We start from the raw sequence: 121,896 nt of genomic DNA on the forward strand, positions 1-121,896 counted from the left end.
TCGCTTATGTAAATGGTAAAGACGTATTTTCTCTTCAAACTTGGCTTTTGTGGTGTGAGTAATGAAACGTTCAAATTTACCCATTTTCCAGAACATTCCAGGTGGATTCAGTGCTGAGTAGCTGATAGAGAATTTTCAAGAACTTTCTAGAGTGTTTTAGAACTAACAAAAATTTTCCAGAATGTTGTAGAACTAACAAGAATTTTCAAGAACCTTTCAGAATTTTCTGGAACTTTCCATAGTAATATGTATATACAGGGGCTCATCACTCATCACTTCAGTTTAGTTCTAGCTGCCTAAGTGAACACATAGACCTTTCCAAGGAGGCTTTACCAAATTTCCCTGTTATCTTTGCCTTTGGGACAGCAATAACATCACAGTGCACTACAACAGGAAGCACTGGCTACAACAGACCACATTCTCTGTGGGGAGACACAATGTCAAGTGTGAGCCACTAGTGGACTTCCAGAAGGTGTTGTTTCCACCATAGCACATAAAATTGAATCTTATTTAAAATGGTAGCATTCTTGATGGGTCTCCAAGGAGGTTTTACCATGTTTCCCTTTTATCTTTGCCTTTTGGACAGCAGGGACACTGCAGCACACTAGAACAGAAAGTACTGGCTACAATTTACAGAGTTCTCTGTGGGGAGGCACAATGTCAAGTGTGAGTCACTAGTGGACCTCCAGAAGGTGCTGTTCTCACCATTGCACTTAAAATGTAGTCTAAAGTAGACTATGTAGTCTACCCTAAGCTGTCTGAGGTAAAGGTCAAAGCTGGTCTTTGGTTGGACCACAAATAAAGAAGATCCTGGAGTGCACAGAATTCCCCCAAGAAGCTTAGTAGGAAGGAAGAAAAAGCTTGGGGCAGCTTTATCGCAGTGGTTCAGGGTTTCAAATATTATGTGGAACTGGTTGAGGCTTTAGTGAAGAACTACAGTAAAATGGACTTCAGGATGTTCCTGAAAGTCCATATCCTTAACATTCATCTTGATAAATTCAAGGAGAACATTGGAGCACACTCAGAGGTGCAAATTGAGTACTTCTACCAAGATATACTGGACTTTGAAAGCCGCTACCAAGTAGCGTATAACGAAAACATGATGGGAGACTATATCTGGGGCTTGATAAGTGAAATTGATTTACATTATAGTCGCAAATTTCGAAAAAAACTACTCACTTCTAAATATTTTTGAATAACTTTGGTATAAATACATGTAAATCTTGATTCATATGTTGTTTTATTCAGACCTTATGTAAATGAAAATGTGCAAATTTGCCCGTTTGTACATAGAAAATAGGCTAATTTGTAAATTTCATTATCCAGGTCATAAAAGCAAAGTTTGAAGGGAATAATGGCCATTTTCTGTACTTTTACAACATAAGCAATTAAGAAATAACACATACTATCCAGGTACAAAATTTCTGTTACAAAATGTAATCATTCATGTACTGTTTCCATTCTTGATACATTAACTGTGCTCAGAGTGAGGAGCTTATCTGTTCTGGATGTAGAGTGGTTCCATCATTTGGGTACCATTATCTTGTTACACCCTTGTTCTAAGCATTTACTGTCTATATGGATAATGCCCTCACCATCCTATCTATCTTCTCAGTGTAGGATTTTTATAGTGTTAGCAGATGGTATGTTTTGGAAGTTAACATTTTTCTAAATTTAAAATGTATTTCCAGTAATACTTATTTCCACTGCCACTCTGCCAGTATATCATTTCTCTCATTGCACATTGTTGAGTTTCCCATGCAACACTGCAATCTGATTTTACCATATTGGAGCCTCTTTTTCCCCCTCCTATACTTTGTTTTGTTTGTTTGTTTGTTTTCTGAAAGTTGTCTTACAAATTATAATTTCTACTAGAATTTATTTCATTAAAATAAGTATGTCTCCTGCTGGGACAGTGATAAATATACAGATTTGCAATGCTAAAACTCAGGGGCACACAGCAGATAGCTCAGTGTGGCTTTGCTGTAGTAAAAAAACACACATGTATATGTACATAAGAGTTAAATTTTGCTGTAACAGTGGTATTTGTTTTCACTGATTTCTAACGTCTCGCACTCAGTAAACATAATATTTTTGAAACAGCTGTAACACATTTATTAGTCATTCAGTATAGAATTACATACACTATCTAATGCCAGTGCAGTCTATAAAACTAGAAACAGTTGCTTTTGTCCATGTATTCCTGTTTTTCCTGATTATTCTTGAACATTACAGGTTCACTGTATTCCAGGTTTCTATCTAACCTCATTAAGTGTTTGGAATATGCAAACAGTCAAGTGCAAAGAACCAGTAGTGACCAAGTTGCTAACATCAAGGTGTCATCAGAAGGGGTGAAGGGTCAGTACAGAACTGAAGAAGCAAGAAAAGATGTTGAAAAAATTGATTTTTTGACTTCTAGATTTAACTACTGGTTGACCTGGACAGGTGTAGAAAATTCTTTTCTTCAGACCAACTTTCAGTGCCTTCTCAAGCCTTATCCAACAGACTTGGAAACAGAAACAAAGCAGAATGAGTGGTGGTAAGCTTCTAATCAGTCCAGGAGGACTAACAGAAATTAACACGAAAAGATTTTTGTCTATTACTTTTCATTACTAGAACATATATTGTAGTTTATAATAAAGTTTTGATATTGAGATAAACAGGGTGTATGAAAGAAAGTTGATTTATCATTGTAAGGAAGTTATTTGTTTTTTGGATAAAGTTAATAATTTTAAATGATATAAATTAGAAACAATTGCACTACGTGAAACTTGATGGCTCAGAAGGTTTCCACCATACACCTGATAACTAAGATGCATACATGTTATAGGTTTGTAAGGAAAAGGTTAACTTCAGAAAAAATTGTGTGTGATTTGCTAAGAAGATATACATACAGAATCTATTAAAGTTTTAAACCTTGCCTCACCAGAAGACTAAAGTTAATATTGTGTGTGATTTGCTAAGAAGATATACGTACAGAATCTATTAAAGATTTAAACCTTGCCTCACCAGAAGACTAAAGTTAATATTGAGTGTGATTTGCTAAGAAGATATACATACAGAATCTATTAAAGTTTTAAAACTTGCCTCACCAGAAAACTAAAGTTAATATTGTGTGTGAAAAAATTGTGTGTGATTTGCTAAGAAGATATACATACAGAATCTATTAAAGTTTTAAAACTTGCCTCACAAGAAAACTAAAGTTAATATTGTGTGTAATTTGCTAAGAAGATGTACATACAGAATATATTAAAGTTTTAAAACTTGCCTCACCAGAAGACTAAAGTTAATATTGGCATCATGCTCATGATATTTGTGGGTCCCAAACGTTTTTAATATTTGAACTGGAAAAGAAATGTAATTTTGGCTAAATAAATTTATGTTTCAAATGCTTTTGCAAACTTTCATCAACAAATGACAACAATTTTATAACGATAAAAACAACACATTTGTTCCAATAATATTAATCTTGGGACTCGTTCACAAGCTGAGGCCTAAGGTTAATGTTTTTGTAACTTGGGAATGATTTTGGCACTTTTATAAAGAAAGATACATTAATAACTCATGCTACATTAACTGTTATGTATCTTTTCTTTGAACACACAAACAGATATGCCACTTTCTCCCATGCATCTGAATCTATATCTTTTCACAGACACATCCCTTCTGGGATGGGAGCATGGGTCAGTCACCAGGAAACTAGCTATCAGTCTGCAGATTGCTCTTGAACTACATATCTTCCTCATTCTTATCTAACATTGTGGGGTGATGGTTCATTTGGACAATTATACATAGGTGGCACATATCAACCACCAAGAGGACACTTGATCTAGAGACTGCTGTTTTTGGATTTCATATCACTTATTCTGGGCTCATTCACATCACATATGCTTTATTGTATGTCATGTGCCAGGAGCTTTCAGATAATCTTTTGCACCCCAACCAGAAATATCTCACAGAGTGGGTATTAGCTCCCCTCATTTTCAGAGATCTTTGTCTTCAGTGGGGTTTTTCTCATGTGGATGCCTTTGCTACACTCTTTAATGCCAAATTACCTCTCTTTTGGTCACTTGTACCTCATCCGTAGGCTCTAGCAGTTAATGTGCTCACACAAGTATCTTTCTGTGTACACACCCATCTGATTGCTTCATCAGGTGACTTCTCTCATCTATTCTACTTCTTGTTGGGTCCTCTTGATTGCTCTTTATTGGCCAGCTTAACACTATTTTCCATGGTTACAGTGACTACTGCTCTCACATTTTTTCTGTCCCTTCTTCATCAGTCTCAATGACATGTCCCACATCTCAGCATTCAAGTCCTGCATCTTTACATCTGACTTTTGTCTGGTCCTTGGTGAAAATATCTAGTTTTATATGTCAAGTTGCTACCTTGTTAGCTGGTTCCATCCAACTGTTTTCCGTAAAGATGTACTAATGCAAGGTTATTCTTTAGTTTGTCTACAACCAATTGGTTTCCCACTGACAGGCCTACTGTGATTCATGTAGTGGAATTTCTTACCTTGGTCTTCAATTCCCATGCTTTCTGGATATTGGACAGTCTTAACCAATCCCTTCATTTTTTCCCAGTACCATAGTTTTTATCTTCCCTTATTATTTTCATGCTTGTGCATTCCCTCCATATACATCACCCTCCCATACCTCCTACCTTTCCCAACTGGGACGTTAATTTGGTCCTACATTCCCATACCTTACCTCTGTTTGAATCACTTTCCTTGTGTTCCATGTTTCATCTTTCCTTTAAAACTTAGTCATTTTTTCTCTTAACCTGTGGACATCAAAGGTTTGATTTGTTTGCCACTGATGTTTCATGCACACTTTGTCACCCTACCTGCCTTCTTCTTCATCTGGAACATTTCTCTCTCTTTAAGACATCAGTGGCTCAAAAGGATGGTTCCTCCTTTCTTCCTGTTTCCCTTCCATTTATTTCCTATCTTTACCCTCAGTCAGATCTGGATAGGCTTCTGTGCCCAGTCAGGGCTCTTTGTTATATAGTCCATCCTGCTTCCTTCTGGAGTACATGTTCCCAGTTCTTTATCCCCTGGCAGTCCTCTTCCCTTCATGATTTTCACCTTCTATCCTAACTAATTGATTCGGTCTGGCATGGCCAGGTGGTTAAGGCACTCAACTCATAATCTGAGGGTCACGGGTTCTAATCCCCGTTGCACCAAACATGCTCTCCCTTTCAGCCATGGGACATTATAATGTGATGGTTAATCTCACTATTTGTTGGTAAAAGAGTAGCCCAAGAGTTGGTGGTGGGTGGTGATGACTAGCTGCCTTTCCTATAGTCTTACACTGCTAAGTTAGGGATGGCTAGCACAGATAGCCCTTGAGTAGCTTTGCGTGAAATACAGAACATCTCTTTTGAGATGTCATTTTAAGGAAGATTTCCTTTGAAATAAACATCAAGTAGCTTGTTTATTTTTGTTTAATTGTAACTCCAATTAGCAGTTTATAAACCTTTGCTTTTGGTGAACAAAACAAAATCATTAAATTAAATTCAACTAAGCATCCTCAACTATCATTGTTTTTATTCATTTTATAGCTTTTGTATAACATGTCATGAAGGAATGGTTTTTGACACAAGGAATTCTTCAAGTCTAACATTGATATTACAGCTACTAATAGCAAGAATTTCCAACTGATGAACCAATGCATTCTAATCTTTATACATGTGTGTCTTATGATATTGCTTCTGCCCAGTAAAATTAGTATGTTAAATTACTTAAATTCATTACTGGGCTAATGATGTTAGAAGATATTTACCCTCCTCTAACTAGTTTCTAGTGTAAATCTCTTGTTATTCAAAAATAGTTGTATTATGCATTTCTCTTACTGTTGGCTGGTTATGTGTGCCATGAAGATGAATTTTTCACTAATCAGATAACCTTGGAGAAATCCCAAAACTTTTGTAAAACTAAATGAATGAGCTTTATAATTAATATATGTTGTAGCATTAATATCGTGGTGTTGTCTTTTTGACGTAATTTCTATCATAATGAAAATAAATGTTTTTCGAAACACTCAACATTTAAAAAAAGGGTTAACTCCAAAATATAAAAGGAAGAATGTGTCAAAATTTATAAATGCTAAACTATTGAAATCTTCTCCAGTCAAAATATTTCAGTGCATTCGAGTGTCACTCTACCATTAACCCACTTAATACAAGATGCACTGAGACCTCTGGTGGAAGAAGAGTGCACTAAGACCTGCCAGTGTCTCGTCGAGATCCTTACAAGAGAGTATCATCTTCCGCACCACCTTGAATCTATAAAGGTAACTGGCATGTGAATCAGAAAACAGGTGTATATGATTTTCTTTAGTTTTTAACAAAAATGTTGACTGTTCCTCTGTCTAATCATTTCTGGTTATCAATAATTGAGTCAAAGTGTCACAAAATGGTTCTGAAATGGGTGAAGTGAATAAAGGGTTTTGAAGTTTGTTTTGTTATTTATCTGAACATTAAATTTGTGATTTATAATCTGCATTTTGGTACTCATGGTAAGCACAGCACAGATAATCAATTGTGTGGGTCTGAACTTAACAAAAATCAAATAAACAATTATTAATTTATAATTCTATAAAGTATTCAACTAAAATGTTCAGTTGAACTATACATTTGACCTGAAAAACAGAAATTCACAGAATCAGAGAAACTCTTTGTACAAAATGTTACTTGTAGTGTATTAAAAGTAGGTTTTGATCCTTGTTCAGAACAGTACATGCTAGATTTATTTTCTGTAAGGCTTTATTTTTTACGTTAACAGGCTTTAACTGGTTTTACCATTTCCGTTTAGAATTTCTTTTTTATGGCTGCCGGAGACCTGATGTTTTCTTTCTGTTCGGAAGTCTTTGATCGGGTAAGGAAAGTAACTGTTCATCATATAATGCATTTATAGTTGACAAGCTTTCCAAGTAGTGGCACCTGTTTGGAATTTGGCAATGTGTAAAATACAAGCCACTAAAACATGGCAACGATTAATATCTGGTCGCTGCAACATTTTAATAAATTTTATTATTAGGATTTTTTCACGAAAAAAATCAGTGATGACTAGATATGTGTACAAGTCTCAATAATGATACCTCGTTATTGATGATGCATGTGTGTGTTATTTCTTAGATGTCACAAGAGGAAAATGTTATTGATCCTTTCTTTCTGAATGCTGCACTTGAAGATGCATTATCTTGGAGGGTGCTCAAGGAGTCTCATAGGTATGAGAAATCCATATTTTGTTTTCAAAGGTTTCTTGGTACATTAAATAAATAACTTGCATTTTACACAGATTTACCTAAAGGATGGCTCAACAGTTTGTACACTTTCTTGACTTGTCATCTCAAACTATTTCTGTTTGTGGAAAGAATGCACCTGTCTTTTTGTTTCCATCCATTGTGACTGATATGTCACTGATTTCAAGTAAAGAGTTTTGGTTAAACTTCTAGTTTCCAAGTTACTCTAATAGTTATTCTTTGACAGATGATTCAGTCCTTTTGTGACAAGCTCGATACAGCATACGGGAATTCTTGTACACATTTGCACATGTTATGTTTTTACACTATAACTTTTGATACAATATGTGTATCTTCACAAAATTTGGTAGACTTTTAGTAAATATTGCAAGTATTTTGTTTACAGTCATATTTTTAATTAGGTATTTTTAATAAAGATTCTATAGTATTATATGTGATTCTCCTCTCTATTTCTTTTATAAAGCTTTTACACCCAGATTGTAAACTCTGACAGCAACCATCATCCTTTCTCAACCAAGGCTGGGACTAGCGATGACAGAGTTACATTAAATGTTTTGACTGATTCTTGGAATTCTTTCAGAAGTATAATGCAACATAAGTTTACCTGTTTTATATGTAACCTTAACATACCTTCATGAAAATTTTGAAATGATACAGATGCTGTAATTATGTACTGGGATTGATACTGTGTAGTAGCTTCCTTTATTTGAACCTTGCAACGTGCTATAAACTTGCTTCCTTATAATGAAAGAAATGTTATCCAGAAAATAATGAAAGTTCTATTGAATTGTTTTACATAATCTGTGCAATAGCAATTGTTTGTCTTTGCAGAATTATTTGATATTTGACTTCTGTTATTAGTGTAAGTTCTGTATAATTTTTTAAGAATTTTTTTACCATTTATTATTTGTAATGAACATGATCTAATTCATTAATAAAATTGAAACATTGAAATGGAAAATGTTTACCAGAACGCACTGTTGGAAGTTGTATTAAATGTGTATAACTGTGAGTTTCTTGTTTATCCAGGTTGAATGTAACTATAAATCCAGACTATCTACCACAGAAGGGTTCGTCTTTAAACATCCTTGAGAATATTATCTTGCAATATCAGGTGGGAATTTTAAACTTGCTTCTATCTTTTCAACACTTTCTGAATGTTTTTAAAGACTGGAAGCCAGTTGTGGACGAAAATTCAATCACTGCTAAGAACAACAGAATAGTAATTCATTAAAACATTAAACTAAGTACCTCAGAAATATTCTTAAGCCATAATACAGTTAGTGTTTTACAGTCTTGTATTTAACTGGAAAGTAATCTCTCATCTTGAATAATTGTCTTTAATAAAGCATAACCATACCATTCAAGACTTGAATAATACAGCATAACCCTGCCATTCAAGTCTTAAATAACTGTCTTTAGTACAGCATAACCAAACCATTCAAGACTTGAATAACTGTCTTTAATACAGCATAACCATACCATTCAAGACTTGAATAACTGTCTTTAATACATCATAACCTTGCCATTCAAGACTTGAATATATGTCTTTAGTACAGCATAACCATACCATTCAAGACTTGAATAATACAGCATAACCCTGCCATTCAAGACTTAAATAACTGTCTTTAGTACAGCATAACCATACCATTCAAGACTTGAATAACTGTCTTTAATACATCATAACCTTGCCATTCAAGACTTGAATAACTGTCTTTAATACATCATAACCTTGCCATTCAAGACTTGAATAACTGTCTTTAATACAGCATAACCATACCATTCAAGACTTAAATAATTGTCTTTAATACAGCATAACCAAACCATTCAAGACTTGAATAACTGTCTTTAATACAGCATAACCATACCATTCAAGACTTGAATAACTGTCTTTAATACATCATAACCTTGCCATTCAAGACTTGAATATTTGTCTTTAGTACAGCATAACCATACCATTCAAGACTTGAATAATACAGCATAACCCTGCCATTCAAGACTTAAATAACTGTCTTTAGTACAGCATAACCATACCATTCAAGACTTGAATAACTGTCTTTAATACATCATAACCATACCATTCAAGACTTAAATAATTGTCTTTAATACAGCATAACCAAACCATTCAAGACTTGAATAACTGTCTTTAATACAGCATAACCAAACCATTCAAGACTTAAATAACTGTCTTTAATACAGCATAACCATGCCATTCAAGACTTGAATAACTGTCTTTAATACAGCATAACCATGCCATTCAAGACTTGAATAACTGTCTTTAATACAGCATAACCATTGAATTCAAGACTTGAATAACTGTCTTTAATACAGCATAACCATTGAATTCAAGACTTGAATAACTGTCTTTAATACAGCATAACCAAACCATTTAAGGCATGAATAACTACATAACATAGTTTCTACAGCACAGTCTATTGGGCATGCTCAGTTTGACTCTACAGTAAACATAGGACTAAAACATTATGCCATTCAAAGTTTGTGTTACAACAGTATATTTTTTTCTCTTTCCATTGCTTTATAATAGTATGTTTTTAAATCTGTTTTTATTCTCTTTCTCTCTACATATACATATATTACGTGTACATATACACACACCTGAGACGTTTGCAAGTTGAAAATTTATCACAAGGAAGAAACCTAAATAGTGTATTGAAACATTACATCACTAATTTACTCTTGAAATTATTGTGATTGTATTCATATATAATTCATGATAACACACGTGAAACTTTTACATTTCATTATGTTTACTTCTGTCCCCCTCTCCTCACCCCCCATCAAGTGGCATAGAGGTGTGTCTACAGACTTCAGTTCCTGTGGTTAGCAGAGCACAGATAACTCTGTGTAGCTTCATGCTTAGTAACAAACAACAGCTGTTTCCTCCTGAACAACAGCCTCTAGTTAGCAGGCTTAGATCACTGATCACTTGTAATGTTACAGGTTAACCTATGTAACCTTGTCTAGAAATACCAATAGAACTTTAGAATGTTTTTATTTTTCTTTCTTTCAGTGATCATAGTAACAGTATGGTATTGGTTATTGAATATTCAAAAGATAAACATTCACGGCAGAAATTTAGACGATGAAAATAGTTTATTAGATTTATTTGACCATCAGTGTTATGCAACGTGATGGGTATTCTCTGTCTTATCTGTTTAATCAGTTGGGTTAAGTATTTATAGAAGATAAAGAATATTACATCATTCATCATCTTTTTGATGTGAATTACTTGTATTTTCAAAGGAAAGTTATTTTGCATTATATAAATTTTTAAAATTATTTTCAAAACTCACAGTTCTGGTTTTTAGCACGTACGTTCCGTTATTCAGGATACAAAAGTCTACGAGAAAGGTTTGTAATTGTATGCTTAAATGCATTATGTACATTTTAAAAATTATTTTCAAGACTCATAGTTCTGGTTTTTAGCACGTACGTTCTGTTATTCGGGATACATAAGTCTATGAGAAAGGTTTGTAATTGTATGTTTAAATGCACTGTGTAAATTTTTAAAATTATTCTCAACACTTACAGTTCTGGTTTTTAGCATGTATGTTCCATTATTCATGATACATAAGTCTACAAGAAATGTTTGTAATTTGTAAAAAATGCAAAAAGAAAATAAAAAATTGAAATTTTTATTGTTTCTATCATTTAAGGTAACATGGCCTGTGAATGTACTCCTGTCTTCAAATTCCTTACAAATCTACAACCAAATCTTTACTTTTTTACTCCAAATAAAATGTGCTAAATACCTCTTGGATGAGCTGAGATTCTCTGGTAAGAATAGGGTATACGTGTCGTATTTAAGTATTATTCAGAGATAATACATAGGATATTTGTAAGTCCAACAATATTTATTTCTTAAAGCAACCATTTGGATTCATTACCAAAGCCATGATCATATAACTACAAGACTGTCATGTGAATGCATTTGAATATATAGTAATCGCATACACAAATCATATGTAAGAAGAACAGTATCTTAACAATACACATAACAAAATGACAACTAATACATATGACTGTGAGAGTTGCAGTTTTATCAGATTGTTTTAACTCTCATAGATGTAAATATTTGTTGCTGTTTTGTTTTTATTGTTGTGTAAGATCTGTGTTAACTTATTCTGGTCAATCTGCTGAAACATTTAGAAAACGAAAATGAAAATAACACAATGTCCAGAAAGCAGCAGTTTATAATCGTTTTCAAACTAAATTGTAGCAGTATTGGTTTAGAAGTAATTTAAACCTTTAAATAATCATGGAACTACAAGTTTGACCCTAACCAATAATCATGACATCCCTCTGATGTAAAATGATAATTGTTCAAATTGCAATATTTTACATCAATAAGATTTAGTTTTGAAATAACGATGCAATATTTTCAGATTAACTCAAAATTTACTTTACTGATCGATTGTTACTGCTTAATGTTTTTTTTCTGAAATGATTGCTGAACAGTCTGTTTAAACAATAACAGTATAATCTTCAATTTTATTGTTGATTCTTGAATAACTTGTAAAACAATACACTTATCAGTTTAATGTTGATTATTCAACAACTTGTAAAACAATATAATTATCAAGTTTAATGTTGATTATTGAATAACTTGTAAACTTAGTTTATTTTATGGATAGAGATGCTTAAAAAAGCTATGTATATGATTTTTATAAAAACTGTAAACGTATTTTTTGTTGTTGACTGCTGTACCAAACACCAAAGTTCTTAAGTATATAAAAACTATTGGATCAGTTTGAAACTTATTCAAGGAAATCTTGTAGCTCATCTTCCTAAGGAGTTACGGTTAAAACAGTGTTTGGGTAAGTTAATTAATAGGATTATACTAGCATCACAGAATTTGTTTGTATCTAGTATCCCCAAAGAATTATGGTTAGAACAATAAGTTATCTAATGGATTTATACTAGAATCAGTGAATGTCTGACCTGATTGGTAGAGTCTGTTTTAACTGGTTCTCCCAAAGTTATGGTTAGAACAATAAGTTATCTAATGGATTTATACTAGAATCAGAGTATCTCTGACCTAGCTAGCAGAGTCTGTTTGTAACTGGTTTTCCCAAAGAATTATGGTTAGAACAATAAGTTATCTAATGGATTTATAATATCATCAAAGGATTTCTGGCCTTATTGGTAGAGTCTGGAATACTTTACATACAATTATGTTTCACTATGTTATATTTCTACCAAGAGGCATAGGGAATATTGAGATTGTATATACATGCAAGGCACTCTGTGTGTATATGTTTTAAAATTGATTAGTTTACTAGCTCCTTTTCTTGCAACAGCAAATAAGGACAACTTGATTGTGCTCACTTGTCTTTTAACTAGAACATTATCACATGTAGATAACCTACTGATGTTGGATAATCTATTAACTCTTGGTTTAGGAAGGGTGTAAACTGGGGTGTTAAACTGTAACTTAGTGTGCAAGTATTGTTTTCTCAAAGCACTTGGTCATATTTATAAGTGTGTACTAACTAGTGTTATGGGAAAGCACATTACAATAACTTGATTAATGGTGCTTAAGTTGTATAAGAAACACCTGTTTTGTTTTCTATTGATTAAGTACAAACAAAATTAAGAAGGTTGGAAGCATTTCTAGGATCTGTTTTATCTTCTGTATTTGTTCCGTAAACATGCATTTCAGAAGAATTTTTATTTTTGTCATGGTCATTTACATACAAAAAGTGTGAATTATTTTTTTTTAGATCTAAATGAAAAAGAACCAGAAATAGACAGTGATGAAGAACTGAAAATTCTGACATCAAACACAAAACCTGACATTCCTCATCTCCAGAAAGTTCGTGGGATGATTCAGTTAAGAATGTGGATTCTTCATTTCATCAACAGCGTGCATACATACATTATGACACAGGTAGGTGTATGTGATTGGTTATTATTTGTTTGTTTGTTTGTAAGAATTGTTTGTATAATACAACCCATTCTTCTTAAATTGAAGTCATATATTTAATCATACAAATCTGTCATTTATATGAATCATAGATGTTTTTACTTTAAAATAAGTAACATAAAACAATAGATCATGGTGTACCAACAGAATGAAAACCTAGCTGATTAAATTATTCATTTTATTATTTGTTTCTGAGGTATTATAATTGTTTATATCCTTAAAGTATGTTATATTGACACTGCTGATATATGGTGCTAACTTTATGTTTGTGTGCTGTTACCTAATCTTGTTCTAAAGATAATTTGTTTCTAAGTGCAGTAGTTAAATACCTGAACTGGCTCTCATTAATTAAAATAAATCAGATGAAATAGAACATTAAGTGAGGCTTTATCCTGGTATATGTGTTTGGGGTTTTATTTAAATGTATGCATGAATCTGATAAGAATTTTACATGAATCTTATACATGTGTACTTGTACTTGTTAGATGTTAAATAAGTTAACAGTTAGATCAGTTTTTGTGAATGTATATCAAATTCCTATGGATACTCTTCTTTTGAACAATTTTAGGTTTTACAACCTGCTGGTGAAAAACTAGATCATCTTCTCAAATCAGCAGTAAACTTTGACCACGTGATTTCTACCCACAGTCAATACTTGTGCCGTCTTCAGGAGCATTGCCTGTTATCTCCACATCTCTCAGTCCTAAACAAATGTATCAGTCGAGTACTGAATTTAGCTCCGATCTTTCAACACTGCTGGCTAGAGGGTGCTGCAAACATAAAGTAATCAGAGCTCTGTACTACTGATTAAAATGTTAATGTTGCCTCATGTAAACAAACAAACAGATTAGTTTGAACATAATAATGAATCAGGAAAGATCTATTAAAATTTGTTGTTGTCCTGTACCAATTGTAACAGCTGAAAATTTGAGTGAACCAGGAAATAGTAATAATTAAACAAGTAAAAGGTATATATCTTAGAAAAATTATATTCCCTAAGCCAAATATGATTCCTCAATTTTAAAAACGTGAATTATTTTTATCTTAATTAGATGTACCCAGTGGATCACCCATAAGTTTATGGACTTACAACACCAAAGTCCACATAGAGAGTAGATACGTCATTCAGTATATTTGTGCAAAAAGCAAAACCAATCTATATATTAGATATATTTAGATTATAAGCATTTTAGACTCCAATATTTTTAATGCTTGAACAGTTATGTAAACTATGTATCATCAGTGAATTGTAAAACTTGGTTTTGATTGGATACTGTTTTTAAGTTTAAACTGTTATTTAAAGCAGCTTTTTTTCATTTTTTTGACAACTGTGTGTCGTCATGATTATGATATGGAAACACAAGATCTATCTTGCACTTTGATAACTACATGTGATTTAGTTAATTTAAAAGCTGATGTAGGACAAGTTGTTTTTCTAAATAATTGTTTTATTTTTTAGTAATCAGTAGTTTTGTGTTTCTCTGTCACGTGTAGTGTTAGAACTCTCCAGCACATAGAGGAAGATTTCAGACATTGTCAACAGTTTCTCGTGTCCTACCTGGCTCGACCTACTCGGAAAGGTACATTCCCTCATAGTAAGTAGCATCTTATTTCTTTTATTTTGAGGTTACTTGGTATCTGTTTTTGGTATTGCCACAGATGATATTTTAGAAAACTATATTATATAAAACTTGCCACAGTTTACAATATCTAAAGTAAAAATTATTGTCAAAATACAACACATTAGAGAGATGGTCACCAAAATAAACATTATAGGGCAATTTCCATTTCATGAAAAGATAGAAAAAGAACCTTAATTTTTTTATACTAAATATTTGAATTGTGGTTGATAAATTTAAAAAGATATTGTCAGTGCAAACAAACAAAAAAATTCAATTTTTCAGATATGTTCACTCTCACCAATGGAATTGCCCTATGTTATTTGAATAAGGTGTTTGTAACATGTGTTTATTTATTTTGTATTATTCATGTTATCTTGACAATTTGATCACACTTCAGAATGTTCTCAGATAACTGACCATAATCACCGCATGTTTGTACCCAGCTTCGCTTTCTAGTAAAAGCAAGAAAAACCATTGAAGATCCCACTGGAATTTTTTTTACAGCCTCTAGTGTAGTTTTGTTTTCAAAACATCAGCTACATTTTATCTGATAATGGAAGAAACTAACCTGACCTTGTCCTCAGTGTCCTTGAAATGACCTTTTATTGTAGCTGATACTCAGGTCTAGACCTCTGTTTTTTTACTACATGCTGTTTTTAACTACCCATGGTATCTTCAGGGTGTCAGAGCAAAGACAAATGGCAACCTAATATTGTTTTTTTGTTTTGGAACTTGGCCCATACAGGTGGTCAGTTTTCAGTAATCCCCATGCAAAATGCTGTCACTTGTGTGCTTTGTTATCTTAGGTTAAGTACTGGGAAAGAAAGATTAAGAGAAAGGAAAAACAGGAAGTGTAAATATTGTGTGACAGCCTGGACAGGAGGAATGTGCCACACAGTCTTTACAAGAGTAAACACATGTGTACAGAGAAGAACAAAATATTTTAGGCTTTAATGTAAAAAAACAAACTGATTTATTTATTGAAAAGTTTAAAATTTCCTGAATGTTCTCTCTTTTTATTTGTGCTTCTTTGTTTTGTGATTCCAAGTGCTGATGCATCTTGTTTGTAAAGAAGTTTGACTGAAAGACAGCCTCTTCTTTCCTCAGCTCTATGATACTGAAATTAATGCTAAGTAACTACACAGGCTTCTAATTTAGATATCACTGGGTTGTGATATCCACCTTAATAAGCTGTATATAAATTTATTATTGTTATTTATTGATTGGAGCAGAGAACCTGAGTTGTTTTTTTTAAAGTGAAGATAATGTTTTATAATCTAAAGAATTCATTTGTTACACCTCTGAGCTAAATCTAAAACCTGTATATATCTGAACTGATCAAGTTGCTGTTAGTTAGTTTTAAATTCTGGTCAAATCGAGCAACCTGCACAGGTGAGAACTAAAGATCGACCCAGTAACAAAAGTAGCTAATTAAATATCCTGTTTTTACATATAATGATTAAAACATCAAATCTGTTTATCAAACTTTGTACAAAATGGAACATCAAACTTCAAGCCAGTTTTAAGTCACTATTTTGTTTTAAATGCTCTATGATGATATAAAAGCTTTTAATTTAAACATAATTTATATAAGTTAAGTTTGAACCATAATTTTGTTGGTTTGTTCTTGTAGTGGAAGGCTTAGCTTTTGCTATACAGACACTGGGAACTGCAACAAAACTCTTTCCACAAACTTAATAAAGAACTCAAAAACTTCGGTTATTTCAGGTTTGTGTTTACATTATTAGGTGTCTTGCTTATTAATGTGATTTGTTAATGCATTTAATTTGTTGGTATTTTATTTTGTTTTTGTGTAAAGAAATGCTAAAGTGTTTGTAAATTTTGAATTTTCAAATATTGTATTCAGTGTACTGGATTTCATCATTTAACTTATTTTTATTTTATTTTTTTTCTGTATTGCAGGAAATATTATAAACCAACTAGGACTTAACATAATTGAGGGACCAGAATTAAAACACCTTGTTTGTAACATTAGGAGATGCAGTATGCTACATAATTAGGCACTCAGCTAACCCTACTTTGAAAAAAGCTTTGTCATTTATTTTAAATTTTCTGTTTACACTAACTCATTAGTTGTAAGAAATATAAAAGACAAAAAACTTTTCAGAAACATGACCAAGTGTCATTCCTTACATGATGGTTAAAACAGAAGATATTGTTTAAAAAACTTTTCAGAAACATGACTAAGTGTCATTCCTTACATGATGGTTAGAACAGAAGGTATTGTTTAAAAGATCTTGTTAATGTTGAAGTTGTTCAGATTTATAGTAATAATTGAATGTTCTCTTTTACATGCATTTTATGTTTTCAGAAATAACACACAGCTCTTCAGAGCGATTCTTTATGAAGGAAATAACCTGTTGTAATATTGCTTTGAAGCATTAAGGTGAAAACCAGTCACATAATGAATATATTCTGATCTCCTTTACAAGGAAACTAACTAGTAATTAACTTAGCACAGAGGTCTTAAAAGCCAGAAATGTTATGAAATATATAAGCTAGAATCATTTTGATTGTTGTTGTGCCTTGGAATATATAAAGTATAATTTTAGTTACACTGTAATAATACAGCATCTCTGGTGGTTCTGTGATATTAAAAATTTGGGAGTTGTCGAATAGTTCTTCGATTATTTTATCATAGACTTTATGTACGTGGATCAAGAGCTGTTCTGCATTCCGAACTGGATTTTACTTTTTATTCTTTAAATGTTTAATTTTGAGAAAATATAAGACTTGGATGTATTACTATTCTATTTGTTGTGTCACAATGTGATGTTCTATATAAGTGATTTAAGTTTGGTAATTTTATGCAATGTTTTGTAAGGCAGCACTTCCATAAAAGTCTGCTTTTAAAAGTTGAGTTGGAGGTTTTCTAACACTTGTAAACCTATCAGCTTATATAATTTTGTAACTTTCTCTACACACACACACACACATATATATATATATATATATATATATATACATATATTAATGGTTGTATGAAATTATATGTTTAATAAATTTCTTAAATTGAATTTCGAAATGCAAGAGTTTTAATTGTAACAGGTTTGATAAAGGCACCTGTATGTTAGTAAAAAAACATTTACCACTATTTGTTAATCTTAATATTTCTTTAAGAATAAAAGTTGTCAGAAAAATAAGATTATTATTAAAGACAAACAGAAGTTTTGAAAACAAGAGTTTTTTAAAACTATTTTTTCCTCTAACCTTTTCTTTCTTTGAAAAGTTTTGTCAAGCACAGATTAAAACCTATTACGTACACACAGGATATGCTGATTCAATCTCACAGGAACTGATTTTGGAACGTGTTTTCTTGAAACACATTTCAGGGGATTTATCTTGAACTTTATTAGAAACTTAATATAAACAAAATTTTCTGAGTGGTATTTTATTTGAGTTAACTAAATATTAAAAACTGTTAGAAGAATATTCCAATTGAAAATATTACTAAAATGGCACATAAAAAAATAAGGAAGTAACGGATGAGAGACTAGAATCATATTTTTATATCGGATTTTCACATTGGGAAGTCTGATCATAACTTAAAATGATTGATTGTTCTTCACTGTGTTTTGAGGAGACACGAGTGTACCGAAAACTTAGGTAAAAATCGATATTTAATTCATCTGCAAATTGGAATAAATCTTTGACAAAAATTAATTACATTACAAATCATTAAGAACTTGGTCTATTCCATTTCCTAACTTTAAAATTAAAACGTGACACCAAAAATTTCGAGACATTGGTCGTAATTGTTAACTGTGCTAAATAACTACTAGGATTGTTCAAGGAGGGCTTTCAGCAAGTGGAGGTGAACAGTAGTTCATTTCCATTGTTTACAAAACATTGTCAGCTGATAATGTTACTTTTAACCAAATTTGAATTGGCTGGTCTTGTTCCAGGAAAGTGTATTCTGATGTAACAATGAATTTGTTTGGTAACAAATAATTAGCCTTAGAATATTTTTGGATATAATAATTTGTTTGTTTTATAACAAAGAAATAGCCATAGAATCAGGATCACATTAATGTGAGGTATCTTCATTTCCAATGATATCTTGGATATAGATACACTTCTTGGGTGTGTCACACACCCCTTAAAATCACAGTCGAATTCTCTACTTGTCTTTAACTGTCAGAGATAGCCAACCTGTTGTCAAAATTCAGTTGCAGGTAGTCTGTATTAGGTGTTCTCAAACTATGGGCTGTGAAGTTGGAAAGACGCAATATACCTCTCTGAAGTTGTCTTGTCATTGCATTTTATAAATACCATGTTATTAAGAGGACTTGGCCTCTTTTCAACCTCTTCACTGTCTGGTTATGCAACAGAAAGAATTTCTTTATCCTAAATTCTTTGTGATTGAGTGTTTTAATGGCTTTACTAACCTGAAAAAGACTGAAAACCTCTGGTTTATTTCATGTATTCTTAGATGTAGTTTATGACCTGTGACTAGAATCCCCTGCCTCTCTCATGGAGAGGACGTCGTGGATGGTGCCTGTTAATAGTGGATGTGATGAAGTCACTGATTTTTTTACAAATATGACTTCTGGCGTTCTTTCACAGTCACAAGTCAATATTTTATCAAACATTCTTTTGAGCCAGTCTCAACGTATATTAATTAGTGTATTTTTAAGTTATTTGTACAGTTCCGTTTCTTTATGAACAGTATGTTACATGTATCCACACGTTGCGAATATTTCAAGCGTGGTTTATTTGTTGTTGGGTTTTTTTTTCAAAATTCTGACGACCATCAACTCACCCATTTCACGACATTTTATGGCGTATTGCATATAAAGCAACACTATCGATCTTTCTAACAGGTGTGTACAGTGCCATATATTCACGTAGAAAGAGCATACAGGATTGTACGGTTATTTTAACAAGCTAGTGTGTACAAACCTATCTACATGACGTCATTGAACTATTTTTAAGGTATAAATCTTGCTAGAGCTGTATAATATTCCACTTCGTTCGCGCAACAAAAACTATCTCAGCCAACGATAACAAAGAAAAGTTCCTGTATTTGGATTTCTTCCAAACATACAACTTTACGTGTTACAGTTTGTACCAGTTTTTAGCTTTAAAAAAAACAGTTTTTTACGTTTTTTCATAATACATAAATATTTTTGTTTTTTTTAATTAAGCACAAAGCTTCACAATGGGCTATATGTGCTCAGCCCACCACTGTTATCGAAGCCAGGCTTTTAGAGTTGTAAGTCCGCAGACATACCGCTGTCCAACTGGGGGGACAATACTAATTAATACTAAACTTTTAAATGCAAGTAAGCAAGCACTGGTGTGTTTAGCCGCGGCATGACAGCTCATAGAATGGCTTTTAAGTTTTGTGTGTTTTTCAAGTACAAGGTTTTAGCACATAGCTCCGTCATCTCTTGATCAATTCGTGATATAATTACACCTTTGAACTCAGGAGGCTAAACATTTTAAATTAGTGTACTTGAACACTCCCAATATCTCATAATTTAGTTTGCTGAAATCACACCTGAAAGAACTTCAGTTTGAAGATAGGCTGTTAGGTTTCAGGTGTCGTGGCTGTTGGAGATTCCCTCTTGTTTTCACTTATAAGTACAGCGTAAGCTTGGAAGAAGACAACGGGTTAGCGTGAATTTTTTAGTCAAGGACCTGTAAAACAAAGAATAACTGGGTTTAAGTGCATTGTATAACATTGACGTTTCAATCTTCGGAAAAGGCTATTTTCTCTTTGGTATTGTTGTTGCCCTAGTTTGTGGTTAGGCCCGGCATGGTCAGGTGGGTTAAGGCGTTCGTAATCTGAGGGTCATGGGTTCGAATCCCTGTCACACCAAACATGCTCGCACTTTCAGCCGTGGGGGCGTTATAATGTGACAGTTAATCCTGCTATTCGTAAGTAAAAGAGTAGCCCAAGAGTTAGCGGTGGGTGGTGATGACTAGCTGCCTTCCCTCTAGTCTTACACTGCTAAATCAGCAAATTAGGGACGACTAGGGCAGATAGCCCTCGAGTAGCTTTGCGAGAAATTCAAAACAAACAAACGAACAGCTGTTTCAACCAGACAAAATATTTTCATGTTGATTCAACACGACTTACACGAGGCACGTGTTCATTCCCAGTTCGTCCATTTTGAAAGTGGTAACATGCTTATCGAAAATTCTCTTTCTTTAATATAATTGAAGTCAAAAATGTAGATACCCAAATTTGACCTTGTTTCTATTATACCGTAGATGACTGCATAATCTTGAATAGCAAGATTTCTTAAATGAAAATTATGGCGAATAATTAAAACATTAAGCGTAAATTACTCACTCACTAAATATTCAAGCAAGATATTTTTATTTCTTATTAACAACGTTTCCCTAACCAAATTTGGGTAACTTTCGTCATAATTCAAGCCACCAGTAGAAATAAAACCCGATGCAAGTTTGTCCGAGGCTTACGGTGTTACACTTTTGTAGCTATAACGTATTTCCCAACCCCTGAAGAGTAAATTAGTTCAACGTGAATGAAGTAATATCGTAGGGTTTAGAAACTGTGTTAACATTATTACGGAATGATTGCTGTGGTATCTAAAGCCGAGCGGCATAATTGTAAACACTTGTCATTGCATACTGTTTTCTAACTCGTCATTCTGTCACTAGGTGGCGATACTCGCAAGAAACTGGTCAATCTGAAGATGACCTAAGCAGGTCGAAACGTTGTTCTCTGCTTTATTTTAATAAAAGTTTTAATACCTATACCAGCCGTTTTGAGATAAATTTTCACACAAACGTTCTTTTAAATTACAAAATGGCGTCTGATGCATACCGGACTAACTATTCGACAGTGTCAATGTGAATTTAGTATCACTGGTGTAACAGTTTTATTCGTTAATAAAGTACGACGTGTTTATCAGTTCTTCAAGAGAATACTAAATCGTCATGTGTGATTATTTAGATTTTAGAAGTTTGCTCTGAAATTAGCCCAAATTTAGTGAATTTTCCGATATGTGCGATCATGGGCTAAATCGAAATGTATTAATTCTCCTTCCTCTCGCTAGGTAGCGCGCAGGTATCACATTTCATAATAGCCCTGCCGTAGACAACTATATTTTAATTCTACCCTAACAAAGCTTTGCATTTAGTCGTTTTATTTTGCTCTTTTTACAGTAAATGATAAAGATATTTATGTTGATCAAATACAGGATAGTGAAGACTGTTAGTCGTCTCTGGGTGAACGGTTCGTCAAACCACGTGTACTGCATGCTTATGTCACTTTCACTTCGAGGTAAAAGTATTCGATACGGTTAAACAAGAAGGAATTCCCATATTGGGAGAATCATAATAGGTTTGCTAAGATAAGAAAAAATTAAAGTGACTTAAGTAAGCCGAGAGACTTGTTTCTTTAATTCAAGGTGCAGCAATGTGAGGTGAAATCGTCTGTACTGATTTCTTGTATCAGACACGAGTGTCCCGCCTTGTCCTATCACTTGACTTTTCCTGTGGGCGTAGAATGGCCCTGGATGTCTGAGGGATATGAAAGTATTAGTGAGAGCGTGGCCCCACCTTATATCTTGTTTCATTTCGGCTCCAACTATAGCTGAACTTCGTCTGCATTAAAATTAGAAACAGTGGGTTGGACGTGTTAATTGCTTATACTTTGAAGTATCATGCTCACTTTCATGACATAAATATTTACGAAACGCTAGAGGGCCTCTCCAGAAATGTTCCACTGCGTGACTAATCTTCCAGTAATGAATTATGATTTTTTTTCTTGATATTGCACCTTAAAATATTCTGCTGAGGGCCAGGTGGTTAGGGAGCTTGACTCGTAACCCATGGGTCGTAGGTTCGAATTCTCTACTTTCAAGCATACTAGCCCTTTCAACTATGGGGGGCGTAATAATGTTACGGTCAATCCCACTATTCATTGGTAAAAGAGAAGTCCAAGAGCTGGCGGTGGGTGGTGACGACTAGCTGCCTTCCCTTTAATCTTGCACTACCAAATTAGAGACAGCTAGTGCAGATAACCATCGTGTGGCTTTACGCGAAATTAAAAAAAAAAAATGATCACAATAAAACATTTGCAATAGTTCCAATACAAAATACAATGAATCAGGACTGTATGACACGTTTTAATCAACAGAAGTCAGGTTTTCTGTTAGTTAGTCAATTTCTGTTCTTCATCACGAGTAGACGCAGTCAATCAACACCCGATCTATATATACTTAATGTACCTTGAGAGAAGTCTTATTTTGTGTTGCTGTAAACCAGTGGTTCTCAACCTTTTCTGACTTGCGACACACTACGACAATCTGAAAATTTTCGCGCCACACATGGAAAGCCTTAACGATTTTTTTTAGGTACACGTTATACGGCAAGCGTTAAAAGCCTTATAACGAAAATCACGACCAAAGCAAGCGATATTAATGTCATTGTGCATCACGTTTAGATACACGTAACACACAAGAGTTAACTTTAAAAGCCTTAGAACGAAAATCACGGCCAAAACGAGCGATATTAATGTCATCTGCACATTGACAATACTATCGCTTGCTTTGGCCGTGAGTGTCGTTCTTAGACTTTTTAACGATTTTGTGGTATAGCAGAAAAATCAAAACTTTTTATTTTTACATATGTTTTCAATGTGACGCTTGCTTTTTAATGGAGATCCAAAACTCATCCAAGCTCTTTTCGGGAAACAATGACTGATAAAATTTGTCGTTTCGTAAATCAATGAGCTGTTCTTCCTCCTCAGTTGTAAGATTTGTTGTCTCGTTGATTCCGAATGGATAGGTCACCCAATTAAATTCGTTGACAGCAAGTGACGGGAAGAAATGTTTTATAGTGCGGACTGTTGGTCGCTTAATGTGTTCAAAATTTGAGGGACAATTTTCTTCTTTGACGGACATTCGTTAACAGAAGGAAAACAATCAAAGACTCCTTTCGAGATCTTATTCTTCCACAGCGTCACCTTTTCATCGAAGGACTTCAGTTTGGACGTTGCAGTAATAATGTTTTCAGATGGTCCTTGGAAACTTAAGTTCAGAGAAGTTAATTTGTCAAACAAGTCGGAGAGAAATTAAATCTTCAGCCACCAGATCTCTTCATGAAAAGAAAATTCAAACCCTGCTTCCTTAACATCCAAGAAAGAAATTACTTCAGTTTTTAGTTGGACAAGACGCTTTAACACCTTTCTTTCAAAAGTCATCGAACTTCAGTGTGATACAGTAGCTTTTTGTAGTCTGAATCCATCGCCTCGCAGAGAAGAGAGAAAAGTCGAGATTGAAGTAGCCGAGACTTGATGAAATTCACCACTTGAATAACTTGATTCATAACAGACTGCAAATCTTTCGGCAAATATTTGGAGGCCAGCGCCTCTCTGTGAATCATGCAGCGAACAATCCTAATGTTTGAATTTTGTTGGCGCATCAGAGTAACGAATCCTTTCCTTTATCCTTACATTGAAGGACAGACATCGGTGCAAACGCTGACACAGTTATTCCAATGTAATTTGAAGAGTAAAATGTTTTCATTCACCAACTCGTAAATGTCTTGGCCTTTCGCTGTACTTTTTAAATCTTTGCAAAATAAGTATTCGTTTACAATTTTTCCATCTTTTATGAATCGAACAAAAGCCAGAACTTTAGCTTTTCCACTAACGTCAGTAGATTCATCAACTTGAAGAGACCATAGCAGAGACAATTCATCTTCAGGCGTTTCGAAGTGTTCGCAAACTTGATTCTTCAAATCCGACGACAAGTTTACAATTCTGCGCGAAATTGTGTCATTGGACAGTGGAACTTGCTTAGCCTTTTTGGTGGTATTCATTCCAAGCATAGTTTCAACGATGATTGCTAACGCTGGCGCAATGACTGATTCGGCCTCCGTATGCACTTTTTGCGTTTTGCTAACAATTAAACAACCTTACAATCAATCCTAACTTGCAATTAATCCTTTTTCGGACAGCTTCATGTAATTCACAAGCTTCCTTGATTGTTCATGTTGTTGAGCCGCGAGATTCTCGAAGCATTCTTTTGGTTTATCCTTCACAATTGAATGTTTTGTTTCCAAGTGTCTCTTTAGTTTGCTAGGAACAAGCGCCTTGTTCGATAAAGCTGCAATGCAGAGTAGGCAGAATGATAATTGTGAATGTTCCGATTCCAAAGCGATAAAACCGTATTTGATGTATTCGTTTTTGTACTTTCGTTTGATTCCTTGCTTTTAATTTAACACATTCTCCTTTGCAGCACCAGACTTACTTAAATATTTTTCCATACATAAATGATAAAGCTAATTCATACACGATAAGCACGAAGTTCTACAGTTGATATAAAATTCCTACCTACAGCATTGTAGCTGTAGCTTACCGCAGAATGAGAACGTGTTCCAGAAAGCAGTTTGATTGTTTGATGCATCATTTATGACGTATGAAGCGCTTGTTGCGCCACAATTAAACTAACAGTCGAACCGTTGCGGTCGAGAATGAAATTTAAGTATGAACTTCTCAGTGCTTGGGTTCAATGAAAACCATCGAATGTTTTGAAAGGTTTCAGAGTGTCTCTATAGTAGCTTTTATTAACTGATGTGTTCGACTTGCTTGTAAAATTCCAAGAAAGTTGAATGTGTTTGAAAACATCGCGGCACACCTGCCAATCTCTCGCGGCACACAGGTTGAGAATCATTGCTGTAAAGGCAGGTTTTCTCATAATATGTAAGATTTCAGACACTGATTTTCGCTATGGTGGCATTCCCTCGCCGTTTCGAGTGTAATAAACATGACTGTTATTAACCAAGGATGGAAAATTCGTGCAAGCCTATTTTTTGTTTATTTGTTTTTTTATGTTCATACCCCATTCCCGTTTATCCAACTTAATCCCGATTTTGGGGCGTACCCCTAGTTCTGAAACTCATTTCTATCTGTGTTATTAACGGTAAAGTTCATAATACTCATTTGAACTCGGTAAAATTAGGCAATCAATAATGTTGTGAGTTCTGTAAGGATAATATAACTCAGTCATGTAACAGCTGATGGTGAGAACTGTTGATTAGGGTGACTGTGAGCAGATATCCCTTCTGTAGCTCTGTACAAAAATTCTAAATAAACCAACTACAGAAACTCGCGAGTTATTGTTTCGTGATACCTAATAGTGTTTGTATACCCGATATCGACGACAGGTGTCATCGTGATCTTAAAACGTTTCGGTATTTATTAACGCGCAACAAACACATTAGAACAGAAAAAATTGATAAATACATCAGAAACTGCCTTTAACACTTACATATTTTATTAAGCTTACACTGTAATTTGGTTCTTTTAGCACAAAGCTACGCCATGGGATATCAGGCTTGTGCCACAGGAGGAGTCGAACACCGAACTTTAGCATTATTAGCCCCAAGCTTATTACTGAATAACGTGGAGATTAAAACACTGTTAGCAATATAAAACACGAATAAACGATTTTCGTTGCGTAAGGAAATGCTCTGGTCATAACGGGCTTTCACATTTGTCTCATCTGAGACGTACATTCGTGAGAAGTATTTTTTTTTTTTCAAACTAATTAAACAATCTTAGCGGTTTGTTAAAAGTCTGGTTCACGAGTGGCGCATTAAGTGTGTTTGTGTTTTCTTATAGTAAAGCCACATAGGGCTATTTGCCGAGTCCACCGAGGGTAATGGAACCCTCGATTTTAACACTGTAAATCCATAGACTTACCGCTGTACTAGCTGGTACACATTAAGAGAGATGGAACACGAAGTCGTTACCGAAACGTTCTTATAAACAGTTGTAACTTTAGCTTCTCTTCATCGATGTAACCCAGGGCAACGCCCGGCATGGCTAGATGTTTGAGGCACTGGACTGGTAATCCGAGGGTCGCGGGTTCGAATCCCCGTCACACCATACATACTCGCCCCTTTTAGCTGTGGGGGCGTTGGTAAAAGAGTTGGCGGTGGTTGTGATGACTAGTTGTCTTCCCTCTAGCTTTACACTGCTAAATAATTAGGGACGACTAGCGCAGATAGCCCTCGAGTAGCTTTGCGCGAGATTCAAAACAAACCAGACCAAACTCTACTACGAACAAGTAAGCAAAACAACAGTTCGGCATATATTTAAACGTTCTTAGCTGTTATTATACCACATGTGAAGAAGTAACCAAAAGTCGGTGCGTATGGTGAAACCATATATTTTCTATATCAAATACACAGGAAACTTCATCTGTAACTACGACCACCATTGCCAATACGTGTGATGTTTTTGTTTGAGTTTGTAGTGACTCGTGTTAAAAGAAACCTTGTCATGGATCTCTAAGTAATTTATGACGTGAATAGTTTAGACAAAAATAAAATCTGACTGGGTTTTCATCAATAGTTAGGATTAAATAAGATAGATCGGTGGAACTTTCGGTGTTATTTTATCTGTGAGCTAATTCATGTTGAAAATTGTTATTTGTTAGATTGCCCAACAAATTTGGGTTTCTAGTTAGAAACGCATGCGCAATACATATGTCCTCAAAGTTACCTAAGTTAACGTTATCGTTGGTATAACTTACGGCTGTATATCACCCTTAACGTTTACATGCTCTATTCAAAGTTGTTATGGGGTTACAATTACACTCATGGGTAAACCTATCTTTCTACCATAGGGTACTAGAAAAATCGAATCATAGGTGATTTGCCGCTTTTTATAATTTCATATCTTAGTTAAATGACATCTTCCCATGACATTGGATTAGCAGACGTTGTCCCTAGGAATGAACCCCAAGACCTCTGGACTTGACTTCCATGGATTTCAAGGCACGTGTGTACAAAGAGAACATGAGGTACACGGAACATCAGAAACAACGAATTCGTGACGAATGTTGAACCATTCACAACGACAACGTATGTTTTCCAGTGTTCAAATAGAATGTAAATATCGTCCCAAACTTGTTTCGGATCACAAGAACAGCACGTGGAACACATTATGTACAATATGTTGAATTGCCTATGGTTCCAAACTTTCCGGACACTGTGTACATAGTGACAGATTAAGTGACATGCGCTTTTCGAATTTTTCAAACTTGTTAGTTGTGTAACTACATATACTCAGTGCATTACAGGGACAACAATATGTACTGAACTTAGTGCATTACTGGGACAATAGTATGTACTGAACTTAGTGCATTACAGGGACAATAGTATGTACTGAACTTAGCGCATTACAGGGACAACAGTATGTACTGAACTTAGTGCATTACAGGAACAACAGTATGTACTGAACTTAGTGCATTACAGGGACAATAGTATGTACTGAACTTAGTGCATTACAGGGACAATAGTATGTACTGAACTTAGTGCATTACAGGGACAACAGTATGTACTGAACTTAGTGCATTACAGGAACAACAGTATGTACTGAACTTAGTGCATTACAGGGACAACAGTATGTACTGAACTTAGTGCATTACAGGAACAACAGTATGTACTGAACTTAGTGCATTACAGGGACAATAGTATGTACTGAACTAAGCACACTTCAGTCTTTTTAGTAAATTGTTTGGGTGAGCATAGTTTTTATCCTTTTTGTTCTTGTGGTTGTTGTTAAGCACAGAGCTACATTATGGGTTATCTGACTTATGGGTCACTCGGGAATTAGCATCTTTGAGGATTTCGTTTTTGTGCTACAGTAAAATATTATAAGGAAAACTACTTCGTAAAGAGTAATTACTGATATTAACCCTAAAACTATTACAACTATATGTTATTGTCGTCTAGAGCAGTGGTTCTTAAACTGTTTCTTTTTGGACTACTTCGGGCGGAACTAAAGACCCCGTGGACCACCTACTGGTCGTACCCCACCCGCTTTCTCTCTCTATCACAAAATAGCAAACAAACAAAAACAACAGAATAATTGGAAGAATGGCGCTGCTTTTAATGACTTGTATTTTGGACCCACCTAGAGGGCTCTTTCGGACAACATTTTGAGAAACACCACTATATGTTACGATGTTTTCGCAGAATGAGGCTTGCCTACAAAGTCTTTGGTGCCATGTAATAAATTATTTTAATGGTTAGGGCGCGAGGCTCGCGATCCGAGAGTCACGGGTACTAATTCCCCGTCACCGAACATGCTCACTTTTTCAGCTGTGAGTAGGTTATGATGATACGTTCAATCTCACTATTCGTTTATAAAAGAGTTGACGGTGGGTGGTGTTCACAAGCTGTTTTCCCCGCACTCTATCACTGCTAAATTAGTGACGATTATCACAGATAGCCCTCTATTAGCTCTGCACGAAACTAAAAAACAAAGAAATTTTTAAATGTTTGAACTGTTCTGTTTATTTAATCAGTTACAAATATTTTGACCAGTGTTATATTTAGGCTCTAGCAGCAACATTTAACTGGATTAACACCATGATAACGATAAAATACTGTTTGGTTCTCGTAAGTTGGACTTCGGATCATTCACATAAAAAAAAAGTCATATAAAAGCAGAGCCGGATACGGGGTTGGAGTGGTCGATTAATTTGGCTGTTGGATCAGCACAAGCCTCTTATTGAGCTAAAAACTCATTTGAAATTATGTTTGTTTTGAATTTTGCGCAACGATACACCAGAGTTATCTGCACTAGCTGTCCATAATTTAGATGTGAAAGACTAAAGGGAAGGCAGCGAGCCATCACCACCGACCGCTAACTCGTGGGCTACTCTTTTACCATCGAATAGTGGGATTGACCATTATAATATGACGCACCCGCGGTTAAAAGAGCGAGCATATTTGGAGTAATAAGGATTCGAACCCGCGACCCTCGGATTATGAGTCGAGTGTCTTAACCACCTGGACATGCCTAAAAGCTGAAATTACACAACAACTGCAGGAAGCCAAGCATACTTTATCATACGTATATCTGTTTCTTTATTGTTTTATGTATGTATGTGACATTTAAACGAAAAAACAAGCCCAAACAAAATTAAATTAATGGCGCTACATAAATTGAAAGGATGCACAGAGTACAGAGTTTAATATTTGTTTGTCTTATAATCGAGCACAAACACATAATTGGCTATCTGTATTCTGCTCACGACGGGTATCGAAACTAGGTCTCTTGCTTTGTAAGTCCACAGACATAATTCTGTACCACTGGGGTGTCTAGCCATAACGTGGGATATAAAATGTGCCCTGAGTTTTGAAGGTGACTGAGGAAGTAAAACCCACATTGTGGTGTGAACACACCATCTATCGGTCTTAGCCGTGGTTCGCCAGTCTCACAGTCCTATTACTCTGCCCGGCATGGCCAGGTGGGTTAAGGCGTTCGATTCGTAATCTGAGAGTCGTGGGTTCGAATCCCCGTCGCACCAAACATGCTCGCCCTTTCAGCCGTTGGGCCTTTGTAACGTGACTGTCAATCCCACTGTTCGTTGGTAAAAGGGTAGCCCAAAAGTTGGCGGTGGGTGGTGATGACAATCTGCCTTCCCTCTAATCTTACACTACTAAATTAGGGCGGCCTGCGCAGATAGCCCTCGAGTAGCTTTGCGCGAAATTCAAAAACAAACTATTTGATTAAGAGAAAGCGATGAGCTGTGTTTGAACCTGACAGGTCCTGGTTCGTGTCCCATTGCTTAAACAGCGATCTTAACTTTGAAACCACGCGTGCGCCACAAGAATGACGATCGGCCTCCTCTATTCGGTCAGACATGAGTAGTTTAAATGTGAGAGTTTGGTGGGTACTTCTGACCTACTGCCTTCCTGCTTGTCTATCAGTTCAGCGTTACGGATGGCTATACATAGATAGTCCTTGTGTAACGTTGAACAAAACTCCTGAAAGTAAACCTAAGAGGCTTTTGACAATAAAGTCGAGACTAAAAACTACTTTTACTCTCTAGATAGCGTTTCAGCTAACGTTTCACCATTACGGTTTCATTTTGTTCTACTGGTACTAGGAAAAGTGGAGAGCAAAGGTCGTGTTTTTATAACTTTGCTGTTAAAATGTCAAAATTCCTTCAGCATGCAATACAGATTTTGGACAGAGCATAGATAGATAACCCTTTGTGTGGCTTAGCGTTTAAAAACAATCAAACCAACCCAATCTCTCCTTAAAGGTTAAAGAAAAATAAACTTTGAACTGAAGGTAATTATAAAATAACTGTTTAAACAAACGTTTCTCTTTACCGCTTCATCAGGGTTAATACATACAACTGAATAATGTTAGAATATTTGTTAGATTATAAAAATGCTTATAAAGCCCTGATGAAACCGCAAAGGCGAAACGTTGGTTCAAATAAAACGTTGTTTTGTATCTGGTGTTTAAATGTTTTTCTTTAACTCTTTTTATAAAAATGTGTAAATCCCTCTAGTGTGCATTACAACTTTTGAAAGACAAACCAGTTTCTCTGTGGCATTTCTGTAATCCATGTAACAATGTTAGGAATAAGTGCATTACTTGAAACTGTAGTCAGTAAGTGGTTAATATTAGTTTTGCTTTGTTAGTTTTTGCAGTGTAAAATGTAACTAACTATTCTTAGAAAGTCCTTCGCTACTTGGGAAAAGATACAACTGATATAAATGCTACGACTTCGTTTCTGAGAAACGTCTACATTGAAACGATTGAATACCCAATACCTCTGTAAGTTAACCTTATGTGTTGTCTGTCGTGCGAACGTTTTTTTTTTTGTTTGTTTTTTTAATAATGCATTAACTTCGTTTAGAGGCTGCTATTTGTATGTCTTCAGGCTTACCCCTAAGGGACATCAGATATCTGTCGTTTCGAGGTCGTCAGTAGATTAATAATTACCAGGTTCGCGCGAATCTTATGCGTACCCAGAGGCTGATCTCAGTTTGAAATTAATATTTAAGGTTTACTTTTTAGTCCTTTTATATATTTCTTTTGGCTAATTGAAATGAAACACTTTAACATGATAAATATTTACAGATGGTGTCACTTTAACTGTAAAGATAGTCATCGTATAAAAAAATAAGCAAATAAATACGTTTGAGATATCTTAAACATGTTTTATGGTGGTATTAACGTTACACGTCGTTTGATGTGTAGCATTATGAGCCACTAGTGACCTTTCGTTCTGGCGCCTTGTCTAGATTTGTGTTCATGGAAAACGTAGATTTATCTACATTACGGCTTTATCATTTTTCCACGCGCAGTACGGTACACGTGTCTCTTCTAGATCTAATGAATAACTTTACAAATTGCGCAAAAAAGAAAACGTCCAATCCTTTGTGGTTTTTTTTTCTATTTTTTTCTTTTTTGGGAATTATGTAAAAAATATCCGCCCCCTTTTTTGTTATCATTGTCTTTTGGTTTGCTTGTTTTAACACAAAGCTACACAATGGGTTGTCTGGGATATGTTAGTGGCAGGAGTTGAACCTTAAATCTTTAATTTACAAACCCTAAAACTTGCAACTTGTGTGATGAAAACGTTAACTTCAGGAGGAAACTGGTTCACGGTTTAAAGCATTTTCTTTTTTCGGAGTTTTCGCTGTATTTTATTTATACTAAAGCAGTTTCAAATGAGTTACTTAAACCTTTCTATAAATTATATGGATAAGGAACGCCGTCTAATATATTACGGGCCAGACATAGCTTAATGGTTAAAGTGCAAGCTAGAAGATCCAAGGCTCGAGCCGTAATATATTACTGAACACGCTGTGCACTTTGAGGTGCGAATTCATTTTGGGAATTTCAGTAAATCCCGTTTTTTGGCTGATAATAGACCACCGCCCTCGTGGCGGTGGGTGTTGCTAGCTTACTACCTTCCCTTTTATCAGTAGATCAAATTTATAGATGTTTGTGTCTGATCCCCCTAATTTTTTTAGTTTTGTTGATTAACTCATATGCGCGTAAGATGACGTTTAATCTGAAAATAAAAATATCTGGTGTAGTACCGTGCAGTGGCGCCACCGTCAGCTGAATAAATTTCTTCATAAAAAATATATATTTTATCTAGACAATTAACGCCATTTACACTGATATTTTCTCGATTGTTTATAACCTGAACCAAGACCTATCTTTTGGAAGCACTATCTCTTTAATAAGGCTAAAGAAATCGCAATGTGTAACCTCTGGCTGGTGTGTCTGGAGATTCTGGCTGGAGAAGAAAATTTCATGCAGCCAACTGGCGTGAATAGTCTATTTTGAAAAATTACGGGAATTCTAAGTTAACAGCTCACTCACCCAATACAGCTTAAACTACATTACAATATATTGACAAATAAAAACACGTCAGCCACAAATCTGTTTATAGTTACTACGTGCAACTATATATATGTAGTTTTTCTAATGTACTTTAGAATTCTAACATTCTAAATGTATCTAAAGTATACAAACAAATCTTGTATTCCAGACGTGAAAGTTCTTGTGGTTTTTATTAGATAAAACGGCGTACTTTGTACTTTGGTACAACATACACAACTTATTAGCATTTTTTTCTTCTGTTTTTTTTCCCCCCTAATTTTTTTTTCTAATTTCCCTACGTGCTTTTGTTGCGTTTCACTAGAGGAACGCTTCTCTGTGGCTCAGTGGTAAGTTTGTAGGCTTATAACGCAAAAAGTCAGATTTCGAAAGCCCATTGTATAGCTTTGTGCTTAACAATAAACAAAGAAGGACTGGTGAAACTACAAATCATGGATCTTAGTTACAGTTACGCTAACCGTAAACTAGAGTAACTAAACTACAGAACTTTGTCTTCCTCCTTCCGATGGACCAGCTTTAAGTTTACGTATTTACTACGCTAAAATCTGGATTGGTATTCACCGTGGTTGACGGATACTAATAGCCCATTGTGTAGGTTTGCGTTAAAAAAACACAAAAAATGGGTTTTTTTCTTATATTCACGTTTAAATGTATTTGCGTGTCTCATTCTAGAGATAACTACAGTGAAGTCACATGGGCTTCCCTCACGTCGTCGAGCGTACAAGACAAGATAAAAAAAAAACGTATTTGAAAGTAGTCCCAGAATTTATTTTATGGTATTCTGATATAATCAGCAACACTCACACACGGTTAGGAAACCTATTTGGTCCTGTTTTCTCATGTATTTTTTACCAAGAGTTTACAAATTGACCAGCAGTATACACATGTTGCGACAGTCGGGAGCCATCAGCGGCGGATGATATGTGAATCCTCCCCCTTCCTTCCTCCCTGCACAGTTTAAGATTTTTGTCCTATGACAAAATCAGGTGACGTGGGTACAACACATAGGCCACAGAAAAATACTTATCAAGCGAGGGAGAGAATAAACGATAGTTAAAAAATACGTTGATCGGGTTTGCGTGTATGTAATCTTCTTGTGTAGGGTTTCTAAGTAATAATGCAGGTGCAACATCTATAAGAAACATCAGACAGTTGATAAGACCGCGGTTCTTGAAATTTCTCCCTGATGTTTAGAAGGAATTCCGCGATGATTCGTTCGTTTTGAGTGTTGACTGTGAAAGAATGTTTTGTTTGTTTTTTTATAGTAAAGCCACATCAGGTTATTACCTGTCTCCATCGAGGAGAAACGAACTTCTCATTTTAGTATTATAAACTCGAAAACTTTGTCTAGTTCCATTGGGAGAGCTTTTGGAAAAGAACACAGGGTAACCCTTCAAGTAAAGTAAACAATTCAGTCTCATTGTGCATTGTGATCCGATTAAATAGCGTAGAGAAACTTATTCGGTTAATATTAATTTGGGTAAAAGTTTTCATTCATGTTGGCGGAGGGTACTAGATTAATGTTTTTTAGTAAACTTGGCTCAACAACTTTTTTTCCGCAACCTGGACATCACTTAACAAACTATCTAAAGCTGTAAACTGTACGAAACCTAGTGAGTAAACTTGTCAGTCTGTGTCGTTCTTTAATTCTTTAATTTTTAGTTGCTTACTTAGATGGTTTGTTATTAAGTTGGTTTTAGATCAGAAATTTCACACAAAAAATTTCATAAAGAGTTATCTATTCACAACCGATCAGAGGGAAATAAACTACAGTCAACAGCATCTACCTCCAATTCTTGGTGTTTGACTGCTACTCTCTGCCTCGTAGTGAGACAGCGGTGCAGACTTACTAAACTAGATCCGGGGTTCGATTCACCACGTTGGACCCAGAAAATAGCCTAATGTGGCTTTGTTTTAAAACGAACAAGCAAAGAGTGTTACTCTTACAGTGGGCCCACTGCCTCAGATGGCGAAGTATTTATCTATGGCAATGGGTTACGAACTTTGAACTCTCGAATTCACAGTTCGAACACGCTGTCACTCCCGGCGAGAACTGAAGGGGTTGACAGACATATTAAATTTGAATAATTGGATACATTTGTTACTTTACCTATACTAAAATATTATTCTGCTTAATGCTAATGCATTATTTCTACGATTGAAAATATTTTAAACATTATAGAGTTTAATAATCAAGAAACCCAGAGAGAGACTAAATAAGAAAACAAACTGTGTGCAGTATATCCTCATGTAAGTAATAAGTAGTTCAATGTTTTGGTAGATCAGAACAGAGGCATTGCATGGCCAGGTGGTTAAGATGCTCAGCTCGTAATCCCGAGGGTTGTGGATTCGAATCCCCCTCACACCCAACATGCTCGCCCTTTCAGCCGTGGGGGCGTTATAAGTGACGGTCAATCCCGCTATTCTTCGATAAAAGTGTAGCCCAAGACTTGGCAGTGGGTGACGATGACTAGCTGCCTTCCTTCTAGGTTTACACTGCTCAGTTAGGGATAGACAGCCCTCGTGTATCTTTGCGCGAAATTCAAAAGAGAAACATACAACCAGATCATAAAGTGTAAATTATTACCTTTAGTTTTCAAGTAGTTTCTATCCTGATAAATTTCTTTTCCCAAATAGAAAGACTAGTTTTGTTGAATCCATGGTATATATAAATATATATATATATTGCATCCGTTGATGTTAAATGCATCGCAACAGATTAATGTGTGTGACATTAACAGATGTTATAAAAATAAGAAATTATGTGTACGCTGTTAATATGAAAATGTTGGACAGCACATCTTGAGTAGGGGATTGGTCTGTTTTAAATTCTGCGCACACCTGCGCGAGGACTATTTCGCTAAATGACCCAAATTTAGCAGTGAAAGGCTACAGGAAAGGCAGCAAGTCATCACAACTGACCGCCAACTGTTGGGCTACTCTTTTACCAACAAATAGTGGGATTGATCGTAACATAACAAAACTGCCGAAGTTGAAAGGGTAAGCATGTTGGGTGTGGCGGGAATTCGAACCCGAGACCCTCAGATTACGAGTCGAACGCTCTAACCACCTGGTCATGTCCTCTGTTCCTGATAAGGCTCTGTACTAACTGATTTTACAGTATGTTTACCAAGCGTCACTTTTTTAAGCACTCCAATCAAATAATAACTATAGATTGACGATTGTAATTCTTGATGACGAGAAACCTACTTGAAATAAAATTGTATCTCAGAACGGCTGGTGTGGGTATTAACACTATTATTGATAAGCAGAGAACAACAACATACCATTGTTTTTTATCTCTATTTGAATACTGACCAGCGGCTCGGAGAGGTCACTTTTCTTGTCACTAGGTACAAACAAGCCAATGAAAAGACAGAAGCAAACCAAGCTGTGATATTTAGAACTTTTGTATATATTAGACATGTTTTATTGAAGACTGGAAGACAAGTGTGTTTATAAATCAAACTACCAAACTCTAACCATGTGGCCAAACCAGACTTGAGAAGGGGTTGTTCCATTTCATTCAATTGTTAATAAAAAGTGGACCCATCTTTGGCGTTGATTCTTGTACTGCCACCCATACACATGTCTACCTTTATATTTATTTGTTTTATTGCAAAGCTACAAAATAGACTATCTGAGCTTTGTTCGCAAGTTGAATCGAACCCCGAATTTTAGTGCTGTTACCACTGACCCACTAGGGAGCCTACGCCTAAATAATTGTTATGTGGTTTTTAGGATACTGTATCATCACAAGAGGGGATGTTTTCCTTAAAAACATCCAGCGTTTACTAGTTTCAGATAAATAATGAAACATTAAATCGTGTTTCATTTCTATTGTTTTTTATTATGTGTTTGAAATTAAACCCGGCACTGAAAGAGTCATTTCGCTACAGATGTGACAGTGGAAAATTTAACCCGCAGTCTGTACTCTATTCTGATATTTGTTACGAAGTAAGCGTTGGTAAAAATCAACTGACAGAATAGGCCCTAACTCCCCTTGCAAACGGGCTTTTAAAATATTGAAATTTTAGGGTCTTTCCCTCTTTCCAAAACGGCTTAAACTATAAGTGTGTGAATTCAGTCAGGGCTATGGACTGTCCATGTCAGATTATTGGCGTTACTGGTGACGTAACACACGTGCATTTCTTGTTGAAGGAGCAATGCTCTTTTCCCTAATGTTCCCATGAATGCAGCCAGTAGAGTATTTTGTCAAATGTTACAATATGTCTCTCTTAATCGATATTTATAAACCAGCAACAAGCTAGTTGAAATAGACTCTCACTACTCTTAACACTATTCATGATCTGGATAACACAGCCATTGCCAAAAGAGCCCAAACTGTCTTACATTCAAGGCTATAATGAGAGACACGTGGTCTGCATCCCGTCTATGAAACCTGGTAGCATATGAGAGCCACGTGGTCTGCATCCCGTCTATGAAACCTGAATCCTGAATCTAGTGTACTTTCTGGTTTACAACCCTGAACTAAACTCTTCAGTGTGAAATTAAGACCAATATTACTTTTCGTTTTACGAAAGTAAAAAATCACTTTTGGAGCTGTCAGGCTGGTATTCCACATTAGAAGACATACATATAGGAGGCGTCCCATTTCTTCAGTACGCCATCTGCAAAGAATTTGAGTATTAGTTAAGGGCTGAAATATCTCGAACATTTTAACCACCAATACCGCATTGGTATGATTCATATCGTCCTATGTGAAGCTTTGCGCGATCATTCTGTGGTGAATCTTTAGTATGGGGTTAGTAACACGTTTTTGATTTTCATAAAAGTGTTTACGCTGAAAACCAGAGGTAGACAAATGAGTCTGCGATGGTGTATAAATTCGTATTTGTTGCCTTCCAGGTGTACATCTGCTAACGTTCTTAAGAAAGAGGTCATGGATCATGTACAAGTGAAACTGGTTACTTAATTCATGAGCAAAAGGAGATTGATGACTTACGAACTCGAGTCATGTTCATTCGTATGACCTATTTCAAGGACAAAGTTGTTCGAAATGCTGAGTCCGAAAAAATAAAAAAATCGATTTGAAAAATTTACACGCCAATACCTTGTTCATTTCTTCTTGATAATTTTAAATTATATCATCCATATTTATATTTAATAATACGGTTCGAGAGCTGGAATAAGTAATTTATTTTCATTTTGCCTTATATTTCGTAAACTTTGAAAGATTGAGGTGACCTTCAAAAGGGTTTGTTTTTAAAAACACACAAAAAAGCATTCTCGTGTATGGGTAAAAACTGCTGTTTTGAAATTGGGTACACGATGGGGTGAATGTTAACCATATTAGGTAAAGCTTGTGTGAGTGATCTGAGATGACATTTTTTTTTAAAGCTGCTCAGTTATTACTTACATATTTATTTCTCATACGTCACAATATTTGCTGAACCAGGACTGTAACACTACGTGTCGTTGTGAATTGCGAATGATAAACCCAAGTTTTAATACTTTTCTAAGTTATTTTCAACTTTATAAATATTCATGAGTATCGTCATGCGAGTGTTTTCGAGATCGGGATAAAGAACTAAAAAAAAAAGGTGCTTTTAAATCTACGTAAATAGCACGAGCACTCCCATTTACTGCCACCTGAATCTGACGTCATCATTGTTGGCTTTCTTGTGAAAGATATATAAGAAATAAAGGCGGAAATGGCAGATGTTTTCAACCGTTAGGAGCAGCACTGTCCACATCTTATAACTCTTCCCGGCATGGCCAGGTGGATTAAGGCGTTCAACTCGTAATCTGAGGTCGCACCAAACATGCTCGCCCTTTCAGACGTGGGGGCGTTATAACGTGACGGTCAATCCCACTATTCGTTGGTAAAAGAGTAGCCCAAGAGTTGGCGGTGGGTGGTGATGACTAGCTGCCTTCCCTCTAGTCTCACACTGCTAAATTAGGGACGGCTAGCGCAGATAGCCCTCGAGTAGCTTTGCGCGAAATTCAAAAACAAACCGACAAACTTATTACTCTACAGCCCATAGAACCAAAACTAAAACCAAATTACTTGATCGCTTGTGCATATTCTCGACTGGTGTTTTCAGGTTAAAATTATCACGAATCTGTTGACCACAACTGTGTGAAGATAATACATTCAAAAAACTGGAACAAACCTACTTCGTGACCGTGAAAAGAAACACAAGAAACAATACAGATGGAGTTTCGTTAATTAATATTTAATTTGCTTGAAAGATTCTAAATAAAGTACAGTTATTCAAAACAACAGGAACCAATAAAGAAATAAATTATATAGCGATAACGTAAGAAACATAGCACGTCATCTAAAGTGTCATGAGTTTTATGTGCTTAGAACAAAAATAAACATTCTTATTTATTTCAGGCTGAATGTTTTTGTTAACCTATTTTTAAAGATTTTTCATTGTAGGTTACTTATCGCCAGGTTTGATTGTATAATTCTAAATCAATATATTCAGCATTTAGTTAGTATTCTATTCTGTTCAACACGTGATTTAAAAGTAAAATAAAAGTTATGCTAAAAGACCACAGCAACATAATGTTCCGAAATCTAACTTTATGTTTCTTGAAATTTGACGATGATTCCAAAGTTAATATGTCAGTCAGGATGTGATAACACCATGTAACACATTTTTTATTTTTCTTGTTTCTGAGCAGAAAGTGTTATTTCCCAGTTGCTTATGCCTAAAGTAAATGGAAAAAAACCTATTTTTCTCTTCAAACTTTGCTTTTGTGACCTGGGAGTGTATAACGAAAACATGATGGGAGACTATTTGGGGGCTGATACGTGAAAGCGATTTATGTTACAGTCGCAAATCTCGAAAAACTACTCACTTCTAAACATTTCTGTATAACTTTAGTATAAATACATGTAAATCTTGATTCATATGTTGTTTTATTCAGACCTTATGTAAATGAAAATGTGCAAATTTGCCTGTTTTTACATAGAAAATAGATTAATTTCCAAATTTCATTATCCGGGTCACAAAAGCAAAGTTTTGAGGGAATAATGACCATTTTCTGTACTTTTACAACAAAAGTAATTAAGAAATAACACATACTATTCAGGAACAAAATTTGTGTTACATACTGTTATTTATTGAAGACGCGGCACTGAGGAATAATTTGATTAAGTTCCACTGTTAACAAAAAAAAGCTATACTGCTTCTAAAAACGAACCACTGAAAGCCTGCAATCAAACTGTGAAAAACAAGTTAAAACTAACAATTCGTCTTCATGTAATTAAGTTACCAAACGTTCTCTCATTAAGTTACCTAATTTAACGAACGTAAAAAGAAAAATATTCTCAATCATGGTTTACAATATGTTTTTATCAGCTTTTTCGTTTACCTAAGTTTGAAACTTTACCCTAAAAACATCGCACTACGAGTCGAGAAACGGTTTATTTTTTGTAAAATATTATAATGAGTGTATTTGTATATCCCACAAAGCTGCACGAGGGCTATCTGTTCTAGCCGTCCCTAATTTAGCAGTGTAAGACTAGAGGGAAGGCAGCTAGTCATCACCACCCACCGCCAACTCTTGGGCTACTCTTTTACCAACGAATAGTGGGATAGACCGTCACATTATAACGCCTCCAGGGCTGAGAGGGCGAGCATGTTTGGCGCGACAGGGATTCGAACCCGCGACCCTCATATTACGAGTCGCACGCTTCAACACGCTTGGCCATGCCGGGGCGTAATGACTGTATACTAAACCAGCTGTAGCAGATGACAAACGAATACGTTTGAAGATACTCAAAAGAATTATTATTTTGTCAGTAATTTTAGGCCCGGCATGGCCAAGCGTGTTAAGGCGTGCGACTTGTAATCTGAGGGTCGCGGGTTCGCATCCCGGTGGCGCCAAACATGCTCGCCCTTTTAGCCGTGGGGGCATTATAATGTGAAAAGTCAATCCTTCTATTCGTTGGTAAAAGAGTTGGCGGTTGGTGGTGATGTCTAGCTGCCTTCCTTCTAGTCTTACACTGCTAAATTAGGGACGGCTAGCACAGATAGCCCTCGAATAGATTTGTGCGAAATTCAAAAACAAACAAACAGTAATTTTAACCAGTGAGAACTGTAAGGATCTAATATCTGCTTCAGGTTTTGTCTCCCCCCCTTTTCTCCCTCTGTTTTTAAACACTTTTTTGTGAGAACTTTGTTTTGGCTATGTTTATTCACAAAATACAGAAATTGCATTTAAAAGTCTAAATCAGTGGTCTTCAAAGTGTGATCCACTGTCCTGTGGTAGTTTGAGAGAGTTCTTCAGGTGATCCTCTGGTTAGACTAAAATTCAAGTCGCTGACGCGCAACGCGACAGCTGAGGCTGTACGAGAGAACATGACTGATTGAGTAGGACCGGTAGGTGGTCCTCGAGGTCTTTTGCTTCGTCGAAGTAGTCCTTGGACGAAAAAGTTTGAGAACCACTGCGTGTCATGCTTGGTATCTTCTATTGTAATGTTGCTGTTTGAATTCTTTAGTAAAACTTTCCGAGTTCCGTTACTTTACCTGTTTCAACCTTGGATGAGTCAGTTACAGAATGTGTCCTCATGTGGAATCCATCTGGATTGCTTGATCCATCTCATTTTTCAGCCATTCTTATAACACTCTTCATGCATCACAGCTTCCTTCAAATTCGTACTTTTACTTTGATCCCATTAATTCACTTTGCGTTTCTTCGCCTCAGAACAAAAGTGTGAAATTTCAGAAATATCTTTTTTAGAGCTTTAGCTTTTCACTCGATAAAGGCTCTCATCAGAGGCACAAGTCAAACAATAGAAATCAATGAGTGCCTCTCATCAGAGGCACAAGTCAAACAATAGAAATCAATGAATGCCTCTCATCAGAGGCACAAGTCAAACAATAGAAATCAACGAATGCCTCTCATCACAGGCACAAGTCAAACAATAGAAATCAATGAGTGCCTCTCATCAGAGGCACAAGTCAAACAATAGAAATCAATGAATGCCTCTCATCATAGGCACAAGTCAAACAATAGAAATCAACGAATGCCTCTCATCATAGGCACAGTTCCAACAATAGAAATCAATGAATGCCTCTCATCATAGGCACAGCTCCAACAATAGAAATCAATGAATGCCTCTCATCATAGGCACAGCTCCAACAATAGAAATCAATGAATGCCTCTCATCAGAACCACAAGTCTAACAATAGAAACCGGATTTAGATACGATAACTCATTGTATAGCTTTGTGCTTAACTACAAACAAACAAATCCTACATTTCTGGTTTTGAACCGTGTTTACTAATACGAAGATTGACTGCTTATTTGTTTTGCTGACATATGTCTATTACGAAATCCGCAATCTGAACAAGCGAAACAAGTCCCTGTATTATTAAGCATCGTTCAGAAATTGTTCCAAAACAATTGCATTAGTTATATTTTAACACTGCGTTATATGTTGAACTTATTGCGGGTTTTCAGGTAGAAAAGATTTACAATGGTATTTCAGTCATACTATGTCAACTATATCCATTGTCGAATACGCAATTCGGTCAATCTAGAGCTTAACAGGCCAGCAAGAACACAGTTGTGGTCGGAACGCAACTTAGATTTATATAATCATCCTTAGCCAGTTTAGAAAAGACAGTCACACCATACCAGTTGTTTTGAATCCATAACGTTTTATGTCATACGTGTGATTTTATGTTTCACTTCATACGTTTACCTGACATAAACTTTTATATTGATGAAAAGTTGTACATGATCCTACACGTTTCACATGATAAGAGAAGTAATCTAAAGGTTTTAAACAATGATCTTTTCAGGATATTTGGACCACATATTTGATATGACAAGTAAAGCAGTCTAAAGATTTCTATCCATAATATTTTTAGAATATTTGGACTACATGTTTGACGTGACAAGTAAAGCAGTCTAAAGATTTCAATCCATAATCTGTTTAAGATATTTGGACTACGTGCATTACATGAAAAGTAAAGCAGTCTGTAGGTTTTAACCCACGATCTTTCTGGGATATTTGCATTAAATGTTTCATATGACAAATAAAGCAGTCTATAGGTTTGAACTCATGATCTCTTTAGGATATTTGCACTACATATTTTATATGACAAGTAAAGCAGTCTAAAGGTTTGAACTCATGATCTCTTTAGGATATTTGCACTACATATTTCATATGACAAGTAAAGTAGTCTGTTGGTTTGAACTCATGATCTCTTTAGGATATTTGCACTACATATTTCATATGATAAGTAAATCAGTCTATAGGTTTGAATTCATGATCTCTTTAGGATATTTGCACTACATATTTCATATGACAAGTAAATCAGTCTGTTGGTTTGAATTCATGATCTCTTTAGGATATTTGCACTACATATTTCATATGACAAATAAAGCAGTCTGTTGGTTTGAACTCATGATCTCTTTAGGATATTTGCACTACATGCACGGTAAAGCAGGGTATAATATTACCATCAAGGGTAAAGCTCCCCTTCCCCTTCCCTAGTAGATAAAGGATTTGGGTCCGGACTACTTTTCTCTTTACATTTGGGTGTGAATAAACCATATTTTTTCTGTTTCTTTTGAGTTTTTTCTTACATGCGGATCAAACATTCTGTCATCTGATTATTTATCATAATACATCATCATAAAGTTTCACCCCTGTATTTATCAAGTCATCCCTTAAGTAATTTCCGATGTTGGGTTCAGAAAAAGAGAAAGGACTTCAAACGCTTTTAATGTTATTTACTCAATAATGTACCTTCCATTATTATTAATTACATCCTGCCAACGGTTCACAAGCTTCTAAATGTCACTTCTATAAAATTCTTGGGGTTTGGAGGAAAAGAATGTAGAGAGGGTAGTTTTGACATCTTCATGTGTTCCAAGCTCTTTTACATCAAGATAATTCCACCAACATCGGAATAGATGATAATTAGATGGGGCAAGATCTGGCGAATAAGGAGGATGTGGAAGTTTTCCCATTCTAGCTCTTCAGTCTTTACAGATGTGATCCTTGCTGTATGGGGACCGTGCATTATCCTGGTGTAACACAACACCCTTACGACTGATCAAAGCAGGCCTCTTTTCTTTCAGTGCAACATTCAAGTACTCTAACTATTGACAATAGAAGTCTGATGTAATCGTTATATTGAGTGGCAGCAACTCAAAGAGGATCACACCAACAATATCCCACCAAACGCTTAACAAGACTTTCCTTAGGTGGAGGTCCATTATGGGCTGTGTTTAGCCAGTTTACCTGCACGGAGCCATTATCTGCGGCGCTTAACATTTTTATAATATATGAACTTTTCATCTCCAGTGACGAACCTGTCCGAAAAAAGTGAGTTACGTTCACGAGAGTGCAAAGAAGTGAAATGTCCACTCTTGCTCTAAGGTTGGCTTCTGACAAATCATGGGGACCCATTTTCCAAGTTTAGATACCTAAGCCGTTGCAGATGACGGCGAACTGTTGAATGGGTTAAATTAAACTTCTGTGCTAATTCTTCAATTGTTACAGCACAATCTTCATCAAATGCAGTCAGCAGCAAGTCATCATTAAACTCAACAGGATGACCTAAACGTGGCTCATCACTTAAGCTGTAGTCACCTGATCTGAACTTCTGAAACCACCTTCGACATTTTCTTTCATTGAGAGACTCCGCACTATAAACACCTTGAATGTTTCGTGTAGTTTCTACTGCACTATTGTCTTTTTTAAACTCATAAAGCATTATATGCCTAATGTGCTCCTTAGATACATCCACCTTCATAAGGGTTTATTTTGTTAATGGTCTAAAACAATGGAGTTAGTTTCTTTTATTTGTCTGAACATGTTGATATACGTCTTACTACATATTTTAGTCATTAAAGCCTTCTACAAAAACAGAAATGAAGATGCACTTTCTGTATTAAGTTTTCGAGCATTACTTATGGGATGACCTGATACGTCGCAGTATTAGGTTTGGAGTTAGTTTATGGCTAAGTGCAGAAGTCTGCCACAGTTTTATCACTCAATCCTTTTGTACTGTCGAGAGAAAAAACAATAAATATACGTAAAGCATATGATTTACAACAAAATATATATTTCAATAAGTTTCCCATCATGCTTTCCATGAAGATATTTACATAAGCTGATACCATCCATACCAGTTTTATGATACTGTACATGAGCTCTATATTAAATTCCAAGTTAACAACAAATGTCTAATTACTTCCAATGAATTACTCTTGTCTTCTGTCAGGTTTTGGAAACATCGTGTCTGAAATACCGGTTCCCAAACCAGACAGAGGGCAGGATCGGTCCACAGGTAAATATTAACATGTTAACATTCTTTCTAAAGTAACTGAATGTATTATATCCAGTAGAAGGTTGGCATGTATCAAGTTTATTTAAATGCTCCACTCAACTGTTTACTTCATCTCGTTGGGAAGTGTTGATTCTACATTCATTGTAATTACCATTACAAATAGTTAGTTGGAAGAACATAAACATATCTGCGTTGTAAAAAAAACTGTTGTATTCTGGAAAAACAAAGACTGTATTCCCACCAAAAGCTGTATTTTTTAGTTTACAAAGGCACTAGCACGTTTTGTAATAGTCCTACAACTGAATGTTATAGACTTTCCAAGGATATCAAATTAGTTTGTTTTGTTTGTTTTTGAATTTCGCACAAAGCTAAACTCGAGGGCTATCTGTGCTAGCCGTCCCTAATTTAGCAGTGTAAGACTAGAGGGAAGGCAGCTAGTCATCACCACCCACCGCCAACTCTTGGGCTACTCTTTCACCAACGAATAGTGGGATTACCCGTCACATTATAACGCCCTCACGGCTGAAAGGGCGAGCATGTTTGGTGCGACGGGGATTCGAACCCGCGACTCTCAGATTACGAGTCGCACGCCTTAACACGCGTGGCCATGCCGGGCCTAGAAATATATAATAAAAAGGGAATTGATTGAAATTGCCAAAATTTAAAATTATTGGTTAAAAAACCAATAATAAAAATTTAACTAAAATGTGTATTGATGAAATACGAGTCGATGATGACTCGTTCTCTAAGGAAGCATTAGCGGATTACTCTAGCGTTTCCACTATCTAACCATAGTTGAGTGATAAAGGTAAGTTAGAAATGCAGTTAAAACTCAAATAAATTGAGCTGGAACAAGCTCGTATCGAAGCTGAGAAAAAACAAGCTCGTATCAAAGCTAAGAAAGGACAAGTCCATATTGAAGCTGGGCCATCAAGTTAGTGAATTTGGGGAAGTGAATAAAACCTCACGAACTGGTATCCTGATGCTGCGGAAAAATCTGGAACTTCCGTCGATCACAGGGCGATTGAACCTCACTTGTTTTTGATACATTACAGCAGTTGTTTTTTGAAGTTGTTTTTAAACAGATCTCAACGATGATTGATTCAGCGTCTTCTTGTAAAACCTAGTTATGTAGTTGTCTTATTCCTTTGTTGCTATGTTCATAGATCATTATTAACCTTGTTGTTAATACAAGTCATTTACCCCTTATATCCATAAAGTAGTCACAGCAACAATATGACACGTTTATGAAGAGTCACATCATAAATCATGAACTGTTTACGTTTTTTTCTTAATAGTTATAAAACATTCCACCAGTTCTATTGTTCGATTTGCACGTCTGACTTCATATCATTCCTTAAGGTAAGGATTCATTTTTTCTTTATTTCATCACACATACACACACACGCACGCACACATAGAGGAGGTGGTATAAACATGCTATTTTCCAAAGAACTAAACAAAACGTAGGGCCCAGCATGGCGAGGTGGGTTAAGGCGTTCAACTCGTAATCCGAGGATCGCGGGTTCGAATCCCCGTCGCACGAAACATGCTCGCCCTTTCAGCCGTGGGGGCGTTTTTATGTGACGGTCAATGCTATCCGTTGGTAAAAGAGTAGCTCAAGAGTTGGCGGTGGGTGGTAATGACTAGCTGCCTTCCCTCTAGTCTTACACTGCTAAATTAGGGACGGGTAGTGCAGATAGCCCTCGAGTAGGTTTGCGCGACATTAAAGGAAACCTAACCAAACAAAGCATTCTACATTTTTCCCTAGCATAAGTCGAGTCGTCATCTTTTTCAAACAAATACTAAAAAAAAAATGTTTAAAACGAAAAGTCGTTAATGACTTGTTTACACTTCGCTTTCGACCAAACTACGAAAATGTTATTTTAGTAATAAAAGAAAGGATTTCAAATTCTACGAATTACAAAATCGTTTCTGTTAAAAATATATAAAATTATTACACTTTCCAAAATACGTTTATTATTACAATATATTCCTTAGAAATGCTGTTATTACCAATAATGGAAAGAATAATACTTTTTGCCTCTTGTAAATGAGAACAAATATAATTTTTTTTATTTCAAGGTCCATTCATTTATTTCAAACAGCTTTGTCTATTTTCTATAATCATGTGCCACCACTGTAAAAACCAAAATCAGTTAAATTCGAATAAATTATAAATTACTTTGAATTTAAAAATTATACTCAATTATTTTCAACACTTTACATTCTTTAAACAAACTTACGTAATGCTAATACAAACTCAACGTTTTATAACAACGTATAAAATGTTTTACATTTACATAATGGAAAATATTTATTAACGTTATTTGAAGTAAAGGAACACAATGGTATATTTGTGCTCTGCCCACCACGAGTATCGATGCGTTATGTCTCGCTTGTAAGTCCGCAATGACACAGTTGTGCCGCTAGGTGAAATATGTCGTGAAGCCGCCTAAAAAAAAAAACGTTTCAACATTTTGTCCGTCATTTTACAAAACTTGTAGTCCCCCACTGGTGCAGCTATAACTATGCAGATTTATAACGCTAAAATTAGGGGTTCGATTTCCCTCGGTGGATTCACCAGTAGCCCGATGTGGCTTTACTGTAAGATTGGTTTCAATTTCCCGAAAAACTACACGAGGGCTATCTATGTTAGCCGTCCCTAATTAGCAGTGGAAAACTAGAATGAAGGCAGTTATTCATCACCACCCACCGCCATCTCTTGGACTACTCTTTTACCAACGAATAGTGGGATTAACCGTAACATTATAAGGCCCCCATGGCTGAAACGGCAAGCATGTTTGCTACGACCGGAATTCAAACTCGCGACCCTCGGATTACGAGTCAAGTGCCTAAACCATCTGGCCATGCCGGACCTGGTTGCTATAAAAAACATACATGTAGAATTTGTAAGTGTAAAACATTGTATTTTAGTTATTTATATGACTTTAAAGTTATATCATTCATATAATTAGTAATATTAAAATAAACAAATCAGAAATATATTTAAATTGGTGGTACAAACATTTCGTGTCACGATTTTTGTGAATCTTTCATTTTTGACTTTGGAATAGGCCCGGCATGGCCAAGTGTGTTAAGGCGTGCGACTCGTAATCTGAGGGTCGGGGGTTCGCATCCCGGTCGCGTCAAACATGCTCGCCCTCTCAACCGTGGGAGCATTATAATGTGACGGTCAATCCCACTATTTGTTGGTAAAAAGAGTAGCCCCAGAGTTAGCGGTGGGTAGTGATGACTATCTGCCTTCCCTCTAGTCTTACACTGCTAAATTAGGGACGGCTAGCGCAGATAGCCCTCGAGTAGCTTTGTGCGAAATTTAAAAAACAAACAAACAAACTTTGGAATATGCGTCTTCAGATAAGCTCATGAAAAGAGACAACAGTGTTCTGATTACTTTTGAATCAATAAAAATGTCTCGTGATAAATTAAAATTAAAGAAGATTAACACCAGAAAGTCTGGACCCGAAGTGTCCAATTTAACATATTAAATACTTACAGCTTTTCTGGTACTTTCCAATAGTCCCCAGTGTGGAATTCCCTGGCCTAGATAACTAAGAGCTTACCCCAATAAACGGTAACAATGACCTAAGGGAATGTCTAAAGAAATATTTCGCACACGAATGAAATATTTACAGGTAAACGTGTGAACGGAAAAGCCTGCAACAATAAACAGCATAACTTTGTGACATCTTTATGACTTTATTGAGGTGCGTGTAACTGCGCTGGCTTAAGTCCTGTTGGATGATTCAGTGTTAAACGGAAATATTTTAATGAGTTATAACAAAGCCTGTGGGTCTATGTATTTATTTATATATGCGTGTTTTTAAGCGTACGAAAATAATAATTATTATATGCGATTCTTTTCACGATTGCTCTATTGAAATTTCAACTCTATTATACATATATTACACCTACATATACAACAATAAATAATTTTTTATATTTCCTTGTTCATGTTACTAATCGCAATCGAGTCTTAAAGAAACATTATTATAAAATAATGTATAATAAAGCATTCCATAAACATTCTATTTATCTAATAATCAGAACATTTGTCATATGTTATGAAGTAGACTACAACAAAAGAAAACGTTTAATTATGTTTGTTTATGATAGCTCAAATAATTCCTTGTTCAAACCAAAGAATATTGTCCAAAAATTATACTTATAACATTTTTTTAAAAATCTGAATTATTCACAACTCAAACAATTCCTTGATCAAATCAAAGAAAATTGTACAAAAATTATACTTAGAACCAGTTTTAAAAAGCTTAATTATTCACAACTTAAACGATTCCTTGATCAAATACAAAAATTATACTTAGAACCATTTTTAAAAAGCTTAATTATTCACAACTCAAACAATTCCTTGATCAAATCAAAGAAAATTGTACAAAAATTATACTTAGAACCATTTTTAAAAAGCTTAATTATTCACAACTCAAACAATTCCTTGATCAAATCAAAGAAAATTGTACAAAAATTATACTTAGAACCATTTTTAAAAAGCTTAATTATTCACAACTCAAACAATTCCTTGATCAAATCAAACAAAATTGTACAAAAATTATACTTAGAACCATTTTTAAAAAGCTTAATTATTCACAACTCAAACAATTCCTTGATCAAATCAAACAAAATTGTACAAAAATTATACTTAGAACCATTTTTAAAAAGCTTAATTATTCACAACTCAAACAATTCCTTGATCAAATCAAAGAAAATTGTACAAAAATTATACTTAGAACCATTTTTAAAAAGCTTAATTATTCACAACTCAAACAATTCCTTGATCAAATCAAAGAAAATTGTACAAAATTATACTTAGAACCATTTTTAAAAGAAAATTATACTTAGAACCATTTTAAAAAAGCTTAATTATTCACAACTCAAACAATTCCTTGATCAAATCAAAGAAAATTGTACAAAAATTATACTTAGAACCATTTTTAAAAAGCTTAATTATTCACAACTCAAACAATTCCTTGATCAAATCAAAGAATATTGTCCAAAAATTATACTTAGAACATTTTTTTAAAATCTTAATTATTCACAACTTAAACAATTCCTTATTCAAATCAAACAAAATTGTCCAAAAATTATACTTAGAACCATTTTTAAAAAGCTTAATTATTCACAACTCAAACAATTCCTTATTCAAATAAAAGAAAATTGTCCAAATATTATACTTAGAACAACTTTTAAAAAGCTTAATTATTCACAACTCAAACAATTCCTTATTCAAATCAAAGAAAATTGTCCAAATATTATACCTAGAACAATATTTAAAAAGCTTAATTATTCACAACTCAAACAATTCCTTGATCAAATCAAAGAAAATTGTCCAAATATTATACCTAGAACAATATTTAAAAAGCTTAATTATTCACAACTCAAACAATTCCTTGATCAAATCAAACAAAATTGTCCAAATATTATACCTAGAACAATATTTAAAAAGCTTAATTATTCACAACTCAAACAATTTCTTATTCAAATCAAAGAAAATTGTCCAAATATTATACCTAGAACAATATTTAAAAAGCTTAATTATTCACAACTCAAACAATTCCTTATTCAAATCAAAGAAAATTGTCCAAAAATTATACCTAGAACAATATTTAAAAAGCTTAATTATTCACAACTCAAACAATTCCTTGATCAAATCAAAGAAAATTGTCCAAAAATTATACCTAGAACAAGTTTTAAAAAGCTTAATTATTCACAACTCAAACAATTCCTTATTCAAATCAAAGAAAATTGTCCAAAAATTATACCTAGAACAATATTTAAAAAGCTTAATTATTCACAACTCAAACAATTCCTTGATCAAATCAAAGAAAATTGTCCAAAATTATACCTAGAACAAGTTTTAAAAAGCTTAATTATTCACAACTCAAAAGATTCCTTAATTAAATCAAACAAAAACAAAAATTATTTAGAACCAATTTAATTATTCACAACTCAAACAATTCCAAGAAAATTGTCCAAATATTATACCTAGAACAATAGAACAATTTTAAAAGCTTAATTATTCACAACTCAAACAATTCCTTATTCAAATCAAAGAAAAAAATTGTCCAAATTCCTTGATCAAATCAAACAAAATTGTCCAAAAATTATACTTAGAACCATTTTTAAAAAGCTTAATTATTCACAACTCAAATTATTCAAACAAAGAAAATTGTCCTAGAACAATATTTAAAAAGCTTAATTATTCACAACTCAAACAATTTCTTATTCAAATCAAAGAAAATTGTCCAAATATTATACCTAGAACAATATTTAAAAAGCTTAATTATTCACAACTCAAACAATTCCTTATTCAAATCAAAGAAAATTGTCCAAAAATTATACTTAAAACAATTTTTAAAAAGCTTAATTATTCACAACTCAAACAATTCCTTATTCAAATCAAAGAAAATTGTCCAAAAATTATACCTAGAACAATATTTAAAAAGCTTAATTATTCACAACTCAAACAATTCCTTGATCAAATCAAAGAAAATTGTCCAAAAATTATACCTAGAACAAGTTTTAAAAAGCTTAATTATTCACAACTTAAACGATTCCTTATTCAAATCAAACAAAATTGTACAAAAATTATTTAGAACCATTTTTAAAAAGCTTAATTATTCACAACTCAAACAATTCCTTATTCAAATAAAAGAAAATTGTCCAAATATTATACTTAGAACAATATTTAAAAAGCTTAATTATTCAGAACTCAAATAATTCCTTGATCAAATCAAAGAAAATTGTCCAAAAATTATACCTAGAACAATTTTTAAAAACCTTAATTATTCAAAACTCAAACAATTCCTTATTCAAATCAAAGAAAATTGTCCAAAAATTATACTCAGAATAATTTTTAAAAATTTCAATTATTACATTTGCTTTTTACATACTTTGTCTGCCATTACGCTTCTCTCTTCTTTAATTCAAGGTTTTATTTTCGTAAAAAGTATCAAACTGTTGCAATAAGAATAGATAGATTGTTACAGTGGAACAAAATCATCTCGAATACATTCAGTCTTACGGATATGTGATTAGACGGTGTATTAGAAAATATATTTCATTATAATCATGAAGAAAATGTTTTGTAACTATTTTAACCATTAGCATGTAAGTATTTCTTCGTGAAAATATTGTTTTTCAGTTATATCAGTTAAAAAAATCTCTTTCACGTGGTATTTTGTTGTCACGGTGTTTTTTATTTTGTTTGTTTGTTTTAATTTCGCGCAAAGCTACTCGAGGGCTATCTACGCTAGCCTTCCCTAATTTAGCAGTGTAAGACTAGAGGGAAGGCAGCTAGTCATCACCATCCACCGCCAACTCTTGGGTTAATCTTTCAACAAGAATAGTGGGATTTACCGTGACTTATAACAGTCCCACGGATGAAAGGGTGGACACGTTTGGTGCGACTGCGATTTGAACCCACGACCCTCAGATTACGAATTGAGTATCCTCACCACCTGGCCATTCCGGGCGTTGAAGGTGATGTTGATTATTTCACGTGACCACAATCCGCTTTAGAAAACACAATGGTCCATTGTTAGATTTAACAAAAATGGGATATTTGTTCCAAGTCACGTGCTTACAGACTAAACTACTTATTGGTCGTCGAAACGAACACGTTGTAATATTTGTTAAAAATTATATTTCTCGTTAGGGTTAAGTGTGACCACGAAGAAAGAAAGGTAACTTGTTAATTGAGAGCTGTAATGTATTTCGAAAAGGGGGAAAAAGACGATTTTGTTGAAATGTGAAAAGAACTTTAAATTTTTGCAGGTAAATGGCAGTTAGAACAGTGATGTTTGTTTTCGATTCATAATCTATTAAACATACTTATAAGTACGTTTATATATTTCCCTTCTTACAAAACACTTACGCCTAGATTTATACAAGCCACTGAACACTGCATAATTCACCTGTGTGCTGTTTCTGTACTTTACTTATTTGAAACACCTGAATGTTTTTGACACTTGTTTGAAATATCTGATATCATTGCTTAGCTATTGCGTGAGATCGAAATAGAACAACAAAACAACCACATGTAAAATTTTATTATTAATCCAAAACTAGACAATACGACTGTTCAGTTTGTAAACAATTATTCTAAACATATGTAATTTGTCGTTAAAATTAATGATAGTCGTGTGTTTGTACTTTGCAAACCAGCTGACTTTGCATAGTAAATAGTTATCAAGTTTGACTTACTACTGCTCATGCGCGAGTTGTCGTTATTCTTCATTGGTTTGGCAGCGACACCTATAACCTTGAAGTCACAGGTGTGTCATCATTCGATTACTATCAACTAGAGCAAAAAAAAACTGGACGAGTTATCTAAGAATGTACAAAATAACATGCTCTGATTCAAGGAGAACAACTTATTCCTGAATAAGACCTTGGCGCTAGATGGCGCATCAGCAAGCTGAAATACTTCTTAAGTCTCGCAGCATTGGAAAGGTCCTTGGACGCGACATCCTTTATGGCTATTATCCAAGGACACATTATTTGCATAAATAATTTCCAAAGTTAATATTTAAAAAAATCTTTGCTATGCACGTCCACCAGTAACACAGTTTAAGAAATGTACCAAATAAATCTTCGATTTACAAAAAAAAAAACATTTTTAATTTAGATGAACTTATTACAGTTTGAGACAAGTTTTCCACTCAAGTTCTATTTTTGTGTAGCAAAATTAAATCTTACAAAAATTGTTTATAATGATAGCAAGTTATTGTCGGTTATGGTCTGGTATTTAGGGCACTCGAATCACATTGTAAGTTCGAGTCCCGTCACCGAGCATGCTCATTCTTTCAGTAGTGGTTGCGTTTAATGTTAACGTTAATCCCACTTTTAGTTCGTAGAAAAGTAGCCAGAGATTTGGCAGTGTTGATTGGTTCCTCACTTACAAATCAGGAATAATTATCAGAGATAAACATCGAGTAGCTTTGCGCAAAATTCAACAAAAATAACTCAATTAAGTAACTCATGTTGCTTGTAGGTTATTTTGTGGCATATTACAACTAGAGAAGGGTACTTATATCTCTACAATTTTTCGAACCTTGTAAAAGCGATTTTAATTAAACATTTTACTGGTGAAATGTTGTTTAATGCTCCGAAACGTTCGGTTATTCTGTAACGTTCATTGTAACAGAGAAACAGGTAGCGTAGAACACAAGCTTTTATCCTTATATGTACATTAATCACGTGTACCTGATAAAACATATATATATATAATATACATATTAACTCGAATAACTCCTTTGTGGGCAAAGCAATTTAGGTGAAATGTTGTTTTGTTTTCAGAGCAAGGTTGTTGTTTTGAATTAAACACAAAGCTACACAATGGGCTATTTGTGCTCTGCCCACTACGGGTATCGAAACCCGGATTTTAGCGTTGTAAGTCCGCAGACATACCGCTGAGCGACTGGGGGGCAATAAGAGAAAGGCCACAGAAAACTATCTGCTCTGTCCACCGGAGAGATTCAATCACCGAAATTTAACACCCTAAATTGGTTGGCTTTCCGCTGTCTCACCGGAGACCCGTAAAATACGTTAAAATAATTTTTGCTTGTGAAAAGTATCTTTACGATTGGGAAATGTTGTCTCATAGACAAGATTGTTCGTTTTTGAAAATAAGGTTTCATTCTATCACTGAACATTTATTGCAATTAACCAGCTACAGAGATTTAAGCTTTAGTGTTAAATCAATAGATTTGCACGTGGAACATTTACAATATCTACGAAGCTCTATTGTTTAAGTAATTTAAGTATTGAATCCGTTTGGAGTCAATAATAAGAAAATGGAGTAATAACACGTGTTCATCTTTGTTTTGTTTTTGTTGTGTTTTTTTTTTTGACGAAACGAAACATAAAAATATATTATTCCAGTGCAAGAAAAAACAAAAAAATTAACCTAAGGTAGTAAATTGTTCGTTTGTTTTTAAATTTCGCGCAAAGCTACACGATGTCTATCTGCACTAGCCGTCCCTAATTTATGAGTGTTAGACTAGAGGGAAGGCAGCTAGTCATTATCACCCACCACCAACTCTTGGGCCACTCTTTTACTAACAAATAATGGGATTGACCGTCACATTATAACGCCTCCACGGCTAAAAAGTCAAGCATGTTTGATGCGACGGGGATTTGAACCCGCGACCTTCATATTGCGAGTGAGACACCTTAACCACCTAGCCATGCCAGGTCTGCAGTAAATTAAATGCCCTAAGTGATGAAGAAGGTAAAGGTATGTAACTTTTTACTGGACTCATTAACGTTTTGAAAAAAAAAGGAAGTTAGATTTTCGCTTCAAATGTCGATTCAGATGGTGATAACTGGAATAGTTGTGCCATGAAATCGTGATAAATATCCATCAATCCTCCACGTTCTTTTCCCCATAAATGAGCTAGCCATTTTATCTTAATTGTTTTGGCCTTTGAGATAGAAACAGAATAATATTTGTTCTGTGTTGATTTGTGTGAACTGGGTCTGTTTTTTTGTCTAAACAACGATGTTGTAACGACAGTTTTATTGTATTCACTCTTAACGTTACCAGTTTTAGGTCGATGTTTCATCAATTGTTAATTTTGTAGTTACGTGTGGTATTAGTTTATTTATATGTAAGTAAGGGAGGGTATATATATACACACATATACACACCCAGATAGATAGTGTGTCCGAATCAAAATAGAGAAAATTGCATCGATGGCATAGAGATGTAAAAAAATTTTTATTACCAGTCAGTCCACCGAACACAAATTAATAATTACAAACATACAAACCAAATAATATATATGTATACATATATATATATACACAATCACAAAAATAACTAACTTATAAAATTATAGGCAAGGTCCTTGTTCTTATGACAAGGTGTACATAGTATATTAACTTCGTACTAACGTATTACGATTACTAAAAAAAGTTCTATTCAACGAAGAATCTTTAAGCACCACTGATAGCATGAAGCACGTGTCTATATCGAACCTGCTTTACGTTCGAACAACGCAATTACAGTGTAATGTGAATTTAATACCTTAAAAATGTATCTAAATATATTTTTTTAAAATATCTGTTGTTATCGACTTATTGGATCTTCGAACAAGACTGAGTAACCGTATTTAAAACGTTTTATCTCTTTTAAGTAGCCGTGTTATCAAATGATACCTACAAATAAAAAACAAACGTGATTAGTGCAAAGCGAGAAAGCGAGAACCAACCCATAAGAAGTTTTACCACTGTAATGTGTATACTGTCTAAATTTCCGTGGTTGTAATATTCCAATTCAGTTTTATTTGATTGCGAGCCATCCGATGGAAAAGAAAGTTCTATCTTGAAGAAACATAAACGGTTAACATTTTTTCCAGTCCCCCTAAATAGTTTCGTTTGAATTATTCCTATCCAGAAAGAAACATTATAAGTTATTATACTGGGGACACGTCCCTCCCCCAATGTTTTTGACTTGGTAGCAAAATGCCCTTTGAATGAGAAATAGATAGTTCTGTAAAATTATCTTGGGACTTACAAGCTTCAGCTTTATTAAAGTCAATTGTTACACTTAACATAATAAAGAAAGTGACCCCACACACACAAAAAAAATTAAATATGTTTCGCTACCTATGGATGAGAAGAGAAACTCTCTCGATGTGGAAGTTTGTGGTTGTCCAGTCTCTTTGGTATTTGTAAAACAAATTACGACGCAAATCAAATTACGACGCAAATGAAATTACGACGCAAATGAAAAATGCGATTGTACAATACATTTCACGTGAACATTTTAAGACTCTACATTAAGAACAACGAATGTTGCACACGATACAAACACTTTTCTCTGCACCTAAATCCACTCGAGGGCGCTGTCTGGGAAGCCACTACGATTGCACGAGTATATACAAGCTTCACAGGGCCCATGAATGGATTTTTTCAGGTCCAACTCATTTTTTTTCATCATGCCGTTTAATACTATAGCAAACAAGACGGACCAGATGCATTAAGGTTTTCTTTTTCCGTGTCTACCCAGATAATAACCGAAGAAAACACACGATACCCCTGACCAGTTCTACCCAGAAAAAATACAAAAAACATTAAAACATAAAATTTGCTTTCTCTGTTAAGCCTAACAAATAGAATTGTTTATCTGAAGAAAGGAGACAAATTTACAAAACTGACATACACATCTGTATGAAAGTGACTCACAAATCATACTGGGAAAAAAAAAAAAGGCCTATCTTCAATCTTCTTCTACAGACGATCTGGTTAAAAATGACCTAGAGAGCTTATACACATGAAGAGATGTGGGTCAACCAATGTTGCTCTTCTTTCAGTTGGTCACTGAGCACGTGTTCACGTGAACCTTACTCCCATCTCCCTACGTACAGTTCTTTTGGCGGGTAATGATGGTGAGCTGGTCCACGTAGCGGTCCATAGATTCGAGCATAGTCGTCTTCGTTAGAGTCTAGACCGTCCGAACCTAAAAAAAACAACAGAAAGTTCGTGTTTTGTAATAATTTTAGCAGAAAGTGTGTGAAACACAACTTAAATACATCTTACACACAGCTGGACTTGGAAGGCTTTATTTGTCATTCCTTAATTCCAGTCTCACGCTCTTTTCCATTATTGAGTTTTGAGTAAACGTTCTCGAGAAATGTGCAATAAATACATCAAAAACAAACAGACGTAAACATTCGGATTCACTCGTACAGAATATAGTAATATCATCATGATGAAACTTTACATCATGATGAAACTTTGTTAAATGGACGGCAACTGCCTGTTGTGGAGACACAAGTGTAGAGGAAGACGTTTCGTAAAGCCGTCCATTCTACAAAGTTTCATTATGAATACTCTGCCCAAACAATCTCTCAAAAGTATCATACTATCTTAACAGCTGATGGACACCAGCTACAGTGTTATGAAACAAGAACATCATTACTGGTAGCTCGTATCCTTAAAACTGACTGAGAATTGTAAGATGCTTATTTTAATAGTGCTGAACTACAGAATAGGATGTCTTCGGTTTAGTGTTTGCTTCGGGACTTTTAAAGATCTCTCAGGTTATACTAACTTTGCTTGAAAGATGTTCGACGTTAACTGATGAAGCAGTTTAAGGCCGATAATTTATTTGTTTTAAGTAACAGTAAACGTTTCGTTTAAGATGAAACATTTCTTAAGAGAACACTTTAACTCGAGTTTAGGCTTTTGAGGTGAAACGTTTCTCAACAAAACACTTTGACTCGAGTTTAGATAAGGCAAAGAGTACACATTAAACCTAGGCGAAAAATTAAGTATTTTTTTACAAAACCACGTGGAAATGTAAAATAAGGGTACGTCACTAGTCAATTGTACAATAACTAAGTCTGTAACGAGTATAATATAGATTCAATGGTGTTATTTTACCTGCACATGAAAAGATTTTGAATGTAATAAAAAAACTTAGCAAGATAGATTATTTTAAAATGTCTCGCTTCACTCGGTGAACCTGTAAAGAACCTAGGTTAGTAACGAGTTAAAATAGGCAATAGAAAATGTCAGGAGAACTGACCTAAACTGATGTGGTACGTAGATTTTTCCTGAGATCTGAGGAGACTCAAGTAACTGGAACTGTGAGTTTTTCTAATGGGTTCCACACTTTTCTTCGAATAATTTGGCACCCTGGCTTTAAATCCACAGTAGTAAGGGTCGTCTGAAAGATAAAATTTTAAAGGTTTTCTTTATAAACATCACAGTATGCACAATGTGTGATTGGTTTGTTTGCAATTTCGTACAAAGCTACACGAGGGCTATCTGCACTAGCCATCCCTAATACAGCAGCGAAAGACTAGAGGAAAGGCAACTAGTCACTCACACCCACCGTCAACTCTTGGACTACTTTTTTTCTCAAAGAATAGCTGGACCGATCGCACATTATAATGTCCCGCTCAGCTGAAAAGAACGGAGATTCGAACCCGCGATCCTCAGATTGCGATTCTAGCGCGTTAACCACCTGAACATGCTATAGTATATGAAAACAGAAATGTCAGTTATCTATACATTTGGAATTTTGGTATATTGGTATCCTGACACAACCAATCACAACCACACAGTTTATATAAAAATAGCATATTTTTGACCCCAAAATTACTTTATAAAGAAACACGGTTCATCCCAGCCAGGTTGAATTATGTAAAAAGGTTTCGTAATAACTAAACAAATACTGGTGTAATCCGACTAGTTTCTTTATTTTTTCCCTGCAAAAGCTTTACACGAATTTCTTGCATTACTTCCTATTTTTAAAGTTACAAACCAGGAAAAAGGCAACTGGTTACCAGCACCCAACGCCAACTTTTGGGTACTATTATTAGGCTAAATATTTGTATTTTACCATCTTTCTTTTAATACATAAAGAGTCCCAAAATACGTGATGGATGGCATTTCCTATGACAACGGAAAACAAACCACGAACCTTCGAATTCACAGTCCGGCCAAGCCAGCCACTAAGCCACCTACTACCTCCTCCAACGGGTGGTGGAAAAAAAAAAAGAACTATCTAGATAATTTTATTTTCAAATTTGCTTAAATTTCTGTATCGGTACCATGAAATGAGCTGTTGATCGTAAATAAAATTTTATCAATATAAGTTGTTCTATGAATGTCTTCTAATTATGATATTACTAACTACAGTTAAATATAGTGATAACTAAACAAGTGACCAGGTGGTTAGGTCACTCGACTCTCACTCTGAGAGTTGCAAGTTCGATTCCCCCTTCTCACTAAACATACTTGCTCTTTCCGCCTTTTGGTACGTTACAATATTCGGTCAATCCCACTAATCGTTGGTAAAAAAAGAGTAGACTGTGAGTTGTGATGACTAGCTAGTTGCCTTCTCTCCAGTCTCACACTGCTAAATTAGATACAGCGGCTAGCGAAAAGCCAAATGTATTAAACATTGTGTAGACACAAAAGAATCTCTTACTTTGGAGAAACCAAACCGTCCATAAACAATTTCTACATGTTTTGATCTCGAGAGAGTTACATTCCAATCTTAATTCTCGGTGAAAGTGAATGAACAAACACGATGTGTGTTCTGTTGGGTAAAGAGTGGAGAATTGAGTGTTCCTAGCATGTTTGAGGTTTTAACTACATGGTCTCCTGGTTCGAAACGATTGTCATAAGATAGGGGGTAATCTTAAAACATTCTGTCCGTTGTCCTACATAATTAAGCCTAGTTGATCAGAAAAAAAATACTTCCTTTAAACGTTTTATTTTTCGTTAGAGTTAAAATTAGAAAGGTAAAGATGAATAATGTTGAATTTGTCTCTAGAATAATTTCAATATTTTATACATGTTATTTTGGAATTAAGCACAAAGCTACATAATGGGCAATCTGTATTTTGCTCACCACGGGTAGCGACAGCCTGTTTCTAGCGGTGTGATTCCGCAGATATGTGGCTGTGCCACTGGGGGGCTGTTTTAGAAATGTTTAGCATAGAACAATATTAACCACATTTCACTATATTATATTTATATAAATATACATGTATGTGTGTTTGTTGTTTTGAAAATGTTTAACAATATAATATTAACCACATTTCACTATATTTATATAAATATACATGTATGTGTGTTTATTGTTTTGAAAATGTTTAACAATATAATATCAGCCACATTTCACTATATGCACACACGTTATTTTAAAATGTTTAACGAAGAAAAAGTTAACTAAAAATTGAACCAAACTATTCAAGTTCTGATAATAATTATTTTTGTTTGGTCTAGAGGGCAGGTGTGTGTCCTTGCTTTCTTATAACAAAGTCACACCAGGTGTTGTAAATCCGTAGACTTACCGTTGTCCAGCAGGAGAATTATTTTACAAGAACGAGAAGGAACAATTTGAGCCTACAAATAACCTAAACCATATAGCTACATACAGTCAAGCATATTCATAGTTGAATGTAATGGACAACCTGAACCGTACGGCTGCAGACAGTTATGTATATTTGCAGTTGAATGTAACATACCATCTAAACCGTTTCGCTAAATACAGTTAAGTATATTTGCTCTATTTGGAAGTGATTGTCATTCATTTCCCCACAAAGGTAAAGAATTTTTGAAGCTTTTAACGCGGATATTAAGCGCCCTTTAACTAAATAACACGTTTGTTTTTATACATCTGAAACATTCAAAATGGAGAATGGTTAATGTAAAAATTACAAACCGTTTTGTTTTCATTACTACCTGCTACACTAGCACCTCCCAAACGTTTCGCGGTGGCTTCAGTGTCAAGTTCCCACAAAGAACTTTGGTCACGTGACTCCTGTATAAAACGTATAATGAATGTTTCATAACACACGCCACCTCACTTACAGCACTTAGACACCTGAATTGTTTTTGTTTTGTCCTCGTTATAAAAGTCGATTTTTTTATTTTTTTTACCGAACGGGCGTGTCACAGTAGATAACCTTGCGTGCCATAGGTTTGCAATCTCTCAGTAATATAAAAAAAAAAACCAACAAGAGTAACTTGTGAGATAAAAAATGTGTTTGTGGCTGCTGTTAAATATTTACATAAACTGTGATAAAATGTCCTATTTATTCGTCGTAATCTAGTTTTTTTTTGCTCCACTTTGCGTCTTGTTTTCTATCGTTGCCACTGGCGTTTTATAGATATGAGTACATTCCAATAATTAAGAAAAATATTTTATTTTGAATGTCTTGTGTAAAATGAAGTATGTAAAATTTGAACCCTGCATGACTGAAAGAAATATATTATCCTCTAGTCGCCCCCCCTCCTCAGTGGCTTAGTGGTAAATCTGTGGGATTATAACTTTTAAAATCGGGTTTCGATACTCGCGATGAGCAGAACACAGACAGCCCATTGTGCAGTTTTGTGCTTTCTAACAAATAGCAAAAACACCTGCCTGTCCCCCGCTAGTACAGCGGTGAGTCTACGGATTTACAACGCTAAAATCAAGGGTTCGATTCCCCTCTGTGAACGCAGCAAATAGCCCGATGTGACTTTGTTATAAGAAAAACACACAAACACACTAGTAAAACAAATTTTAAGTAAATTAAATCGAGGTACTATTTAGATAAATTTTTCAAGTCAATATCGCTATCTTTCAATGACCTTCACACAGTGATGTTTGTTATTGTTGCACAAATGTCACGCGCAAGGGTAACTTTATGGGTAATTTATTGTGTAAGATAAACCAATAAAACGCCAAAAGAAACAACACACACAACCCCATTTATTTTTAATTCGTTTACTCTATGGGCACAGTGGTTCAGTGCTCCCCAGTGGCTCAGCGGTATGTCTGTGGACTTAGAACGCTAAAAAAACGGGTTTCGATACCCGTGGTGGGCAGAGCACAGATAGCCCATTGTATAACACTGTGCTTAATTTAAAACAACAACAACAGTGGTTCAGCATACGTTTTGTTACTGTTTGAGATTTTTTGGCCCAAAACTATCCAAAGACTAAAAACATCAAGTTGCCTATAATGTTTTAATGACCTTCCAAAGAAAGGGCAGCAGGTCAAGTGCGCCCACCTCCAAGAACTTTGGCTACTTTTACCTGGCCAAAGAAAGAGATTTGACCGTTAAGCTTATGGTGCACCCATGGAAACAACTTGGGCAACAGTTTTTTTGTGAAAACGGCTCGAAAACCACATATAATCAGATTCAGAATAAGGGTATGCTGACCACTGGACCAGGCCCTGCAGTACAGTCCTTAAATCTTAAAAAACCAAAACGAACACACTTACCGTACGTACTCGACTTTCTGGCGCGGCCGTTCTGTGGAATTGGCACCATTTTGGCTTTGTTTTCGTTTTCGTTATCGTCATCTTCGTAGTCGGGCTGATATCCAAAGGAGTTTGAATTAGAAACATACAAATAACACATGACAGTCTGATAACACAGAATTTAAACTTCATAAACTTTGTTTTGGTTTGAATAACGGATTTTCCATAATTCAACTACGCAGATTTTGATTTTTTTTTCTATCACCTACTGTTTTTTGGGTTTTATTTTTTACAAATCGGAAAAAAAAAGATTTACCATAATGAGCATTTTCATTGTTATATTTGTTCACACAAACAAACTGAAGAGAAGATTTTGTTTTTTGTTTCTTTTTACTTTAGCGTAAAGGTACACGAGGGCTATCTGCACTAGCCGTTCTTAATTTAGCAGTATAAGACTAGAGGGAAGGCAACTAGTCATCACCACCCACCGCCAACTCTTGGGCTATTCTTTTACCAACGAATAGTGGGATTGACCGTAACATTATAACGCCCCCACGGCTGAAAGGGCTAGCATGTTTGATGTGACGGGGATTCGAACCCACGACCCTCAGATTACGAATCGAACGCCTTAACACACCTGGCCGCGCCGGGCCTAAAAGAAAAACCACTGATCTCAAATGAATATACATTTTCATACAGCGTATTTTTCTTTGTGAAATCTGCATCTTTTAGTCTCAAAATCGTGTGTTGTAATTTGTTGTTGTTTTTTTATCTATTGCGTTATGACGTTTTGTGAATATTCTATACGCGATGGAGAAAAAATGGACACTATTTTCGGATTCAGCGTACAGGAATCACTGCAGAATACGTAAACATGTCAAGACAATAAAACCACCCCACCACAGGCCTATGTTATTTAAGAATTATTCGTTTTGTTAGATGGCACATTATATGATTTAACCATTTACGAAACATTGTTTCTTTTGAATTTCGCGCAAAACTACTCGAGGGCTATCTGCGCTATCCGTCCCTAATTTAGCAGTGCGAGACTAGAGGGAAGGCAGATAGTCATCGCCACCCACCGCCAACTCTTGGGCTACTCTTTTACCAACGAATAGTGGGATTGACCGTCACATTATAACGCCTCCACGGCTGGGAGGGCGAGCATGTTTGGTGCGACCGTGTTCCGAACTCGCGACCCTCGGATTACGAGTCGAACGCTTGGCCACGCCGGGCCATTTACGAAACAACAATACGTGTTAAGCGGCGGAACGTAAGACTTTACCTTCGCAAATGATATAATTATTTTACACAAATATTTACTATTCTGTGCCATCGCTGATCTCGTTACATGAATTTACAACTTACTGTAGGCACTGGAACATGTAACAGGTCACGTGGTGGTAGCTTAGGAGGTTTTTCGCGTGAAGTGTTGTAGTTACGTGATGTGCTGTTCAGGATGTTCGATGGTATACTATAAGGATTCTCTTCAGGAACCTGTAGGCGACCTCTTTCGAATAAACTCGCTAAGTTGGGGGCGCTTCGCCTTTTGGAAACTAGAAAATAAAATATTTTAATTAATTCAGTAATTAACATTCAACAAAAATACGCAGTATAGTTTGGCCATAATTTATGAATTTCAATTTTTGAAATTCTACATACGTATTTCTTAAGCCTTGATTCAAATTTTTTTTATGTTTTCGAATAAATCTGATTAAAAAAATAATGAAACTTACTTTAATATTCGTCTTTTTTAACTTTACTAATTCCAACAATAAAAGTCTTGAAACACAGAAAATATCGTAAAAATGAAGAAAGTTTATAAAAGGTAGATAAGTTGTGTTTCTTTCCTATTTGAATTTGAGTAATGTTTGTCATACCATTACTTTTATGTTATTTTCTTAAACTAAATTTTTCACCAGAATTAATATCAACATTTGTTTTATTTTAATCTGTTTCGCAGTACTCATTTTGAAAAAAAAAAACATAAAAATTAAAACAACATTTATAGTTAAAAGATCATATATGATCTATCCTTTTAAATTATATCATTGCATCGAGCAATTAAAAACCAGAACAAACAGGGTGAAATCTTTAAGCTTAAAATCACAGAGCATAACGAACATAAAATATTTAAAAATAATGTAAGCATGTTCACAAAATGGTAAGACCTATAGAAATTACTAAGAATCAGAAAATACATCTTGGCTATTAATAATTAAGGATTTATTTCATCAACTTTCATAAGTTTACAACAGTTGAGTAGTCGAAGTAAAAGTCGAAAGAGGTAGATTTCAGTGTAGAGTGCATACAAAAAAAAATATATACCAAACCGAGAAGGAGTAAAGAATTGGGTTGAAGTTCAGATCTGCGCATGCGTGAGTCATACAATTCTTTACAAAATTCATTGCTCACCTTGTTCGTATACTGGATAAGGAATTCGGAGGTAGTGTTCTGAAATATATTTATTTACACTTAGAACTGACTTTATTAATCTGTAACTGACAAAAATATACAACAGCCACTAAACAACATCAGTGTAGTGTTTGCAGAGTTATCACTTCCGTGTTATTTTATACTAACGTGCTTAGTGTGTACTTCTGCGATAACGTACTCAGTTCTATGTGCATTCACACAATACCGTACTCAGTTCCGTATGCAGTCACGCAGTAAAGTACTCAGTTCCTTATGTACTCCCATAATAACGTGCTCAATACCACGACATCCCATAATAGCATGATAAGTTCCATATGTATTCCACTAATAATATAAAAGTTAACGTTTCAGACGCGTTTACAGGAATGAAACTTTCTAATTCCGCTGTGAAGCACTATTCCCTGAACAAACACGAGCGTATAGTACCATCTGACGTAGTATCTCGAGCCATGCTAATTACACAGACATCTGTATGTAGTTGATTGTGTATCGTAAATTTTGGTACATTAAAATCACAGTAAAATGTACGAGGTAATTAACTCCGAGTGAGAAGAGTCTAAGACACCAGAAACCTAACACATGCATAAACCCACATTTCTGGTACAAGTTATTACTCTCAAGAAATATGTCGGAACACGAGTGACTTCCTAAAACGAAGCTATGTACCTCAGAGTTAACTTACTTGGTGGTAGTTTGGACTTCAACATATCCAGTGCCACAATATTAATGATCATTATCCAGCAGGAGCAATCCAGGAGCTCGGCAGAATCCTTAACAAACGATACGGAAGATATGCACTGATTCTCCAGTTTCCTGCGGTCTGGATAAGCTCTTTTTAACTCTCTCGAAATATTTTGTTGAAACTTCTTCATGTCGAACAACTAGAAGGAGAAATTGATGATTAGTCTCTTGTTACCTTATAAATAATTTTATATAAACAGACAAACACAATTAAAATAGCGTGTGTCGGAAGAAAACAAACCTGTCACGATTTTCATCTCGATTGGTTTCTCAAATTTTGAAGTTCGATGGAACTTTGCTCTATAGTGAAAAACACTTTCAATTATTTAGGATATTTATATCATTAGGTCGCTTAGATAGACTAAGATACCGCTCACATGTCATCACATTGTACTAAACTTTACAAATATTGTTAAATGGCGATCCGTTATTGTACAGGGTGTTCGGAAAGTCACTGTGCAGTTTTGTCTGTTAATAAATATATAAGTGCACAATGCCTTTCCGAACACCCTGTATTTACCTGTACTTAAAAACACTAAGAGATTTTTTTTTATATATATAGCAGAAATAAAATCAGTTTTCTTTGGGAATGATTATCAAATGAAAAATGACTTGATATACTGGTTTATAAATCTGCTGTCCCCTTTATCTCAAATAAAAATATACAAATTTTATAGCGTATTATATAATTATTATTGTTGGGAAATTTTTGTTTGTGCTGTACAAACTATACAGAGATTGAAGACGTTATATTGTAACAATATTCGCCACATTGTTATATTGTATGTCGGCACGTTTGGGCACGCTCTATACGATGACCGTTCGTTCATCTTGGCAATAGCCTGTAGCGTTCGTTTCCAGTGCAATATACCCTGTCATAACATTGTCACGTCCCAAGCGCGTTCCCTTTGCCCACAGCTTTCCGTAATCCATTTATCGTACAATAATGGTGATTCCTAACGTTCGTTTCGACAGTCCGATTACCTAGCGATCTATAAACAATACGTTGGGAGATTTGATAGATATGTATGAAATGGCTGTGTGGAATGATACGAATACTCGTTTTATTCTACAGTTGCTTGAGGTATGTAATGATTGAACTGATACATCAGTATAAGCAAACTCCGTCGTTTTTCTAGATGGAGATCCTTCTTGGTTATGTTAAGTACTGTTGCATGGAACAATTATACAATTTTTGCTATTGACCATTCGGTTCATGGATTCTTACTTGTTAAAAGACGTTATACTTTACTTACCACGGCTGGAACATGCATCTTGTTGCAGGTCTCTTTCTGGATGGTCCTTGAGACCCAGTTTGATCCATATTTCTTTGTTTTTCAATGACATTAATATAAAGGCTTGGAAATCCCAAACCACTGATTTTAACACAGTTTTTATTATCTGTTTTTATGAATATTTTGTGACGTAAAGAGCTATTGCATACCCTTCCAGAAAACCAAACAATATCAAAATGTAGTTCTGATACATCCTGTTCCACCACAACTTTAAATGGATGTGTTTGTCGTGTGATTTGCTGATTTGCATATTAAAAATAATTTTAATATAACGTCTTCAACCCTTACTCAACTAAAATCACAATCATCTAGGCCACATTTTGTTTGAATGATTTATTTGTCAGTGAAAAAATTGCTTACCAAAGGAGATGAAAATATTTAAAACACAATTTCTAGTTATTCAATGAGGCAAATATGTTTAAAACTATATTAAACATTACTGTTTACATTTTCAACTACGACGAAGGGAAGCGGATTATTGTAAACGTTGTAACACGTGATTCACACTGTACTATCACCCACCTTGACTGCTTTATCGAGTTCTAACAGGCCATTCTTTTTAATGACGTCAGAAGCTATAGTATTTTCTTCAGTAGAGATTTCCTTAACAAACACATTACTTTTGCTGGAACGCTTTATCATGATATTACCGGCACCGTCCATCTTGATTTTCACGCCCTATGTAGAAAATAAATGCAGTTTGAAATTAAGCCCGTTTTAAAAATAACTATATTTAAATGTATGTATGTATGTTTATATACACATACACACACATTCAGCGAAAATTCTGCAACCCTTTGTTTTCGTATACCAAAATTTGACGTAAGAGCAAATATGTCCCCCGGTAAAACTGTTTATGGATTTATAACGCTACAATCCGGGGTTCGATTACCATAGGGTAGACATGTGTATAAATTAAATGAGGTTTTCTCGAAACAATAAACGAACACAATCGTTTTGTTATATCATTAAGATTTTTATTTGTGCTTTTCTTAAAAGTTCGGAATTATTGGCTCCACCTAACCCAACTGAAACTACAAAGATGCTAAAACTTCCAAAAACACGGTACATCAGCCGGTTTTGATAAGTTGTCATTGTACATAACTAATTACAGACACTCTCAATAATCCTTGTAACATATCATAATGTTGTTTTCTTCTTCTTTGGAATTCGATCCGTGTTTTGGACCATGGAGAGTCAGGGTTAAGTTCAGCGTTCACCTTCTCTCTCTCTCTCGGTTTTTAGGGTATGATATGTTCCTACCCTGGAGGGTCAGGTTTTCTTTGACCTCTTCCTTCTTCCCGTACTTATGTGGTCTTGCAGTATTTGATAGCCATGGTTACTTCATTTTTGGGTCAGATTCAACTGAATATTTCTCCGACCCTTTTCAGGGCAATGTCCATGTATTGTGGTACATATATGGGTATTATTTTGCCCTATCAGCAAGATGTCAAGTTTGTTGGTGGCACTTTTTTAATTTTTTTAAATTCATATATATATATATATATATATATACATACAGCGTTTACCTCATGAAGCAAGAAAAATTTGGTTTGAATTTCGCGTAATACTACACGAGGGCTATCTGCGCTAGCCGTTCCTCATTTAGCAGTGTAAGACTAGAGGGAAGGAAGGGCTACTCTTTTACCAACGAATAGTGAGATTCACTGTAACATTATGATGCCCCCACAACTGAAAGGGCGAGCATGTTTGATGGGACGGGGATTCCAGCTCGCGACCCACAGATTGTAAGTCGAGCGTTCTGATCGTCTGACCATGCCAGATTTACCACAGATGAAAAGCAAAAATTTAATTCGCAATTAAATAAGAATGAAACTTATGCTATATAAAAACGTCGATACAGAGAATATTAAAATCTATATTTCATTACGAGGTGCTGCCCCCTACTCTGTGACTCAACGTTAAGTCTGCAAGCTTAATGTTTTAAAAATCGATTTTTAACACCTGCAGTGAGTAGAACACATTATTAATGTAGATAGCCACTATTTACAAAGTTTATATTACCTGTAAGGTCCTTCAGGGTCTTTACTAGGTCCTTTATTACTCATTATGTATAGGGCCTGGCATGGCCTAGCGCGTTAAGGCGTGTGCTTCGTAATCTGAGGGTCGCGGGTTCGCGCCTGAGTCGCGCCAAACATGCTCGCCCTCCCAGCCGTGGGGGTGTTATAATGTGACGGTCAATCCCATTTTTCGTTGGTAAAAAGAGTAGCCCAAGAGTTAGCGGTGGGTGGTGACGACTAGCTGCCTTCCCTCTAGTCTTACACTGCTAAATTAGGGACGGCCAGCGCAGATAGCCCTTGAGTAGCTTTGTGCGAAATTCAAAGAAACAAAATATTATGCACCTTAACGTTAATTTGTGTAACCATCATTCACGAAGTTCAGATATTATCTGCGAGGTCTTTGATGAAGATTCTTATTTCATATGATGTACCCTGACGTTAATTTGTATAACCACCATTGACGAAGTTTAGATATTATCTGCGAGGTCCTTGATGAAGATCCTTATTTCATATAATGTATCCTAACGTTAATTTGTATAACCACCATTGACGAAGTTTAAATATTATCTGCGAGGTCCTTGATGAAGATCCTTATTTCATATAATGTATCCTAGCGTTAATTTGTATCACCACCATTCACAAAATTCATATTACCTGCAAATCTTTAGTACGTATATTATAAACAGTACACAACTATATATCCTTCATTAATAATGCTTGTATTATTGCTGCCTAATAAAATTATTGTAAAATGCATATCCCTAAGTGAGAATTTTACCCACTTACAACACCAAAACACGGGGGTTCGATTCCTCGCGGGGGACAACAAATAGCCCAATGTGGCTTTGCTCTTAAACAAACAAAAATTCAATATTCATATTAGATAATCTTGGATGTTAATAATTACCATTTATAAACGTAAGTCGATAACTTACTGGCGTATGCCATTATTATTCCGCCAGGTGGTGTTTAATAAATGAATTATTACTTTGTTGGCGTGGTTTTGAAAAAAATTAGCCCTTTTTAACCTTAACAAATTATCATTTTACTTGTTCTGATTGGCATGCAATCTTTTCAATGCTCCTTTATTTTCCTAACTTTTACCATAACTTTAGACATTTTGTTAGAGATTCAGGTTTAACACTGTTGTACGATAAATGGTAGCACAATTTATAAACTGACCATTATTGCGGAATAATAATTAGTTTGCACGGGTTGTGTATTATTGTGATACAATTATAGAAATTAATAATTTTTGTAGGGTTCATTGTTCTGAGGAAAAGTCTTTTATAGAGTTCTTTACTGTACTTTTCCTCTCTCGGTTATATAGAATCATATAAACAATGTATATTTTCAATACGACAATCATAAATGTTTAACACCTGCCGACAAAGAACGTTTACAAAAACCTTAAGATAAAAATAAAATCCTTTATTTTTTATGAAATATTCACATGATCCCTATTTTGGCACGACTTATAACTGTTTTGGCACAGAGTTCTGCGAAGTGTTTATAACTGGAATTTGCTCTGACAAGGCCGTTCACCTACCGGTGGAGGTGACTTGTTATTAGTTAATCAGGTATTACCTCCTACGTCCGTACGAGGATAGGGTGAACTCTGTCGGTGAACGCAGGGGACTTGCCATCACAAGAAATTCGCCCACTGTTTCTCTTTAAGCAGGGTTGTTCATCTCGGGAGGGAACTGGCCAATATTAATTAAGGCAGTTATGTTGAACCTGTTGCTTAACCAATGTTCATAATTACGAATTTATTTCCATCTCAACCTTTTCGGAAGGCATTATTTTAATAATTCTTCATACGTCAGCTAAATTCAGAAGACACAAAAATACGATAAAACCATGTTGGTTTGAAATTCAACTCAACAATCCACATTAATAATCGATTTTTCACAAAGAAGCAAACGGTTACGTGCAGAAGCGACATGAAAACACAAATTCATTACAGGTTAAATAAGAACTTTGTTACGTTTTTTGTTCGTTTGTTTTGACGTCAGTGTAAAACTGTGCTGCAATCGACTATAATAATATGAAGGTGGTTCTCTTTGTTCGTTTGCAATTAAACACAAAGCTATACAATAGGATAGTTATGTTAGGCCTCTCACGGGCATCGAAACCCGGTTTTTAGCGTTATAATCCTTCAAGCTTAACGCTGTGTCACTGTTTGCAACATGCTCGTCCATAAAACAAATTTGCCTTGTAAGGAATTTTCAGTGATTTTAAAACATTTCAATAAGAAATTAATTGAAATATGTAAAGCTAGATTTATACTCGGTAAAAAAACAACAAAAAAAACACGAACAGTTTACTGTATTATCACATTAATATGTCAGTATTAACCCGGAAGGAGGTTTTGTCGAATCCGATCTCCAAGACGATTGTAATTAATCTATTCGTACAAAATTTTAAATCAAAAAACGTTCACATTGTTACATCCTTATTGAACCAAAAGGCTTAAACCACATTATTAATTAACCAGAGATTTAGGCCGGATCTTTATGCAAGTATGACAGTTAACACCAACTGTTTCTCACGAGTAGAACATGGTGGAAATACTACAAATGATGATTGTTTTTGTTATGTTATTTTTTTTTTTTCATTTCCTAATGTGTAATTATCTGAGTAGTATTGGATGCAGTAACCTTTGCTGTCAAGATAGTGACGTCACCACGTTTGTTAAACACATATACTTGTAACTGATGACTTACGTGGTGGATATTTTCAGTTCAACGACAGATGGGCGAGGAACCAATGTGTCTTACATGACTCAAGAAATAATCCTAACAAAATATTACTAGCCTCGGAAAACTTGCACCGTTTTAATGACAGCTTCACATTTATTATTTTCATTGTTTTGTTTTCCAAAACAACATCTTATGCCTTACTTGGGAACTCAATAGATGGCTTAAATGTGTTGCAATGTGAGATTACTACTGTGAGTTAATCTTGCAGTTACGACCTAAGAAAAATTAAGCGTCACAAAATTTTATTATTTGAAACCGATGATATATTTACAAAGAGAAAACCAAATATACTCACATATCCAATGTTGCGCTTAACCTCTTCTGTTTTAGGATCTCTCATGGGATTGTCAAAACCACAAAGTCCAATCCTAAAGGATCAAGGTTGCGAGTTAGTTGAAAAAACGAATTAAGTCTGTCCACAATCCGATAAAAAAATTATATATACTATAATATACCACTAGTATCATGCTTTGATCATTTGTAACACGATTTAAATTAATGGAACTAAATATAAAGCACAGAAGATTTGTTTGTTTGTTGTTGTTGTTTTTTTAATTTCGCGCAAAGCTACATGAGGGCTATCTGCGCTAGCCGTCCCTAATTTAGCAGTGTTAGACTAGAGTTACTCTTGGGCTACTCTTTTACAAACAAATAGTGGGACTGACCGTGACATTATAACGCCCCGAAGGCTGAAAGAGCGAGCATGTTTGGTGCGACGAGGATTCGAACCTGCGACCCTCAGATGACGAGTCGAACGCCTTAACCCACTTGGCCATGCCGGGCATAGCAGAAAAGGCCAAAATAAATTCTATTTTATGAATTACAATAACAGTGCAATGTAACCAAAAGGGACAATCGTTAAGCCAGGTTCTAATAGCTGGAGAACGAAGTAAATAAATATTGTATAAAAAAAACTAAAATAACTCGATTTGCTAATACGAATAAATCTTAATCTAAGTGTTGATAAGATAAAACATTGTAAATTACCTGTAACCATCAAATCCATCATCGGATCCATTGACTGTTAGCACTGGAGTTCTTGCATAAGCTTTGGCAACCCGACGATTCCTTTCCATACAGATAACCTTAGCCCAGATTTCATCGTCAATCTGTTCCCATTTGTTCAGAACCTCTTGAATGTGGTCCTGAAGAAAAGAGAATGAAAGTTTAGAAACTCGAATATACACGTTAGAGCACATTCGATGTATAAAACACAGAATGTTAATCCAAGTATAATATACAAGTCCAAAACATTAGAAGCAACTTTATTCAAAATAAGTGAAAATAAAATACGGTTTATGATGAAGTTTATCTCATCTTACTTGTTTAATATTTAAATAATTCCATAGTCTATATAACAAAATCATTTGTGTAGCATTCGATGCAATAATATTTTAAGAGTGAACATATAAAACTCGTAATGTATCCAAGTCTCTTATCCGACTTGCACTTCATTTCTATATAAACAGACTTATCCTCCTCCTTATAACCACAAGGTCATGTAAAGAGTGGATACGTGTATCGTAATTCTACGATTTCAACCAATCTTTGAATGTTCCAAGACTAAGATGCAGTGTATGCAACATTGAGTAACTTATAAAATTTAAAAAAAAAAAACGAAGAAATCCTAGCGCTTTCAATAGGCGAATCGGTCTTCAGTAAGATTTCTTCGGGTTCTACTGTTTACAACAGGTGAACTTGTTTTCAGAATTTCATTCCATTTGATTTTTGGTCCTACATGTTTTTTTCAGAATCTTGAAAATATAACTTCTACTCAGCTGGGCCATTAAGAATACACACTTTGAAAGTATAACTTCTGCTCAGCTGGGCCATCAAGAATATACCCATCGATTGTATAACTTCTACTAAGCTGGGCCATCAATAATACACACTTTGAAAGTACAACTTCTGCTCAGCTGGGCCATCAAGAATACACACTTTGAAAGTACAACTTCTGCTCAGCTGGGCCATTAAGAATATACCCATTGATTGTATAACTTCTACTAAGCTGGGCCATCAAGAATATACCCATCGATTGTATAACTTCTACTAAGCTGGGCCATCAAGAATATACCCATCGATTGTATAACTTCTACTAAGCTGGGCCATCAATAATACACACTTTGAAAGTACAACTTCTGCTCAGCTGGGCCATCAAGAATATACCCATCGATCGTATAACTTCTACTCAGCAGGGGCATTAAGAATACACACTTTAATAGTATAACGTTTACTTAACAGGGCTATCAAGAATAGATCCATCGATTGTATAACGTTTACTTAACAGGGCTATCAAGAATAGATCCATCGATTGTATAACGTTTACTTGCTAGGGCCATCAAAATTAACCCACTTACTATATAACGTCTTAGCTAGACCATCAATGATACACCCATATACCGACGGAAGACGAAATAACAAACGAAAATCTTTTAAATGCATCCTTTTCTCAAATTACAGCTGGTGTTGCTTGTTATTATTATTAAGTTACGACATAAACATGCATGACAATGATATAAAGGCGATTCTTTTCTCTCAACTTAAAGTAAATATTAAAGTTTTTAAATATTTATAGCTACAAATCTAACGCCTTCGGAATTATGCATTTTTTTTTTTTTGTTATCTTCGGTAAAGACATGAAGAAACGTTTTCAAGAAACGTCTGTCTGACTTTATTCCACGGGAGTCGTAACACACCCTGTTGAAACAACACCCGTTATGGGCATGGCTGGCTGGACAGACTCCAGCCGTCACGAAACATTGCCCATTCTTATTCAGTTCAGCTTCCTTGCATTAATTTACTGAAAAATGAATCACCATCTGTTATTTATCCACCCCTTCAGGTCGTAAGAAAACAATCTTCCCGTCAGAGGTCACCACTGGATACGTGACTGGTCTATCACGCTTCTACAAACATCAAGTTAAAGATATGGCAACCATCTCTTAATATTTTTTTACCTTACAGAAAGTGGATAAACGTGTTATTGTCCTTCATCATTTACCTTGAGTTTCAAACGGATTATTTTTATCACTAAACGACAACTTTACACACCATATGAGATACAAGTTCTCAGTTTTGATCTGAAAGCTTTCTCCTTATCAAATTATAAACTACAATTGGAATAAACTAATTAGAAAATCGGTGTTACAGCTGTTTTAAAGGCTCAACTGTAATTTATTAATATCAAAAATAATAAAAATCGCCTTTCAGTGATTACACGCTTTCAAGATGAAAAAGCGGTCTTGATTTTCTTCGGGTTATGCTCATGATCATGTTGCACATTCGATAAGAGTTGTATGTAAACTCTAAGAGCTTATGAGTCAAAGTAAAGTAAAATGTATAACAATATGTCAACTTCACTAGATTTTCAATAGCCAGATAAGACTTTTCGTCCACTAACACGGCTCGTGCTGCCTGGTATATGATAGCTGAATGTGGTCATCTTTTAGAAGCTGGCAAACCAGTATATGATTACTTACGTTTGTCAACAAGGCTTAACTTTAGGCCTATTATGTTTTTAGCACTACATTCCTAATCATGTCTCTTAGAGATTTTCAATAATTAGAAAAGTACATACTAACAGTATTGCAACTACACAATATTTGTCGTATCTGAAGTTCAAACCATTACAGCTGTTATTGTTAACAAACTGCTTACAAAGACAATGTTCCGAACACAACTAAAGAGCTTTCTAATAAATGAAACCTATCGTCGACAATGGATATAACGATTATAGTGTGATTGAAATACCATTATTATTATAAACTACTCTAAACACTTGAAGGGACTAGATTGGGATTTAGTTTATTTTGATTTTCGCGCAAAGCTACACGAGGGCTATCTGCGCTAGCCGTCCTTAATTTAGCAGTACAAGACTAGAGGGAAGGCAACTAGTCATCACCACCCGCCGCCAACTCTTGGGCTATTCTTTTACCAACGAATAGTGGGATTGACCGTAACTTATAACGCCCCCACGGCTGAAAGGGCGAGCATGTTTTGTGTGACAGGGATTCGAATCCGCGACCCTAAGATCACGTGTCGAGTGCCTTAACCACATGGCTACGCCGGGGCTACTAGATTGAGAACACAGTGTTAAAAAATATAATAGGCTCAACACAATGTCTTATGACAAACATAATTAACGGACAATAACTGTTGTAATACGAACCAGATTAAGTGAGGCAAGTGCAATCTTTATCAATCTTATGTGAATCGTTTACAAATCAGAACAAGGGTAATGATTACTGTGTACTCGTTCGGACACCAATTATTTATTATGATATATAACACAGATTTTGTTCCTGGATAGAATGTGTTATTTCATTAATTACTTATGTTGTAAAAGTACAGAAAATGGTCATTATTCTTTTCAAACTTTGTGACATGGAAAATGAAATTTAGAAATTAACTTATTTTCTATGTATAAACGGGAAAATTTACACATTTTCATTTACATAAGGTCTGAATAAAACAACATATGAATCAAGATTTACATGTATTTATACTAAAGTTATATGAAAATGTTTAGAAGTGAGTAGTTTTTCGAGATTTGTGACTGTAATGTAAATCGCTTCCACGAATCAGCCCCCAAATACAGTCTCCCATCATGTTTTTGTTATACGCTCCCAGGTAATAAAAGCAAAGTTTGAAGAGAAAAATAGGTCTTTTTCCATTTACTTCAAGCCTAAGTAGTTGGGAAATAACACTTTCTGTCCAGGAACAAGAAAAAGTTAAAATTTATTATATAGTGTTATGATTGTTATTATTCATTTTTTACTTGAATTAACTTCATTGATTGCCTACCTTGCTTCAGGTCAGTAGCTCAAAATTAAAGATAGAGACAGGTAGCTTTAGTAGCTTGGTCTTAAACATAAATACCATTCGACTTACATGGTTAAATAAACGCCTACAACAGTTAAACAGTGTTTAAGAAGTTGTACGCCTGGTCAACTGTTATATAGCTATGAATTTCGGAGCTAGTGAGCCGGGTTCGAATCCTTAAATTACCATAAAGAATGGATAGTACAGTGGTAAAGTGCTACTGAGTGGCTTCGTTCGCTCTAGTTAGTAGTTCAGAATTTGGACGGAGACAGGTAGCACAGGTCAGTAGCCTTGCCGTAAAAGTGAATAAAATTAAACTTCCATAATTATACGTAAAAGTCTTCCCAGCTAATTTTAAACAACGCTTAGATACTCGTCCATCTGTTTATCAACATGCTATTATTTCAATCAGATTTTTATGTCTTGCGAGATGCTTTCAGACCACAGAAAACTGCTTTTGCTAAACTTAAAATCAGTAATAAATTTCAGTTCTTAAAAAAAGAAATATATATCACGGGCAAGTAATTTTAATTGCTCACACAATCCGCTACTAGAGGCCGCCTGAATGTTAAGCCTAGCGTAAATATATTGTATGTGCTAAAGAGAAAGAATTTTGAATTTCGCGCAAAGCTACTCGAGGGCTATCTGCGCTAGCCGTCTCTAATTTAGCACTGTAAGACTAGAGGGAAGGCAGCTAGTCATCACCATCCACAGCCAACTCTTGGGCTACTCTTTTGGTGTGACCGGAATTCGAACCCGCGACCCTCGGATTACGAGTCGAACGCCTTAACACGCTAGGCCATGCTAAAAAAAATTAAAAATAAAAAACTGTTTTTAACGCACCAATTGTACTTGGAATTTGTACGTCAGTGAACGTTTCTCAGGTGGAGGACGGGGGCTGTCAACTTTGATTTTATAATCAAAATTTAATAACAGACGAAGTAACAGGTACGTAAAAGTAAAATAATCAAACTTCGGGATAAAAATGTTAAGCACAAAATTACATATTAGGCTACCGGTGCTCTGCCCATGACGGGTATCGAAACCTGGTTTCTAGCGTTGTAAGTCCGAAGACATACCACTGTGCCAGTAGGGGGCGTTTGAGACCGCTTGGTAACATCGAGAAGCAAACGAATATTTCTGTTTTTACAATATCATATTCAAAATCTTGTGCTTGGCCGTCACATTAAAATGCCCCCACGGCTAAAAGAGCGAGCATGTTTGGTGTGACGGTGATTCGAACCCGCGATCCGCAGATTACGAGTCGAGTGCCTTAACCCACCTGGCCAATCCGGGTTATCAGTGTTGTAACAATTTATTAGTACAGAATCTTTTAAAATGTTCATGCAATCAGAGAAAAATAAGAATAATAGTACAGTTTTACGTATAAAATCGTGTAATGTTAACAATCATAGATGTGACAATTATAGTGTGGTTGAAATACCAGTTATAACATATTATTCAAAATTCTTGAAAACTCGTAAGGCATTAGATTGGGAATGCAGTGTTAGAAAAAAATATGATAGGCCTAACATAATGTATGATGTTCTAAAGCTTCCTTAAAAATAACATTTTTAGTTTGACTAACATAAAATCCTAATAGTGTCCTCACAAATGTTCTCAATTTCCCATATTAAAATAACGACCTTCACAATCACTATACAACCTGATTAAGGCTGAAGTAAAATCGTCCCTAATTTTGAACTAGTAGCGAGAGTTTGCGATCGGTCAAGTAACTAGAATCCACAGTTACAAGGGCTTAGTCTGGTTTCTGACTGAAATATTGCATGATTCACGGAGAGACGGGTTTGTTCTGGTTTCGAGATTAACAGTCACTTTTATAACACGTTCACAATAAGCTGATTTGTAGCTTCTTGGGTAACAGTGATGACAGGAACCATGAAATATGTAACCATAAATTGCACATTATAATCTAGCACAAATTGCAGTGATGCACTTGAGACCTCATGGTCTGGCTCATAAAATGAAAGCATTTATAGAATGGAAAGCTTTGTGTGCATGTGCAACTCGCACATATTGTTCTGTACATTCACTTTTTATGGGTTTGTTGTTGCTATTCATTGATTGTCACATCTCCAGAGCTTTAGGTTCTACCTCTCTATTGAAATGACTCTACTGTACATTATGCTTTAGGTTCTATCTCTCTATTGAAATGACTCTACTGTACATTATGCTTTAGGTTCTACCTCTCTATTGAAATGACTCTACTGTACATTATGCTTTAGGTTCTACCTCTCTATTGAAATGACTCCACTGTACATTATGCTTTAGGTTCTACCTCTCTATTGAAATGACTCTACTGTACATTATGCTTTAGGTTCTACCTCTCTATTGAAATGACTCTACTGTACATTATGCTTTAGGTTCTATCTCTCTATTGAAATGACTCTACTGTACATTATGCTTTAGGTTCTACCTCTCTATTGAAATGACTCTACTGTACATTATGCTTTAGGTTCTACCTCTCTATTGAAATGACTCCACTGTACATTATGCTTTAGGTTCTACCTCTCTATTGAAATGACTCTACTGTACATTATGCTTTAGGTTCTACGTCTCTTTTGAAATGACTCTACTGTACATTATTTTGTTGGCTTATTGTCTTTCATCTTACTCCACTTTAAATCGTCTGGTCACTTGTTCTTAATGTCTTTATAATGTGACTGGCCAGTTGTTGTCAACATGTTTCTGGCTGCATGTTGTGACAAAAAGTTTTGTTGTTGTTTTTCTTTATACGGAGAGGATTATGAATTGTAATGTAAAGTAAGACTCAGGATAAATTATCTATACGTACTTGTTTATAAGGTACTCGTACTAAGTGATTTTCAATATATTTACAGTGTAATACACTTTTCAAATCAACCAGTTACAAAGCACTTAATGAAAACTGACATTTGTCAAAAAAAAAAAAAACACTATGGAACAAAATTTTTACTTTTTCTTGTTCCTGGGCAGAAAGTGTTATTTCCCAATTGCTTATGCCTAAAGTAAATGGAAAGGACTTATTTTTCTCTTCAAACTTTGCTTTTGTGACCTGGGAGCGTATAACGAAAACATGATGGGAGACTATATTTGGGAGCTGATACGTGAAAGTGATTTATATTACAGTCGCAAATCTCGAAAAACTACTCACTTCTAAACATTTTTGTATAACTTTAGTATAAATACATGTAAATATTGATTCATATGTTGTTTTATTCAGACCTCACGTAAATGAAAATGTGTAAATTTTCCCGTTTTTACATAGAAAATAGGTTAATTTCTAAATTTCATTTTCCATGTCACAAAGTTTGAAAGAAATAATGACCATTTTCTGTACTTTTACAACATAAGCAATTAAGAAATAACACATGCTATCCAGGAACAAAATTTGTATGACATTGTGTAAAAATCAGCATAATCCACTTGATCGTGTATGAATCAATCGTTTTCAAGTATCGAAAGAAGTACTTCTGTCCTGAAACATTTTCTTCAGACTTTTATCGTATCGTATTACGCAGAGAAACTATAAATGATGAGAAATTCTACCACTAGAGTCACTGGGCCGAAAATTCGAACTGGTAGAAACCAAGATCCAGCTCTCTTATACGGCCGTGCCTCACTTATATTTCTACTACAAAGCCAGAAAGGAAGAACACGCCATCCTACATTAGCTTTACACATCAAGTGACAAGGTGTATGAACACACCGATGTGGTTGATAGCTCGTGACCGCTGAAGGACATCCCCAGATTCTAAAAACAGGCGGCCTTCAGTATGGCCATATCTACGGTTTCTCCACATCGAGCCAACAGATTTTTTTTTTGTTCCTTGACCTAATTTTCTTAAAATGATAACATGCATGATTTCCCACACATACCTGGCACTTCTGCCCTAAATCCCACATTGTCGTCTACGAGACAATCTGATGTAGTGTGTGTTTGAAAGAGTTTGCTAATGTCTTCCTTACTCAAAGCTCAAATTTCAAGGTTTGAGGCATTTTTTCCAAAATTCTTCTTTATTAAATCAGCCCTTGTAGCAATGAAAGGTTTTGTAATTTAACACATGAAGTTTACTCATCACCTGAGCAAGATTGTTTGTTTGTTTATTTGTTTTGAATTTCGCGCAAGGCTACTCGAGGGCTATCTGCGCTAGCCGTCCCTAATTTTGCAGTGTAAGACTAGAGGGAAGGCAGCTAGTCATCACCACTCACCACCAACTTTTGGGCTACTCTTTTACCAACGAATAGTGGGACTTACCGTCACATTATAACGCCCCCACGGCTGAAAGGGCGAGCATGTTTGGTGTGACGGGAATTCGAACCCACGACCCTCAGATTACGAGTTTAGTGCTTTAATTACCTAGTCATGCTGGGCCTGTTTGCACAAAGGTTGCATAAGGGTGGCTAAATGGTAAACCGAAAGTATTATTTCGTTAAAACTGGATTTGATACCAGGGGCGGACACAGATAGCCCATTGTGTATCCTTGTGCTTACCTACAAACACTACACAAAGGCCCATCTACACGTGACCGTAGCGATTTTAAATTGCTAGAGTAGATAGACAGCAACAAGTCTAAATAATTCAGTACTAACTGTTGCGCTATTCAAATCGAATAGTAGAATTAAACTGTCACTCATACAGAGCACCCACAAACTCAAAGTTCGGAGTAAGCTTTTGTGTAAGCGGACTGCAAAATACGAACCCTTGGGTTCACAGTCCAAACATGCTATCCACCAAATGGCATCAGACTCGAGATAAATATAACATGAAATCCTTCATTTTTCGTAGGTTTTAAACATGTATTATGTTGAATAATAACTGCAGTGCCAAAGAATAAACATTTGTTTCCAAAATTAGAATCAGTGTCTCGACACTGTATTAACTTTGCAGTTAAGCACAAAACTACACAATGGGCTATCCGTGCACTGCCCACTACAGAACATCCCATCAAACAACACTGGGCATTCTCCGATGGGGTAGCAGTGAATCTTCGGATTTACAATTTCGAAATTCAAGGTTTGGCTTCCTGCCGTGGACACAGCAGACAGCCAGATCTGGCTTTGCTACAGAACAAAACAAATCAAACTGTTCCTTAAATGTTTATCTCCCAGCGAAATAACTACTAACTTACAATTAATAGATATGCAGATAGAATCCGCAAAAAAATCGGTGTTACCAAACGAGTCAGTTATTGGCGCTTAGCTTATTAAAGTCCAAACATGTTAAAATTTCACATTCAGTCACATAGTATAAAAACTTTGTTTACTATAAACAGTTACGAGAGGTGAAATCCTGTTTTTCCCGCTTGTAACCAAACATACAAGTTTGCATAAAAATAAGATATGTATATATATATATATGTTAATCTTAGATTAAAACGATAATAGTAACCATGGTAAGAAATAATATATATCAACTATTTGGAACATTCTCCTCTCCTTTTCGTCCTGCAAAAAGGTTTAAAAATCTAGGTGAAGCTAAGATCAACAATATTAATAACTGCCAGGTTAGGTTATGGAAGGAGATAACGGGCTAGCGTTTATATGCAAGCCTCAAGGGTGGGCGTGGCACAACTTGGGAAAGGGGAGAGGGAGGGAGTGAATGTATTCCGAATGCAAATAGCAAGTGAAAACTCTTAATTGAGTTTAAACTAATCTCACTACGCGGTGGTTGAGAAAGTGAATGATTAATCGACTTACAGCATGACATAATTACATAGTTGTGTATATCAGACCTGTTTCGTTCGTTTGTTTGTTTTTCAATTTCACACAAAGCTGTACGAAAGCTATCTGCGCTAACTGTCCTTAAAGTAGCAGTGTAAGACAAGAAAAAGGAAGCTAGTCATCATCACCCACCTCCAACTTTTGTGTTACTCTTTTACCAACGAATAGTTGGACTGACCGTCTCATTATAACATCCCCAAGGCTGAAAGGGCGAGCATCAGACCTGTTATTACGACCAGCTTGCGTGTTCCAGTACCTGTTTATTCAGGTCTTTATAACCTATTTTCAGTTGGTGTGAAACACCATGAAGAAACTTTCTAAAAACACATCTCTTTCGTTCAGCTTATGCTAGCTCATTAGTTCCAAAGATAATTGGAGCAATTACATCGTAACTGCATTACGAGGTGTAAACTATTTTACTTGCGTTTATAACAAAATCGGAGAAACACTAATGCCTCAGTGTGATCCATGACTGAATATAATCTATTGGTATCCTTCCCTAAGAAGCAACGCCATCTGAAGATATATACCGAAAATAACTTTCCTGGTTAAACTATTTATCAATGTAAATCCATAGACCTGCAACTTCCCTGCTGTAGGTCCAGAGGTTTACGGTTTGCGTCCCGTTTCCGCACTTTCACACTTTTGGGTCATGGTTGTATTACAAGAATAACGACAAAACCTTATTTTCCGTTCGAACAAAAGTAACCCGGAAGTTGGCAGTGAATGTTGTTGACCAGTTCAAGGTTCCGAAATGACCAAGCGTAAATAGCCTTCGTGTAGCATATCTTGTCGACAGAGAATCGTTTTCGACATGTATCGAAGCTTCTGTAGAATAGAGACAATTCTAGTAAGAATGTGAAACACCTTCAGTTACAAAATGCTTTGTACAAACGCTTGGTTAGGTTTTTACACACAGCAAGACTTACGTTTCGATCGCTATTATCACAATTAACAGCGGCATTATTCATTTAGTTGAAATCTGGAAGTAAATCCAGATTTAAGCGACACGATTTGGGTGCGTGTTAGCCCTATGGTACAGATCTGGATCGCGGATATGACAAACTAGATTTGATTGAATCCGTGTCACACCACAAGATATTACCCGTACTATAAAACGTAGATACGTTGTGGGTGTGGGTGTTTTCTTATAGCAAAGCCACATAGAGCTATCTGCTGTGTTCACTGAAGGGAATCGAACTCCGATTTTAACATTATAAGTCCGAAGGCCTACCGCTGTCCCACGGGGGGTTACAGAATGCGTTATACCAGTGACAGACAACCCTTTCCTGTGGGTGGTGTGTGATAGGGTCCTGTTGAATGGCTGCCTTCCCTCTCTCTGGTCAGTACCCCAGAAGTAGGGACGACGAGAAATATTTTTAAGATCTTCCCAGAAATAAGAACATGACCCCTATGCTTGGTACAAGAGGTGTGGTATAAGAAATAGAAATATATCATGAAATGTGTAACACAGATGGTAACGCGAAACGCCTACAGAAAAAATTTTTGTCGTTTTAGAATTTCAGCGCAAAACTACACGAGAGATTCAAAGTCCCCAATGCTAACTACAGAGCCACACCCGGCAATAGTAGACAACAAAGAAATGACTACAAATATTTTAACAATCCAATATTCAAATACAAAGATAGATATATTACATGAGGAATCATGTGCAATAATGTTACTCGATAAAGTGCGTACGTATAACCACAGGTGGAAATCAGGATATCTATGTGTACCTCCACACGGATAAACAGTAATTTAGAAAATGCGCTATAATTAGCGGCAAATAATCAAGTTTACGGTTATCGTGAAAAAACTGTCCAGTCTAGCTTTGTATACATTACTCCAAAGTGTACTCGTAATTACATCTTACTATGGAGAAGTGAATACAAGCACTAGTAAAGGTCTGCAACAATAACCTTTGGCCTTTAGACCACATAAGTACTTTATTATAAAAATAGGCCCGGCATGGCCAAGCGCGTTAAGGCGTGCAACTCGTAATCTGAGGGTCGCGGGTTCGCATCCCCGTCGCGCCAAACATGCTCGCCCTTTCAGCCGTGGGGGCGTTATAATGTTACAGTCAATCCCACTATTCGTTGGTAAAAAGAGTAGCCCAAGAGTTGGCGGTGGGTGGTGCTGACTAGCTGCCTTCCCTCTAGTCTTACACTGCTAAATTAGGGACGGCTAGCACAGATAGCCCTCGAGTAGCTTTGTGCGAAACTCAAAAACAAATAAAACAAACAATTATAAAAATAGTAAATACGCCGAGTGAACAAACAATCTTGGTCATTTTGTAGGCCGTCATTGGTTGTATACTAAAGGTATACAATATCTTTTGTTGTTACAAACAAATAAGAAATATCTACATATCAAACCTTCTCTCTTCCGTTTACTGACCAGTGTCTAAAATGACCACAGAAAAAATAAAATCCACTAAACTACGAAAAGGGCACAATGTGAACTGGTTTTCATTGGCAACATATATTATATTGGTTCTGGTTAAATATCATTATTATTGAAAGATATGTATACATTGAAGAATACTTCAACGTTTGGGTTAAGTGTTTAACCAATGATATCTTTCTTGGGGTTGCTTGTTTTTACTGTGACTACTTTATGCAGCGGAAGGTTGTAAGTTATAAGGTAGAAACTCGTACGTAGTTTAAATAAATCATTCGTGCTTTCTATTAAGGTCAAATTCAATGATACAGATGTAATAACAGTGCTATCCTCTAGGCCATCAATATTAGGCCACAGTATTCGGTTATACGATTGTAATTTATTTTAGGGTTTTTGGCGCCGACATTACTTTACATATTACTTATCCTGAAACAAGCGAAAGAAAACGTAATCAAATTACCTTTACTTTCAAATTCATAAACGCATTTCCTCATGTACGTTGTTGTTAAAGGTTTGTTTTAATTACTTAGGTTCAACATTATAAAATTATTTTTCGAAAGCCTCACTAACCTTTAAAAGTTTATCTCAAAGCACAGTTATAAATGAACGTATTGTTTTCTTTTTTCATATTTTTTTTCCGATACTGCAGCGCAACCTATCAGCTGCTATTCTAAAGAACAGAAAGGGTTAATGACACCCATTGCTCTTTGACGAGTTATAAATGCAGTTACCACAGAAATGAATAAGTTTCGTTTTGAATATAATTCGCGTATATGCTGTGCGTTTGTTTAATTTTTTTTTTTTCGACACGCGTTTTTCAAGTCTTTCTGGCCCGGCATGGCCAAGCGTGTTAAGGCGTGCGACTCGTAATCTGAGGGTCGCGGGCTCGCATCCCCGTCGCGCCAAACATGCTCGCCCTTTCAGCCGTGGGGGCGTTATAATGTGACAGTCAATCCCACTATTCGTTGGTAAAAGAGTAGCCCAAGAGTTGGCGGTGAGTGGTGATGACTAGCTACCTTCCTTCTAGTCTTACACTACTAAATTAGGGACGGCTAGCACAGATAGCCCTCGTGTAGCTTTGTGCGAAATTCAGAAAACAAACATACAAGTCTTTCTCATGTCATACAACGACTACAGAGAACGCATTGTCAGAGGAACTTGAATTTTTGTTGTTGTTTTTTTTTGTGATGTATATACATTGAAGAATACTTCAACGTTTGGATTAAGAGTTCAGCTAATTATATCTTTTTTGGGGGTGCTTGTTTTTACTGTGACTACTTTATGCAGCGGAAGGTTGTGTTTACTGCGACCATTTAATTCAACATTGAAATAGCAATTTTCTGTAATAAGTATACACATTTCTGTATTCCACATTTATAGGAGCACTTTTTTAACGTTTCAAAATGTTTGGAGAGAGTTCCACCGTCTTTGCACGTGTTAATTAAAAACATTTAAACTTACGTGCCCAGTAGTGTTGCGAGAAATATCTGAGATGTGATACAAACTCCTAACTGGTTATAGATGTAATCGAAATTCAGTTTTCTGTTTAATGCATGAAAACTCTATTTACATTTGATATTTATTGTAGTAATCGCCTCTGTTTATTTCAGACATGCTGAGGACAAACCCTAAAGGTCAGACTTTAACACAGAATTTTACCACTTTTCAACCTTCTGGACACTTATGAATTAGTTCCTCGTGCCCTTTTAACCAAGCTGGGCTAACCCTTAAAACTGGCACCTTCCCAAAGCTTCGGAATTTATATCATTTATTCACTATACAGTCCCTTGTTTAATACGTGTTTTTTTCAGTGTGGAAATAGGGGGAGGGAGGGAGTTCGCTTTTCAATGGTTAAGAAACCATGAAAGATCACTGAAGCTAAAAGCTGTTAGGTTTCCATGCCAAGAAAAGTCGTCTGTTTTATATACCTATCTTTCTCGGGTCTTTCACCTTACCGACCTAATTCTTTAGTCACTCCTGCAATGTTCTGAACTAAGCAGATAAGTAATAGCTGTAAAGGTAGTATACTACAAATCACAAGATCACATACTGATAGAACCTGGCGTCAGAGGGCGCTAAGCACGACATAAAAATAAAGTTAATCAGATTGTCCTTCTGCGAAAAATGTTCGACCTGATCTTAAGCCCAAACGGAAGTGATCAGATGGACGTTTTTCAAAGATGCAGAAGAAGAATGCTTATTTTAACGCAAAGCGAGGGAATGTGACCCACGGGCGCGTTCATTATTGGCTGGGACCCAGGGCTAGGACCCAGGGATCGCCCTAGAAGCTTATGGTTCTGAATTAAATCTTATGCATATCCCTGCTACTCCTGAGGAGAATTTTTCTAATTTTTATGCATTTGTATTGGAAGTGATTGAAAAGTGTCCCACTATCCCCTGTTTTCTAGGTCATTGTCTCTGTAATAGGGTTTCATAAATTTGACATACCAAAAGGAGTGGCAGGCCCGGCATGGCCAGGTGGATAAGGTACTCGACTCGTAATCCGAGGGGCGCGGGTTCGAATCCCCATCACACCAAACATGCTCGCCCTTTCAGCCGTGGGGGCGTTATAATGTTACGGTCAATCCCACTATTCGTTGGTAAAAAGAGTAGCCCAAGAGTTAGCGGTGGGTAGTGATGACTAGCTGCCTTCCCTCTAGTCTTATACTTCTAAATTAGGGACGGTTGGCGCATATAGCTCACGAGTACCTTTGCGCCAAATTCAAACCAAACCAAACCAAAAGGAGTGAGAAACTTCGTCTCAAACTAATCTTTCTCGGTTGGTGAAAGGAAATTTTCAGTCATTAAAATTTGGTAAAATAGTGCAATGGACGCCATTGTTGAAAAAAAACAACTAAGAAATAATGCAGTGGACGCCATTGCTGGAACAATAAACTAAAATAGTGCAATGGACGTCATTGTTAGAAAAATAAACTATAAAAGAAGCTTTATCAATGAGATATGGAAAGAATACTTCACAAATGTTTAATTCTACGACTACGTGATTGGGCATATTACTTTGTATACAATAATTGTTCTATTTTACAAGTGCAATCAGTGCACAAAGAGGTTCTTTTGCAGTTACGCTTCATTTTATGCAGTTGGTTAAACACGTTTTATTGGTAAAAATAAATATTGAAGGAACAATATTCAGTTGTTTACAACAGGAAACCGTAATTTTACAGCGAAACGTCCTGTCTTTGGAAGGTTCTTTTTTCTTAATTTCGCTCGTTTTTTCGCAAACATTTTCTTCGTGTGCGAGACAGTATCAACCATTTACTTGTTACTTCACTAGTTATTTATTTTCACGCGGCCCGCCATATCCAGGTGGGTTAAGGCGTTCGACTCGTAATCTGAAGGTTGCGGGTTCGAATCCCCGTCGCACCAAACATGCTCGCCCTTTCAGCCGTGAGTACGTTATAATGTGACGGTCAATCTCACTATTCGTTAGCAAAAGAGTAATCCAAGAGTTGGCGGTGGGTGGTGATGACTAGATGCCTTCCCTCTAGTCTTACACTGCAAATTTAAGGACGGCTAGCGCAGATAGCCTTTGAGTAGCCTTGCGCGAAATTAAAAAAAAAAACAAACCCTTTCCGAGCTGCCCAGTCTGTCATCTGTACTAATTTAATCATTCATCATACACAGGTTGCAACAATGACCATGAAAATTTTGCGTTTAGGAAGAAACTCGCCTTTCAACCGCCTTACATTTTTCACTAACAACATCTAAAGTTAAATATCTCAAAAAGCTAATTTTACAATAACTGAAAAACCGACATACATTTTACTTAATATGTGATACAATCCTAAAGAATACTTTTACCCCGTTTTTTTTCTTCTGTGTTTACAATTTATGACTGGTATCAATTACCATTTTACATGGTGTTCGCTTCAAAATCGGAGATTAAGGGCGTCAAATGTCCTTTGTTTGTTTGTTGTTAAGGGCAAAGCTACACAATGGGGTATCTATGATGTTCCCACCACGTGTATCAAAATCAGACTTTTAGCATTATACGTCTTTAGGTTTGCCTTTGAGCCACCAGGGGACCAAATGTTTCTTTGTTGTTCTATAGTTTGTTTGAAGTTAAGCCCAAAGCTACACAATGGGCTATCTGTGCTGTGTTTGGGTATTGAAACCCGTTTTCATACGTTGTAAGAAGGCAGACGTGCCATTGAGCCAACAGGGAGGCTAAGTGTTTCTTTGTTAGTTAATGTGGCAATGGAGTAAAGGTTTGCTTTGTTTTCTTTAGTTTTGATGAACCATTTTAAGTTTTAAGGTTGAATATAAAATTATCTTGCGTTTGGTTGTTAATCAACTGTTGAAATTAGCATTCAAAATATAATTAGAAGTCTGTAGTTGAAAATAGTTTTATTTTTTGTTGTGTAATTAAATACAATGTTCTGTCTGCCATGGGTATCGAAGTCCGCTGTCTCTTAGGGGGTAGGGGAGGAAGATGAAAAGAGAGACGGTATCTAGGTGTGATCTCCGTGTTCGATATATTCAAATTACAATAAGAACGTTTACGAATTTTACACTAAACCCTAAAATTCGTGAGAACTGTATAGCGGAAAAAATAATGATTACCTTAGAGAAATATTGTCAGTAAAAGAACGATTTTCGTGTGTAGAGCGTGACAGCCATCAGGATACGAAGAACATTCCACAAATAGTTATATTAGGTCACCGAGACCTTAACCAAGTAAAGCAAAGAAATGTTTAGACACCTTCGCTCATGCGTTAAAGATGTACACTCATTAGGCTTAGCTTCTTCTCGTGGGTCACTGTTCTTTATTTGCTTGCACTATGCCCATGACCTTCCTCCTTCAGAAAATTACCAATAGGATGGCTTTCATGGTGTGAAAAAAAAAAATCAAGTGCCATAATTATTTTGGTTCCTATTGTAAATAATCGTCCTTGTTAATCTTTTCCAAACCCGGAGTCCTCGAAACGTGTCGTATTACAATTATGTATCATTTAAAGGTTGATAATACTGCGAAGGTCGTTAACATTGAGTAACCCTGAATAGAAACTCCATTCCTAGGAACAAACAATCGTGAGGCAAAACACATAAACTACCTGTCCAAATTGTGGACGAAAATATATGCAATTGTAATAACACTAACGTTATTCTAAACGTTTAAGTCAGTTGACATAATTGGTAAGTAAATTTGTGGTTTTATATTAGGGCATTTGACAGCCGTGAAGCTAGAATACACTTTGGACTAACGTCAAATAATATTACGTAATTGTACTTGATCATGAATATCCCAATTACCTATAATGTCTTAGAAATGGCACACAGGCAGGATGGTCACAATACTAGATCAGTGAGAGAAATATCCAGAAATACTGTACCATCAGCAAACATACGTTGTAGTTTTTCTCTGGTACGATAGCTATAGCTTACACTTAGCTCATCTGTTGTTTTCGTTGTGCGTGAGCTTGCAAAGGAGATAGGTGTGGTGGATTTTGCTCAATATTTGAAAGTTGTCCTGAAATAGGATCCCATCAAACACGTCATCTTTGTGGAAGTTGTATCACCTTATTCGTAATACCTTATTGTGGAACACTTCTTTCGGGTAAAACCACCGTGAAGCCCATCATGTGTATGTCTGAATCATCAGTGATCCACGTCCTTTCATTCAGACTTACTGTACAATAAACATTTCTATGTATCGGTGTGCATTTTATTCAAATTAATATGATGTGTTTACCATGAAAGTTCAACTAGTGAAACAGCAACAATACAAAATTCCATCCTCAATTTTAAACCGATAATGTGAATACATGGTATATTTTAAACCTATTTCACGGATTTAAAGATCCATACAGGACACAAAATATGAATTTCAACGTTTTCAACACTAAGATTCTCATAAAAATAATCTTTCCTCACGAAAAGTAAATAAAAATCCCTTTACCAAGATACAGTACTTTTATCCCAATTATAATCCTCCCCCCAAAAAAAAAACTTGGTGTTTTAATTACTTGATGAATATTTCACCCCAGTAACAATTCGAACCACATCTATCAAAGGTAAGTCAAATAAGAACATACCAGTTATAGCCCAAAGCTGCTATGAAGTATTGACAGATTATCAGAGTGTGACTTAACTGTTTCGAAGCTATAGCTTCTCTAAAGTGTCATTTGCGAAGACACACAAGAGTGTCACCTATAAACCTGACCGTATAGACACCAATATTGAGTGTCCCAAAACTTCCAAGTTCTAAGAGACCATGACAGTATGCTTTCGTCATATAACAGCTGAAAATCATTGATTTAGATTTGTGTACTCACAATTTTCTATCAAATTTAACTTATTTTTTTTCAAATAAACAATATATCAACCACAAAGCTTCTTGTTGCCTCTATTACAGGGCGTCTAGGATATGCTATGTCTGATGGTACAACTCACTTTCTAAGGCAGTTTTGCCCATATGAATCACTTCATTTAAATCCAGTAGGTAGCGCATTGGTAACTCCTGTTGGAGGAGAGACCGTAAGAGACATTTCATCGTAGGAGGACAGACAAATAAAAATACGCTACTAGCTGATCCATTCTTAGAACACAAATAAAAAGTGACATTTATAATCTGTTCTGACATGTAGGCGTTTTAATATTTCTCCCACTTAGACATTTTGCTTTCGTTTGTTTAGAATGAGCAAAAGCTACGTTAGGGCTATGTGCGCATATTCATCTTCGAAACAAAAAACTACTGTTAAAACATTCAAAAATAAGAAAGCATGTTTAAAAAAATGTGCGCTTGACACCAATTGAGCTTTGAAGATAAAATCGTTAGCCTGGTTTGAACTAGCGACAGCATGACAATGTTTTTTTGGTTGTTGTTTTTTTTCAAAACCTACCTTGAAATTCTGTTAAGCGTATACGTAAGTTCATAAAATAAGTAATCATAAGGTCAAGATAAAGTGTTTATATAAACATTTTTAAGCAACCATTTAAATTGCATTTTCAGCCCACAACAATCCGATTATTTACTTCCAAATTCATACAACACTAAAATCCGGAGTTCGGTTCTCCGCGGTAGACATGGTACATTGTAGTTTTGCTCTTAAAATATGTAAACACAGCTTTAAAAAAATCTCACATTATCACTCTCTACCCCAGTGTAGTAGAAAAGGTTGACATAGTAACAAGCATGTGGTTAAAAACAATTATATAAAGTTAACGTACTAACCACTCCACCACAGTGGCGCAGCGGTAGATATACGGATTTGCACTGCTAAACGTTCAATTTCGATATGGCACAGATAGTCCACTGTTTAGCGTTACGCTATCCGTCCCTAATTTAGCAGTGTAAAACAGCTAGTTATCATCATGCAACACCAACTCTTGTGCTACTATTTTATCATCGAATAGTGGGATTGAAGGTAACATTATAACGTTCTGAACTTTAAAAAGGTGAGCATATTTGGTATGAATGGGATTCGAACCCGCAACCCTCAAATGGCGCCTTAACCACCTGTCTATGCCGGGTCCGTTGAAATTATTATGAAAACATTACTTATTCAACATTCACTTGTCACTGGTACTAATTCATCCGCTCTAAAAAGTAGAACTTATTTTGTTACCCTGATATATAATGGCCCCATTGATTTAAAAAATAAAATATAAATGGTGATTGAGCTAGGAAACACAAACAAATACACATATTATCAATCACATATGTTAGATCTTAAACTCGAAATAATTTCAAATTATGTAGCTTAATGTAGACCTAAGACGTTTACCGAAACAAGACTGATTTTTAGCACTGTATTAACTAGGCTCAGTACATGCATAAACAAGAATATTTAAGATTATCCAATTACGAGATTATCGTAAAAATCTTGAGGTTACGTTGAGTAAAGAGAGACAAAAAATTTAACCTCAGAGTTTCTAAATCTCGCTACTAAACCTAAAACTACCGTTAAACCAGAACCAGAAAATGATAATCAGACAAACAATAAATTATGGTGACAAACATTATGTTCACCTGCTATAAATGTCCGACGGAGTAAAAATAGCTCAGACTGAAAGGAATTAAACCCTGACTTCTACACCAACCAAACACGTTTTTCCACTTGAACCAGATGAACTATCTGGTTGGGCTAGAAGAGTTCGAATCCTACTCGATTTCAGTTTTAGATAATTGAAAACAGTTTAGGCTTCGGAATTTAAAGCTATTATTGAAAACATTGTGTTCAGGTTAAGACGCGTTTATTTATTTTTCATTTTTAAGATAAAATAAAACACTGTGGTCCGACAGAATTTTTTTTTTGTTTGTTTGCACAACACAATGAAGGGCGTTCGTCGACGAAACTCGTGGGGCCCTCGTGCTAACGTACCAGAGTTCACCTTCTCCACCCACACTAAGACAAACCCACTCATCATCACTACCAAAAAATTATGATGTAATCACTTGCGCATCACCTGTTCCTTCGAGAGAAAAAAAATGATCATTTTGAGAGTAGCAGCTGGACAAAAGTACTGTACGAATATCCAATCAAATTTAATAAACTGCGCACAAAATACTTGCTATTTAAATTAACAGCATCCAGTGCGTTAATATTGAAAAACTGGATAATATTTACTTTAAAAAATGAGTAACTATAAAAGCCAGTTTGGATTGTTCTTCAGCCGCAAAGTTTCAATTTTAAAGCGCCACCCATCGGCTTAAAAAGTTTCTGAAAATAATGTTCACCGAAGAGAAATCAGCAATGTATTACTTCAACACTAATTATTATGTTCACAGCTCCACGAATTATCATATTTATAATGACAGCTGTGTCAGTTGTTTGAGTTCCTTCTGTCGCACTACGCTAATGACAGGAATATGTCAGTTCCAGAGTGAAATACGACAGTATCGAATTAAATACGTCGTCATGCATTAGAGGAAAATACCACACTTCCGAGCTAAATAGCTCCTTATAAAATAATAATAATCAAAACACTTTATTAACCCTAAATGCAGAGTTTTTGTATGAAAAATGTCCTCAACATACTTTACAAAGCTATAATTTTTAATTTACAAAAAAAAACCTCTTTTACCCACGCACTTATAAAATATTCACTGTTCTACACTTTATTCACAATATTATGTTGCCCAGGGCAAGTCTATACAATCTCTGCCATTTGGCTTTTATAAAATGTTCCAGATTAATCGCTAGTTCTTAATGAGAATACGATCGGCTGCGTAGAACAACACGTTTAGAGACCGAATTTTTATTGTTTGTCTGACACCGGTTCTTTAGAAATGAAACTACGGATCAAACGAACATTAAATCTCTTTGTCATTCTCACAGTTGCAAAAATAGAACTGTCTCTGGCCTAGATCAAAGTCATAATTTAACTTTGTTTTTTGCCACGTTAGCATGATCGTAATAAACGAACACGTTTATCACTCTTAGCAAAACTTTTTAGGGCTACGTACGGTAACCTTTATAGCATTGGGTTTCACTCAATTATCAAAATTTAGGTTGAGTCAAAATTAAGAATCAGTGTTTCTGTCTCTACCAGAGATGCACGTCTAACCTAGGTTGACTCAAAATTAAGAAACAACACAGTGTTCCTGTCTCTACCAGATCTACACGTCTAACCTAGGTTGACACTCAGAATTAAGAAACAACACAGTGTTCCTGTCTCTACCAGATCTACACGTCTAACCTAGGTTGACTCAAAATTATGAAACAACACAGTGTTCCTGTCTCTACCAGATCTACACGTCTAACCTAAGTTGACTCAAAATTATGAAACAACACAGTGTTCCTGTCTCTACCAGATCTACACGTCTAACCTAAGTTGACTCAAAATTAAGAAACAACACAGTGTTCCTGTCTCTACCAGATGTACACGTCTAACCTAAGTTGACTCAAAATTATGAAACAACACAGTGTTCCTGTCTCTACCAGATCTACACGTCTAACCTAGGTTGACTCAAAATTAAGAAACAACACAGTGTTCCTGTCTCTACCAGATGTACACGTCTAACCTAGGTTGACTCAAAATTAAGAAACAACACAGTGTTCCTGTCTCTACCAAATCTACACGTCTAACCTAGGTTGACTCAAAATTAAGAAACAACACAGTGTTCCTGTCTCTACCAAATCTACACGTCTAACCTAGGTTGACTCAAAATTAAATACAGATTTTATACTTTTCGAAGTTTATTTTGGCAATGAATCTTGATACTGCTTTGGTATATTGACATTTTACGTATCATGAACCACGACCTTGCTCGTGTCCTATATTCTTACTCGTACTTAAAAAATATATTAAAAGTTGATAAGTTTTCGTTGATGATTCGTGAAACCATCATCTTCTTTTTCAGGATTCCTCTGGAGGAACAGTGTTAACCCTAAGGATTTAACGCTAAAATCCAGGGTTCGATTCCTCGCGACGAACACAACGAATAGCCCATGTGTTGATAGAACATGCTGAAGTTTTTATCATCAACGTTTCTAATGGTCCGCCCGGCATGGCCAGGGGGTTAAGGCGTTCGACTCGTAATCCGAGAGTCGCGGGTTCGAATCCCGGTCACATCAAACATGCTCGCCCTTTCAGTCGTGGGGGCGTTATAATTTGACGGTCAATCCCACTATTCGTTGGTAAAAGAGTAGCCCAAGAGGTGTAGGTGGGTGGTGATGACTAGCTGTCTTCCCTCTAGTCTTACACTGTTAAATTAGGGACGGTTAGCGCAGATAGCCCTCGAGTAGCTTTGCGCGAAATTCAAAAGCAAACAAACACAAGAAAACCCGATTTTACATTTTCGCAACACTTCGTAAACTAAAAAGGTATTAAACTTAGTAAAAGTTATTGTTAACGAGAGTTAAATAAACCCAGTGCAAGTGAATTTTGAGGAAAAAATATCTATATCTCAAATTCCTTTTCGTATTTTTGTAAGCGTTACGAGAACATACATATAACATGGCAACATTTACCTATAATTTATGTTTTAATTCGCGTTTTGTGTGATAAACAAATTTAGTTACTATCGTAATGTTCGTTTTAATTAGAATAGTGTTATTGGCGTGAATCATTCTCTAACTTTGAAACTAAACATAGCAGCCATTAGAACGATACAATCACGTAAACCATATATACTAAGCCTCACAATAATGCCTTGAACACGTTCAATCTGTAACAATCGTAATGTGAAAACAGTCGAAAAAAAAAAAAACACAAAAAACCTCCAACCTTGACAACAGAGAGTTTCGTAGATACAAATACATACATTATGTGGCTCGTTCCGTGAAATATAAATCCAACTACGAAAATTCCTCTACTGAGCAGAGTAGTTATGTGCACATTTTAGTACAATAATTAAGGCGTGTGTGTACATAATTTCTTTCCTGCTCGAGACGGCTGAATACACTTTATAATCATCCGTTACAACAGATACAATTGTCTATCTAGTTTTGTTAGACTGGGTATTTGTGAGATATAGACTCTTTACGTAAATAACCCCTTGTGGAAGTTGAAAGTTAAACAAATACAAATACAGCCAACAGGTTATAAAAATAAAATGCTAACGTAACTGGGTCGGTTGTAGTATTAGATGTATTAGATACAAGAATGTTTTAGGGTTGTTATTTTTTGTTTTTTATTGAGTTCCCCCCCTCACTATTGAATTTGACCCATTTTGTCTCGAGGGTAGAGACCGGTGAAGACGGTTATGTGAGGGCATTGTATAAGAAGACAACTAGGATTTCTAAATGTATCTTATTCAGCAACGGACTAGGACAATAAGCAAAAAAAATGTTAGGTATTTGGGTTCCTCTCGCCTCACCATAGATAACCTACATATGTGAACCTTGCATTTCAAAAATATGTAACGATGATGTTACTAATTATTCATTTGTTCAATTATTCAACCAGCTCGCTAACATAATTTGTTTGTTTTTTTCATTCATCATCAAAATCGTGAATCTGTCAAGCGCGAAGCCCATTTTTATCTTTCCATTAGCCACTCGCACGTGAATTAGACTTTGATATGTTTCGCTATTGGTTAATGGAGATTGTTTGGTTTGTTTCAAATTTCGCGCAAAGCTACTCTAGGGCTAGCCGTCACTAATTTAGCAATGTAAGACTAGAGGGAAGGCAGCTAGTCATCACCACCCACTCCCAATTCTTGGGCTACTCTTTTATCAATGAATAGTGGGATTAACCGTCACATTATAAGGCCCTCACGGCTGAAAGGGCGAGCACGTTTGATGTGACGACGATTCGAACCCGAGACCCTCGGATTACAAGTCTAGTTCCTTATCCACCTGGCTATGACGGGCCTATTAATGGAGAAAACCAAAATCGAAGAAATGTGTGATTAAGAACTACATTAAAAGTAATCAGTATATTTTTCGAGCTGTGAATTATCAGTGGTTTGGTTTGTATGTTGTTAAGCACAAGGCTACACAATGGGCTATCTGTGCTCTGCCCACCACGGATATCGACAACACGACTTTCAGCGTGGTAAACCTACAGACACTGCTAAACCATTAGGGAGGAAGGAGGACAGTTATCAGTGACTTCCTAAAACGTATATAAAATATGTAAAATGAGTTGGTTTTAAAACCAACACTTACGATCTTGATAACGACTATTATTTCCTAAAAATACACCTTATAACACCAAAATGTGGTTTTTTTTTCTTAATTGGACTCTCAGCGTTTCGCTCTACACCTTCTTTGGGACCCGTTCACTTAAACACAAACCGACACTAACAGTACAAATCTTAAACCATTTCAAGAAATAAAATATATTCGAATCTTGGTATTATAAGATCGTTTATTTCCGGTATTAATGTGACATCGGTACACCAATATGCACTACAGAAATTACTTAACGATTATTTTTCATAATTACCAAAAGAGTGGGATTTCTTAATGGCACGTTTTGAATTTTGTACATGAATGAAGACGTCAAGTTGTAGAAACGCGTAACTTTTTAGTTTATCACTTTTAAAAGAATGTTTTAAAACAGCTGTACCCCCCTGTGATGGGTTATTTTCGCTATCAGTTTCAAGTTAAGCATCTACGAAAATAGAGAAATATGCTAAACCAACATCTTTCCCTCAGGACTTGTCCAGCCTGAAGGTTACCATATGTTTTCATCCAATTGGACAGATCTGAAAGTTGAACAGTTCTATTGTGTGTGGAAAACACAATTAAGGTAATAATTACCCACTTTCGACAGTCATTTCCCAGCAATCTTGGTAACTATGGTAATACTGAATAAAAGAGCCCATTGTTTCTCACTATATTAAGAAATCAAACAAGGCCTAAGACAGATCTTCTTGTCCGCCGTACCTAAAAAAATGAGCCACACCTGGTAGAGGAATATAAAAAAAAACGTATCTGAACACATGCACTTTCTTTGTTCCTTTAAAGTAGAACACACTAATTAACTCTATTATTGTGTAGTTTTAATATAGCACAACATAATTCGGGGACAATCTGTCGATGTTGAAGAACGGATAATTCAGTTTTGAATAATATTTCTGAACAATAAGTTCCACAAGAAGAAATACTATATTTTCTACAAGGCGTATTAACAAAAGGGTGTGGTCTGGTCTCGTATTTAGGTTTGAGAATGTTCACCCGTAATTCGTAGGTATGGGGGTCACCTAGTGAAATGAAATGTATCCATATTATCTCAGGCCATTGGTACCATTCTTTAATACAAAATGTTAAGTCCTTGAGATGTTTCTTTTACACTAACGTGTTCTATTTTTTTATAATTCGTTTTAATGATTCTGATCCTTACACACAAATATACACATAGTTGGTTTTCAGGCCCAGAAGTTCTAAATATCACCCATTAGAAAACTTTCAAACTGTACTAGGACTATCTGTTGAACCAAATTAATAATTTTTAGTAACCGTCAGATTAAAGTTGATTCAAGTTCTATAAAAACTCAGTTGAATTTTGCTAAATACAAAAATTCACAGTATTCTCTTTCTGAAACCGCAACCCTAAAATTTTACTGTTTTTTTTAACCCCTCACATTCTGCACTGAAACAATCTAGTTTGTTCATTGCTCACAAACACTCATGTTACTCGATGTAATTATTTTAAAAATTTCTTAACTATCTCACGTTATTGAAATTATGAGTTAAAATGATAATCAGAAATCTGGAGCCTAGTAACAACGAGATAATTATAAAACGCGTTATTTACTGGTTATTAATAACAATGTCTAATAAAGCAATCCTCAAATAAGATCGAGTACCATAGGGTCTGTAGCCTCCTTACTGGTTACTGATAACAATGTGTAATCCTCAAATAAGAAAGTACTATATCCTCAAATAACAAGTAACAAAACAATCCTCAAGTACTATAGGGTCTGTAGCCTCCTTACTGGTTACTGATAACAACGTGTAACAAAACAATCCTCAAATAAGATCGAGTACTATAGGGTCTGTAGCCTCCTTACTGGTTACTGATAACAACGTGTAACAAAACAATCCTCAAATAAGATCGAGTACCATAGGGTCTGTAGCCTCCTTACTGGTTACTGATAACAATGTGTAACAAAACAATCCTCAAATAAGATCGAGTACCATAGGGTCTGTAGCCTCCTTACTGGTTACTGATAACAATGTGTAACAAAACAATCCTCAAATAAGATCGAGTACCATAGGGTCTGTAGCCTCCTTACTAGTTACTGATAACAATGTGTAACAAAACAATCCTCAAATAAGATCGAGTACCATAGGGTCTGTAGCCTCCTTACTGGTTACTGATAACAATGTGTAACAAAACAATCCTCAAATAAGATCGAGTACCATAGGGTCTGTAGCCTCCTTACTAGTTACTGATAACAATGTGTAACAAAACAATCCTCAAATAAGATCGAGTGTCATAGGGTCTGTATACTCTTTACTAGTTACTGATAACAACGTGTAACAAAACAATCCTCAAATAAGATCGAGTACCATAGGGTCTGTAGCCTCTTTACTAGTTACTGATAACAACGTGTAACAAAACAATCCTCAAATAAGATCGAGTACCATAGGGTCTGTAGCCTCCTTACTAGTTACTGATAACAATGTGTAACAAAACAATCCTCAAATAAGATCGAGTACCATAGGGTCTGTAGCCTCCTTACTAGTTACTGATAACAATGTGTAACAAAACAATCCTCAAATAAGATCGAGTGTCATAGGGTCTGTATACTCTTTACTAGTTACTGATAACAACGTGTAACAAAACAATCCTCAAATAAGATCGAGTACCATAGGGTCTGTAGCCTCTTTACTAGTTACTGATAACAACGTGTAACAAAACAATCCTCAAATAAGATCGAGTACCATAGGGTCTGTAGCCTCCTTACTGGTTACTGATAACAATGTGTAACAAAACAATCCTCAAATAAGATCGAGTACCATAGGGTCTGTAGCCTCCTTACTAGTTACTGATAACAATGTGTAACAAAACAATCCTCAAATAAGATCGAGTACCATAGGGTCTGTAGCCTCCTTACTAGTTACTGATAACAATGTGTAACAAAACAATCCTCAAATAAGATCGAGTACCATAGGGTCTGTATAGTCCTTACTAGTTACAGATAATAGATGAAAATCAGATGACAATAAGACGTAGAATACTCAATGCTTTATATACCATACAATCGATATAATTAGGAGGCTACATTATACATATCAATGAAAGAGTAAATAATAATAATTTACATAATATTAAAATTTCATAGAAAAAACGTCACAAAACAAATAAAAACATTTCGTAAACTTAGAATGATGTGTAGATGGTGGTGCCAAAAAGAAATGACACAAGAGTATAGGGATGATACAGTTATACATAGATCATCCCTACATGGCTTTCAACATTAAATTATAATGTTACACTATGGAATGAATACTCATATATTCATGACTAGTGGTATACAGTTTATTTATCATAATATGGTGGTCATATCAGGGTGGACATCAGTAACCAAGAATCTCGGACTTATGTTTTATTTCAACTTGGTTATTCTTGTACGTGTCTTGACCACCACAGCGTTTTACAGGATATTACTAAGAGGTCAATCAACTTGTACTCAAGCATTTCATAGCGTAATATTAAATTTTAATATTGAAAGTCATGTAGGGATGACTTGTGTATAGCTGTGTCATTAAGGTTTGTACTCTTTCCAGCACTACCAACCTTACATCATTTTACATTTACAAAATTCTCTTTATTACTTGTCATAAGTATAAAAGAGCATGCCTGAAAAGTGCTCTGTTTAAATTATATTACATTAAAACTAAGTGGTTCTATTTGCATACAAGTAATTGTAAAAAGGTTTATTTAATTATCCATCGAGTCTGAGGCGGGATTTCGGTTTTAGCAAAGGAACCAATATATCGTTGACTCATCAGTAAGATTACAACGCTATAGCCCGGAGTTCGAATACTTCGAGAGGCACAGCGCAGATAGCCCATGCTGTAGGTTTCCATTAACAACAAACAAGTAATTAATCAAAAAGTAAAATGATTTAAGGCAAAACAACACAGCATTAAGAACACAATATTGTATAACTAAAATTACTATTCTAAGAGAAATATCTACAGTACTTTTATTTATTTAAGTCTGGTGAGGTATTAGTAGTTTAACAAAAACGAGCCCCATCCTTTACAAGAAATCTAACGGTAAAGTATGGTATAGACTGTGTAGCGCAACGGCAAAACACTTTCTTTAGATAACACAATCACCATGAGAAAAAGCGGTCGTTAAGAAGCGAAACAAGTGATAAGACAGGAATGTTTAATGACACAAAAATATAAAGTTTGACAACACAAAGAAATCTTTGTTTTCACTCACTTATAATGAAATATTAAATAAATGTTTTAGTATTCTCCTTGAAGCGACGCCTCACGGCGGAAGTACGCATCGCGCTCACCCGGAGGCTCCAGGTAACCCAGAAATGTCACCTGCTGAGTTTCGAGTTATGATTACTGCTTATAAAAAACGACAGTGAAACGGAAGCAAAACTTTAGAATTACGACTACGACAACAGTTTATCAGATGGCAGTTTAAGGCTTAGCTTCGCTGTAGTGTTTTTAAATATGTCTAAACTCGCTGAAAGTACAGAGAACGATATGCTATTTAGAATTAAATCATTTCTAATTTAAAACGAGACCGGTTCTTAACCGTCAACAAACTGTTTTATTAATCTTGTAAGCAGGGATGTAGATTTTTTACACCCGATTGGGGAGGGGTGATTTTTGCGACGACTTATGTGGGCCGTTTAATTTGCAAATCGGTAATATCTGATTACATGAACCTGAAAGCTGTAAACATGCAGTCACAGAGTAATCTTGTTGCCACGATACTTGCATATATACTTAGGCCTACTGACTGATACTTACGAACTATCGCTTAGATCGAAAAGCTTATAACCACGCCTATTCTAAAGATGTACATTTCGGCTACTGAAAAAGCCTACATCTAGGCCTAATTATATAATTCGATTGGTAAGAACACGAGAATCACAAGAACAAACGCACAATTTGTAGGCCTGTGATGCAATAAAAACAATTCAACAGACCAAACTGTAGAGGGGATGATTGTATACACCATACCCCCCACCTAAAATGAAGGGGGGGATGTATCCCACCCATACCCCCCAGGACCTACGCCCCTGCTTGTAAGGTACTTTATGATTACCCGTTAATTTACAACAGAATAAAAACATAAGAAAAAGACACCTTATCGATGTAGCCTTAAAGCTATTCAAACGTCTAATATCAAACTAGACGCACCCATAAGGGCAAATATTTAACTTCATAAATTTATCACTTTTCAGATGTTTTGTGATTTTTCTATGGAAACGATTAGTGCGTTATTCCTTTCTTTTTAAGAAGCTACGCCTACAGCAAGGTACGTGGGTGAAACTGTACCGGGCCGGGAACATTCACCCTCCCAGAGGGGCGAAAACTGGTTCTCTGTTCACGTGGCTTGACTACCGTTTTAGAGAAATCAGACGCTCGCTGTCTGCAGCTGTAGGAGCTATCATCTTATGGGGCAAAACTTACTTAATCCTAATTTTGACTTAGTTACGCGTTCTTCTTCTGGGCTTTTATTAGAAATTCAACCTTTAACTAACATCTGTAATACAGTTTGTAACAGAAACGTGCAACAGAATCTGTTTAACTGTTAACACCAAGATAAAGAACCATTAGTAACAGTAACAGCTAACATTAGTAACAGGTTGGCTCAATGTAAACTTTTTTTTTCTGCGATGATTGTTTGAGACTGAACATATTTGATTTTTTTTTTTACATATTTGATTCGGTAAACAATGCGTGAAAACCTGCGCGTAACTTTTGTAGTTAATTACGGAACGAGCGATCTGACAATTGCGAAACTTTAGAATCGAATAAAACAGAACATTTGTTCTATTGTGGCTACAAGTCGACGCGCAAGTGCTGCCTTTGTTTGTTCCTTTGTTTATTGAATTTCGTGCAAAGCTACACGAGGCCTGTCTGCGCTAGCCGTCCATAATTTCAGCAGTGTAGCCAACTCTTGGACTTCGCTTTTATCAACGAGTAGTGAGATTGACCTTCACATTATAACGTCTCCACGGCTGAAAGGGCCAGCATATTTGGTGTGATGGGGACTCGAACCCGCGACCCTCAGATTACGAGTCGAGCTCTTTAACCACCTGGCTATGCCTCACGCTGCTTTTGACCCACCTTGTAAAGCCGCTCTTTTTGATACCACACGTCTTCTTCCTCTTCTAGTAGACCGAAGTCCACGTTCAGCTCATCCCGGGAGCGGGAGAGAATTCTTCTCCTGCTTATCATCTCCCTATCCAGTTCCGGTCCACAGCTGCAATATAAAGAAACAGTGGTGTTACAAAAATCATTCTGCAACAGTTGGGAGTGTGTTAGAAAATTGTGTGTTAAAATAGTCACCAAACCTCTACGGGTTTGATTTAGTTGAATTAGTTAAACATGGAGATTACTTTTTTTTAATTATATAGTGGAATATCCTTTAAGATCCAATAGGTTTAAATGAACTACTTAAAATAATTTAAAACCATTGTCATTCTTAAAGTGCAAGTTCCGAAGGCTTGACTCTTAGAAAGGGAATCACGTCTTATAAATACGAGTACAGAAAACAAAATGGCGTTCCAGAAACGTAGAGTACAAACTGTTTACAATGTTCATCTGAACTTTTTCTCGTAAAATCACATTTTCTTCTCAATGTAGAAAAGTGTAATGTTTGGTGGTCCAAATTGAAATCCCTTATGCTGGATTGTATTTGTTTCGTTTGTTTCCTGTTCCTTTGTACAGAAGGAAACGTTTCTTCCCAGTAACCATGGTTATTCTGGAGATGCTACAGTCTACTCAGTTGCACAACCTCTTTCGTTTGAAAGGGTCATGTGGTCAGCTTCCGGTCAGTTACCTCTTTCTTTCTTTGTGAACCTGACGATGACCAAAGAAGGTCGAAACGTTGTTCGCTCCTCTACGTAAAAAATTTTCTCAACCCAAACGAGCCGTTTCTACACATATATTTTAGTCTACGCTCGGATAAATATTTAAGACGATTCTGCTCACACGTCAACAATAATACTCATTTTGTGACATTTACGTAACAAATTCGTAAGAATGAAATTTTACATCTCGTTTCCCATGGATGTGAAACATATCAGGAAAACGGTGCATGTAATTTAAAGGTTCCTTGCAGGAGATTATAATATTGAAGGTTGGTTAAAAGCAGCATAAATATTAAATCAAGCATTTTCATTGTAACATTAAGTATAAAAACTATATAATTATGTTTAGATATAAAGTAAAAGTTTAAAAAAATCAAACAGATTTTAAAATGTGACTACGAAAATTCAATTTCTAATAAAGCACGGAAAAGGAGTGAACACGAACTGACCACTGTTAGGTCTTTAAGTAAGAAGTCTGGTCACAAAATGCGCGTAGTGAACACAGACATGTCGTTATTACTGTAGTATAACGACTGAATCTCCTAACTAACAAAACAGTTTTCCGTATTTTTTCAATCAAATTCTGCCTGTTTAATAGATCTTTTTATATTGGTTTACTACAGAAAAGTCGTGCGTGTGAATACCTAAACTGATCACAGTCTGTTTCGAGGATAGTAACAATAGAACAAAATGGCTGAAAGGTACTTATAATAAAACTTAAATTAATTCTACTAATTATACACAAAATAAGGTACTTATAATAAACTTAAATTAATTCTACTAATTATACACAAAATAACAAGAGGTACTTATAACAAACTTAAATTAATTCTACTAATTATACACAAAATAACAAAAGGTACTTATAATAAAACTTAAATTAATTCTACTAATTATACACAAAATAATAAAAGGTACTTATACTAAAACTTAAATTAATTCTACTAATTATACACAAAATAACAAAAGGTACTTATAATAAAACGTAAATTAATTCTACTAATTATACACAAAATAACAAGAGGTACTTATAATAAAACGTAAATTAATTCTACTAATTATACACAAAATAACAAGAGGTACTTATAATAAAACGTAAATTAATTCTACTAATTATACACAAAATAACAAGAGGTACTTATAATAAAACGTAAATTAATTATACACAAAATAACAAGATATACTTATAATAAACTTAAATTAATTCTACCAATTATACACAAAATAACAAGAGGTACTTATAATAAAAACTTAAATTAATTCTACTAATTATACACAAAATAACAAGTACTTGTAATAAACTTAAATTAATTCTACTAATTATATACTAAATAACAAGAAGGTACTTGTAATCAAGTTAGATTAATTCTAATAATTATACACAAAATAACAAGTACTTATAATAAACTTAAATTAATTCTACTAATTATATACTAAATAACAAGAAGGTACTTGTAATCAAGTTAGATTAATTCTGCTAATTATATACAAATTATGTATATATAGCAAAAGGTACTTATAATCAACTTAAATTAATTATACTAATTATGTAGAAAATATGAAGAACCAGAGAGTACCAAAAATTTCTCTCTCCAACAAAACTGTTTCTTACATATTTTTGAATACTGCAATATTTCTTAGTGAAAACCAGTACAAGACGACTCGAACAATTCCCTGTCCCGTCTAGTTAACATATAGACTTTACTGTAAAATCGAATAAGACAGTAAGCATACGAATAAGACAGTAAGCATACGCTTTACTTTACATTACACTACGTAACACAAATTTTGTTCCTGGATAGTATGTGTTGTTTCTTAATTACTTATGTTGTAAAAGTACAGAAAATGACCATTATTCCTTTCAAACTTTGCTTTTGTGACCTGGATAATGAAATTTATAAATTAACCTATTTTATATGTAACAACGGGCAAATTTGCACATTTTATTTACATAAGGTCTGAATAAAACAACATATGAATCAAGATTTACATGTATTTATAATAAACTGTTTAGAAGTGAGTAGTTTTTCGCGATTTGCGACTGTAATGTAAATCATTTTCACGTATCAACCCCCAAATACAGTCTCCCATCATGTTTTCGTTATACGCTCCCAGGTCACAAAAACAAAGTTTGAAGAGAAAAAACAGGTTTTTTCTATTTACTTTAAAAATACGCAATTAGAAAATAACACTTTCTGTCCAGGAACAAAAAAAAATTAAAATTTTGTTACATGGTGTTATAGTTCTCTGATTAACATAGCATAATGTTAATCTTATTATAAAATAAAACCAAAACACATATAATAATGTACCTTGTCGTTTGTTTCATATTTACTAGACTAGACCAATGAAAGAAACACCGTCTCACTTGACCGACAGCCACCAGGTAAAATAACGTTATTATTCCAAACTTGCGGTTCTTTTATATTCTACTTTAGTTGTGAGGCGTTAACACCAATTCTCGCACGCTCTAATTGCTTTTCCATTTCAAGGAGTTTGTCAGTAATTTTCATTCTGCCGAAGAATGTTATTATCCAGTCATCGTTTCATTTTCATTCACATCTTTGTAGCTGCTGACTCCCCCACATACCAAAATGAAACAGAAAGTGTATTTGTTGATTGGTCTCTTCAGAATTAAACACCACCTGTGTGATTTTTTTTTTTTTTTTACTTTTCTTTTACAATTCGTAATGGTTAAAATCAGATGACCCTTCACCCACGTTCGTTGAACCGTCAATTATAATATCAAAGTAAGCATCGTCCGTATAATTTTCAACTGATAACTGTTTCTGGTAGAGCCGATATTATGGGAAGACACTCATCCGGGTCTTTACATCAAACCCTTGTTCACGGTCTATTTTCTATTGTTCTACCAAACGTTGGATCTTTTATGTTTTCTCCACTTTCAGAAGAGAGAAGGGGTGGCCACCCTGCCTGATTTATTTTTTTCGCGGTTTCGTTTGGGTTGGACAAAACAAATGTTTTGTGAAGTTCGTAATGAAACGACAGGGAACCCTCAATATTTGTGGCTGTAATTAGATTTCAAATCGGTCAAGGAATAGAGAAACGAGTATAAAATTTGTTGTTGAAAAAAACAACACTCAGAGCCATTTTATCGACTGTTATGCCGCAGCTAATACGTAAGGTCGCTAATTCTTTAAGTCGCAGAATCAGAAATATACTTCATCACAGCAAGGAGAAGACTTTTTTGTTTGTTTGTTTTTATTTCGCGCAAAGCTACACAAGGGCTATCTGTGTTAGCCGTCCATAATTTAGTAGTGTAAGACTAGAGGGAAAGCAGCTAGTCATTACCACCAATTAACTCTTGGGCTACTCTTTTATCAGCGAATAGTGGGATTGACCGTCACGTTATAACGCCCCCATGGCTGAAAGGGCGAACATGTTTGGTGCGACGGAAATTCGAATCTGCGACCCTTAGATTGCGAGTCGAATGCCTTGACCCACCCGGCCATGCCGGGCTTCAGCAGACGTAAAAACGACATATTGTCTACAACCCGTTGCTGTTTAATAAAAGGTTCGGTTACAGCCTTATATTATCCATTTCGGATACACCTGAAGAGGGTTGCTGAAACTGCAACCGAAAGTTTATGAATTAAATACTCCTTTAAATCTTGAAAAATGTTTTTATTTCCAAATTTATTTCTTCTTTATGAGAATTAAGTGTGGGTGTTTATCGTGGGTGTTTATCGTTTTTTCACAAAAATTTCAAATTTAATTACTGTTGAAGCTTCACTCGTAGTTTGGCCCGACATAGCCAGATGGTTAAGGCACTCGACTCGTAATCCGAGGGTTGCTGGTTCGAATCCCCGTCACACGAAACATGCTAGCCCTTTCAGCCGTGTGGGCGTCATAATGTGACGGTCAATCCCACTATTCGTTGGTAAAAAAGTAGCCCAAGAGTTGGCGGTAGGTGGTGATGACTAGCTGCCTTCCCTCTCATCTTACACTGCTAAATTAGGGACGGCTAACAAACAAACACGTAGTTTATCTTGGTTGTAAAACATTTCAAAATGTTATTTCAAGTATTTTTTTCTTTCTTTTTACAGGAATTCAATCAAAACTAAAAATAACTGACATCGAACTGAGTTTTATAATAGTGTACTTCTTGAAAATCTAACCACAGTTAAATATTAAATAAAACTCTATAACCCGAGCGCTTTCGAAAGCGCTCGGGTTACAGGGTTTCTCTTTCATTTTTATCAAGACTTTCTGGACCTACGTATTTTTAGAACACCACGAACATACTTAAACATATATCAAATCAAATTAAATTGTAAGAAATTCACACTTGTTTTATCAAAATACTGCCACGTTTCTTAAGTTTAAAATAATAAACCAATTGGTTGGTTTGTTAAGGGCAAAGCTACACAACGAGCTATCAATACTGTACCCGTCACACGTATCGATATCCGTTTGTTGTTGTTATACGCTCTCTGTCGTACCGTTGAGTAACTGGGAAGCAGTAAACACATTTAAGTCATCATTAATACTGGGTACATCTAATTACAAAATGTCCCGTACAAAAACTCTGAAGCACTTTCTTTACAACCAAACACTGTCCATTTTCCGACAATGAACTTCATAAGTCCAGTATCATCTATTGCGGTATTAATTAAATTCTGCGGTATTAATTAATTTCTGTAAACTAACATTGATGTTATTCTTTGAGTAACTTGATTACCAACACGAAATAACTAACACATTGTTGGATATGTATATATATATCGACATCTTAAAAATAATATCTTACATGTGGTTACCTAAGTTAATGTTTTTTGGATCTGCTTCTAAACCTACCTTGCACTCAAGAGATTAAAAGAGCCGTTACGCCGAACTACACTCTTCTAAGCTGCTGGGCTACGGGGCTAAAAGCCCGTTCAGTACAACAAGTTTGTATATCCAAAGCCACATTATAGTGTAGCACCAGCACATGCGCAGTAGCGCTTGCGTAATGTCACTCAGTCCACCTCGTAATATGCTTACGTCACAACAGACGTTACTAAAACTAGGTTACAGGCTCGGCCTATTAAAGACTAGGCACGCGACACGTTAACTCCATGAGCACTCATCTAGTTCCCGTTGCACCAGTTGCCAACACTTTCGCACATGCGTTGTAAACTTCTGCTGTGGTCTTTAACCTGACTTAGAGAACTAACTTGCTATACTTCCATCTGTAGCAGTTTCTGTTTAACATTAGTTAACCAGCGTCGTGCTGACATGTTATATATAATCTCTAAATATTTTATCAAGTCATCTGTTATTCTCTTCAATACAACGTTTAATCAGAAAAAAACAATACCAAGAGTTCATTAGGAGTAATGCGAAATGTACTAAACCGAACACAATATGTTAGTAACACCAACTCATACGAAATATCCAAATAAAAAGTGAGCAGAAATACCCATATTGATGTGGATAAACGTTTGTTTGCTTGGTTTGAATTTAGTCTTTCGCTGCTAGAAGGAAGCCAACTAGTCATCATCACCTACCGCCAATTCTTGGGCTACTACTATTTTACCAAGGAATAGGGGTATTGACCGTAGCATTATAACGTCCCCACAGCTGAAAGGAAGACCATGTTTGGCGGAACGGGGATTCGAACCCGCAACCCTCAGATTGCGAATCGAGCGCCCTAACCACCTGGTCATATGTGGATAAATAACCATGTTCTTCATACACAAAGTGTGAATAAATAACCATGTTTTATAAGTGTTCAGTACAGTTCCACACTAATCAGTACTATATCTACAAACCAAGAGTTTGTCTTATAACAGTGTTCAGTACAGTTCCCCACTAATCAGTACTATATCTACAAATCAAGAGTTTGTCTTATAACAGTGTTCAGTGTGGAAAAAAAACAAAACATTCGTTGTAAAAAAAACTCAGTCTAATAGCTTTTTGTTTACTATAAAGAAGAGAACATTTGTGCTATAAATAATTTATTTGACTGTAAATTTACTACCTACTAAATCAGATAACGTTTGTTGTATAAGCAGCATTGACACTAACTGACTTTTAATTTACTGTCTACTAAATCATATAACATTTCTTGTATAAGCAGCATTGAAATTAACTCACTGTTAATTTACCGTCTAAAAGATATCTTCCAGTTTCTAATAATTCACTGAATATTCTTTGGTGTTTTTCATTTTGTATTTCTGAAACAAAGGGTACATTCACGAAAGTTTAATTTCAACTCGTCACATATTCCATTTATGTTGCTTTGAATCATTTAACCTGCAAGTTTTTGCGGGGGTGGATCCATTTTATAAGTGTTATTCGTGTCCACATTCCTGTCATAGTTTTTACTCCAATGTCCTAGCTCACGATTGTAAACCTAAAGCAAATTTTGTGTGTTTATTCCCAAACATTTTCGTTCAAGTAAATTGTTTTACTAATCGTAAAAATCAATCACATCGCTTGTTTGGGCGTTAAACGCACGACTTTCGACTATTTTAAAGAAAACCAGAATCTAATTAGATTTTCGTTATGACATGCGTGTCTCTCTTTTATTTTTATTTTTGAATCCTCCTAACACCATATCATTATTTTTACACAACGTTAATTTATAAGCAAATTTCGTTTCAGTTTTAGGCTTAGTATCAAACATTATACAGACACCTGTCATAATTTAGAAAATACTGACGTTTACATTGGGCTAGCAAAAATCGATAACATAATGGCATAATAATTTTATGTTCATTTTATAGCATACTAAACGATTTTTTAAGGTGTAAATTCACCACCAACTTTTTGTAATAGCTGTTTGATTTGCCCTTGTCTTATATTACGTGTACGAATAAAGGTATTGTGTGTATTGCCATGGTTACACGGGGATGGCGGGACTGTGTGCGTGTGAGTCATTCACCGGCACTATGTAATATGAGTAGAAATTAAAATAACTGTAAATAAATATACAATAATATATAAAGTGATAGATTTGAGAATCCCTCTGGACACACCCAAGAACCTATGAATTTGAGAATCCCTCTGGACTACACCCAAGAACCTATGAATTTGAGAATCCCTCTGGACCACACCCAAGAACCTATGAAATGTTTATAGTGGTCAGTCGTGGAGATATGTGAATATATCGTTTACCAGCAACGTGTTGGTAGATGTTATATTTTTTTTATTTTTAAATCTTAATAACGTTATTGTAGTGATTGTTCTACATATTACTAATTTCAATTTTGTTATCTCTTATCAACAATATTATTTCACATTGTAAACTTGGTGTATGGATGCGTGACTAACATATATCATTTAAATTGGCCGAGCCAAGTACAACTTTTACCACAGTGTGATAGTTCATACTTTGACATCGGTCTAAACAAGTTACAATTTAATCACAGTGTGGACATGGATTTATAATGATAAAAAAGGGATTTCGAACCTGTGGTGGGCACAGCCCACAGCGTAACTTACTATAATTTGAACACTGTATACAATTAGCTTTGCTCATTACCAGATGAATATATTTTTAATTAGGATATACTTGGAGAGCTTGCTTTAATCAGAAGTAAATGTTAAACCAGAAATACAGACATAAGCCACTCTGTAGTATACAATTAACGAATTATGTGGGGTTGAAGCCTAGAGAACCTGCCTTCGTAGTAAGTTAAAGTCATTTAAAACAGTAAAATTCAAAGAACTAACATCACCTAGAAATATCGAGAAAAGACAAGGCTAATGTTGTTACAATGGTACGTTTGACTGTCTTAAATTCACAGAACTAAAACAATCTTTTTTTTACATATATATTAAGAACCACATACAGGTTCCTTATCTTTACACTTTCAGTCCTAACCGGAAACAAATAATGAGCATGCGCAAAACCCCAAAAAATTTTAATTATCAGCTTCGCTGCCGTAGGTACTGTTATACAGTTAAATATTACATCATAAACTAACTACCTATTTGAAGGATGAGATATAACTGTTGATACCACGTACGTGAAGAGTGATGGAAGGTAAATCCTAGGGTGATATGCAATACCTTTTAATTTCTGTTTTCGTTAACAAAGTCTAAAAACCTCACTATTACTTATCAAATAAGAGTCAGCGTTGACTTTAAAAAACACGATCCAACAAGCAGCAAAAATTAAGGGGAATCGTTCCCCCAATTTAATTAATGTTTAAATTAGGTACTCAGCCGCTGTTCTAAGGGATTGATGCCGCACATTATGTTATGATAGTAATAATGAACATTTTTATTTTAAATATTATTTTTCATCTCACATATTTGAGAGATTTAGCGGCGCGAGAACCGAACCAGTCGTTTGTCTTTGTTGCTTTTTTTAAAGGATTGTTGTTGTTTTGAATTAAGCACAAAGCTGCACAATGGGCTATCTGTGCTCTGCCCATCACGGGTATCGAAACCTGGTTTTTAGCGTTGTAAGTCCACAGACATACCGCTGAGCCACTAGGGGGCTGTTTTAAAGAAAGTATTGATAAAGAACTTACTCTGTATCTGAAGTAACGAGTCAGTCACATTTCTACAATCTGAGACATTTGAAATAATTTTTCATGTACTACAGATCTAACCTTTGTTTTCTTAAGAATAAAGTTCAAATTATAAACTCATATAAAACAAAGACAGTTCATAGAAACGCTTTCTTAAAAATACTCTAAAGTAACAGTGTAACTACTTTGTTCTATATAAGTCACTGTATTGGTTAAAATCACCCTGAACAGAAGCAAGTACAAGAAAGGTAAAGAGATCGAGTCTCCCCAAGACCTTTATGCGTACACACTGGGTTATTTTGGTAAGAACCACGGTTTTCCCATAAATATGTTTTCAGACTAGGTTACATTAGCAAGTATAATTTTGTATATTTCGATACAAATGATATATATGCATGTTTTGATATGTTACACATGTATAACACGAGTGTGAGTTTAACGTAACCCCTTTCTCCGTAAATATCAACTAAATTTAAATTCCTGTTTATTGAATAACTATACACTTATTTTTGAAGTTCTTTGAAATTTTACTAGTTTGTATTTTTACCTCCAGGTGGTACTCCCACTTCTGAAATAGCATTTCCTTCAACTTTTAACAAAATGGCAGTTATTTAAAACAAATAAACAGAGCTATGAAAGTCTTCCTGCTTCAAAGACAAATGCACAAGCGCCACCTGTCGACAATTTCGTATACCAAACAACAACTTAAAATGTTGACTTTGTTAATTTTATTTTAGTGCAAAGCTACACAACGGGTTCTCTGCGCTCTGTCCACTGCTGGAAATCGAACCCTGAACTTTAGCGTTTAAGTCCCTGGAATTACTGCTTGCCCCTGGGAGAGACGAATTTGTTTAGTGTCAGTGAAATGTTTGTTTTCCGTTAAAATAAACAGGTTTCATTTGAGAATGTATGCGATAACGTTGTCTTAATCTTCGTTTATACATCTATTAATATTTAAGAAATTGTAAAAATTCAAACTTTAAAAAAAAAGGAAGAACTCTTTGTTATTGCGGAGGAAATACTACTTGATTTTGGGTCATTTTATTTAAAATATTCGTTTTGATTCTCCAAATAAACAGTTATAAAAGACATGGGAAACGTATTTCATGTTATTGGTATTCCTATTTATACAGGAGCTAAACAATCACTAGCATCACGACCAGTCAAAGTGACGAATTCGTGATACTAAAGCGGAACATGAACAAATAATTTGTAAAGGTATCTCGAGCCTAGACTTCATCCAGAACTTCTATTTAAAAAAAGGGGGTATTCTGTCTTCAATATGGCTCTCTTTAAACAACCAATTCAGCACAGAGATAAACCTAAATAGTCTAAAATCTCTTCGACAGAAAGAACTAGAAGAAAATGATTTTACCTTAATTTTGTCTTAACAACAGTAAAATAAATAAAATTCTATGAAGCGACGGATAACGAGACAAATTACGATGTAAATTATCTCATGTTAAGCACAAAACCACACAGAGGGCTGTGTGTACCGTGCCCATTATGGGCTTCGATACGCGGTTTATAGTATTAAGAGTCCGCAGACTGTGCCGCTGTGACACTGGGAAACAAAAATAAAATTTAAAGAAGTTAAAAGAAAGTTAAGGAATTAGGCCTAACTTCTAGTAACCATCAACTGCACAAGAACGATAACAAGAAGCGCGAAATTCGCGTTCTTCAGTTCATGTTTGTTTTGAATTTCGCGCAAAAGTTTGTTTGTTTGTTTTGGAATTTCGCACAAAGCTACTCGAGGGCTATCTGCGCTAGCCGTCCCTAATTTAGCAGTGTAAGACTAGAGGGAAGGCAGCTAGTCATCACCACCCACCGCTAACTCTTGGGCTACTCTTTTACCAACGAATAGTGGGATTGACCGTCACATTATACACCCCCACGGCTGAGAGGGCGAGCATATTTAGCGCGACGCGGGCGCGAACCCGCGACCCTCGGATTACGAGTCGCACGCCTTACGCGCTTGGCCATGCCAGGCCGAATTTCGCGCAAACCTACACGAGGACTATCTGCGCCAGTCGTCCCTAATTTAGCAGTGAAAGAATAGAGAAAAGGCAGCTAATCATCACCACCCACTGCCACCTCTTGGGATACTCTTTTACAAACGAATAGTGGGTTTGACCGTACCATTATAACGCCCCCCTCCCGGTTGAAAAGGCTAGCATGTTTGGTGTGACGGGGATTCGAACCCGCGATCATCAGATTACGAGTCGAGCTCCATAACTACCTGAGCATGCCAAGTCTACAATTTTTTTTATTTCTTGTTTTTTTTATAAGTCATTATTATTTTGCATAAGTGAAACGTAAGCTATGGGCACTTAAATACACAGTCAGGCAAGCTAATTACATCCAGTCCTACATTTCATATAGAATAAAGCATGAAATAACAAATAAACTTAATCACATATTTTTTAAATCTTTTGCGAGGCTTATTGAATTTTAACACCTACAGAAATATCAGGCATGTTTAGAAACTTGGTGAACGATTTTTCACGAAACTTCTGAGTTCTTATCAAGTATGAATAAATATAACAAGTCTAAACAAGGACTTACAACGAAAACAAACTTAGAAATATGATACAAACGTCTTCCGCTGGAACAGCGGTAAGTCTTCTGATTTACAACGCTAAAATTAGGGATTTGATTCTCCTTGGTGGACACAGCAGATAACTCGATATGACTTCGCTGTAAGAAAAACACACACACGCACATGATACAAACATATGATCTGAATCGTTGCGTCTAAACCGATATTAAAAAGTTAAATTTTTCACGCACGAAAAACAACACAAAGCACAAATATGGACGTACTTCACAAACTAGGCCCTGGCATGGCCAGGTGGTTGAGGCACTCGACTCATAATTTGAGGGTCGTGGGTTCGAATCCCCGTCACACCAAGCATGCTCGCCCTTTCAGCCGTGGGGGCGTTATATTGGACGGTCAATCCCCGTATTCGTTGGTAAAAGAGTTGTCGGTGGGTGGTGAGGATTAGCTGTTTCCCTCTCGTCTTACACTGCTAAGTTAGGGATGACTAGCGCAGATAGCCCTAGAGTAGCTTTACACGAAATTCAGAACAAACCAAACCTTACAAACTCGTAACACTGTCCAGGACGGGAGAGTTATAGAAAAAGAAAATAAATCCGTTTTCGAAATATGCCTACTTTGTATACTTCTAGTTCGAAGCTGAACCTTCGTTGTTCGGTCTAAATGTTACACACAACAGTCAATCTTCACAGGGTAGCAGGTTTAGTGTGTTATTAATCCCATAACATAGAACATTATATATAGTTGTAGCAGTTGTATGCTACTTTAATTTTTTTTTTTTTTACAAAAACCGGTGGGAAAAAAAACAACAAAATTATTTCATCACTTGGGGCATTTCCATGTGTAATAAATAGCGGGTGGGACAGCGGGAAGTTTAAGGGCTTGCAGCACTAAAATCCACGGTTCGATTCCACACTGTACACATCGCAGATAGTGCAGCAATTCTTAAAAAAAAATACCAGTTCAATATTCTAACTGGTTCGGGCGTGAACTAGCGGAGGGTGTGCCGAACTGTTGGTCCATGGTTGCATCCTGTAGCTGCAAGTCGTGGCTTAAACTTTGGAGCCATCAGTGTGACGCTCAAACCCCACCACTATTGGGATTTTCAAACTGTGGTAGGCGTACCACTGGTGGCAGGTGGAGCTAATGTCGGTGATATACGATATAATTAACACACAAAATTATAATAAGCCGTAGCTGAGCGTTCCTTGTATATATACCTCACTGCTTCTCTCACATGTAGACTCGCCCTTTACCTACACAGACCCACTATTCTCTTAAGTTGAATCGACAAAACTGGTGTCACATATTCTTCAGTCGTACCAGAAACAACAAACAAACAACAGAATCCTTCGCATTAATGAGCAAGTGTTAAAAATAATTTTTGTTACTAAGTTTTTATTTTTTTAATTAGGTCTGGGCTTTTAATTACAAAAAAAAATAAACAAATAGTGATGTGCGAACCTTAAACGTTTGAGAACCACTTTAGACTATTCAATTAGAGTAACTCCTAGAGCCTTCGGTGGGCGAGTTACTCAGGTGTCTCGTTTATAATCCATCAGTTTAAAATAAGAGATAGCTTGCACAGGGAACACACTCGAGTGGTTTGCGAGAATATTCAAAACGTATCGAAACTCAGATTTTAAACAATCGGGGATCCAACTGTGGAGAGTAGAAGAAGTGTTATCGCATCTAATAAAATAAGATAAAGTGGATTTTTTTAAAGACAGAGAAAAAGGGAGAAACCAACCTGTTTATATCCTCACTGACGCCCACAATGAAGCGAGAAGCGGACGAAGTAGCCATACTGAACGACCTGTTATGACGAGAGAATCGCGAATACTAACTAACCTAACCCGCTCCTCGTGCTGTTTCGTTTATTTCTTTCGTTTTTGTTCTTTCCGTTGGGATTTCAGAGCCTGCTAAACCTGACCCAGATTTCGTGTGAAGAGCTTCCATCGAGTCGACCTTGACTGAATTCCTTGCTAGCTACCGTGCACGTGCGAGGTATCATTCGGGCGAAGGAAAGATCACACAGAGAATGCTAGTTACTACACTAGAGAAAACACTCGCTAAACATTAAAAAGTATCTGATTGCAGCGCTCTGATAGTGACGTAACGTAGTATTTTGTCAGCCTTTCCTGGAATCTCAGACACTCTTCCTTGTTTGTTTGCTTGTTCGCTTTTTTTAACTGGCGCAAAGCTACAAGAGGACTATCTGCACTAGCCGTCCCTAATTTAGCAGTGTAAAACTAGAGAGAAGGCAGCTAGTCATCATCACCCACCGCCAACTGTTGGGCTACTCTTTACCAACGAATAGTGGGATTGACCATCGCATTATAACGACCCCACGACTGAAAGGGCGAGCATTCTTTGTGTGACGAGGATTCGTATCCACGACCCTCAGGTTACGAGTTGAGCGCCACCTGGCTATGCCGGGCATAACACCCTTCCCAACCATTTTTTTGGATATAATGTCCTATAATGATAAATGGTTTCCTAAACAAACACGGGTATTTCTAAACTGGTGCTTATCTGGCACTAGTGGATAGGTTAGAGAATACAGATACTCTACTTAATGTTCCTTTGGATGATTCTTTACAAAAAAAGTCAACACTGATCATTCTGAGCAAGTGATATCAGTACTAATACTGGACTGATTTGTTGGAGCATCTCTGTGGAAAGCAAGAAACAAAAACAAAACTGTGATCGTGTGCAATTTATCTGGGTTGAATGCGACAGTCTGGAAAGTTTTTCCCTGATTTTTAATTCAGGAAGGTCCCACGTCAGGAGGACTTAAAGACTTAATAAAAACAAACTATCCTTCTTATCTAGAATCGATACAAATGTCAGACTACAACAGCGCAATAAATCAATTTCCAAGTCTGTCAGAACATACGTAAAAAAACTGTGCTGTTTCTTATGAATTTGCCATTAAATTAATTCGACAACCATAGTTCCTAAATGGTTATAAAAATATGCTTATATATTATATGAGCCACAAAAAATATAATGACCTCTATAAAACTGGACAATAGAGGTAATGACACTAGCATATAGCCTTACTGGCGTAATCTTTGATAAAACATAGGTACAACAAATATCCTACCACTAGTAGCAATGGGTTCTTAATCAGTCACTGTTCCAACAAGATCATTAGGTGTACCCAAGTACAAGACAATGTCTTTCAAAGACTAGAACACAGCCTTAGTAGCGTAGTCTCTGATAAAACATTGGTGCAACAAATATCCTACCACTAGTCACCGTTCCAACAATACAAGATGTACTTTGGAAACAATGTTCTTCAGACATTAAAACGCAACCTCAGTAGCATACCCTCTCCCATAAAATTGTGGACACTAGGCGATGTGATATTAAGAACACTAGATAAGCGTTGTACAAAAATTACAAATTGACTTTATATACAAAACCACGCCTCTTCCATTTCGTGTATTTGTTCTGTTAGTTTAACGGTTCTTTAATGAACTACAACATGAGGTGATCAGTGGCTATCTGTTTATAATTTCATTCCTCATTCAGCTGAATATTTTTTGTTGCTAATTACTGACAAATCAAAATATCAAAACAGAAACGTAAAGTCCAATCAAAACGCTGGATTTTTGCATAATTAGATTCAAATTCAAGGACAAGCCTTAAACACACACACACACACACACACACAAGCAGAATACAAATAGTCTGTTGTTACCTGGAAAGAATGCGCTGAAAACTGGATTGGTAACGTAACTGGACGTTAAAGAACCTGAGATTTTTAATAGTGTTCTATCTAGCATGACCTTGTGAAGGTTCCACATGTATTCGTGAAAGGCTGTTTGAGCCAACAGGCATGACGTGCATATAAAAGGGATTCCACAGACCCACCTCGAGTCTTGCGATATGATCCGAATCTGCATGGTGGTTAAGAATCATTTTTATCTTGACTGCGTCCTATAACTACGAGTCATTTATAAATAGAAATAGGGTGTTATACTCGTAATTGATGTCTATTGTAGGGTTAATGTCATCGTTTAATCTCAATAGAGTTGTTAGTTACTTATCCTTAAGTGTTCTCTCAAAATTGGTCGAACCCATTCAGTTATCCTAACAAAGTGTTCAAGTTGAAATCACGAGGACATTTCGTGGAAGTATTTCCACTTACTCGAAAGACGTACTGCGTGAGATACGAAACGAAGTGGAAAAGGTTGATACACACCTTCCACATTAGAAGATTGTTTTTGTTTTGTTTGTTCTTGAATTTTGCGCAAAGCTAAGCTACACGAGGGCTATCTGCGCTAGCCGTCCCTAATTTAGCAGTGTAAGACTAGAGGGAAGGCGGAAAGTCGTCACTACCCATCGCCAACTCTTGGGTTACTCTTTTACCAACGAATAGTTGGATTGACTGTCACATTATAACGCTCCCAAGGCTGAGAAGGCGAGCATGTTTGGCGCGACCGGGATTCGAACCCGCGACCCTCAGATTACGAGTTGAACGCCTTAAGCCACCTGGCCACGCATTAAAAGAACGACAAAGGTTTTAATCATTAAAATATAATGTGTAGTTTCATGTGAATTGTGTACGTTTAAATAAATATTTCTAAAACAATAACAGATGGTGTTTAAACTCGTTTAATATCTGTCGATTTAGACGCTTAGTCAACACACAGTGTTTATCGATGTGCTATTATATGAATGTAAAAAAAAAAAAAACACGTACCAATGGGTAACATATAAACAACAATTAGTAGAAATATTCCATACTCACTGACTTACGTATTCTAAATAAATAAAATCACAATATAATGAACAATTATCATTGAGATTGTTCATATTTAATAACAGCTTGTTTCTCGGTTTTGTTGTTGAATCACTAATACGAAGCTTTGTTAGGAGCTAGGCTGAGCATCGGTATTGCCAAAACAAATTGGACAACAAAAATAGTTTGTGTATTAATATATCGTAGGTAAACGAATTGAAATACATATATATATAAACTCGTGCATAGGTAGAAAAATAATCTCATAACGAAGGACAAGAAAATGAAACTTTTCCATGAATGACAAATTAAAAAAAAAAAATCCATATATGCACGAATTCTAGAATGAAGACGTTAAATATCACAAACCGTTTATTTGTATTACTCATTTGTTTAATAATCTATATTCATTTGTTACCCTTGAACGTACACGTCTCTTTTTTAAGATATTGTATTAACGAACGTAATAAACAGCTCACCGATTCTGGTCCCTCTTCTGACGGAAAAGTCTCATGTTTCACGTCTGGCTTTCAGTGGAATGACTGTTGGAAAATCTTCACCATCACTGATTTTGTTGCGTTACCTATGTTCGACGTAAGTGTCTCAAATTCCGCTAGGGGTCCAGTGTCCTATAGTGAAAGTGCGTAACAGGAAAGCCGGAGTAGCACGTTGACCCATGGGGGAGAACGTACAAGCGAGAAAGAAAGTGGCTTTTTTTATATATATACCAGTTCGACTCAGTTTCTACGAAAACCTGAGCCATTCTATCTTCAATATTTATAAGCCACTAAAACAAAATGACAACAACTCAGTTGGATTTTTGTTCTATAATTTTAAGCAGTTTGGTTGCAAGTTCCTTTATGTGGCACTTAAATTTTGATAAAACAGTAATTGGCGGTTGGTAAAGCATAACGAATACGGGCATGAAAAAAAAAATCCACTATATCATTATTTCATGAATAATATTAGTAACACTGGTTTTACTGTTTTAACCTGTTTTTCGTGTGTGTAACACTAGGTTTCTTACAGCTTACACAATACCATTTCAAGTGGACTTTAAGACTTCTATCACGTTCCAGTCCTGTTGACAAATACTCTGTACAAGTCTTCCTGAGTAGCCATTTGAGGTAGACGAAACGCAGGTATCCGAAATGGATTAGTAAAGAGAAATATTGGGGGAAAAAATAACATGCTGTCTGGAGTGATTTTTAACATTAAGTGTTAACAGTCTCTCACCGATCTTTTTGAAATAACAAATACTAGCAACATTTTAACGGTTACTGTCATAATAAATATGTTGCATAGATGTTGTTTAAAATGGCTTGCCAGAAACAGTAGAAATATAACTGTAATATAACAATTAAAGGGATCATCTAGAATTCTAGGTTCAATTCCCTTTGGTTT

General features: G+C 35.5%; 2 protein-coding genes across 12 annotated transcripts in view; one reads left to right on the top strand and one right to left on the bottom strand.

Annotated features, from left to right (window-relative positions):
* The window catches only part of LOC143246587 (gamma-tubulin complex component 5-like), a 41,457-nt gene extending 23,419 nt beyond the window's left edge, over nt 1-18,038 (top strand). For all 5 annotated transcript variants that reach the window (XM_076493541.1, XM_076493542.1, XM_076493543.1 and 2 more), the window contains 11 exons: nt 2,236-2,539; nt 6,134-6,296; nt 6,818-6,880; nt 7,141-7,232; nt 8,298-8,382; nt 10,946-11,066; nt 13,013-13,179; nt 13,784-13,998; nt 14,710-14,810; nt 16,471-16,565; nt 16,761-18,038. In XM_076493541.1, coding sequence (XP_076349656.1) covers nt 2,236-2,539; nt 6,134-6,296; nt 6,818-6,880; nt 7,141-7,232; nt 8,298-8,382; nt 10,946-11,066; nt 13,013-13,179; nt 13,784-13,998; nt 14,710-14,810; nt 16,471-16,535 — 1,376 coding nt within the window. In that variant the 3' untranslated portion in view covers nt 16,536-16,565; nt 16,761-18,038. The remainder of the gene's footprint in view (nt 1-2,235; nt 2,540-6,133; nt 6,297-6,817; nt 6,881-7,140; nt 7,233-8,297; nt 8,383-10,945; nt 11,067-13,012; nt 13,180-13,783; nt 13,999-14,709; nt 14,811-16,470; nt 16,566-16,760) is intronic.
* A 38,004-nt stretch (nt 18,039-56,042) lies between these two features.
* LOC143246588 (uncharacterized) lies at nt 56,043-121,105 on the bottom strand. 7 transcript variants are annotated; one of them, XM_076493547.1, is made up of 11 exons: nt 120,972-121,105; nt 103,951-104,086; nt 73,297-73,454; nt 72,605-72,677; nt 68,049-68,204; nt 66,173-66,371; nt 65,470-65,508; nt 64,423-64,610; nt 63,076-63,169; nt 58,876-59,016; nt 56,043-57,804 (listed from the first exon to the last, which is right to left on the bottom strand). In XM_076493547.1, the coding sequence occupies exons 1-11, from the start codon at nt 121,004-121,006 to the stop codon at nt 57,689-57,691; spliced, it is 1,335 nt and encodes a 444-aa protein (XP_076349662.1). In that variant the 5' UTR covers nt 121,007-121,105; the 3' UTR covers nt 56,043-57,688. The 7 variants fall into 7 exon arrangements, with proteins under 7 accessions (XP_076349662.1, XP_076349661.1, XP_076349667.1 ...); XM_076493546.1 differs by lacking the exon at nt 120,972-121,105 and adding an exon at nt 117,490-117,792; XM_076493552.1 differs by lacking the exon at nt 120,972-121,105 and adding an exon at nt 116,006-116,027.
* Nucleotides 121,106-121,896: the final 791 nt, after the last annotated feature.

Source organism: Tachypleus tridentatus, chromosome 3 (genome assembly GCF_004210375.1).
Source record: "Tachypleus tridentatus isolate NWPU-2018 chromosome 3, ASM421037v1, whole genome shotgun sequence".
NCBI lineage: Eukaryota > Metazoa > Arthropoda > Merostomata > Xiphosura > Limulidae > Tachypleus > Tachypleus tridentatus.

Excerpts from the sequence above, each read along its gene's own strand:
- LOC143246588 (XM_076493546.1), bottom strand. The coding sequence starts at position 117,545 with ATGGCTACTTCGTCCGCTTCTCGCTTCATTGTGGGCGTCAGTGAGGAT. Across the intron at positions 68,205-72,604 it reads TTAAGCGCAACATTGGATAT|GGCGTGAAAATCAAGATGGA; the intron begins GTGAGTATATTT and ends TTTTCTACATAG. Across the intron at positions 59,017-63,075 it reads CAGAAAGTCGAGTACGTACG|ACGACCCTTACTACTGTGGA; the intron begins GTAAGTGTGTTC and ends TTTATCTTTCAG.